Source organism: Trachemys scripta, chromosome 15, assembly GCF_013100865.1.
Source record: "Trachemys scripta elegans isolate TJP31775 chromosome 15, CAS_Tse_1.0, whole genome shotgun sequence".
Classification (NCBI taxonomy): domain Eukaryota; kingdom Metazoa; phylum Chordata; order Testudines; family Emydidae; genus Trachemys; species Trachemys scripta.
The window spans coordinates 25,973,429-26,116,978 of NC_048312.1; the positions used below are offsets into that span (position 1 = coordinate 25,973,429).

The 143,550-nt window shown below is 48.1% G+C and overlaps 1 protein-coding gene across 1 annotated transcript; it reads left to right on the plus strand.

Annotated features, from left to right (window-relative positions):
• Window positions 1-2,866: 2,866 nt before the first annotated feature.
• Window positions 2,867-119,586, plus strand: RBM19 (RNA binding motif protein 19). Its single transcript, XM_034791035.1, is given in 26 exon segments — window positions 2,867-3,065; window positions 4,116-4,298; window positions 5,574-5,705; window positions 5,930-5,968; window positions 6,575-6,797; window positions 8,369-8,505; window positions 8,507-8,656; window positions 10,613-10,687; window positions 11,052-11,130; window positions 12,288-12,359; window positions 14,287-14,487; window positions 15,989-16,119; window positions 16,638-16,759; window positions 17,338-17,434; window positions 20,445-20,555; window positions 22,133-22,333; window positions 22,947-23,064; window positions 29,957-30,102; window positions 31,868-31,928; window positions 34,075-34,154; window positions 34,582-34,637; window positions 36,549-36,665; window positions 72,981-73,086; window positions 81,318-81,438; window positions 99,149-99,269; window positions 117,761-119,586. Coding segments are annotated over 25 exon segments (2,883 nt in total). The 5' UTR covers window positions 2,867-3,029; the 3' UTR covers window positions 99,238-99,269; window positions 117,761-119,586.
• The last annotated feature ends 23,964 nt before the right edge of the window (window positions 119,587-143,550 follow it).

The following is a 143,550-nucleotide window of genomic DNA, read 5'->3' on the forward strand; positions in this document are numbered from 1 at the left end:
TAAGAGGCTCTTACCTTCTAAACAGGGACGTCAGTTTTCTAGTGAAATCAGGAAAAAGAAAGGAGAAAACTCAAAAGAGGTTCCTCCTGGTGCTCACGTACGTGACCCCTACTACTCTCTCAGACCTCAAAGAGAGATCTCGAGAAGGAGACTTGCTGAAGCAAAGCCACAGGGGTCTCTGAGGTTTCCCTGGCCCTGCGCCCCTGTCCTGCCTGGCTGATGTCAGCATCCCTCTGTGAGGTCACCACCTCCCCTACACCTTTGGCCAATAGGCTGAGGTCCTGCAAAAGGCCTTTGTGATGTCACTGCCACACCCACCCCTCCCCTGCAGTGCTAATGTCCTGCCACAGCCTGCCAGGCAGGGCTGTGAGCGATTACCGTGAGTGCTAATGGATTATGGGTGCTCAGCCTAGCTGTATGTAACCCAAGCCGTGTGTGGAGATAAAGGACACTGCTTAATAGTCTCCTGAGAGCCTGCTGTCCAAGGGCACATACTGTTTCAAGTAGCATGGCTGGAGCTGTGATAAGGCCACAGAGCCAGGAAAGCTGAGAGCAAAGGTACAGGATATTTCTCCCCTTTACAGCCGCCTTCTCATTTGGTACCAGTCCCATGGCCAGCAGCATGCAGGTCAGAAACGGGAGGCCACCGCTGGTTCTGGTCTGGCTGTGAACGGGATGAGGGAAGAGATGTGAGGAGCTGGAGAGTGAAGAGGTCTAGGTTGGGCAGAATTAACCAGGCCTGTCGGCTGGGCCTCCCCTTCCCAGCAGCTAAGCCAAGCGTCCTCGTTCCGAAGACATACTATTTACGGGAGTGCCCACAATGAGCTCGGTGCTTTCCTGACATTCAAGGCGGGCCGTGCCGGAGAGCTCCCAACCCAAGGATGGAGCTAGAAGTCAGGGGAAGGGGACCACCAACCAGGCCATGTATCCACAAGCCAGTGCTGGTGTAGGCTTGGGTCAGACTGGGTGGAGGTAGCTTGGCAGTCAATGGAGCTATGCCAATTTACACCAGCTGAGGAGTTACCTCTGCGTCTTTATGAGGGACTTGGCTATGGACAGGGCAAAGGCCTTGCAGATGAGCAGAGAGAGGCTGGATGTGGCCAAGTGTGGAATAAGCGAGGGTGGGACCTCCCTTTGGCCACCACCAGGGCACTGTGTGTCGGGGTGGGGAGAGCAGTCCCACAGACTCCTGAGAGGAGCGGGTTTCATGCTGATAGCCTGGCACACTGAAGTTCTCTGCTTGCACTCAGAGCAGCTACAGATGCAGTGCTTCCCTCATCCTGCCCCTGCAAAGTGCCTCAAACCCTCCCTGGAGATGCAGGAGTAATAAGACAATTCAGGCTTTAGACTCATTTATTTCTTAGCCTCTCTGCTGGGACTGACAGTGAATGCCCACTCTGTGGTGGGTCTGCGATGCAGATGCCAATACTACAACGAATACTTTACATGTGGATGTATAGACCTTTTGAGGATCTCAAAGCTCATCACAAAGGTGGCTAAGCATAATTAACCCCCGTGTACAGCTGGGGACACCGAGGCACAGCTCCCACAGTGCCCAGTTGAATGACTTGCCCGAGGTCACAGAATCAGGACTAGAAACCAGCTCTGACTCCCAATCCCCCGCCTTGACCACTAGATCACACCCCCTCCTGCTAGAAACTGGACTGAGGCCACCAGCTCAACACATCACATAGCCACTGAGCAGACAGAAGTGGAGAGTGACTTGGTCCCCCCTAACCTGGGCCAAATAGTTCCATAGAGTTTAAGGAACATAGGGACCATTTGAGCATCTAATCTGACCTCCTGCATATCACAGGCCATTACATCTCACCCAGTGACCCCAATATGGAGCCCAGCAATTGGGGTTAGACAAAAGCATTTCAGTCCTTGGGAGACTAGAACCAAAGCCAGGGAAGAAGTGGGGGGGAGGGAGATGGGAGGGGAGAAGAAAGAGAGGGAAGCCATCAGTGGGAGGAAGATGGAAAGGCCTATTGGGAAGAGGAGACACTTCTTTGCTGAGTTTCCCACCCCTTCCCTGGAAACACCCCTTGCGTGTGAGGGGCTGACTCCAGCCAACGGGCCCCAGCCTCTGTCCACAGCACCAGGGCCTGGATAGACGAGGGGTCGGCCACCTTTCAGCAGTGGTGTGCCGAGTCTTCATTTATTCACTCTGATTTAAGGTTTCGCGGGCCAGTCATACATTTTAACGTTTTTAGAAGGTCTCTTTCTTTAAATCTATAATATAGAACTAAACTATTGTTGTACGTACAGTAAATAAGGTTTTTAAAATGTTGAAATTAAAATGCAGAGCCCCCCGGACCGGTGGCCAGGACCCGGGCAGTGTGAGTGCCATTGAAAACCAGCTCGCGGGCCGCCTTCGGCACACGTGCCATAGGTTGCCTACCCCGGGCTAGACCAAGGGACGTTTCTGGGGAAGGACCTTAACAGAGACAAAGCAAAGGGCAGCGAGGGTTAGTTTGGGTGAATTTCAGTGCAAGGGAGAGTGGCAGGCTGTGATGCAGACACGTGCAAGGCAAGCTCCCCCCTCCCACCAGTGCCTGCCTGGATACCCTCACCGCTCTGCCAGCCCTGGCTGCAAGCCCCCCCAGCCCGGCCCGGGTTTGCATGCACCGCTGCTCCGCTTTGCGGGGCCCCAGCGCCCCATGCCTGGACTGAGGCTCCAAGCCGGGCAGGGCTGGGTCCTCAGTCCCGCTAAGCAGCGCAGAGCAGACAGCGCCCCCTGCTGACCGCACCTCGGCACTGCACCCACGGGAGGAGGAGTCGGCCCCCGTCCCAGATTCGCGCGTGCGCATTAGCTACCCGGAAGTGGGGGGGACCGACCCTCCCCCTCCCGCAGAGTTTCCCCGTCCCTTGCCCTCCTCGCACGTGCGTGCCGTGCTGCCGTTAGGGCGATCACGTGACTCGCGGCGGGCAAGATGGCGGCGGCCAGCGGGAGGCGTGAGCGGCTGTGAGCGCGGGGGGCTCCGTCTCTGAGCGGGGAACGGGCGGGCCCGGGGTCCCTCCCCGCCATGTCGCGCCTCATCGTGAAGAACCTGCCGAGCGGGGTGAGTCCGGGGTGGGGGTGATCCGCCTGGGAGGGGCCAGCCCCGGGGTCCCCACTTGCGGGGGCATAGCCCCGAGGGGGTCCCCATTTAAGGGGTAGATGGGGGCATGGGCATAGGCATAGACCTTGGGGGGAGTCTCCTCTTGGGGGGAGAGATAAATTTGGGAAGGGGGGTTGGGGGAGGAGGAGGAGGAGGAAGGATGGCTGTAGTCCTAGCGGAGGTGGATTGTGGGGAAGGGTTGGGCTTAGTCTGGGTGGTGGTGGTCCTACATGCAGAGGAGGGTAGGATGTAGCTCTGGGGACGAGAGGTGAAGCGAGGGAAGGGTCCAACTTGGGGAGGGATGGTTAGGGTCCTGTGGGGGAGTAGAGGTAAATTGGGGGGTGCACTTGGGAAGGAGGAGAGGAGGATACAGTCGGGGGGGGTGTCCCATGTGGTGCAGTGTGTGGGCTATAGCCATGGGGGGGGGGGCGAGTGGGAGTATCCCATACTGGAGAAGGGCAAGGAGACTTTGGGGCCGGGTTTAAGGTGAGTTGTTCAGGCTGGAGGGACAAGGGCTAGGGGCTGCCCCTAAGTTACAGGACTAGGGGGCACAAGTTGGGGATTGCTCTGCATTTTAGGTCTGAAGGGTCTCACTCACTAACCATTACGCTAGGATTCTTACCCTGGGTAAGGAGGAGCTTACTTCTTAGGCTGAGTTGTGGAAGTCATGTGGTGGTTGCTGTTTGTTCTGGGTCAGTGGCAGACTTGTGCTTTACAAGGCACCAATACAGAGCTCCTGCTCTGAAGATCTTGGTGTGACAGACAGATATAGAGACAACAGGACTGGCTTGCAAACTGAGAGGGAATTTTACTGTTATCAATATAACTTGTACTTTAATATTAGGGTGATGAGGGCTACAGCAGTGGTGCCCTAAACATTGTGTTTCTGAGGCATCATAAAGATGAAGCCCAAGTGTACTTCGACTGTGAGCTTTTCAGTGCAAAGACTTGTCTATAAACCACCTTCCACCCTTTTGATGTGCCTCCCTGATGCCCATCCTCTTTTTGCAGATGAAGGAAGATCGCTTCCGGAAGCTGTTTGCAGCCTTTGGCACGCTGACTGATTGCAGCCTGAAATTCACCAAGGATGGCAAGTTCCGCAAGTTTGGATTTATTGGCTTTAAGTCCGAAGATGAAGCCAAAATGGCAATGAATCATTTCAACAAAAGTTTCATAGACATGGCCAGAATCACGGTGAGTTGGCCTTAAAATGAAATGTTTGCTTCTTTCTCTGGGAGAAGTTTGCTACTTGATATTATTTTACTCTTTAGGATGAACTAATCGTGTTTGTGTATGTAGAGGAGGAGGGGAGCTTCGCTAAACTCAACTGGCTATACTTCAGTGGTGGAGCCTTGTTTATGGACTGATTCTCAGGCATCCCGGTGACTTGTGTTAGTAATTATCCCTGCTGCTGTTCATGGAGCCAGGTTTGATTCCTAGTCTTTTGCCCCCCCCCCAGCAAGGGCTAGGAGTACTGTGGAAGCTAAGGAAAGAGTCCTTTGCCCAGTATCCAGCCTGAAAAAGCAGGCTATGTGCTGGGCAAATATGTGGGAGATAAAATCCTTCCCTTCCTCTGTCCCCACGAGCCACAGAGCAGCTGTGGAGCTGTTGACTACTTGGGCCCAGTAGCTGGAATATATTCTCAGACTCCATTCAGGGGTTGGGGACAGGAGGATCTGCCGTGTGGATACTTCAATGTGATCAACATGGCATTCCCCCAGCATCCTGTTTCCCTGGACTCAGTGGGACCATACCAGTTCCTCTGCCAAGGGAGCCACTGCAGCGGTAGGGCATGATCTTCAGCATTTGATCTTCAAGCAGAGGAAGGCAGGTGAAAATCTTCTTAGTTTGATGGTAAGGGGAGCAGTTCGACTCAGGTCTGCAATACAAATTGAATCGGTTGAGTTAGTCTACTCTATCCTTTGCTCCAGCAGTGCTGGTCCGGGCTAGGCTGATTTAAAGTCTCAGATTTCTGGGCTGAAGTTGTGTGTACGCTTCTTCGTGTTATTTAAGAAATTTACATTTTCTCTTGTTCTATGGAGACAATGCACTGGATGACAGTGGAGAACATAAGTTTGTTTGAATATGTCCAAAAATGATTAATATAATTACAGGCTTCCCTCCACTGAAGAGCCATAAACATATGGTTCTGAATGGGCCCTTAGCATGGTAGTGTCTAAGCCTTTCTGCTTTAAATGCAACTGAAATAATAAAAAGTAGGACTTGTTAAAAGGGGGCTCCTTGTTGGTGGCTCTTTTCAGGTAAAAAGAACAGGAGTACTTGTGGCACCTTAGAGACTAACAAATTTATTTGAGGATAAGCTTTCCTGGGCTACAGCCCACTTCTTCGGATGCCGTAGCCCACGAAAGCTTATGCTCTAATAAATTTGTTAGTCTCTAAGGTGCCACAAGGACTCCTGTTCTTTTTGCGGATATAGACTAACACGGCTGCTACTCTGAAACTTTTCAGGTAGAGTTCTGTAAATCGTTCGGTGACCCATCGAAGCCCAGAGCTTGGAGTAAACACTCCCAGAAGCCTTCTGCACCAGAGAAACCCACCGATAAGCCCAAAACAAGTCCAGCTCCCACGGAGACAAAGAAAGTAAGTCACACTTGCTTTCCTCGGGTATGCGACATGGACATCAGAGACTTTGTTTGGGGAAGTGCACCCTGGTGGCTGCAGCAGGCGATCTGGAATTCGGGGATCCCGTGTCCTATTCCTGGTTTACCATTCGCTTGTGATCTTAGTGAGCACTTTCTGCCTTTTTCCTGATCTGTATAATGGGGTTCGTGGCTATCTGAAAAGTATGTGTTTGCTTCTTTCAGGATAAAAAGAAGAAAAATACAACAGGAAACTTAAAAGAGGTGAGTTGAGAAGAGCAGCATGTGAAAATTGTCCATTTGAGAAGAGTTTGATATAGAAAGTATGGGATAGAAATTGCTGAGTAGTCTCTGCATCGATCCTGTTCTCGGAGCCAGGACTTCTGAGTTCTGTTCCTAGCTTGAGCAAGTCACTTGACCTTTCTGCGCCTGTTTCCTCATCTGTAAAATAGTGAACTTTGTAGTTGTCTCTGTTGCGTGCTTAAAGTGCTTTGACATCCTCAGGTTAAAGGTGCTTTATAGAAGTGCAAAATACTTATTAGACCATTAAGAATTTCACTTGTTGCCTCAGAGTTACTGTCTGCACTTGTGTTTAATTAGTAGCATTATAATTAGGAAGGAGTACTGCTTCCAAGGCTGTTGATTCAGGTGAGACAGGTGGTTTAACTATGATGTAGCCTATAACACTGGATGTAAATGGAGCATAATTGTCCGCATCTCATGGAAGGGAAATCAGCCCTGGCAGGTGAAAAGCAGACTCCTTCCCTTGAGATCTTATCTGCGAGGAATTACACAGTGACCCTGATCTAAACTTGGCTACATGCCCCAGTGTCTGTCTTCACTACTCATGTGTGTTGTTTTTTCCAACAGCTGGAAGGAGATGAGGCATTTAGAGAATTTTTGGTGGTTCATCAAAAACGGACTCAAGTGGCCACTTGGGCTAATGACATGTTGGCGGAGGAGCCCAAGACCGGGAAATCGAAGCCGGTGGATGATTATCTGAACTTTGACTCGGATGAGTCAGAGGAGCTCAGCGAAGAGGAGGAGGGCAGGGGCAAACGCCACAAGGAGCAAGAAACCGCAGGCACCAAAAGTAAATTTCTCCCTCGGCTCTGTTCATCCTTCTCTTCAATGGTGTACTGATGTGGGGCCTGATCCTGCGGCATGCTGAGCAGCTCCTGGAAAATGCTGTGTGCCCTCAGATCCCATTGGAGGTGTTGGGAATTGCAGTAGCTCAGCACCTCACAGGATCGAACCCTATATCCCAAAAGAGGAGATACAAACTGCGTAGTAACTATGGTTTCAGCACGTTTTATCAGTGTGGGTAACAAAGGGTGAGGCCCTCAGTCCCTCTCCACTGAGCCTCCACTGAACTGCAGACTCCCTGGTTCATCTGCCCAAGTGAATCTCTCCCATGCCTCAGTTTCCCCTCCCCTTTATCCATGTTGTCTGTTTAAATTGTGAGCTCTTTGGGTCAGGGATTGTGTGTGCATACGGTACCTACCACAATATGGCTGTAATTTTGATCAGAGCCTCTAGGTGCTACTGGAAATCAAATAATTGACTGAACTGAACTCTTTTTTAGGTGACACATTTAAGTAACTGTCACAGATTGAGGTGTTCATAGAGAGGGTTTTGGAACAAACAAGAATAACAACCCCTAGCTCTTATCTAGCACTTTTCGTCAGGAGATCTCAAAGTGCTTTACAAAAGAAGCCAATAACTGGGGAGAAATGTAGGTCTCCGGTGAATCAATGAACAAATGCACATATATCCTGGCCACGTACCGTGCTTCAGATTTCAGCTGAGAGTCTGATACTCGTCTGCCTATTGGTCTCCATTTGCAAACCAAAGCCAGCTCCTCTATAAGTTGTGCTCGCAGCTAGTCCATGCAAACCACACTTGTATTACTGTTACCTTGGCTCCTTCCCTGCCACCCAACTCCATCTTTGTTCACCTGTCACACCTTGTCCTAAACTAAGATGGAGTTTTCTGGAGCAGGGCTTGTCTTATGCCTGTATAGTGCCTAGCACTTCAGTGCTTTGGGTGCTGTAGTGATATGGATAACTAGTAATGAAGAACCCATTAACGTGTTTCCATGTCCTTGTGTATTGCTGATCCAACTTTTTAAATAGCAGAGTGTTTTTAGTGCCAGGGAAAGGCCGACAGCCTGGAAAGCCAAGTTGATCCCTGTAGGATGAACGTTAGCAGAGCAGGATTCTCCCCGCTGTATGGAAAACCTCAGTGGCAGGAGGGAGGCGTTCAGATCCATGGCCTGTTTCGTCCTTGGTCTGTTTGCTGAGAGAGTGTAATGCCAATTGCACTGGTGACTTGTGATGGGACCCGTCTCTGCTGGGAATCACCAGACCATCTAATCAGTATCACCCAACAGCCCATTGGATAGTAACAGCTTCTCATCCTTACCAGCTGTGGCTGGATTTGATCACCTGACCCGAGAAGAGGCAAGGGGATTGATACTGGGATGTAAAACCTGAGCCATCCTCTGGTGCCTCCTGTGCATATAGGGCGTCTGCTCTTGCAGTAGCCCAGCTGGGCAAAGGGCATGTGGGGGGCTTGTGCTGCTATGGGCCGTTTGCCCCACTGGGGAAATGGGGGGTGTGTGCATGCCCAATATCTAATGCCCATCTCTCTTCTCTCTGGCAGTAAAGAAGAGCCCCAGAGAAAAGGCAGCTGCCAGGGCAGAGCTCTCCGATATGGATTACCTGAAATCTAAAGTGGTGAAAGATTCCTCGTCTTCCTCAGCCGAGGAGGAGAGTGAGGAGGACCAGCTGGACAGTGAGCAGCATGAGGGGGGGAAGCGAGGATGAGAAGGAGCCCAGCAGCTTGGAAACTGTCGGTGTCCAGGTGGAAAAAGGGGCAGAGCTGGAAGGACAGAGCAAAGGGCAGGGGACAGTGGTGGAGAGGAAGAAGAAGAAAGGAGCAACACTGGAGGTATAACCGAATTAGAGCTGGGCCTGAGTTGTAACCCTGGGTGCCAGCTCCTGGCTCTGGAGTTGAACTTGGCAGCTGCGGTCCATCATCATTCCTACGGGGAGAGGTTTCCAAATCTAATGGTCTGTGTCCTCCTGTCCCTCCCGTAACACCGGGTTTGCAATGAATAATCACTGTATCTATTCCAAATAGATGCATTTGTGAGAGAGGGAAGATGGCCCAGTGACTAGGGACTTGGGAGACATGAGTTCACGTGCCTTCTCTGCACAGGATGCTGCCAGGAAACACAGGCATGAACGGGGACATCACGGGGAGAGGGGAGCAAGGTCCCCGTTCATTTGAGCGATCTCATAAAGGCAAACACCGTACTAGCAGCCATTCAGGATGTAGCAAGCACAGACGCGAAGGTTTGGGCCTGCGCCTGATTTTAGTCAAACCCAGATATAACACAGTGCACGGACAGTTTGTGTTTTGGGTTCAGTTCCCTTCTGGGCCACAGACTTCCTGTGCAAACTTGGGCAAGTCACTTAGTGTGTCTGGCTCAGTTCCTCTGCTGTACAATGGGGATAATAGTTGCCTACCTCACGGGGGTATTATGAGGTGCTCTGACAGTACAATGATGGGGGGCCATATAAATACCTCTGCTTTTGTTTTGTATGTCTCCCCGTTTAGCGTTTTGTCTCAAAGGGGCAGTTTTCCATAGTGGTCTCAAAATCAGTCCCCTTGGTTGTCAAGTTGTGGGGCAGTGCATGGAGAAATGTGAAAGCAGATTAAATTATTTGACCATTGAAGGGAATTTAATGGTATGTTCCCTTACTGTTACATCATTAGGCTAGGTCAGATACTCTGAAGTCTTTGGGGATGTAATTGGAGCCATCTTGTCTAGTATGCCCTTGTCTAGTATGCCTTGTTAGTCACAGGATGCCCAGGGCATATATACAGGATTACTGCCCTTAGTAGTGATTAATCCTGTGTTTTACTGTCTCGCCCAGGTTGCACTGTAACTGACTAGACATGCTAGCCAAAACTTTGAAAAATGACTAGAGATTTTCGTTGCCCAACTTGACCGACCTTGAAGAGGCCTGAATTCTAGAGGATGGGTGCTTGGTGCACTCCGAAATTTGGAGCCCTTTAAGATGGCTCACATACAGTTGGCCACGCGGAATCATCAGCTGTTTTATGAACACTCTGGCACCTGTGACTTTCCCTGACTGGGGGGGTTGTCTCTCTAAGTACCCGAGCAAGGAACGGGCAGAAACTGGGAACTAGTTATCTGCATGCGGGCTCAGGCCTTTGACCTTAAATAAGGCAGGAACCTCATGGAGTAACAGAGCTGCAGGCCAAACTAGGGCAGGTGCTGTATATATGTGGGATCTGTTAGACCCACTGGAGGGCTGAAAGCTTGAGGCTCTCTAAGGCAGGGCTTGGAAAACCTACTGGCCTGCCAACTAGCCACATCTACATGTCAGAAGCGGATATAAAAGATGAGGTGGAGATCCAGGGGTAACCCATTTATGTGAATCCCAGCCCTTCCATCTCCAAGCTTCTGGGATTCCCTGATTGCTGCCCAAGGGTGGAAGGGATGTTTGTCTGTCTTTCATATCCCATGTGTGCCCATCAACCGTAGTGTATCAGTGCCGAACTGAACCCTCTACCCCACCTCCGGCTGTTGGAAGGGACGAAGTGCTGTTCCTCTCTGTTTCCGCCCTATCTGGGTCTCCTGACTCTGTACGTGAGGGGTGGGAGTGAATCATCTGTTACTCTGTCCTTTCCCCAGCCTCCTGCTTGCTGGTAAGACTAGCTCCATGGCATCAGGCCTCCAGCTCTCCTATCTTTACACTGTGCTGCCGGACACGGTTGTCTGTCTGTTGGTCCGGAAACGGTTCCAGATTAAACCTCTTGCTAAGGATGACTTTTCAAATGTTGTCTCTCACTTTTTCCTCTGTCCACCTGAAGAATCGGGCCAACCCCAATGTAGCCACCACGCCGTACACAGTGAAGCTGCGCGGTGCCCCGTTCAATGTCACTGAGGTACGTGCTCTGCCATCGCGGCCTTCCCGCTCCCTCGTTTAGGGCTCAAATCGTGCTTGCAACAGGGAAGAGGACGATGGTCCTTGGATTCCCAAGGTCTGCCATTTAGCAGTCAGCAACTTAAACCAGCACGTGCTGTGCAGGGGCTTCTAGGTATCTGCAAGTTAATGGGTTAGTTATGAGAATGGAATCTGGCTTGGTATGTTTAGACTGTAGAGGGTCCCTTGGACTCTAAGTCTGTCCCTGGCTGTGTTTATGAAAGGTTTTTGTAGGATCTACTCAGCATTCGTAACATTTACAAAAGTAGGCCCCCGAAATCTGCCCTACTTGCTAAAATTCTTGTTTTCCTCTTTTCTATTTGCAGCAAAACGTTCGAGAATTCCTCTTGCCCCTGAAGCCGGTGGCGATCAGGATAGCAAGAAACGTACATGGGAATAAGACAGGTACTGGCTGCTGGGGGTTGTGCATTGTGGGTGCAGGAGACAGCAGAGATGTCATTAGGAATGCTCTTTCCGTGCCAGCCTTTGCTGTCTCCTGTAGCTGTGGTTCCAAATCGCTACGAATTGCCCCATTTCTCATACTTCAAGTTCCTTTGACTTACTCCAATCTCCTTACCTTAGGCTAGGTCTACACTAGCGGGGGGGGGGGAGGGTCGACCTAAGTTATGCAACTTCAGCTATGCGAATATCTTGGGTCGATTTACCTGGCCGTGAGCACAGCGGCGAATTGACTGCTGCTGCTCCACCGTTGACTCCGCTTCCTTCTGCCTCTCGCTGCGGTGGAGTTCCGGAGTCGACAGCAGAGCGATTGGGGATCGATTTTATCGCGTCATTGATCGATCGCTACCCGCCGATCCAGTGGGTAGTGTAGACGTACCCTTAGAATGGAGTTATGAGGAGTGACACTGTGAAAATGGTGTCCTTTGCCCTATAGCTCTGTTCCCTGTGTGCAGTGGGCCACTTTGGTTTGCTTTGCTGACCAGTGGGATTTATTGCTTTCTGCAACTCCAAGCTCCGCAGAGCCAAATGGGAGATGGCTTCTGTTCTGGTTCATGCATCTTCTATAGAACTGTTAACCAAATTCCAGTTAGAGGTCCTTTACCTTGAGGTTCAGCTCTTAACCGCACCTGGAACTGAGTTGGGTCATGGTTATTGGTGATGGTGCGTGGACCAGAAGGGATGCAAAATGAATCCAGGGCTGGTAGTGTGTTTCCAATGTGTATTGTTTTCTTTTCATAACCTTAGGGGGGTGGATCTTCTATCCCGTCATTAATTCAAGGCATGTAAAAACACATGGAACGCATGGGGTGTAGCTGCCAAATCAGTTTACGACCATTTACATGCACACAAACAAGAACAAAAGTCATCTTAAACAATCATTTCTCTTTAATGAAAGATCCCTTCCTGTCTGAAATCTGATACTTGTTTTCAGCCCAGAGTCAATTTGTAATGGGAGCTAAACACGTGTTTATGGAGATCTAATACAGAAGAAGCTGGCATCGTTAGGTTGTGCTTAACTGGCTAGTTAGTGCCAGTGTGTGTGTACGTACGCACATCCGCATACCCCATGTGGTGCTCAATTGAACCTGATTTCCTTCCAGGTTACGTCTTTGTTGATTTCAACGGCGAGGAAGAAGTACAGAAAGCCTTGAAACGAAACAAGGAATACATGGGTAAGGGCAGCTTGTAGGTCCTCGTTACTGACTCTAATGGGTCTGTGGGTGTTGTGATGCTCTGCTGTAAGCCCTCTTTGCTGTTAAAGTGTCAAGTGGATTCTGGTCTGTCTCTTGATTTTGCTCTGGCAGGAAATGATGTCGATCACGCTCGCAGACCAAACGCAGAGAGCAGCATGATCTACAACCCTGAGTCTGTTGCTCAGGTTCATTAAAGAACCAAATGCTAAACTGTCGCAACTTAACCAAGTAGTATGGGGTTGGGAGAGCAGGGCGTGTCAGATATAAGCTGTCGGACTCTGGCCCAGGTTGGTATTGGCTTAAAGCTGTCGTCATCTGCTGACTGGCTGGCCTCTGTGAACCAAGTTAGTGAATTTCAGTCCAGTAGCCACATCACAAAACCCACTCTTTCAGTTATCAGAGGGGTAGCCGTGTTAGTCTGAATCTGTAAAAAGCAACAGAGGGTCCTGTGGCACCTTTAAGATTAACAGACGTATTGGGAGCATAAGCTTTCATGGGTAAGAACCTCACTTCTTCAGATGCAAGTCTTGGGAGCATAAGCTTTCGTGGGTAAGAACCTCACTTCTTCAGATGCATCTTACCCACGAAAGCTTATGCTCCCAATACTTCTGTTAGGCTACATCTACGCTACGGGGGGGTCGATTTAAGATACGCAAATTCAGCTATGCGAATAGCGTAGCTGAATTCGATGTATCGCAGCCGACTTACCCCGCTGTAGGGACGGTGGCAAAATCGACCTCTGCGGCTTCCCGTCGACGGCGCTTACTCCCACCTCTGCTGGTGGAGTAAGAGCGTCGATTCGGGGATCGATTGTTGTGTCCCGACGGGATGCGATAAATCGATCCCCGAGAGGTCGATTTCTACCCGTCGATTCAGGCGGGTAGTGTAGACCCAGCCTTAGTCTTAAAGGTGCCAAAGGACCCTCTGTTGCTTTTTACTCTTTCAGTTGGGAGTCTGAGCAGAGAGGTCAAGGATTGGCTGGGTCTTGGGCACTCTTCCCTTTTCTTCCCCACAAGTCCCACCATGACAATGTGACCGAAGCTTGCTGTGCAGCAGCCTATGCTGTATCTCTGTCTCTGGCTGTATAGAGAGCTCTGACCTGTCAATGTAGCACGTTTCACCCGCACTAACCCTCCTGCAAGAAACCTTTCGGGGAGCAGTCCCAATCTTGGGATCTCTGCTGTACAGGCCAAATGCTGCATGCTCGCTCTCAAAGTCACTTCTCTGGTATCTTCGAAAACGTCAGTGCTCTGGGATCAGAAGCAGTGGGCAAGAAACGAGGAATTCTGTCTTCTCATACTAAATGACACTGAGATGGGTACCATAGAAGCCGTTACAGTAGAACTGCAGCACTTTTGTAGCTCCTGGTGGTAGGCCAAAGCTCCATTATGCACCTGGGCGAAGTGTCTTGGTCATTCCATTTGTCTTAAACCTAAAAACGATGATTTAAACCTGGCTGAGATGGCACAGTGGGTTAGTGCTGGAGCCCTGTGTTCAAATCCTGCACTTATCCCAGTCCTCAATGAAAGCCGGTCCTATATTGCAAAACCATTATTGCATGGAAGCCCAGGACTGGAATGGAGAGAGGTCATGAGAACTAGAATGTGCTGCCCTGACTCTGTGAGGCGTCTAGCCAGTGGTGTTCTCTCATTTTGAGGTGCAGCATGCTTTCCCCAAAACATCATTAACATTCTTCTCCCAGAGATGGGGTGGGCTGCATTCATTTGGTGGGGGGGAGGGGGCATTCCACAGGAGGTCAGTAGAGTTTTTCCAGCTTACATCGGCAGTACATTTGGCTCAGTATCTTTAGAGACGACCATATGTTTTCATTGTCTGGGCTCAGGTCCGGCTGAGGCCTTTGGAAGTGCCTGAGATATAAGGTTCCCCTCTGTGTTGTGTGCGGCAGGTGGGCGCTACATTGAGGTGTTCCGAGAGGAGAGTGGGCTGAAGATGAAGCTCACCCGGAAGGGCGAAGACCAGCCCTGGCAAAGGAGGAAGAAGGCTGATGAGGAAGAGGAAGACCTCTCGGAGTCAGGAAGGCTCTTTGTCAGGAATCTCCCTTACACTAGCACCGAGGAGGACTTGGAGCAAATATTTTCCAAATATGGTAGGGAATGGAGCTCCACTCAGCTTCCTGCTTCCCCCCAGCAATCTGAGGGTTAATCATCTTGCCTGGCTGTCAGTGCTCATTTGGGTGCAGGGGAGGAGACAGCTGTGGTACTCTGTTAGCCTGCAGATGCCCAGATACTACAGGGATGGGCACCATTTTAAAACTAAATCTTTACAACTGGAACCCATTTCAAAACTCACGGTCATGTTTGACCTCCTGGTTGGCAATCTCTGTATGGAGGCCAGCTATGGAGGAGGCCATCTAGGCTGAATTCCCTTCCACCTCCATGACATCTTCTCCTAGCTCAGGGTTGAGTAGGATTTATGGAGCCCCAGTGTGCCACTGGAAGAGAGAAGATTGGGTGATGAACTGCCTCTCCTTCTGGCCCCGGATAGATCTGGCTGGCCTGTAAGTTGCCTAGTCTATGCAGCGCATCAAGAGGCCATGTTCCTCATGTCTAGATGCCTGGGGAATCAAGGCACGTTGCTAGTGGGGATGTTATTCCTGGGGGAATTCTGCGCAACTGTGCATGTGCAGAATTTATGTCCCCCCACAGATTTCCTTGCTTCCCTGCAGAAAAATGACTTTCTGTTGGGGAAGCAAAAGGAAGCCACAAGAGTGGTCATGTGACTTTCCCCAGTAGTGTGTTTTGGGTGCCCAGGGCAGCTGGCAGAGAGGTAAATCACTATGGGGCAGGGGGCGGGACTGGGGAAGACTTGGCTGGTGGCTTCTACCCTGCACCTGGCTCAGCTGCCAGGCTGGGCTGGGGAGGACGGGACTTCCTCTTCCCCTGCATGGCATCTGGGGCCGGGTCAGACCCACCCCCAGATTTCTTCCCTGGTTGCAGGAAGCTCTGCAAACTCTTACCCCACTGCTTCCTGTACCCATTGCTCCTCAGCTGCAGGGGTGGGTTCCCTGTACAGGGAGCTGCTCCCCCATCCGCCCAACCCCTGTAAATCCAGACCCCCTCATACCCAACCCTCCTGCTGAGCCTCACTCCCCTGTACTCAGAACCCCTGCAATGAGCCCCAATTCCCCTGCACCTCGACCACCCCGACGAGCCACCCGCATCCCCACCCCACCGAGTCCCCGTCCTGGGGGAGTGGGGGTGGAGATGTACAGTGATCTCCCACCTCTGGGCAGCCAGTGGCCTGTGCTTCCCAATGCCATGCTGGAGCCTCCACATTTATTTGACAAATAAAATTTGCAGAATTTTTAATTTTTGGCACAGAATGCCCTCAGGAGTAGGATGTGGGGGAAGTCGGTATTCCTGCTGGCTTGTACCAACTTGGTAAATAAAGGTTTCCGTATCCATGCAGTCAACCCTTGAGCAGGCCCAGATTCTCTGAACGCACATCTCCTTGCAAGTGCTAAGCTGCCCCAACTTTCGTGGCTTCGTTCCATCAGCTGGGCTCCTGCAGAAGACACCAGCTCAGAACCCTGCTCTGCAGTGCCTGAGAAGGGGGCATGTCTCATGGAAAGGATTTGCCTTTTGCAGGTCCCCTGTCCGAGATCCATTTCCCCATAGACAGTCTGACCAAGAAACCCAAGGGATTTGCCTTCATCACCTACATGATCCCAGAGCATGCAGTGAAGGCCTTCGCAGAAGTGGACGGGCAGGTGTTTCAGGTACAGTGACACTAACTCGCCTGAATGGTTAGGTTGCGGGGGAAGGGATGTTGGGTCACGGATTATTGCCAGAAGGTCAAATGCGTCTGGTGGTGCCACGGTGCGCTGCTCAATGGGATGCTCAGTGCATTGAGGAACAGAGCGCTGTCAAGATGGGAAGGGCGAGGGCAGCAGTGTAGCAGCACCAGTTTGCGTGGGCCAGTGGGTTCAGAAAACTCCAAGCTGCTGCTAGCTCGGTGCCACGCAGAGATCATATGTTGTTACCAGAGGCAAAGAGGTTGGAGTTCATTGATCTTTCAAACTCCCTGTTGGGCTGCTCTGGTGCATTGCGTTGATGCCAGCCTGAAGTGACAAGAGAAGGAAGGGGAGGTCCTCCCAGGTCAGGTTGAAAGGCCATTGTGGGAGGAAGTTGCATGGGAGTGCTGCACTGACTAGTTCATCTTACCTTGAGGCAGCGAGACTTTTTTTTCATGAATGTGGATTCAGAGGCACTAGGTCTTGTGCTGTCTGTCTCCTAGGGCAGGATGCTGCATGTGTTACCTTCCACCATAAAGAAGGAAGAAGGGGAGAACCTAGATGCTGAGGGATCCTCTTCCTACAAGAAGCAGAAAGAGTCCAAGGACAAAGCAAACAGTGCCAGGTACAGAGAGGAGCAGCGTCACACAGCAGGGGCCTTTTGTTTTAATATGGCACTAACTGCAGAATTCCCCTCTGGGACCAGAATTGAAATGTGTGCGGCTTCTCTAGGGGGTATATTAAGGAACAGGGCCAGGAAAATGATCATTACATTGCCCCTCCCTTGACTCTAGTGTCCTCGCATCTTTTCTCTTTCTGGCCTCGGCTCAGCCAAAGAACAGGGATGCTTTTTTGGCTCATAGGAGTTGCCTTACCAGATCAGTCCTTCTAATCCAGTGTCCTAACTCCAGCGGTGGCAGGCTAAACAGAGCCCAGCCAATGCTCTGTAACTGTGTAGGAGTGAAGAATGTCCTATTCCACTGAAATGCAGCCTTTCTGTTTTCTCTCCCACTACTTACAACCCGCTTGCTCCCCCATCCTCCTCCACATTTTATCCTCTACCCTTCCTCCCATTCAGTTTGTGATCCTTGTTGGCCTGCTGGGTGTCTCTTCTGTGTCACTCTGAGGCAGATGCCAGTTGGAAGGTGTGAATGATCTTACAATTTAGGCCTCTTATTTAATTTTCTCTTCCTCGGCCTCTAGCTCTCACAACTGGAACACGCTGTTCATGGGCACGAACGCTGTGGCAGATGCAATCGCACAGAAGTACAATGCCACCAAGAGCCAAGTTCTCGATCACGTGAGTTGGATTCTAGCTGGGGAGCAGCGTTTCAGTCTGTGGATGGAAGTGTGTGGCCTGCAGCTTAAAGGCTGCCACTTTGGGTGTCTTTCTTCGAAGGGTCTTAGCACACCTCATGGTACCATGAACTACGTTTCCCTTAGTACACGTGTCCATGGAATGCAGGGTGCATTTGATTTAAATCAATTTAATTTAAATCACTAGTTAAGAAGACTCGATTTAAGCATGGATTTCTACATAAAAGTGCATTCTTGTATTAAGGTTATAACAACAAACATTGTCTTCACAACTCAGAGATAGATGTAGGTTTCATGTTTAGAAGGTACACTATACCTTTTTAAAGTGATTTATTTTGAAAACTTTTCAGATCAGTTTTACAGCTATATCAGAAAATAAACGATTGGTTATTTCATTTACCAAAGGTAATTGAAGCAGATATTTATGAAGTCACTGGGAGGTGAACTATCTCCAATTCAACAGGTTAATCATTAATATTTGGAGGATTTTCTTGCCAGGCTGTATTAGGAGGAGAACCTCACCAGATAGACATTTAAATTGTTTTGTTTAACTAAAACAACAACATTATGTATTCTGGATTTTTTTTTCAACAGCAAACATATAATATTTTAACAAAACAAGCATGAATTTTTGAATTTAGTTAAACATTCAAGTTTTTTAAAATCAGGTTTGTTTTTGTTTAAATTGTTTTTAACTAAAATAGCTAAATGAAATATTTTTTTAAAAAAACCAACAAACTTTTTAAAAAAAACAACCACCACCACTTTTGCTGTTAACAAGCACGTTATCTCTGGAGACACAAATTCACAGTTTGAGAACTGCAAAACTAAGCGTCTCTGATGGTATCTTCTAGACTGAGCACTGAGTCTCATTGGGTAGGTAGAAAGATTAACCTAAATAATCTATACAGAAGCCCCTGGAACTCCATAAAATTGGGTTCCTAATCCATGAACTATTGGAACTCATTTACAAAACTTTTCTTAAACATGACATGAATATATTGTCTCATACTATAGAATGAGAATTTATAATCCCTATTCCATGATGAGATACATTATAGTGCAAAGGTATCTTAATTAAAACAATCTTTTGCTTTTTGAGGGAAAAAACAATGATTTAAATAAAAATCTTTTTTAATCATTGATTTTTATCCACCCTGATGAAATGGCTCTTACTGCATCTCAACTTTTATCTAGACTCTTAGCTCTTTTGGCTGCATAGAGCCTTCCTAGTGTGAACCCAAGTGCTGCTGTCTTAACTCGGCACTAACAACTCGATGTGGGCGGTATCTGGGAGTTCATCTGAATGGTGGTCACTTGCAGAGTGCTAAATGGAATACAAGGTATATCCAGGCACCTGGGTCATCCAAGGCAGCTCTTTTTACTTAGCAGTGCCCGACATTCATTCCTGTTCTCTGGGGCGGGGGGTTCAGTAGCACTCGGCGTTGGCCTAACGCTGGTCCCATTGAAGTCAATGGGAGTTTTATCATTGAGGTCGATGGGAAGCCGAGTTAGGTGGATGCTTGGTGCGTTTGAAAATCCCGCTGTGAGTGGGTAAGCGGGAGGCTGCAGCAGGGTGCCAGGTGGGTCCCAGTGGTGAACAGGGGGTAACAGGCAAACCTGGGCCAGGTGGATAGACTCCGGTTCAGGAAGCAGGAGCCCCCTCTCTCAAGCAGGTGGCATGTGGTTTCTACCTGATCTCTAGACTAAATGAGGACATATTGGGCAGTCTTACAGCGGGTGTTTCAGGCTTTAAAAGGAGCAAGTATGTTTCACAAAAATCATTCCTGGCTCTGCCTGCATAATTGGAACAGTATTCACATGTGTCAGCCTTTCACCTTGGAAGATCTGCAGTATAGCCCACTGAAGTCAGAACTGACATGCGTGTGAAGTCTCCATCTCGTGACTATGGAAAAGTGGTACCAAGCACCCAGTGGCTGGGCTGGGTCTGGTCCCTGTATGCACGTTGTCCAAACCACATGACTTGCATTCTGTAGAATCTGACTGCTTTTATTTAATACCCAAGTAGCTCCTAGCTCTTGTGTGAAGAGAGCCTGTGGGATGTGATGGATGTAATGTTGGTTTAGGCAGCATGGCACAGATTTCAAGGTTTGCCCTGCTCAGGTCACTATATTCACGTGTTAACTCTGAAACCTAATGAGAGATCAAAGGGCAGATATTCAGATAACTTAAGTGCACAAGTATAGTAGAATCCCTATTTGAACTAATTGAGGGTTGAGGAGTTCATACAACGGAAGATCTGTTACAGTTTGTACAGTGCATAAGCTGCAGTATGGCGCCCTGCATCACTTGTTCGTCAAACCAGTGCAAAGCAATTTTCAGTGCATTGACATTTCAGAATGTGCAGGGATGTCGACTTGTTCTTCATTAACATCACTTTTGTTGCGTGATAATATTTTTGGTTTTGTTTTGTTTTTTTCCCCTCCCTGTGGGGAAAAAATGGTTCCTATAACTGGTTATTCGTAACACCGGTGTTCGTAAAATCCAGGCTGTGTTGTATGTGCCTAATGTGCTTCACAATTACTGCAGTTGTGCGCTCATAACTACACACAGGTGGCCAAGTAGACACCAGCTGAAATAGCTGTGGTCCTAAAACCACCCTACGTAACACTTTACTGCTGCATTCAGCACCATTCGTTTCACTAGCTGAGGACTGAATCGTGTCCTCAGTTACAAGGGGTGGAATTCCCAGGGGAGTTGCATCTGCGTAACAGCCCGGAATGTGGACCTAAAAGCTGAGTTATGGCCTACGAGTCATCAGCTAACCTCAGGGTGACGTCCTGGCTTGACGGAAGTCAGCGGAGCCAAGATTTCATCCTCTGTATGCAAACCTCCAGTTAGGCCAGAGTCTGAGTGGCCTGGATGTTGCAGGTGCTCAGCACCTCTGTAGTTTAGGCCTGTTATTACCGGTGTAGTTTATGCTCCTGGCTTTGTCACTCTGTGGATTTCACCACTGTTGCTCTCGTTTGCAGGAAGGCAAAGGCAGCGTGGCCGTGAGGGTAGCTCTGGGTGAAACCCAGCTAGTCCAGGACGTCCGCCAGTTCCTGATCGACAATGGAGTCAGCCTGGATTCCTTCAGTCAGGTGAGGCGCTTCAGTAGCTCCGGCTCAGCAGAGACCCTGCTCGCTGTAGCAGCAGATGGCTTATTTCTTCTCACCGTAGTGTCCGGATATTCAGGGGGTCGGGCGTTCAGGAGAGAGTGTTGCAGGATAATGGCGTGGGGGTGCTCTCCGTGTAGGGCTGGGTCACTCATCTATAAAATCTTGAACGGTGAACAGCAGAGAGAACAGTCTGTACGTTGGCAGTCTGCTCCTGGCTTAGCTGGGTGCGAAGAGGATTGGGAACGTTGGCCTTTCAGTTCTCTTGATCACATGGTGTGCAACACACATGAAACATGAGGCTCCTTCCCCGTCTGACATCCCATTGTTTCCTAGTGCTTAGTCCTTACAGTGCCTTGGCTGGAAGCTGAGGAAAACCCTAAACTTTGGAGTCAGTGGCACTAGGATTTGGGATGTTTCTTCTCCAACTTCCAGGGAAGGTGAACACATTTGACCTGGCTCCCTTCAGCCTCCTGTCTCTAGAAATCTCCCTTCAGAGCTTTTCAGTCTGCTTGTGTTCTCCTCCGGGAGGTCTGGGCTGGGGTGGGAGGGATAGCTCAGTGGTTTGAGCATTGGCCTGCTAAACCCAGGCTTGTGAGTTCAATCCTTGAAGGGGCCATTTAGGGATCTGGGGCAAAAATCTGTCTGGGGATTGGTCCTGCTTTGAGCAGGGAGTTGGACTAAATGACCTCCTGAAGTCCCTTCCAACCCTGATATTCTATGCTTCTGCAACTCCATCAGAAGCCTCAGGATAATCTCAAAGAGATGCTGAGATGCTTGAGTATAAAAATGTGAACTACAAAGTCCCTACTCCATTTTTTTTCTGGTTTTCTGTTTCACAGATACTGATTTTTTTTTTTTTTTTGGTCCGGTTTTGAGTAGAGTAAAAACAGCCGTGTCTGCAATGGGTGCTAGGCTAGAATAACCGGCACGACATCTTTGCATGCTAAACATCGCTGTGCACAGACCTCATCAGCACAGCTCCGAGGATAGGGTTTCCTGGCTGACGGCTGGTGCAGGACCAGCTGAACGATCACAGCTCATTAATAGTTCTCATCCTTCCCTCTCCAGCCCTTAATATCCACGTGTAAGTGTTAATAAGTCAGTTTAGGGTTATGTACTATCTTCTCCCCACCCCAGTATCTCAAATGGTGGGGGGTTGATCCTGATCCCCTCACCTCTCATTGAAGTCAGTCGCTGAGATTGCTCAGCCCCTTGCAGGATTGAACCCTAGATTCACCCACCACAGAAATGCGTCCAGCCTGGAGTGGGACGTGGCAGCTGTTTGAATGCCCGCAGCAGTACGGAGCTAGCTGAGCTGCAAATGGAGAACAGCGGTGGGTGTGACTGTATTGTACCGTTGGGAACTGATGCACCCCGTGAGTGAATGGACTTTGTCTATTGGGCCTGCATTTCAGTCAGGAAGGGCATTTTACACAGCTCTTTGTGGGTTTGCAGTGTATCCTGGAAGCATATGAAATGGAGCAGGGGGGGCCCCAGAGTCTCAGATCCCTTATAAGAATCCTCCTCTGTATTGTTCCCCCCCCCCCCCCCCTTTTCAGGCTGCTGGAGAACGGAGTAAAACTGTGATCCTAGTGAAGAACCTCCCTGCCGGTACTAAAGTGGTGGAGCTGGAGGAGGTCTTTGGCCCACATGGCAGCCTCGGGCGAGTGCTGCTCCCGGAAGGAGGGATCACAGCCATTGTGGAATTCTTGGAGCCCACGGAGGCCAAGCAAGCCTTCACCAAGCTGGCCTACTCCAAGGTAAGCCTGGGGACAGCAACGTGCACCATCTGATGTGGAACTCGCATTTCGGGATAGGGGATCCAGGCTAGGCGGGCTAATGCAAATCCACCCTCTTCTCTGTCCCAGCATTGGCACTTTGAGAAGCCAGGTAGGAATCATTGGATCAGGTATCAGTATCTTAAAGCCTCAGATGTAATCATTAGTAATCAAATTCAAAAGGGTGCAAGTTCTTGCTCAATGTGGAGGGGCTGAGGGAAGTAATCTCTAGAAGTGGGGAGAGGATCAGGGCACTTTTAGGAGAATAAAATCCCCCTCCCCCCATGTTGCTAAGAAAAGTCACCGCTGTTAGCAACGTGCAGTGTAAAGTCTAGTTATAAAAATCTCCGCTGTTTCCTGGGCCTTCGGTACTGTTCAAACTCAGCCCTAGAGAAGGCTGCTGAACCCCTAGTGAGAACACACCCTGCGGGGAGAGCATGTGGCTGTGCCTTTAACCTCCAACCAGCTTCCGTCTCCTGTAATATGTCCCCTGAGAAGGTAGAGCTGAGATTTGAACTTATGCTCCCTCCCCCCCATCCCCAAAGACACTTCTCCCCTGTCTTGTAGACATCCCTTGTATCTGTCACCCTTGCAGTTTCAGCACGTCCCTCTGTATCTCGAGTGGGCTCCCATGGGTGTCTTTTCCTGCCCACCCCCTGAGAAGAAACAGCCTGAGATTCCAGGAGAGGAAGGAGAAGCCAGGCTGGGAACTGGTAAGAATTTTGACTTGGGGGAGGAGGTATTTACTGTAGTGTGTGTAATCCTGCTCTTCCTGTAGAGCAGTGACCATGCTGTTCTTGTCCGAACTGGATGAGAACCTCTGCCTTACTTGAAGTTGCTTTGAGGATCGTGTGTCTAGAGACGAGCAGAGCTTCTCTTCCCCCATCATGCTGCAGAGCGCTCGACTGCTGACCTGGGAAAGCAGCCGTCTCTAGATCTAAGCAATACAGCAGTGCACTTGCTTGCTGCTGCCATTTTCTCCTTTTGGGTTTTTGGAAGCCAGTGCTGGTGTTGGAAATGGGGTTAAGATTTGGCGCACTAGCGGGGTTCAGTTGGTAGCATGTGTGAGGTCAGAGGGGTGAATAGAGCCAAGCTATTAAGCAGTGTGGGAGAATGATTGTGGCTCAGAAATGCAGGGGCAGCGTTATTAATTTGTGTTACCATAGCACCCAGCGGCCCTCGTCACAGACCAAGACCACATTGTGCTAGGTGCTGTACAAGCGCACAACAAAAATACGGTTCCTGACACAAGCGGCTTACAATCGAAGTACAACATAAGAGGCAACAGATGGCTGTTGACGTGCTGGGGAGTACAAGTGAATGGTGAGACAGTGTTGGGCAGAGTGAGTGGTAGAGGTCTGTGCACACCAACAGCCTGACCGTTGCCATGTTTTGCGTAGGCATCCTGACAGAGGAGGGATCTGGAGGAGGGGAATGAGTTAGGTGAGACGTTTATGGGCAGCGCCTCCCAAGCATACGGAATAGTGCAGGAGAAAGCACAGAGGGGTTTGAAAATTTAAAAAGTGGGCAGTGGAGGATGGCCTCATGGGCCGAATGTCACCAGCTCAGCAGCAAATGAGACTCTATGAAGGGCCTTGAAAGTGATGCTTATCTTTGATGCGACAGAGAAGGGGGAGCCAGGGGAAGGATGCAAAGAGTCAAAGTGATGGGCAAGGGAAATGATCTTTGAAGCCGCATTCTGAATGGCCGCGAGCGGGGATTTGTCAAGGCCAGAGAAGGATGCTCCAGGAATCAAGCCGCGAGGTGATGAGAATTTTGTAGCTGTGTGCATGGATAAGAGGGGCCGTATCGTAGAGGTGTTATGCCCAAAGAATCGGCAAGATTTAGATGCAGCCTGGATGTGAGGACCTAGAGAGAGGTCTGAGTCGAAGATGCCACTCCGGTTGCAGGTTTGGATGGTGGTATCCCATCGTTGAGAAAGGAGGTAGCGGGGAGGGCTTGCAGGGGAAGATTAGGAGCTCGGGCTTAACCATGTTTAGCTTGAGCTGGTGTTTAGAGATTCATGAGGCAGTGTCAATGGCAAGCTGAGTTTTTAGTCTAGACAGGAGACAGGGCTGGAGTGAAGAGGTATCTCTGAGTTGTCAGCACAGAGGTAGTCGTTGAATTTGTGTTTGCCAATGAGATTACCCAGAGATGAGGTGCAGAGGGAGAGGAGAAGAGGACCAAAGACAGCCCTAAAGAACCCCCACAGGGAGTTGAAGGGTGGATGAGGAGGATCCCCCAAGGAACATGCTAAAGGAGTGATTAGAGAGGTAGGAGAGGACAGAGTCAGGGAAGCCATGGGAGGACAAGACTTCGAAAAGAGCACAGATGTCTGTTGAGATGGCTGCCAGGTCGAGAAGGATGAGGATGGAATATTTGATAGGATAGAGAAGGGGGAGCCAGTGAAGAGATGCAAAGAGAAATGGCTTGCTTAGACTTTCCCCTTATTCGGCCTTAACGCAAATGCAGTGTGGACCAAGAAAATGTGCATCTTGCTTGGTTGGTTGCAATAGTTATTATTCTTCATGTGCTTTAGTATTAGTTCTGGTATCCAGTCCCAAAATATGCAAATTCCTTTGTTGAAGGAGGGTGATTTGAGGAGTTTCAGGAAAACTAGGCAGATGAGATTAAAGCCAGGCCAAAAAAAGGCAGGAATTGTCGGGCTGAAGACCTTTTTTCCTGCTCCTGAAACACACGCATTGCTAGAAGATGGCACTCATGCCCAGGGCCGAACAATGTAGCAATTGTGCTAGTCTCATTGCCAGTCTCAGCTTTGTGTCTATGAAGCCCAGCCAGTAGGAGAACTTTGAAACCAGTGAATGTTTCTGGCTTTGTGCGAGGATCTATGGTGGCTTCTGTTGAAGCTTCTGATCTTGAGCCTTCAGCAGCCAGTCAGGGGGAACACAGGGCATGGTCAGTGCCTTGAGATGCTCAGGATTGTTCCAGTAGTCTCTGGTGCTCAGTGTAGGCCATTTTTAAATGTCTTGGTGGATGGGACTAACTCCACTTGCAGTGGACATGATCACACTGTCTAGGATCTTGCCTTTAGTTGAGGCACTCCTGAGACTGTCAAATCTGGTGACTTTAGAGGTAGCCTCCCTGGCGCTTAGATACTGAAGGGACAGCTGATGGGTAATATTTCTGCTTTAGAAAGGGTATTATGATGATCATTAGGAGATATTTAAGAGTAGGTTAGATAAATGTCAATCAGGGATGGTCTAGACAGTATTTGGTCCTGCCATGCGGGCAGGGGACTGGACTCGATGACCTCTCGAGGTCCCTTCCAGTCCTATAATCTATGAATCTATGAATTATTATTATTATAGCCCAGACCTGAAGAAGAGCTCTTCAGAAGCTCGTCTCTTTCACCAACAGAAGTTGGTCCAGTAAAAGATGTTGCCTCACCCATCTTGTCTGTTATTCCAAGAAGCAGCATAAATAGCTTACAGGGACTCTATACAGGCCACCACCCCGACTAGAGAGTTCTCTCCTTGGGCACGGTTGGTATAAATGGAGACTGAGCTCTACAAGGAGGGTCGGAGAAGCAGTCCCAGAACAAGAGGACGAGCAAGGCCAAAACATGCAGCAGTGCTTGTGGGTCTCAACCAGGTCAGGTCCCCATTGTGCCAGGTGCTGTGTGAACATATAGCAATTAGTCTCTGCCCCAGAGAGCTTAGTCTGAAAGGCAAGACAGATGAGATGGATGAAAGGAATGGTTTTGGGGGGAAGGATGAGATCGTTGTTACAGCATCTGACTAGGACTTGGGAGAGCTGAGTTCAATTCCTGACTCTGCCACAGCCTCCCAGGATGAGTCACTGAAGCTACCCAGTGCTTCAGTTTCCCCATCTGTAAATTGGGGGCAGTGCTTTCCTACCCCACAGAGGTGTTGAGAATAAAATCCCTCGGTGACTTTGGGGTGATGGGATACCATGGTGATGAGGGCCCTATCGGTACTGAGATAGGAAGGAAGGGTGAAGTAACACCAACAGTAGCTGTGATGGGGCACTTTAGTATAGACAAGTATCAGGCGGTAGCCGTGTTAGTCTGTATCCATCTGAAGAAGTGGTTTTTTTACCCACGAAAGCTTATGCCCAAATAAATGTTAGTCTTTAAGGTGCTACCAGACTCCTTGTTGTTTTAGTATAGACAACATGACATGAAAGCAGATCGACCCCCTCCCCCAAACTTTATAACAAAGCCTGTTATTGACAGAATTTCCCCATCAGAGAGAGGGGATCGACACAGCTGAGCACATGCTTGTTGTCTGCATGTGTTACATGGTGCCCTCCTCTAAGGGTCTAAAGAACCTAATTGAAGGGCCAGGCCTGAGGATCCCAGCTTTGATTGAACAAAGGAAGGTAGCACCAGGCAGCAGGGCCCAGACCAGCTGATCGCCTGGCTGGCAGGTCATGGAGCAGCGTGTGCATTTGTGTGCTTGCCTGTGTTAATTTCAAGCCCCACTGCACGCCTTGTGTGGGTGAATTCCCACTGCTCTTATGGTAAGGACGTGACCTTTTTTATGTCTTTCCCCTTCCCATCCCTGGGGCTTTTAGCATTGCTCTTGCATATTTGGGGCCTTAAACACTTTTAAAACCAGAACGGAAGGAGGTTGGATAGCTGAGGGTTTATTATTTGTATTTATTTTTTTCCCTGAAAGCCTTTTCAAGACCATCAGGGAGGTGGAGGGAGCTGATGAAAAGCTTTTCCCATTCCAGGTCCTGGGGGAGGGACAAAGATAGGGGCAGCTGTTTTATCTCCCCATAACCGAGACCCTCACCTCCAGATAAAGGGCTTTAAGCACAGGAGCTCCTGGAAAGCTGCTTCGGTTTGATAATGGTCTTTGCTGTCAGCCTCTGGCACCGTATGCCTGGGGGAAGGTGTGGGAGGGAGGCAGCAGTAAATTCCTTAGTCTGATTACAGCAGAGCCCCATGTGGCTGTGTGTGACTGTTGTGCTAACCGCAGATGGAGGCACCTTTCCCCCACCTTAAATCTTTCCCCTCTTCCAACCCAGTTGTCTTCAAAACCAATGAATTTTCTACTCAAGTTTGCTGATTTCCAGCAATTGCTAAAAGTTTCTCTTGCAGTTAAGAGTGAAAGTGCTTGGCCAGAAAAAAAAAGACTCTTTTTCAGGGCAGAAGAAATTTCCAGTTGATCACTTGTTGCCCTGACTTGTCTGGTTCTAAGCAGCTCTTTAACCAAAGCAGGGATCTGGGTCCGCTCTGGAACCAACCCAGCTCGTGGCCCTGTTGTCTCAGAAGAACATTCCTATTCAGCAGGATAGCAGATGACCAGCAGTTTTGGAAGGGCTCAGTACAAAGGGTAGATGCAGTTCGAAGGCCAAGCTAGGCATACGTCTGTGGCACTACGTCCGCCTTCCGGCACCTCTCTAGTAGAATGAGTCAGATCCTGCTCCTCTGGGAGACAATAAAAACTCCAACCACCTCCCAGGAATTGTAGTGGGGCGAGATAAGGCTGATCCAAGGCCCCGTGCAGTCAGTGTCAAGATCCCTATTAACTTCAGTGTGCTTTGGATGAGGCCCAAAGGCTTCAAGAGATCTTACACCTTCCTCTGAAGCATCTTACGCTGGTCACGAGGTGATGTGGTTTGGCAACTCGTGCGTATGTGGTGAGGCCTGGAGAGAGCTGTTGGTGCCCAGTGCTGGTGCATGCCACGCTGGAGTGAGAGAGGGGAATTGCAGTCAGCAGTGGAGGTGCCCAGGGTAGGCACTAAAGCTAAGGAATTAGGCAAAGCACCACATTTGGTGCTCGGATACAATGGTAGTGGAGGGCTAGGTGAGCCTTTAGAGAGATTGGGGGTATAGTGATAGCGGTATGACCGCTTCTCGGCTCTCTGTTGTTTCTGGAGCTGCCTTTGGGTTTGCACCCCAGCTTTTCTGCAGAGAAGGGAGTCCAGGAGCCTGGCTGTTGGCAATACCTTCCTCTCTGGGTGGGTGTGTTTCAGTCACTCTTCTACCTTGCCTTGGTGCTGGGTGGGAAGGAGGACAGCATGTGGGTTTGAGTTGCTGATAATGCCGGAAGCCAATCATGGGTTGTTCGCTAACGCCAGCATTTGGAATGGAGATGGGAGCAGGTGGCGGATGGAGATGTTGGAGTTCCCCACTCTGCATGTACATCATTTTCTGGGAAGCTTGGGGCACAAGGCAAATCTCCAGTTTAGATTCTGATATTAGCCTCACGCTCTGCGTTGTGCATCTCTCCTGAGCCTGCCTTTCCCTTTCTCACTCCTCTCCACCTCCTTTCTGGACAGCCTCTCCAACATCCTCAGTTGTTGAACAATGGGTGTGAAAGGGCCTTCCTCAGAGAAATGTGAAGTTCTTTTCCCCTTTCCTTTCCTTTTTCTTTTCTCTTTGAGGCAGAGATAGGACGGCTGCATGTTCCACTGATGTTAAAAGGACAACGTTATCATTGTTGCCATTTCCATTAAAGCATAAAAGGGCCATTTCATGCCAGAGCTCTTGAAGATTAATTAGAAGTTTAATACATTCGGTTTGTTTTTTGAAAGTGGAAAAAGGCCGGGGGAGTCTTTGTGGCGCTCGCTGTGGTGAGCGAGTTAAACGAGTATGAACAAAAACCCGTGAAGATCCCTTTCATGTACACAACTCTTTAAAACCTGGTTACAGCCCCCAACAAAATGGAATGAAGCAGAAGCTGTTCACGAAGGGGATGTGTTGGCACAGCGAACGTGACTGAAGATTGGCCCATAAACTATTAAAAAATGAGACCCAGCATTTGCTACCCTGTTGATTCTAGGATGTTGTGCAGAGGGGATTCTGTTGTCTCTCAGTGCTGGAGGTTCCTCTGTGGTGCACTAAACTGTAGCTGAGGTGATGCAGTTGTGTTAGTGATGGCGGTTCCCAGGTGCTACTCTGTAATATGGTGAGTACCAGGGAACGCTACAGCAGAGTCATCATTAATTGTGGTATTTCAGAAGAGCAGTACAATTGTGTGTTGATTCCCAAATGCTATGATCTGTATTGTAGTTCAGCTGAGTAAGGTCTATAGATCATGGAAAATAAACTAACAGAGCAGATGCACTACTGTATTGGCCGGGTGCTTTAGGAGCATGGCTGCCATCTTGAACCTGATCCTCAGTTGTCCTTTTATCCAGTCAGTGAGTTGAATATTTTGAGGTACTTCATGCACCGATGCAAGAGTAGACCTTGTACGTCAAATACTTGATTAGCAGCCTATACTGGAGTAGTAATGGCTATTTCAGGCCATTGTTGAGGGATACTTGTAGAGCTGTACAAGAGCCCAGGGTTGAAGCAAGTATCTACCTAGGCTTGTCACCATAGTGTCTGGTCTCCTGGGAAATAGGATGGCGTAGGTCAGAATTCAAGGATGTTAGAAGAACAATACATGGCTTACACTAGCTATCCATGCTCTGGCTGCGTGTCCAAGACCATCAAGTTCATCCACAAAACTGTTACTAAATGCAGCTGGAGAAATGAGTCACTGTAGTCTGGGCATTGATGGCTCCGATGGTGGGGTCAAAATACAATAAATCTCTTCAGTCTCCTGAACTGCCTGGAGTTAGTTATGTTTTATGGTGTTTATGGTTTGTTCTCTTGCTTTACAGCTGGTGATGAAACTGAGGAAGCTAAAAAGGGCTCAGAAAAAATAGCAGTAGATGAGGAGGAGGAGGAGGACGAGGAGAGTGTTCCAGGATGTACACTGTTCATCAAAAACCTCAACTTTGCCACCACAGAAGATACGCTGATGGAGGTGAACAAAGGGAGAGGTGGTGGGACTGGGTGTTGCATGTATCCAGCAATGTTCTGTTTAGATGGAGCAGCTCGGTTTGAGTGGTTTGGTCAGGGTCAAACAGTGAGTTTGTGGCTCGGCCTGGATTTAAGTCTTTCAGCTGCTCTACTGTTTGGTATTTTAAAGCTATCAATAAAGCATTTGTCAGTACCTATCTTTCATCCGAGCCTCTACAAACATTGAGCCTCCTCTGGCCCTTATGAGGAAGGTCTCATAGCCATTTTGCTAGGGTAAAGAGTAGTAGAGAGGTGAAGTAGCTTTCCTAAGGACATACAATAAGTCAGTGGCAGAGCCAGGAAGAGTAACCTGAAGTTCCTTCTGTTTCCTTTCCCAGCCACTAAACAACTCTCCCTTTTGCTGATTGGAGACAGTAGACGTAGCTATAGACCATGCTAGAGCTGTTCTCCAGCTTGGTTGTGAAAATATTATCCTGCCCAGATTGGGGCTGGTGGTAACTTTGAATGCCCAGAGAATCATTCAGTTGGGTTTTTTCATTCACATCAATTGTCATGTTAGAGGGCACTCGAGTAGACTGTCTACCTGGAAAGTTTACCAGCCCAGGCAGTTTTCAAAGACTAACTTAATTGCTTAGACATCTCTAGCAATCCATCTCCAGACTACAGGGTGTTATCCCATCCTGTGTCCCAGTAAAGGTGCCCCATTTCCCTTCTTTTTCATGCCTTGCTCATGGTTGAAACACCAAATGTTTCAATAATCTCCCATACAAGTAGTCAAAATTGGAGGAAACTTATCCATCCTCCTTTTTACTGCCCTATGTATCATGAATCCAAAGGCCTTGAATTTGTAAAGTTGATGTGTTTAAGGGAACCACAAACTCCTGTAGATTCACCGGTACCTAATTAGGTCCAATCCCTTCACCATACCTTATATTTATATTAGGACTGTGCAGCATAGAATTAAGCTTGGCAGAATTCAGTTTTTATTTTTTATAATTTTGATGGATAATAGCAATGTTGATTGCTAGCATTTTTTTGTTTTAAACTTTCACAGTTGTGGGAAATTATAGGAGGGGTTAGACCGGGGGGGGAGCGGGGGTAGTGTCAAACAGTTATTTAACGACAGTAGATGTTGAGATTCAAAAAGCTAAAGCTTTCTAACTGTTAAAACATAAATTGTCAACGTCACACGTCAAAATATACAAAGTAAAAATCCTTAAACTGTAGTTCTCAAGCAGCATTTTTCATTGCCTGTCTCAGTTTTGATTATCATTGATAGAAATATGTTTGTGTGTGTGTGTACGCAGTGAAATCCACGTTTACCGACATTCGCCAATAAAAATTGAATCCTTCCAAGCCTACATATAACACAGCCGGGCTGCCACAGGCACTTTTTGGTACCTCCCATGCAGTACTGGAAAGAGAAAAAGTCTAAGGATATTGTAATGAATTGGCAATTGTTAGACAGCTTTTGAAGGAGCCAGTGTTTGGGTGGAAGCATTCTTTTAAGTACTTCGGTATTCTGTAGCAATGATCTAAACCACTGCAGCTTTCCATAGCTAGAGTGCAGTGTGTTGGATAATTACTGAGAGTGTTTTAAATAAAGGCTGTCACAATAGAATGCATGACGTGTGTCTTTTCCTTGTTCAGTGTGCGCGTCTCTCTGTGGGTTGACTTTGTCTGTTTCAGTTGCTACAAAAGGGGAACGTTGTCAAAGGGTTACACTTTAATTACAAAGAGAACTAAGGACCGTGTAAAATTCTTTGCAGACGTTTTCCAAAGTGGGAGCTGTGAAGAGCTGCACGATCTCAAGGAAGAAAGACAAAGCAGGTACTCCTATGAATCGCTGTGCATTTCCTTCTGCTTGGGTTGGTCGTGGTGAGGCCTTGTGCATTCATCTGTGTGGGCAATTGGATAGTTGATGTTAAAAATCTTCATTATGTGCCCAGAAATGCATATGTTGAATGACTGAAAACGTAAGCCCCAAAAATCAAGTGCTGATTAAACCGGGAAGGTCATGCACCAAGGGTAAGTATCATAAACCATGGTGGGACTCGTAGTGGGTCAGCTGAAGGCTCCATGAAAATGTCATAGGCTCTACTTCATGCCATGGGCTTGTGAAGAGTTCAGTCAGTTTTAAAAAGAAACCTCACAGGCACATCTGCCTACCCAGCCCCATGTTTGCTCATGATCTGTGGTACACACATGATCGGGTTTAAGGACAGAACCATGTCTGGTTTCACTCTTACCTTCCAGGACAATCAACTTCTGTCACTGAAGAAGGACTTCTGTAGCGTAGTGCCATCCAAGTTTGGAAACTTGCCATTGTATTTGCTGCTCAGGGCCTTGCTTATGGATCCCTGAAGTTATGATACCATGAGCCTGTTTCCTAAAAGAGTTGCATGGCCTTGGGTGTTGAAAATTTTTGCTGAATAAGGAAATAATTAAAGGGCTGTAGATCAAGTTAGCTTTTCATCGTCATCTCTAGCGAATGGCCCGTGCTTCAGCACATAACCTTGAACTGATAAGAATGACCATATAGGGACTATGCTAGTTTGCATTTCTTCTGTGTTGCTCAGAGGGACAAGTGAAATTTAGGGCACCACCTAGGTGATAAAGAGAAAGACAGCAGCTAGTGTTCGCTGGCTTGTAAATAGATCTCAATCCTTCACTCCCTTGCCAAGACATTTGCACAGCGGTTTGGAGAAGACCTGATATGTATGAGCCCTATGCTCCTGGCTCTGTAGCAGCAGTTAGTTCTATATCTGCGCACTTGCTGTACTGCTGACATCCCCAGTGGTGTGGATAACCAGCAAGGGATGAAGAGTCATTCTGTCGGCTGCTGAGGCCTTTGGAAATAAAGGGAGAAGGCTCTGCCTGGCAAGTGGGAATAGGGCCACCCTAAAGGGCTGACACTGTTTTTACATTAACCAATGGGAGAGTGGAGGGCATGAAATCGTTGGTTCCTTTCCCCAAATTAATTGAGTTCCAGGTTTGGAATTATTTAACAAGCCGTTTCCATTCACATATATAGGACGAGAGTTCAGGCCCCCATATGCTGGGCACTGAATGTACGCAGAGACAGCCTCTCACCCCAAAGAGCTTCCCCTCTAAATACGACAAAGGACATATTGTCTCCACTTCACAAATGGTCAATGAGCACATGCAGTTTAAATGAGCTGCCTATGGATACATGGGATTTTTGTGACAGAGCCAATTCTCTTCTGACTCTTAAACCAGGGCTCTAGCCAAAAGCCCATCCTTTCTGCCGAGGGGTCTACCTAGACGACAGACCAATTTAAGGGTCCATTTATAATTGTTTTTATTGGCTTGTGCAACGTATTTCCTCCTTGATGGCCAGAGTGAACTCTTTGGTGGGTTTCAGATGAAAAATACAGTCAAAACTCCAGACTCAGATTTTACATCCATCTAAAAGGAAGCATACATTATTACGGGGGTAACTTTTGTCTGAATCAGGCACGTTAGAAATGCCCAGAGAATGTCTGTGTCTGGATTATGGTGAAAATTTCATTCTAAAAGTTTACCACTGCAGCAGTGCAGGAAAACCCTGTGCATGAACAAATTTGTATGTAAGCAGTATGATCACTGACCTTTTATGTGCATAGCTATCGTTTCTGTAGGACCGATGGTTAGTGTTTTGTTTTGTTGCATTCACAAAAGTTACATATGAAATGGATTTCCACTATACCCAGGTATTGTACAACTTTCTTTGCGTCATCCCCAGGGTGACTGTATCCTGAAATGTCACAATATCAGTTAGTTTTTTAATTCCCCATGGCTCCTTTGGGGCAGGTTTAGTCCAGCAAAGCTCACCCCATTTCTAGCAGCGTTGATTCACTTTTTCGTTGTCTGTCATTGTCATTGACCAGTCACAAGGGCCTATCCATTGTACAGGCCACTATCAAATGCTTTTCGCCAAAGCATTTATGGGGCTCTTTCCTTCCCTTTCTGATAGGAACTTTACTTCCTATGGGCTTTGGATTTGTGGAGTACAAGAAACCAGAGCATGCTCAGAAAGCCCTCAGACAGCTCCAGGTAACCATGGGTGACGCAGGCAAAGGGGAGGAGTGGGTGGGTCATGAGGCACCGAGAACCCTTCTAATATTTGTTTTTCAGTAGTTATCTACAGGCTGCGACTGAAGTCAGAGCCCCATTGTGCTGAGTGCCGAACATACCCCTAGTGAGATGGTCCCTGCCCCCAAAGGGCCCACAAACTAAAGACAAAGGCTGGGAGGGGAAGTAACTCACTCAACATCACATCAGTGGCACAGTTGGGATTAACTCAGGTGTCTTGACTCCTATGCCAATGCCCTGGCCATTAGACCACACTGCTTCCTCATATGTATTGTGTACTCTTCACCTGTATTAGCTGCGCTTGGGTGAAGGAGAATTGAGATGTAAAACTCCTTCTCCATTTTTAAGGTCTCTTTCTTTTTGCAAACTTTGTAACTTGCTTTTTTAGGGTTGCTCAGTAGATGGCCATCAGCTGGACGTGAAGATCTCCGACAGGGCCATCAAGTAAGTCTGCCTGATTCCTGTCTGACTTCTCTGCACTAAATAGACTTAAGCAGCAACAGCCCTTGATTGCCCAGAATGGCTCGTTTATTTCTTTACAATATGGTTGCTGGTGGCGCTTTGTAATTCAGGTGGTGAATAGTGCCAGTCTTAAATACACATTTACCTGGTACGCTGGAACCATCCTAGCTTATGGAACAAATGTTTTTCCTGGGCTCTTTCAGATGATCAGGTATAGGTCTTCAAAAATAGCAGTTGTGATGGTGGTAGTCCAGTGTATTAACTCAAAGGTGTAGCCAGTTGTTTGACTGCACGCGCTGTTCGTTCTTAAAAATGTTAGAGACCAAATAACTAATTTTAGCCATATTTATTGTCTAAAGGCAAAGTCGGACAATTTGAAAAGGAAGCATACATATCTTCCCTCTGGGAAGCAATCCTTATCTCGCAGCGTGTTCACCTTGCGCACAAATTGTGCTTCAAAGATACACGTTGCAACTAGTAGTATTTATACTATGTTCTTTTACAAGTTACAGAATGCTTTGCATATCACTTAAAGTTTAAGTTTAACCCACTGGTTTATGCCAGCTTTGTCCTTAGCACCTCCCTATATTTTCCCATATCTTGGGTTGAATTGCTGCATTCCAAGTGTTGATGAGCCATGAAATACTCCCAAAGTGTACTTGGTACAAAGGGTTCCTGCATCCTTGCTTTGACAAGTTTCCTATTTTCGAATGCCAAAGCTGATTTCTGCTTTGCAAAGTGTTGTGGGATGTATGACACAGGTGAACAGAATTGTGGGAAGAGCATAATACATTGTTAACCTAATTTCCCATCACTGATGTATATTCTATTAATACTGTGTGCATAATACCTATTAATATGGTATATTTTTGGCCAACAAGTGGATAGGAATAAATGAAATTTGAGGTGGGAATCTGCTTTTATTAGACTAAGTACAAAATAAAAAAGGAAGCACTGAGCTTCTGGGAATCGGAAGAACGCAAAGCAACACTAAATGATTTCACCACTTAAGTGAGAGAGGCTAGATCTAAGGTGAACTAAACTAGAAAAGTTGTCACAAGGGTCTCTTTGGGGTAATTTGCTATTCTCCTCCCAACTTCTTAAAGAAAAACATCTTTCCACTGTCATCCTCATCTGTCCTGTAGATGATATTGTTCTGTGCTCCTTCCCTCACGCTGAAGGCATCTTTGTTAGACCAAGGGGAGCTGCATGGGACTTCCCTTAAGGGCCCATCAGTACAGCTCTTCGGCTGCTGTGGGGTAATGCACCACTGTACATTGAGGGCCAAGAATTGCTTCCACCTCCTGCTGGCTTGGACAGCCAGAATCCATGTCTTGGAATCAAATCTGATGGCTTTACACAGAAGCATGAACTGTTCATGCTTTTTACAGCCTTTCAGAGACCAGTTAAAAGTGAAACTAAAGGCACAACCTGTGCTTCACTTACACTAATTTAGCCAGTGTTACAAACTTCTCCCTGTTGTACCAGAGCAGGTCAGCAAACCAACGGAAGGATTGGTTTGTTCCAGAATGGTAATCCCTAGACAGTGCTTTATTTACTTGTCTTGAAATAGCACCCAGCCCAGAAGCCCCTGTCAGGATTTGGGGTCCTGTCTGCAAGATAATGCACAAACACATAGGAAGACTATGATCTTTTTAAACCAATGAGGCAGATTTTTATATATTCCAAGTATAACTGTAATCAAACTGTTCTGTTCTCCCACCTGGTCTATGAAGTGTCCATTGATTCAAATAAGAAGCCATTGAGCAGATTGATCAGGAAACTGGACTCCAGAATGTCTAGATTCGTAAGCTGGAAGGAACCAGAAAGAGAGAGGTGTGTGTTGTGTGTTGCTCTACAGTGTAACTTACCATGTCTCCGTTGATTTACCAGGCCCACTGTGACACCATCCCGCAAAAAACAAACGCTCAAGAAGCAAAAGAGCTCCAAGATTTTGGTCCGAAATATCCCATTCCAGGCAACCGTGAGGGAAATCAGAGAGCTGTTCAGGTAAAGAAATCTGCTGCTGCTCATTTACTCACTGGGGCATTGGTGGCTGCTTTTGGCAGGTGACCTTGCTGTCTGATCATAAATAGTCCGGAACTTGTGGGGTAAGTGAGACGGGTATTTAATGCAAAGATGGACGTATGACATGAAATAAGCAGATAACTCCTGTGTCTGAGCTCCACTTGGAGCAGGAGCATGTAGGCGGGGCGCATCAGTGAGCCGGTCGTAGTGTCTTCATCCTGAGGGCCAAACTGCACCAGCCTTTGCCTGAATTAGAGTAACCTGGGGCTGCACTAATGTCCACCACCAGTGTCTGGTCCCCTAGGGGCCATGTGCCCACTAAGGATCCACACCGAGATGCCCCAATACATCCCTATCTCTTCTGACATGTTCCCTGTGCTGCGTTGGTACAGTTGGTGCAGGAGCTGAGTTCTGTACCCCAGCTCTTCTTGACTGGGGCAGTTCTCAGCTGGTGGGTAACCGACAGAATCTGGCTCCTTTGCACCTCTTAAGCAGTGCAAAGGGTTCAGATCATAACTGAGAATCTGGCCTCAAATCTCTCCTTGTCCAGAATATGTTCCATGGCTTTCCCAAGAAAGTGAGGTGTGAGAAGCCAAGAAATTGGCCAGACAGCAGATAGGATTGTTGTACATACAACTAACCAAATTCCTCCCCAGTCCTGTACACGTGGCACCAGAGTTTGTGCACGCCCTTTGTTAAGGAGCTCCCAAAGCTTGGTTCTCTAGCAACAATTAACCTCATATAAAATGGCGTGTGCGTGTAAAGTACTTTCTACAGGACAAGGGTTGCCCCAAGATTGGGGGCTCTTATATCTTGTATGCTTGTACTTTGACTGTATAGTGATAAAGCCCCTAGAAATGGTCTAGACCCAAAATTTGGATCTTAACGTTTTTCAAACTTCTTAGGATGGGGAGGAAAATCGCCCCTGGATTTCTAATCATACGAGACCTGTCAAGTCCCAAACTTAACTCTTTCTGCCAGTTGTAGAGCAACCAACTTGATGCGTCAAATTGCCAGTGCTCAGCTGGTATCCGCGGTTTACCGGCCAACAGTCCAAATTATAAACAGCGCCCTGTTGGCTTTTGGTTCTGTAATATATTCAGGGGACAAGAGGAATCTGTACTTGTCCAAAAGATAAAAGCTCAGTACAGAGAGATGTTTTGTTTCATGTTAGTAAAAGGGCGTTGAAAAACCATGCATGGTTGAGAAGGTGGGGGTATGGGAGCAGTTTGATGGTGTCTGTTTTAAGGAACAGAAGGCTTCTGTAGCCCATTATCAAAAGCGTGTTAAGAACAATGCATGTTAATCAGGAAGCAGTGTTCCACCAAAATGTCAGTTTCACTTAGTTACACAATATATTTAGGAACACATTATTTATCTTCAGAACAAAAGCCAGCAAAGAGAGAACTCAGCTGATTTAATAATCTCTACTTATTTTTCAGAAGGGCTAAAAATTTGCTCACAGTGAACATTATTAAATGCCAGGCGTTCTTTTGGGGCTTTGTTTAAAATTGTATGCCTTTGCCATAGGTTTAGATCCTTTGGCGGGTTTCTTTTTAATAATAATTTTTTAGTTTAAAACAGTTCTTTGGAACCAGAGGCATTTCCCTCACCAAGGCAGCAGGGGGCACTCTTAGTCTTCCCAGGAAATAAAGGACAAGGGGGGAACTGCAGTTGTTGCTCGCAGACAATGACACTGCAGACCAATGGTAGCTCTGCCTGGGGAGGTTAAAGGCCTTGTGGGACAAGCCTCTTCTCTGTTGTTTCACATGTTCAGAAGCCACTTTCCAGCCACCCAAGTGATGTCCCATAACCCACTTCCTTTACTCCACTTCTGAATTATTGTCTGGGCAGGGTATGAAACACAGAAGGTTTAAAATCCTTTTTATTCTATAAAAAATGTCTTCACCTTTCAAGCTTTGTCACGTGAGCTCTCCCTTTTAAATCTACCCAAGAATAGGTGTTAGCAACGCTAGCTGTTTGAAATGGACAATGATTGATTTGTTTAAACAGTGCCGACTTTTGGAGGCTTACGTTCATGGATTGTTCAGAGTTGCAGCTTACTCTGTTCCTGTCTCTCTTCTAGTGTTTTGTCGATTCAAAGATCCATCATCACAGTGCTTAGCCTCTCTGTGGAATGAGGATTATGGTTTAGGATGCAATACTAGCAATCTAAGATATGTATAAAAGCCTGCCTTGTCCCTGCACTCCTGTGTTGTTGCTCTCCTCTAGCCAATTCAAGCTAACCTTGAAGACCTGCACCTTGGTCGTGGTAGTGGTGGGTTTTGGATCACTTTAACAAAACTTTCATAGGAAGAGGGAGGATGAAGACAAACACTTCCAGAAAATCCATGCATGGGTGTTAAATTAGTATTGCTTTCACAGACCTGTAGCTTGCAGGGGATTCAAGGTGCATGTCTGGTTTCAGAGGTTTGGGGATAAGGTTTTAATCCATAGGGAGTGCGTTGGAAAGTGACGGTACTCCATTTTCTTCATGTGCATTTGGTGATGGTGAACACTGCTGGATTGGCAGTCCTGGAGTCTGAATCCTTTGTCTAAGCATGGACAACACTGGAATATGTTTTCCTCATACTGTATCTGTCGTCATACTTGAATCCTGGCCTGGAGGGACTATCTCTAATAATGAGGGTATTTCAGGCTGTCTGCTCTCTTTGCTGATCAATTTATAACTGTCCTTTTCCAAAATGGGGGAGGGGAGACAAAAAACGTGTCTCGGGTGAAGACTTTTAATTCTTTGATACTATATTGAGAGGCTCTTAAGCTGTTATTTTCAAAAACTATTAATGATTTTGGGTGTCTAATTTGAGACCTGTGAAAAGGCCTTATTTTTCAGAGAGCAGTTCCTGAGCAATTTCTGAAAATTAGGTTCCTTTAAAATGTGTCATGCTGGTCCCAGATAATCACCACTTCCCGTCAGAAGTCTTGATCTTAATGCTTTGTTTCATAGCCATATCATTTTCTACACCAACTTAGAGCATAAAAAATGGAGGCATTATTGTACAGACTCGCATCACTGAACATGAAGTTACAAAGATTTTTCCCCTCCTAAAATAGGAGCAACTAAAATGGAAAAAGGTACTTTACATTTTCGCTAGATCAAATAGGACTTGTGGAGGGGTGAACACTGTAGGCTGCCTTCGTAGAATTATAAATGCATGTGGTGCACACTCCACTGAATAAGAGCTGTCATAAAATCAGATTCAGAAAAAGCTTGTGATGGGGTTGAGTGGGGCTTCTTTCTGGAGGAAACATAAGGTTTTTGGAAACTTGCATGTAAATTGGGCAAGATGTATAAACCCTTTTCTAAAATCAGAACTATCTGTCACTGCCCCATGCTTCAGATGAGCAGAGGAAGAAAACCAGGCTGCCCACTAGCCTCATTATTTGCCTTTGTCCATTTAAAAAAAAAGATGGAGAAAATCCCAAAATTCAAGGTTTACTTCCAGACTAAACACCAAGTTATATAGCTTTATATGCAGATTACATTATTGTACATCTGATCACCCCCATAGTCTACCTGTAGGAGTCTAATTCATACAAATTTAGTAAGGCTTTCTGGTTACAAAATTTGTATGGACCCTCACCCTTAACAGGAATAAGGTTACAGCTGGGGGCGGGGGGGCACAGCTGAAAATAGTGCCAGCACATGGTTATGGTTCCTAGGAATAAATATCGCATATCACATTGCTATGTGAAAGTAACATTCTGTTTTAGAGAAACCAATGGGATTAAAGATTGGAATATGATACTGGACAGGTTTAATGTACTAAAAATAAATGGTCTGTCCATTTTATTCTTTTTCAAAGGCTTTGTTGCTTATTTTCTTTAAAACAAGCGCCCCCCCCAAAAAAAACAAAACAAAAAACAACCCCCCCCCCCCCACAACTCACTACGTAGTGCTTTTAGAAGAGCAATCTAGCTAAACTAGCCAGGACAGAAGTTCCCTCTGACCGAAGAAGTAGAAACCGTCATGAATCTAAAACTATATTATTACAAGGGGCAAGATTTGGAAATTGGATCTGTTCTTCTGGAAGAAAAAAAAAGATGGGTGAAGGATACAGTTGATAAAATAGGTCGATTTTTTTTTTTAACTAAGTCTTTATAAAGTTATTCTTATGTCGTTATTCATTTCTTCAAAGCTTGGAATGACCTATGAAAATAGGAGTTGTTACCAGAACGAGCTCTTCATTCCTCATTATGAAGGAACACTGAGATATAATGAAGCGTAGTGCAAGACACACTTCATGTTCACACCTTTCTCCAAGTAAGGGAGGCTACAGGACTAGTGAAAATTTTCCCTTCCCCAAGATATCTTCCTGCACTTGAACCCATAGAAATTTTCACTAACCAAAGGCAGAAGAGAGAAAATTGTCGATTAATGGACAGTGAGGTTTTACCCATATAAGAACTAGGTGGTATTAATTGGTACGTTCAGCTCCTATATGCTCGGGTATATGACCCACAAAAAATGCTTAGATAGCTAAGCACCTGACACCGATTATTGTACTGTGACTGCAATTTTAAAAGCGGGAATGGTTATTTTAAATATTTTTAGTTTCAAATGAATTGCTAAATCCTTCTAGCAGCTTAATACCCAGTACAAATCTTTCTGATCAAATTATTTTCACTCTTCAACAGTTCAAAATATTGTGCCATAGAAGACTCCTCCATACAACCTCTGGAAACAAAGACTAGGCCGACGTATGCGCATTAACAAACAGGATTGCTATTAATGCTAATATAATGCTTTCTATTTATTATATTTATTACCCCTGTAAAACGGAAGCAAAAACAGATCACGTATGGGAATATAATGCCGACTAAAATTATTGTGGGATGTGTCAAGTTTGGGTGGACTAAAATACATAATCAGTGGAAGGATATAACACAGATAATCAACTTGTCTGTATTAGTGCTTGTCTACATTTAAAACACTGCACTGATGTAGCTGCACCATTGTAGTGCTTCATTGTAGACGCTACCTAAGCCGATGGGAGGGATTCTCCAGTTGGCGTACTTAATCCACCTCCCCGAGAGATGGTAGCTAGGTCGATGAAAGAATCTTTCCGTCAACCTAGCGATGTCTACAGGGGGAAATAGGTTGGCTTAACTACGCCGCTCAGGGGTGTGGATTTTTTACACCTCTTAGTGACATAATTAAGCTGACTTAATTTTCTAATGTAGACCAGGCCCTCAGAATGTCACCTAAGGATCAGACTGCATTTTCACATTCGTTCAGGACAGTAAAATGTTAATGAATTTTGTCAAAGACTGACGAAGTGGGTATTCACCCACGAAAGCTTAAGCTCCAATACGTCTGTTAGTCTATAAGGTGCCACAGGACTCTTTGTCGCTTTTGTCAAAGACTTGGTGTCTGTCGCTGAAGATCCATAATTAGTGCTGGTTGGGAACTGGAATTTCCATTCTGTGGGGAAATTCTGAAATACTTTATTCTGAGTCTGATTGAAAAGCTGAAATTTCCCATAAAATGAAAATTTCAGGGCACTTCAATTTGGGACCATCAAAATACTTTGGTAATGTCAAAATGTTTTGATTCATTTTGTTTAGCTTTTATATTATGTTAACGTATGTAATATATACATATAAAATATTTTAATATAAAAGTTGAAACAAACTGAATCAAATAGTCACAATGAAACATTTTTACCTTGTTGAAATGAAAGTCTAAACAAATTGTTTAGACATTTCCCCAATCAAAAACTTTGTTGAATTTGACATGTCACCACCATGAGATATTTAGGTTTCAGTGAAACTGCATTGGTGCAGCAGGTCAGGATTAGCAATGTACCAATGCAAAAAAAAAAAAAATTAGTATGCATGAGCAGAAATAGCACAGGAAAACCTGGTAATCCTGGAATGACCAAATGCTACTGCCACTTGTCATTAGATTTATATTTAATATCAGCTTTTGGCTAGAATTGTTTGAAGAATCATATTTGTGTACGAAGAGACACGAGCACCCTTTGTCTCTTAGGGAACATTGGACTGCCCAGGGAGTAAATTAAAATGCAAAGATGCTGCTGTTTCTCCTGGTGCTGAAAGCTACAACATTGTGTCTTCTTTTTTTGTTAGAGCATGTTCAGACTGAGGAAGGAACTAATTAGGTGGTTGAATATGCCACAGATTTGCCTCTTGGATTTTCCAAAGAGACCCGTGTACTGAATGCTCATCTGAATGACGGCCTCTTACGAGGTGGATAATGTTCCTCTCCCAGTCTCGTTGGTGGATTTCCTGTAATGATCACAGTGCTGAAGCTAGCTGGAATGACCTGCTTGTGCTAGAGTGGGAAGGATGCATGGCTAATGTGGGCATTGGTTTATCTGAGAGCAGCTAGGTCCATGGATAATGCAGTCCAGATTGATATGCCTGATAACCAGGCAAATGTCTAATTTCGAAGTGGAGCTGAAGTCCTCTTTCCTACCCGTATTTTTGTCAGTGGGTTATTGTTAGAAGGTGGTTGAAGAAGAAAGGAAGCAGTGGTTCTTTGTAAAGCAGGGTCTGTAAGCATAAGGACCAGAGTGGGCCAACCGCAGAAGACGAAAGGGTCATTGGGGAGGAAGGCTTGGTTGGTGCAAGAGGTGCATGAGCAGTAGGGTTGTGCAGGATTATGAAGGTGAATCAGGAGCTTGAACTTCCTCAGGAAGAGGACAGGAAGTCGGCGAGAGGATTTTAAATGGAGTCATGTAGGCCAAACGCAGTGCTCGTAAGGCGGGGACCAGGAGCAAGGTGAGAAGCAAAGAAGGGAGGAGATTGTAGTAATCAAGGAAAGTGAGGACCAGGACATGGACACATGGATTTTAGGAATAGGAATGAAGAGGTAAGGTTGGGTTTTAAAGATGCTGAGGAAGAACTGATAAGATTTGGTGATTTCATCTACTTAACTGACTGCAGAACTGATTTCATTGGGTCTATCTGTAGATGGTAGAGCTAGACTAAAATACATCTGAGATGTTGGTGTATGGTGTGTGTCTACACTACACATGAATTCATGTGTATGTAATCTTTTGTATGGGTTTGTGTTGCTCAGTCTGTACATTCACTAGTGGAAAACCTCTATTCTGGAGGCCCAGTTTCAAAGGTGGTACCTAAATACAATATGCAGATCCTATACCTGGACATTTATTATAGGTGAATTAAAACAATCTTTGATGTACCATTTAGGGCCAGATCCTAAACTGGCATAACTCCGAGTAGTTTCAGTTTGTCAGCTGAGGATTTACCCTTTAGTGTTTAATTCTGGATTTCAGCTTCCTGTTTAGGATCCTGTGTCTGACAGTTGGGATCCTCAAGTCTGAACACACAAAGTGTTGCAACTATGAACAAGCCCCGTGTCCACAGGTTGAAGAATTGCGATGTAGAATTTAAACTGGAATTTGATCTTTGAAATATTGCACTTCTAGCCCTTATGCTTGTGTTCTGGCCCATGCATCCTCTCCCTGATTAGGTGGGGTTTGTGGGGGGCAGGCTGGGGAACACGGATAGGAAGTGCTTTTAAAAAAAACAGCAATTGCTTGATGCTTTTTCATCAGTGCATTTGTCCCAGCTACTTGCCCTCACCCTTCCTGACTGAGAACCTCTGCGCTGTAGGTGTCTTTCCACATTGCCTCACAATCCTAAAGGGATGGAGTTTCTCTGCTCGGCTGCACTTCCCCCTCCTCCAGAGCATCTCTGGGAACTGTTCCTTCCTGTAGGTGTGTGCCTCCTGCTAGGAGAGTGAATGGCAGCATTCACAACAGGTGGGAAGAGGCATTCATTAACAGTGTGTGGGTTGGGCTGCAGTGGCCTCACCTGTTGCGTGATCTTTGTCCCTTTTGTTTTTAAGTCTTTTCTTTTATCCCTGTTTTTTTGCTCCCTGATGGAAATGACTAAAGATTAAGCGCTGGTTTTAGCCTCTGTTCTTGAGGCCTGTATACGCTACGGTTGCGGTCATGTCTGGTTCCATTCTATAGTGTAGACAGCACTCAGCCCTTGCACATATCCAAGGCTTTTGCACATTTCAGGGACACCCAATCTGCATTAGTTGGTGGGGCAGGGAATATCTTATGTTTGTACAGCGCCTAGCACAATAGGGTGTCCATTCCTGATTGAGGCCTGTTGAGGCTATTGCAATATAAAGAATAATAGAACAGTGTTGTAACTTGCTGTGTTTGTGTTGCTGTTGTCAGGGCCTTAACAGTCTGCCCCTGGTGCATGCTTACAACAAGGTCTAACCCAGAGGATTTACTAATAGTTCCACACACCAGCTTCAAAACACCAGGCTACCTCTGACAATAGGAAATTGTGCTTTTCATAAAAGTGCTTTTATTGAAATCAAATTGCAGATGCAGATTCGAGAGATACTAGTACCTACTTTCAGATGCAAATGCAGGGATTGTGCACGTCTGTGTCTGTCACCACATTAGAAAAGTGTTCATGGTTTTTTTAAATGAAGATTTTTCTTTCTTCTTGAGGTGCTGGAAACCCGAACACAGCAGTATTGGACTAGTGCATGAGAACTCGCAAATGAAACTGACCAGTCTAGTTTCACTGTCCAAGATGAGCCATGTAGGAATCAGTTAAATGGGTTTTCAATGTTCTTTTTAAAAATTGAAACTGAAAAGTGTTTAACAGAAGAATTTTTTTAACGCTGTCTTGACAGTGTTACTTCAGTGGATCTTTCCTTTCTGAGGTCTGAATATTAATCACAGTCGTTGGTTTTAGTGAGTTGCTAACAATCCAGATCGCGAGCCTCCTCATTGCTCCCCTAAACCTCTCTGCTGAGCCATTTTCAACTCCCTGTTCTTACTCCGGCGGATTGTCTAATGCAAACTAAGAATTTCCAGGGTCCCTCAGTGTGATTTTTGCTGATCTGGCTCTCACCGATGCACTAAGCTGAACCTAGTGACGGGGCTTAATTAGTTTCCTACACCCCATTCCTTGTTTTCCATCAGTGCTTTTCTGTTTTTTTTGCTTGAAACGGGTTTGTTCAAACGGGTTACCCTCTGGCAATTTCCCACCACCAGCCCCATGCCGTATCTATGCTGATTGGTGACTCTAAGGTTCGTGTGTGTGTGAATGGGTGCTTTTTAAGTTTCTTCTTCATATGAAGCAAGTTGCTGAGCCCCTGTAATCTAGTCCAACATCTCCTCTGGATACCCATTTAGTGCTATTCATATTACAAGGTGGTGGTCTTTTGCCTGACCTGTTCAAAAGAATATTTTTGTCGTCGGGCAGAGGCAAAGCATGCGTGTTTCCAAGATGCATGCTTGACTATTAAGATGGCTTTTAAGTTGGCCATAAGGGTTTTTAGAAGCTGCTATATAGAAATTGTAGTTGCCTGACATCTAAAGCTGCTCGCCTCTAAGTTTGTAATTCAAGGAACAATCAAGATGGAAAACAAGCATTAAAAAAAAAAATCCATTTCTATTTTTAGATTTCTTGAAATGTTGAGAATGAAAAGCACTTTAATTTTTTGCACTTTCACCATGAAGCTAGACAGGTCAATTTCACACTGTTTTTCAGTAGTACATAGTGTGTTTTATTTTTCAGTCTTCCTCCCTTCATGGGAATGTCTTAACAAAATCGCATTCTATTAAAGACACCCAAATGCTTTCCATTCATGTTGACACTTGCAAAATCCAGTCTTTGCATTGTTTTAACAAGCTGCATCATTGGACTGATGTTATTGATGTTCCTTTCAATCCAGTGGAATTTAAAATTCAGATATTTTAGCAAGTCTTCACTCTCCGTGCTTGTGAAAAGGCACAGTACAGTTTTATAAACCGCTTGTAAGTTGTCCTTTCCTCCCAGGAACCTCAGCCTTGCAGGTGAACGGACACCTAGCTTTTACTTATTTTTGCCTCTTACGGGAGTGGTTTGAGGAATGGAGCCCTCGAAAACCCTGGAAGAGCAGTTGGAATGTTCAGTGTTCGATTTGGTGTGAGAGGGAATCAGGCAGCAGCAGAAACACTGCCCCGCCCCATGCCCAAAGCCGCCATGGTGAAAAAGACAAGTCAGATGGAATTGAGACCCATCCTTATGTCACATGACCAAAGCATGGATGAAATTAGAAGCCAGCCTGACTCTTGCACTAGGAGAGACCTTGCTGAGATTAAGAGTCGCCTGACCAGACTGGAAGTTGTGAACCAAAAGGAAGCTGCAGCATCCATTTCTGTCTGTGGCTGGAAAAGGTCAAGTTAAGCTGGTTCTGTGGTAGCCTCTTAGGGCTGGCTCTCTGGACGTCAGATGGCAACTCCCAACTGCTCCAATTTATAAGCTAAATATAAGCAAGGAAGATAAAAGGGGGTGGATAAGGATATGCAACAGCCAGTGCCTGCCAGTGGAACTGTACAAATATACTGCTTAGAGGAAAGAGTGAGACAGGGTGGTCTAGTGGATAGAGAATTGCACTAGGTCTTGAGAGACCTATTCCTGGCCATGCCGCTGGCCTGCTGGGTGACTTTGGGCAAGTCACTTCCCCTCTTTTTGCCTCAGTTTTCCCCTCTGTAAAATGGGAATAAAGATACTGACCTCTTTTGTAAAGTGCTTTGAGATCTACTGATGAAAAGCTCTAGATAAGAGCGGGCTGTTTTTTAGAATTAAAAGCTCTTCCTCATCATAGTTGATCCCACTCACCTTGTCAGATTTCAGTGGCCTCCTTTCTGTTTAGTAGCCTTGATCACGAGAGCTCCCATAGACTAGTCCGCTAACAAATGGTATCTGGGCACAGAATATCCTCTCCACTCCCCTTGGGTTGGGGCCCTTCTTGGCTTTTGCACAGTTGCTTCATCCCTGTGTCCTGGCTCTGAGGTCTTTTCTGCTACCCTTTATTATATTTGGGGTCGGGAAGGAATTTTCCTCCAGGGTAGATTGGCTGAGCCTCTGGAGGTTTTTCGCCTTCCTCCGCAGCATGGGGCAGGGATCACTAGCAGGAGGGTCTCTGCCGATTGAAGTCACTAAAACACAGGATTGGGGACTTCAACGGCAGAGTCCAGGGAAGGGGTAGGGACGGTTTTGTGGCCTGCAGCATGCAGGGGGTCAGACCAGATGATCATAATGGTCCCTTCTGACCTTAAAGTCTATGAGTCTATATGAGGCAATGATCTAATCCGTTATTCTGAACAGTCTAGGAGCTGCATTTTCTGACTTGACCTGGGGGGTTGGAGGAAGGGGCAAATGCCTCATGGTTTCTAGCTCCCTTGTGTGGAGATTCCTTTGTGGGATTCATCTGAGGTCCACCACTTAGGCTGGAAGGAGAGGTCAACCCAGGGACTCCTGTATTCCAAAGCCCAGGGTGCGATCAGAGCACCTCCCCAGACCAGGCCCAACTGCTTCTAGCAGAATCTAGCCTTTGGAAAAAACTTACTCTGTAATACAGTTGCTTACATGGAGCCAACTGCATCTTCAGAGCTGCTTCCCTGCAGAATTGCCACTGTTTGCACCTAAAGCCCATATACATACTGCTACGTTTGTGCCAGAGTGGCATGCTAGCAGCAAAGGGGTTAAAGTGGAAGCAAGGGGTGGAACCAAGGTATTTCAGATGCTCATTATTCATTGCCAACTTTCCCCAAAATCGTATTAATTTCACGCTGTCACGCAGGACTGCGCTGTCTTGCTCATCAGTATCTGGGAAGGCGGGAGCTGCGGTGGGATGGGAAAAGAGTGCACTCTCCCTTCAGAACTGCTGGTATTTGGAAAGATCATTGGTAGCCTCTCTCTGCTACAGCACCGGCCCAGCACGTTCAGGCTGCCTGGGTTCTGGGGGAGGGAGGCTGGATCTAGGAAATGGGAGGGGCACGTCTCCACATGATGGCTTCTGATGATCATTTTCCACCCCGCTGCTTGCACAAAAGCCTCATGAAATTAGGTCTGCTGCAGCAGGCAGGTCTACTCTGCAACCCGACGGCACGGGAGAAGGGCGGGAGGAAACGGCACTACCTGTAGGGAATGAGGAAGCTGTTACACGTTGGACTTCGGTAGAAACCTTCTTTACATGCAATTGCCGTCTGTGACTGGGAGGATTCTTGAAATGGCAGGGGGCAGACGTGCAGTCAGGCTGTGTCTGTAAATTACTCTCCCGTTTTAAAAATCTTCCATGGACCGGTCCTCTGCTTACCTCCTTTTTGTCCCTTCACCTAGTCCAACTCTGTTGGTGCAAGAGCCTTCAAGTTCCCGACATCTGGAGCTGGATCTCTGCCTTTGAGTCTTCATCTCCTCTCCTAATATACTGTCTTGTGTTTTATGTAATACCTTTTTCGTCTTGAAGGGATCCCACGGCACTTTCCTAACTGTATATTTAACAGCACTGAGGGGGTGGAGCCACATCTGGGGCAGAGGGCAGCAGCCGAGCTTGCAGCGTGCTGTACAACAGTCGAGGAGATGAAAAATTGAGTCCAAAATTCTCAGGTCCGTGAGATCTCCACGTCCATCGAAGCAGAGATCATGGCCTTGGCCTTTTACCGTCTGAAAAGAGCCTCTCCTGGGAAACTTCAATTTACCCATCTCGGAAGAAGAAAGGGCTGCTAAACCCTTTCTGGGTTGTGGCTCCAGGGACTTCAGCTGGGGCTTAGACCACTCCGCTATCCCCTTGGCCTCATCTGCAAACCTGCCTCTCCTCTCTTGCCAATGCTGCTTAACGTTCTTCTCCCTTTTGTTTTTATCCTGTAGTTAAAAAAAAACCCTTTGTAAAGTGCCTTGGGATGCAGCTTGTCTCTGAGGTTCTATGCAGTAAGGATGTGTGATGTAAAACGCTCCACTTTGAGAGCTTAGAGGAGTTGCATGTAGACTCAGCGGGGCAGATATTTTTTTAGAGGTGTTGAGCTCCCAAAACTCGAGTTGGAGCTGCAAGTGCTCAGTTTCTTTGGAAATGGAGCCCAGCAGCTTTTTGCCTTCTGTTCCTTTTTAATCTCTTGTTGATCTCCCTGACTCTGAATCTGCATTTTCACGGGTACAGTGAAAGTTGGACCCCCAGTATAGGTACAGTGGCTCCAAATAATACCCTAGTAAGAGACCTTTGTTGGTGTGCTGTGCTTATTGTTAGCTCTTTGAGCAGTGACGATTTGCAGGAATACCCTATAAAAACTCATCAGCAAGGTTTGCAGGGTTACATTTGAACTGTGTGAGGCTGCCAGCTCTTACTATCTTCCTTCTCTTATTGTGTGAACAAATCTGAGGGACTATTTCCAGATGAAGATTAAGGGAACTGTCCAACCTTAAAGATACTCTGCTTGAAGAGAGTCAACCTTTCTGCCTCGTTGCTCCTCTGTGCACATGCTGTTCCTCTAGAAACCCTCATCTTAAAAGAGAACAAGTTACTGTCTTCAGTCCCTCTTTCCCTAGACATCATGAGCAGGTGTTATGTATATTAGGGAGGTAACATTGTCCTGTTGAGAGAGCGCCAAACTGGGTGTTGGGAGACCCAAGTTCTGTTCCTCACTTTGTCACTGACTTTCTACTTGACTGACCAAGTCACATCACAGCCCTGTGCCTCAGTTTCCCCATTTGTGACACGAGAATATGCACTTCTGTAAAATGCTTTGAAGTCTATGGAAAAAGCCCTACATAAGTGACAAACACTACTACCTTGTTGCTCCAAGCATCTAGGATTAGGGGGTCCCCCCGCAGAAACTTTTCATATGACTTAGGCTGCTCCAAGAAGACTTGCCCGCTTTCTTTAGATTGCAAGCTCTTCATCTGTGTACAGTGTTGTACGCTGTGGGGACCCCTAGTTGTGACCCAGTTTATCATCTGCAGCACAGAGGTAGGTTTAGAATTGAAATAACCAGAAGATACACTGCTTCCTGAAGTCATCTCTGATCTAGGTCTTCTCCAGCTGATGTTCAGAAGACTGTTTGCTTAAGGATCACTTTGTTAGTGCAATACTCTTAATTTATTTTAAAGGGCCAACCACACTTGTTCAAACCTAAAACCAGTCTTCGTGGGGAAACCTCATGTACTCAGAGAGGAAGTAAGATACAGATTTTTAACAGAGGTGGGTAATTAACCATTGGAACAACTTAATCTTGTGATGGATTCTTCATCACTGGCAATTTTAAAATCAAGATTGACTATTCTTCTGAAAGAGATGCTCTAGTTCAAAGAGGAATGAGTTCAGGGAAGTCCTGGGGGCTGTTACATAGCATACTCCTGGGGGAATTCTGTGCCAAAAAAATAAAAATTCTGCGCGCAATATTTTAAAATTCTGCATGTTTTATTTGTCAAAATAACACAGTATAATTACACCAGTTTCAATTATTTTGGTAATTTATTTCAAAATACCTGTCAGCAAGTATGTCTGTAACAATACAGACAACAAAAAAGTTTCAAGAATTTTTTTTGACAAATAGATTCCTTACTAGGCATATTACTACAGAACTTTGAGTAATGATTCATTTAAACTACAATACAGAAACATATTTTCTGTACCCCCTACGCAGCCCCCCCCCACGCCCCATGTGGCCCTGCACCCCCACTCAGCCATCCACTCCCATTTGTCCCTGCATCCCAACTCCCATTCAGCCCCCGCCCCATCCTCCCTCCCCTCCCACAACCCTTCTGGACCCCAGTCTGTGACATCCTCCCACCCCCAAAGCCATGTGCCCCATGCTGGCCGTCCCCGCATGTGCCATGCCTCCTGACTTGGCCCCACCGGCAGGGTGCCATGAAGAATGCAGCCTCTTCTCTTCCCTATCTGAAGCTGGGACTGCTCCTGCCTTGAACCAGCTGCCCTCTGTCCTGATGCCACAGCAGCCCCTGCGGGGTGAAAGGCGTAACTGCAGCACCTCTCCGGTAGAATGTATTTCCTGCAGACAAGAAAAAATTCTGTGCGAATTCTCCCATGAGTAACAGGAGGTCAGACTAGATGATCACTGTGGTCCCTTCTGGCCCTGTAATCTATGAATCTATTCTGCTCTGAGTCAACCTATTTCTGACACGTTAGTCAAAGTCTGTGTTTCAGGTGAAATGTAAAACCCAGACCATGTCTGCTTGTGATCTTTAAAATCTAAAACGTAACTCTTGCCTGCAACTCTAGCAACCAGGTGCGCAGACAGATACTTATCTAAGTGCATGCATAGTTTGTGAGCATCAGTGTAGGTGCCTAGATTTGAAAATGTAAACCTGAAGACTTCTTCACCATTTCACAGCTGTAGGAATGGGAGCACTATGTTGACGTAGTCCAATTGTAGCTTTGGGTAATTGCATCCTATTTCCCTAAATTTTCCCTGCAATTTCATGTGGGAGAAATTATTCTCCTTCCTGACTCTCAAAACAGTATGGATGCATTCCTGGCACAAAACAGCTGTTTTGTCCCACCCCAGAAGTGGCTGCATTTCAGCAAGGGGAAAGATCTCTGTAGCGTATACTAGCTTTAAGTGCTTTGGGTCTGAAAATGCAGCTTATAAACATAGAAATGTTTGCTGCTTAGAAAAGGTGAATTCCACTCTCCCTTTAAAACATTTGGTAATGGCAGGTTATTTTGGGGTATCATTTCCTTTCCTAACTTCTTATAGGAGTTGTGTGTGTTACATCTCTCTGAGTTTGTCTGAGTGTGCAGTGCCAGTGGACTGAGTAGAACAATGATCCCACCCCTCTCTGATAGCCCCTCATTTGTATCTCATTTTCACGTTATCATCCAGCCCGTGACTGCAAGGCTATTTTGACAGCATCTGTCAGCAAGGTGCAAGCGTCTGCCATCGCCTCTGATTGGTTGCAGACACCTATGGCATTGTGCTGAATATTATTACAGATGTTTTAGTGGTGAGGGGAGGAGGGGGAAGCAAAACACACACGTCCCCGTACAACGTTCTGAGTCTTCAGTGAGCCGTTCTGTGGTCTCTGGATTCATTTGCATTTTTCTGGCTCCCGCTGGAGAATGGAGCCGTAAAATGCTCAGGCAGTGTGGGTTTGTGTGTGTGTGTGGTTTAATTTGTTTTATTTAAGAGGCTTTTAGTTGGGAGGGGGAGAAATGGAAGAGGGTGGTAAAGCCATCTAAGCAGCCACTTAGTCTCGTCAATGTCTATTTATTAAATTAGTGAGGTTACGTAGCCAGGGTTCACAGCTGCTATTAGATGGGCTTGCTCTGCTTACAATATATTGCATGCCAATACAATGGGACCATATTTAAGAGAGCTGTGGATAGTTACAGCTTTGCTTGAGTAAATCCCATTTGTACGTTCTTGAAATCTATACTGAAATACTGTAGAATCTTACTAAATTAATACCTGATCAAGGAATAAACCATTTTCCCTCTTCCTCTCCAGACAGTATGAAAAATGTAAGCTACGCTAAAACAATCTAGTGTTACATGATCAAAGTGAACGGACTTCCTGTGCCCCAAATTCAAAGCACGCAGGAACCCTAGTAAACACACAAGTGCAAAGAACACAATTTTGGGGGTGCAATTAAGCTATGCTTTTATCGTGTGATTACGCTAAACATTAAATGGTGATGTCAGTTTGCAACAGTTTATTAGATTGATCTTAGTTTTAAAATGTAGGATACTCTCCTTCAAACACTGGGCCTTATTCTCCTGTATATAAAGGTCCATTTACCCTGCACTGGTAGCGTAAAGGGCCCTTAACATTAGCATAAATTATGTGTAATACGCTTTTACCCCGCACAGCAGTGTAGTGTAACTGAGGATAAGGCTCATGAATGGAACCACTCATGCTAGCAAGCATGGTTTATTATTCCTTTGTATTACTGTATTGTTCCATTTAAAAATCAGGACTCCCTGGGGCTTACCACTGTACATACGTACAGTGACACAGTCCCCCCTCTGAAGAGTGCACAAAGTGTGGAGAAAGCAAATGCTGTTCCTCGTCTATAGATGGGGAACTGAGGTACAGACGTGGTTTGCCCAAGTCCGTGGCAAGGCTGGAAACTGAAACATCTTCGGCGTCCCAGTCTAGTGCCAAAACCACAAGACCATCCATATTTCCTCGCCTGGTAATAAATATTTCTGCAGAATTTTTCCTGACGACTTTTGTCTGTATATGCTTGTACCATGGTCATATCTGTATGTGTACATAATATACATGAGAGCCCACTTGAAAGGATTAGCTAGCTCTATTATACTAACGCAACATCAACTGCTCATTACAAATGCAAACACAGACTCTTAAAACTAAGTTCTGTTATATAACATGTGGACAAAAGTATTTCTTCACTTCACTTTAAAACTGATTTAAGTAGGTATGACATGTTTAAATTCTGAATATATATACCATAGATCAGGGGGTTCTCAAACTGGGGTCATGACCCCTTAGGGCATCACGAGGTTATTACGTGGGGGGTCGTAAGCTGTCAGCCTCCACCCCAAACCCGCTTCGCCTCCAGCATTTATTAGAATGTTAAATATTTTAAAAAGTGTTTTTAATTGATAAGGGGTGGGGGGTTGCATTCAGAGGCTTGCAGTGTGAAAGGGGTCACCAGTACAGAAGTTTGAGAATCACTACATAGATTGCAAAGCAAATCTACAGGAAAGTAAAAGAGAACAACGAGCTTTGCAGTGTCCATTTGTAAAAGAAGGCTGAGCTTCTCTGTTGTCCATAGTGCTGCTATTTCCAAGGCTGTACACGCTTCTGCTGTCATCATCCCTCGGGCCGATACGCAAATAAGGAAGTCAACCAAAAGAGCATCTCTTTTGGGAGACTTACCCAACACTTTTTGAGAACTACGGATAAGTAGCCAGAGGTTTGCAGAAATACGATAAAGGTGTCTTGGAAAAAAACCCCTGTAAAAATAACATTTTCTTGTACACTGCAGTTGTATGCTTAATAAGGTGCTTATAAAGAAAGACAACCTACAGCCAATAGATACTGAGACACGAGGCTTTATTTGTGTTGTTGAACAGAAACAGACACCCAAATTCAAGCTTCAAATACCAAAAATACTGTGTGTCTTAACAGGTTTTTTTTTGCCTCCCCCCCTTCCCCCATTTCATCAGACACTGAGTGGGTATGTTAACTCCATGTACTAATGCTATGTCCAGTCCCAATTTTAAAAAGATCTGAAAGATGGGTATGGAAGTTTTTTCCTCTTTGGAGTCCATGCCACACTATCAGATCTCATGATTGTTGTTGTACTCAAATAATGAGAACACAGGCACTTAATGTGAACTTCATTTTTAATATATTTGCATTTTTAAATCTGTGTTCTTGTCTGTTCTGATTAAAATAATTAATCTGGTTACTTTTGAAGTTCTTTTGCAGCTTTATAGGAATGGAAATTCTCTTACAAATTGTAGCTATGTTCAGATAGGTGTCTGCCTAAAAATATCTGGTGCTTCTCCATCAGATTTATTCTCCATCAGATCAGATGTAGTCTGCTAAAACTGAACCTGAAATTAATGTCTTTCAGCTACTAGCACCATAATCTCAGCCTGGTATCTAACAGATACTGTGTAGCACACTGGCTAAATCGTTGGGGCTTTTCTTGGTGACACACAAGGCACAATAGAATGTGTTCTCAGTTACTTATGTCCTCCATGGAGCTGAGAATTTAAATGTCTGACTTTGAAACTGATTCAGAAGGAGGCTCTGGGAGACTGGAGTTGTAGTGTGCTCTCCTGGGACTATTTTTTTAGTTTAAATTATTTTTGACCATAGCTGCAATTTAAACATTGAGAGTGGGATTTTCAAGGGGAGGGTTTTCTAAGGGAGTCGGGCACCTAGATCTCAGGCCTGACTGAGCTATGGGCTATTTTGAAATTCCAGCCTTTGTGTCACTACCGTGGTGACTTGGTGCTTTTGAACTCTGAGGCCCTGCTCCTGCAAGGTGATCTGCACAAGTAGAATTACAATCTAGAGCCCCAGCTCATGTGGGGTGCTCTGCCTGGCTGGAGTTCTCACTTGGTTTCAGCCACACACACTGTCTCGCATGGTTTGGGGCAGTAGATCTTCCTGTTGATACATGTAGATACCACCTAGTGACCCCAGGGGGAGTTGCATCTGAGTATCAGAAGGCAGAACTTGGCACCTTGGGGTATGTCTGCACTGCAGTTAAACACCTGTGACTGGCCCTTGTCAGCTGACCCAGGCTGTGGGGCTGTAACATTGCAGTGTAGATGCTCGGGCTTTGGGACTCTCCTCCCTTCTAGGGTCCCAGAGCTTGGGCTTCAGCCCGAGTGGCTACACTGCAATGTTACAGCCCAAGTCAGCTGACACGGGAAAGCCACAGGTATTTAATTGCAGTGTAGAGACTGCTTTGGAGTTTGCTGTGTGGTGTAATTTTTAGAAGTGGGGATACTGACATACTAGGCTGTAAAACTGTGCAAACTACACTAAGTCCTAGGCAGGTCCAGCGAGGGGCAACCTCCTCTGTCTACAAAAAGCCTTTTCATAGAGATTCTGCACTAATTTCTACTACGCAAAACCCAGGTGGAGGCCTGAATGAATGTGGCCCAGGGGAAAACATCTACAATGAACTAGAGTAGAAAGTCACCCATAGAGGATAACTACAGCATTCCTGAGTGGGGCCATGAAGGTAAACAATCACCACATGCAAAAAAATCAGTGGTGGCTCAGTTCCTTTCCACCCCCCGTACTCAGTATGAAACTAAGCTGTTAGTTTCCACATGTGCTCTGATACAACGCCCTCCCCCAAATAACTATCTAAGCTGCAACATAAAGCAATATGTGATAGCACTGCCTTTGTTAGGATGGGTAACGCATTCTGCCTTGGGTATTAACAGTTCCACTAACCAAGGGCTTTGTCTGGCATCAATGGAATGAGGATTATTCACCTAGTATAAATACCAGTGTCTTTTTTAAAAGCGTGCTACGAAGACTGAAAGGTGGTACTGAGATAGAAAGACTCTTATGAGCACAGGCCTTGGGAACTGAGCATGGTCAACCATTTTGTGAGAGGGGAGATGTAACTGATTGATCTAAAGGAGATTACGCTGGGATTTTCAAGCCACCTAATGGAGTTGGATGCTCAGTTCCCGTTAAAATTAAGGGGAATTGAGTGTCAAAGCCCCCTAAGTGGCTTTGGGAAAATCTCCGTGTATAAGCATATATAAAGTTTCAGGGCAAGATTGTTTCTAGCTTCAGTTGTGTAACACTGGTCTAAAATTTTTGAGAAGTCGTCTGCTTCAGAGATAAAATGTGTTATTTATTATGTATTTTGATGTGCTGAATTCAAATATGACAATTAAAACAACTGATTGGCTACTGTTTCTAAGATACTTAAGTTTTTACATTTTATGTCTACGTATATTGTGTAGATAGAGTTTTAATCATAAATTGTAAACCTAGGTCTTTTCATGTGTTTATGGTTGCTTTACATGATAATATTTCACCTGTCCTGTTTATGTAACACTTTAAAAATCAGCAAAAGGATTATATAAATAAAATTTATTATGAAAGAAAAGGCAAAAAACTATTATGTACATAGTTTAGTCCTATTCAGTGTCTACTCAGCGCTTCTTGGCTTGTCTCTTGTATTCATTAAATGGAGCATCTCTTGTCACTGTCCAGCAATAGTCTGCAAGCATTGATGGGCTCCATTTGCCCTGATAGCATTTCTCCGTTGTTGCAATGTTCTGGTGAAATCGCTCGCCCTGCTCGTTGCTCACTGCTCCGCAGCTCGGTGGAAAAAAATCTAGATGGGAGTGCAAAAAATGTATCTTTAGTGACATATTGCAACCAAGGCTTTTGTATGCCTTGAGGAGGTTTTCCACCAACGACCTGTAGTTGTCTGCCTTGTGGTTTCTGAGAAAATTTATTGCCACTAACTGGAAGGCTTTCCATGCCGTCTTTTCCTTGCCACGCAGTGCATGGTCAAATGCATCAAGACACCTTCCTTTATCTTAGCTTCACTTAACCTTAGAAATTTTCCATGAAGGTACTTGAAAGCTGCTTGTGTTTTGTCAATGGCCTTGACAAAGTTCTTCATCAGACCCAGCTTGATGTGTAAGGGTGGTAACAAAATCTTCCTTGATTCAACAAGTGGTGGATGCTGAACACTTTTCCTCCCAGGCTCCAATGACTGTCGGAGTGGCCAATCTTTCTTGATGTAGTGGGAATCTCTTGCACGACTATCCCATTCACAGAGAAAACAGCAGTACTTTGTGTATCCAGTGTGCAGACCAAGCAAGAGAGCAACAACCTTCAAATCGCCACAGAGCTGCCACTGATGTTGATCATAATTTATGCACCTCAAAAGTTGTTTCATGTTGTCATAGGTTTCCTTCATATGGACTGCATGACCAACTGGAATTGATGGCAAAACGCTGCCATTATGCAGTAAAACAGCTTTAAGACTCGTCTTCGATGAATCAATGAACAGTCTCCACTCATCTGGATCGTGAACGATGTTGAGGGCTGCCATCAAACCATCGATGTTATTGCAGGCTACAAGATCACCTTCCATGAAGAAGAATGGGACAAGATTCTTTTGACGGTCACGGAACATGGAAATCCTAACATCACCTGCCAGGAGATTCCACTGCTGTAGTCTGGAGCGCAACAGCTCTGCCTTACTCTTGGGTAGTTCCAAATCCCTGACAAGGTCATTCAGTTCACCTTGTGTTATGAGGTGTGGCTCAGAGGAGGAGGATGGGAGGAAAATGTGGGTCCTGTGATATTGATGGTTCAGGACCAGAAGTTTCATCCTCTTCCTCTTCCTCGTCTGACTCAAGTGAGAATGATTCTGGTGCATCAGGAACCAGCAGTCCTTCTCCGTGGGGTACTGGGCGTATAGCTGATGGAATGTTTGGATAATGCACAGTCCACTTTTTCTTCTTTGACACACCTTTCCCAACTGGAGGCACCATGCAGAAGTAACAATTGCTGGTGTGATCTGTTGGCTCTCTCCAAATCATTGGCACTGCAAAAGGCATAGATTTCCTTTTCCTGTTCAACCACTGGCGAAGATTTGTTGCACAAGTATTGCAGCATATGCGTGGGGCCCACCTCTTGTCCTGATCTCCAATTTTGCAGCCAAAATAAAGGTGATAGGCTTTCTTAACCATAGTAGTTATACTGCGCTTTTGTGATGCAAAAGTCACTTCACCACAAACACAGCAGAAGTTATCTGCACTGTTCACACAAGTACGAGGCATCTCTGCTCACTTTGGCTAAACAGAAATGTGTCCCTTTGCAAAATCAAACACTGACAAATAAGAGCATGACACTGTGATTTCTAGAGCTGATCTAGGGCAGTTTGTTCAGCAGAGAGATGTAAGCTTCGTTATGATTGCATCATCCATGACTTCTAGGAATAACATGATGCAATTCATATCATGTATGACGCAATACCAGCTTCAGATTGCATCATTCATTGTTTTGCCTAAAAAGCAAGTACTGTCCAAACCCAGTCATAGATTTATTCATAGGTCCAGTCAAAGATGTATTTTAGTCATTTCTGGTTTAAATTGAGATCCCTTCCCTTTATAACTCACTTATCCTCCGCCATTCCCAAGTCAAGGGTCGTATATACTGACCCAATAGCATATCTTGAAAACTAGAGCCAATCAACAATTTTAAGCATCATTTTTGTTCTCAATGACCCAGAATTAGTAAAGTTTGACTACATTTATTTCAGAAGCATTTTGGCTGTAGAGCAGTGTAATTTGTGATCAGGGTTTTAAAGTACAAGAATAAATTTAGATAGTGAGCAGATACCTGTCACTGATCAATACTCTGATCAAGCAGTTAAATGCTACAGGGCGGGAAGTATAAAAGAATTTGAGGTTACTGTGGACTTAATCGTTTTGGGGGGAACAGACTGAATATGTTTGCAGAGTGCATTCCCAGAAGATCAAGCAATGGAGCTAGCTAGACATTATAGCTCTTCCAGTTTAATCCATTTCTGTAATTCTCTAATTCCAAAGACATTCCAGTGGGGATCTCTTAGTCGCTATCTCTGTGGACCTAGCAGAGATCACCAACATGCATCTTCCGAGATGGGGCTTGAACTAGGTTTTCCTGCAGGCGAAGTTAGATTATTTGGGCCCAGCCACCCAGCATTCTCCACCTCCCCTACTGCCACTATGGCTAGTTAAATTATTCTATAGGAGCCAGCACAGTAGAGCTAAAGTACTGTGACAGTTGTACCATGGCAACTGTACCTGTCTATGTCTGTCATTCTCCTCTAGCTGCAGCTGAGAAGCTGTCAAAAAATAATCATTATTTGAAAGGTAGAAGGAGGGGGCGGGGAGGGAGAAAAGACAGAATTTAAGACAATACAATTCTGCTTCCACAATCGCTGCAAATCTGTGCAGACCTGGGAAAGGAAATGCCCCTTTAACACTGGCTTGAAAATAAATCTCTTTACAGAATTTAGTATCTTGCACAACATTAAACCTTGCAAAGTGGGATTAAATGAAACAAAATTAAGAAGCCAAACCTGATACTAGCACCTGTTTAAAAATGAGTTAAATGGAGGGATATTGAAATTTTAAACCCCTTCACTGTGCTGCTGAAAGAGGATTTTTTTTTTTGCCCAGTTTTTGGAGTTATGCTTATTCTGTTTAGCATGCCGCCTAACAGTGTAATTAGACGATAGACTGGAGTAGAATTTAGTGCCCATAATACCAGTTATAAAGAAGAGCTCTAATTATGGACATCTCAGGTAAATAATACATCAGGGGCCATGGAAGGGCATAATTATCGGTCTGAAAACCTGCGTAATTACTAATTTACTGGGAATTTCAGAAAGCTTTTGATAAGATCCCTTAGAAGCAACCGTGAAGGAAAATAAACTGAGTAAGGGGCAAAATGTTGTTACATTTCTGAAAACAGTCTAAGCAAGGGGAAACAGTGCTAATGAATAGCGTCTTAGAGGGCTCTTGGGAGGGGAAGGATGGGTTTGTGGGGAGGGTTCTGGGCTAGTACTAAGGAGACCAGGGTCCTGATCCTGGCTTTGCCTCAAACTCCCTGTGTGGCCTTTGGTAAATGTCAGCCTCGGTTTCTCCCTCTATAAAAGAGGGTAATTGTTTCCTGTTTCATATGGGTGTTGAGGGCAAATAGATAAGTACTCAGAAGAAGCACATTTGGTGGCCCCTGAGCACCATAGAAAATTCAGTTAACATGGTTAAGACCTATGGGTGGGTATTGGGACAGTCGGGTTTCTCTGTGCTAATGATTTGGAAGGTGGTTATATAGTGAGGTGGTTGTGGAGAGATGCCAAGTTTAATTCACAGAGCAAAACACCAATGGAGCCCATACCCAGATGGATTTAAATCTCTCTGGGAGAACAGAGCAGGCAGATGAGAGGCGATATATAGATGGATTAATATACTGGAAATGTATATTACAGTTTTCCTCCCCAAATCTTCTCTCAGATACTGATGGGCTCTGAACTTGTAGGATCATGTGAAGGGAAAGAGACTTAGGAATTGGGCCAAACTGACTTCAGTGGAGTCGTATATTAGACAGAACCACACACAGCTTTCTACCCCGTATGTATCACGTGTTTATTGAAAAGCAGAGGGGACACTTTGTGAGTTATAATCAAACAACACTGTAGCCACCTCACCTGCAGCACTGTACCTAGCGCCCATCCTCCCCTCTCCATACTGCTGTGAGAAGGCCCTGAGAAGGGTGCTGGCTAGAGGCAGAGAGGATAAAACTGGTGAAATACTGACCGTGTGCTAGGCTTGTATATTTCAATTTTGAAGTGTATTTGTTTCTCCTGCGTTGAGACCTTTAGGATGATGATTAAGGCCTCCCTTAATTTGCGATATTGCGGATCTTGCAATATTAGGCTTCCATCGCAGTTTTGACAGCGGGAACCCAGCCGTGTGTGGGGGCTGACAGGAGAAGCCCCTGCCACCCTGGGCGGCCGACAGTAGGAGCCCCCACTCTCAGCCCTGCACACGGCAGAGCTCCTACTGTTAGCCCCGGGATCCCACTGTCAGCCCCAGACAGCTGATAGCAGGAGACCCCACTCCCAGCCCTGGGCTCCCACTCTCTGCCCCAGGTGGCTGACAGCAGGAGCTCCCATTGTTAGCCCCACACATGGCGGGGCTCCCGCTGTTGTCAGCTTTTCCAAATTACCGCAAATAATGCAGGTCTGTTATTACTTTCCACAATTTTCCTTGGCTTGCGCAATTATTTGACAATCATCCCACCATTCAAGTAGGGCCTTAATGATAATGAATGTGTTAAACAAATACTGAAAGCCACCTTGGGCTCATCTCCCTGGTAGGATTTTGCTTGTGGTTTGGGGGAGTCCAGGTCTACAAAAGCTGATGCTTAATTCTCTAAGCAGCTACTTCGCCTCTGTTAGCAGTAGATGCAGTATGCATTTCTTCTGTTGTATACCACGCTTCCTAGCTCTGCCGGGATCCTGAAGCTGAGCTCTGGGCTTGCTCCATCTCCCACAGCCATGACATCACGTGATCTATACAGATGCCTTTAATCCCAAGTGTGTGGGAAGGTGTAGCAGGACCCAGCAATAAAACTTCAATCAACAATGAAAACAAATAAGTCAACTGGTGGTCCCGTGTGAGAGGAGGATATTGGCTGACAAGAAGAGGAAGGGGAGAGACATCAACCCATTAGCAGGAGCATTAAGAAAAGAAGGGATTTGACATGACCGTCAGAAGACAAGAGGGGCGAGACCCGCAAAGAGTTAGCACTAGAAGAGCAAAGGCAAGGTTCTTAGCCCTGGTGCTAGAATCCTGAATCACAGGGAGAGAATGCCTGAAAGGATGTGAGCGCCATGGTGGGGGAGTGAGGAGAGGGGAAAGGTAGGTTTGGGACAGCCCCTTAAAAGGAAAAGTGAGAATGATAAGGTAACAGTTGCTGGCTGATCCAAGCTCAGCAAAGCGGCAGTGAGAGGGATGTGCTGGGATAGATGTGACTGGCAAAGCTAAACAAAAAGAAATGTGCCACCCTTATGCAGTGGCTGAAGAGAGATTTTTGGAAGAGCTGCAAAGAGTGCCCACTCCAGGAGCATCACTCCCTGCATACTGCTCACTTCCCCAGCAGCGGTTTTTTCCCTTTTTGTACCTGTTCACAACATGTCGTTTTATTTTACCACTTGAAGCTGGTCCCGTTGACTAATCCCCACCTCTCCCTATATTCACAGTGAGCTCAAAAGAGAGAGAAAAAGCCACACTTCATTTGCAAGTCCTTCCGCTGCGTGTGTCGCTAATGACCACTCTAATTATGATATTGCACAGTTTCCTTCTTCAGGGGCTGCCTAATCCTGCTGCCTTTTGACATCTCATTGGAACAGGGGACGTTTGAAAATTTTTGCGATGAAAAGCAAGTGGGTCTGGGGTGGAAGAGCGACCACGTGAGAGCAGGTCTGATATTTGGCAGCAACACTTGGTTGTTTCCACCTACTGCTCCCTCTTCTGCTGTATCACAGGTTCGCTGGTGGGCCAGTTCTCAGAGAGGCTTTAGAATCGTTTTCCAAACGGAGGAGCGAAGCAAGAGGGGGGCCAGTGTGTAAGAAAGTGTTTGCAGTGGGGAGCGGGGTGTGGGGGGGAAGTCAGCAGAAATTAGCATGAAAGGCTCCTCTGCCGTGCTGTGGAGAGCGAGCGGGGAGATAAAGCGAGAGCGTGCTTTGTGCCTAGCCGGCGACATGATAATTGGCTTTCCTTCCTAGCGAACTTTGCAAATGATGCTCTTTAACTCATTGGCGAGATAAACAGTTGCTGTGGCAGGTGCGCCGAAAGCGCCGTCTGGATGTAATTAGACATGTTCGCAAGAGAGCACCCTGAGAAATCTAACCGTGGCATTCTTTCTGGGCACTTCCCATGGGCCACGCCACCCACCCCCTCTCCCTCTCTGGCACTTCTCCTTTTACCATGGAAAGGAAAGTCCTCCCGCTGACTCGCTTCTGTGTTAGTTTGGACCACGTGTGCGCCACAGAATAACTGTTAGGTGCCCTTTGGCTGCAAAACCCCAATTGACCAGCTGATTTTGAACCCTTTCTCTCTCTCAATCACACAGGGCTCAAGGCGGTTTGCCTTGTTTGCAAACCAAAATCACTCTCTTGTGTCTTAAAACTCATCAGACCATTTGGAGTGTGTCATTATTTTTCTTTACTCCTTGAAAATGTTTGCATTTGCATTGCACCTTTTGTTTTTTATCTCAATGCACTCTGCTAGCACTAATTAATTAAGGAATTAAGCCTCACACCGCTCCATGAGGTTGGTAAATATTATCCCTATTTTGCAGGTGGCAAACTCCAACAACAGGGCTGTTGTGACTTTCCCAAGGTCATACAGCAGATCTGCTGCTGAGTCTAGAATAGAACCCACAAGTCCATTCTCATCTTAGAACTATTGGATTATTTAACAGGTCAAACAGCTGATTAATGGTTAGCCTAGCTCTAAATACTGGCATCTGCTTGAGCTCTACCCATAAGGGTTAGCTCTGGCTTTTAAAGATAGCCACTCTTGATTTTCATGGGATGTTTAAATAGGGTCCAGCCAAACAGCATTCCAAGCTGCTACCGTTATTTCACGGAGTAGTCTGCCTATCTGGAAAGTTTGGTGTCGCCTTGAGAGCTAAAATATTTGTGTTTTCTAATTCTATTTCTCTGTCATTCTCAATCTAGTCATATAATCTTCAGGGAAATGAGCTATATACAGTGAATGGGATTGCAAAGCACATACAGCATAAGTCAGGATCGTTTAACTCACTGCTGAAGTGCAGCTCCTTCTGGGGTGGAACATGGCAGTTGTCCAATAGGGCACACCAACAGTGTAGGTCTGGAAATGGAGAAAAGTTAAGTACCATCTCCATTTGAAACTACAGAAGAGATTAAATAGGCAGAGAATTGTTATGCAAGATGGAATTTGGCCTGGACACCAAGGCTAACAATTCTACTCTTGTTAAAAGTGCCATGGGCTATAAATGACCATAAGTAGGTGGGGCCATCTATTTTCCATGACACCCACAATATGGCACCTCCAGGACAGAGTGCCTCCCAAAACTGTTGTAGGGCATTCGCTTAGTGGTGACTCGGAAGAAAGAGTGCCACATGCAGAATCAGCATCACCATTTCTTGCAGAACCCCTGACTTCCCTTGCAGATCTCCCATCCACGTACCGGCCATGCTTAGCATGCGAGATCACCGTTTGAGATGGCACGTGCAGTCGTTCTCGACTTCTCTTACCTCTTCCTTCCTTAGTAAAGGCGCTTCTGTATAAAGGAGGGATCTGTTTGCTTTGTGTCCAGCGTTTCCCTCTTCCACAAGGCATACCCCCTGTTTCTGGCCGCCTGCCACAATCCTTTCCACAGCACTAGTTTGAGAGGCCTCCAAACAAGCCTTGTGGTGTAGGGTGAGCAAAGAGCCAACCAAGTTTGAAGACAAAGGTGCTATCTAATAAAGCCTGGGAAGCACACTAGTTGGGTTCTCCTCCTCATCCATGCTAAGAGGACACGTGCGTGTAACACAGGATTGGGGGGGTGAAAGGTGGTGGTCAGCATTTAGTGTCCTGTCCAACAGGATTACCTAGTGCAGATGAAGTCAATCGGTGAGAAGCTACTGCATTAACCTTGTGTTCAGATTCTCTCCCTGGGGGGTTATTGTGGGAGTAGCCCCTTCTTAAGATTGCTTTAGCTCTGCAAACCAATGCCTGTTCTGCTAGAAAATACCTCCAACAACCTTCTCCTGCCTTATTTCTCAGCCGGGGCTGCCGGCAATAAGAGCGATAGACTTGTTTCAGCATGTCAGAAGGCTTTACTCCATTCCTGCCCTCCTTCCCGTGCATTCATTCATTAATTTTCTGAGGTTACCGAGGAGACATTATTGATGATGATGATAATAGTAATAGGGAAGATATGTGGCAGATTAATTCCTGAACTCTCTAACAGGATTTAAGCTAACAAGAGAGGAGGGCTTTTTTCTCCTTCCTCCTTTCAGATATTTCCTGTGCTGGGGATAACGACACCAAAGAGTGTTAAATTGGTTCTGAATGTCCACCTCTGGCTGTCCACATTCTTGTAACGATTTCATTAGTTTGAATTATCCACGTTATTTTCTTGTAATGGGATTAGCTCTACCGGAGTCAGCTGAAGACCTGAGGGGGAGGAACATTCTGCTGTGTATTTCATTAACTCTCTCATGTAGGGGGTGGAACTGACCACGACTCAGCCCAGGGGCAAAACTATTTGGCAGGGTCCTTCGTTCCAAAAGGAGAAGGGAAAAGAAAAGAGGCCATTATTCCTCTGTAATCAGTAAATCGGTGCAGGAGCAGAGACTGGCAGAATAGTTTGTTGGCGAATTGCTATTTGGGGGTGATGTATTAAAAAAAAAAAAAAATTAAGAAAATCATTGCCAAGCGAAGACTAAATTTTGCTCAGATGATGCAGAATTTAGGCCTGATGCTGTAGACAGCATTTTGCAGGTCAGTGAAGGGAGAAGCTACACTGCGCTTGTGCCTCCTTGGGAACTTTGCATTCATTGCCCAGAACGCCCTGTGTTACTGGCAAACTGTTAAATCTTTTCTTGACTAGACTTTGCAATGTAATCAGCACTGGATTTGCTTGGAATGGGAGATGAGCTTTCTAGCATATATATTTGGGTGGGGGGGGCATGTCTCAGGGGTGATTCCTTGCAATAGTTAGATTAACCATCTTGTTCTTGGGATGCACTGTATATTGTAGTCTCTTGTGCGACCATTTGTATAGATCAGTGGTGAAATTATGCTCTCCCTTTCCTTTTTGGAGTCTTTCAGCTGAGTTTCCTTTGATTAGCTAGTGACTAACAGCTTATCGCACTAATTCTGATTGATCTTTGCTCAGTGTCTACGGTCTAAGAAGAATGACACCATTTCAGAAATTTATAATGTGAATGGGCTACATTATGGAAGCATCTAGTACAATCACTGATATTTATGTAGTGCCAAAGGCATGCTAGACACTTTGCGAAGAGGAAGAAAAGCTCCCTGCCCTGAAGAACTTACAGTCGAAATAGATATTATTCAGACGGAGAATGGGATGAAAGGACACAGCAAAGATGCAGAGCAGTCAGGGTTAGAACATGTCTTGCTGAGCCAGCATTTCTTGGCTGATTTTCTTGTGGGGGCATCACAGCAGACGTAGGTCTTGAAAGGAATTTGAAAGAGAAAGGGGTAAGGGCCTAGGGACAGTATGCAGGGGCAGCTGTGGAAGAAGGCACAGAGATAGCTGTGGGAGACGTGGGCAGACAGGTCATCGAGGCTGAGGTTGGTTCAGCAGTGACTTCAGGTCACGGGGCAACACAATTATAGAAAAGAACAGGTAAATAAGTGCAGGCGGAATATAAAGGAATTTGATGGTGAGGACACAAAGCTTGACCTAAACATGGTGAAAAGCGAGGACACTCATAGTTATAGACTTATAGACTTTAAGGTCAGAAGGGACCATTATGATCATCTAATCTGACCTCCCGCATGATGCAGGCCACAAAGCCGTCCCAACCCTTTCCCTTGACTCTGCTGTTGAAGTCCCCAAATCCTGTGGTTTAGAGACTTCAATTAGCAGAGAATCCTCCAGCTAGCGACCCCTGCCCCATGCTGCGGAGGAAGGCGAAAAACCTCCAGGGCCTCTGCCAATCTACCCTGGAGGAAAATTCCTTCCCGACCCCAAATATGGCAATCAGTAAAACCCTGAGCACGTAGGCAAGATTCTCCAGCCTGACCCTCATTAGCCATTATACTATTTACCAGCGATGGCACGCTGTTCCTTTGACTAAAATCATGTTATCCCATTAAACCATTCCCTCCATAAACTTATCTAGCTAAATCTTAAAACCAGTGGAGGTATCCAGGTATGAGGTGATGGAGCCGGAGTGAAGAGTATGGCCGGGGGTGAGGGGGGGAGGGAGGGGCAAGGGGTGTCAGTGAGGAGGAGGGTACAGTAATTGAGATGAGGGCCTGGAAAGGACTTTTGGGGGCATGGACAGCAAGATGATGATGGACCTTGAGATGTTATGGAGGCAGGATTTAGACATGGCCTGGGTTGCGTAAGGCAAAAGAAGGGGGAGAGGTCAGTGATGGTCCCTAGGTTACAGGCCTCAGTGACAGGGAGGATGGTTCTTATTGGCAACAGCAGCAGGCACCACAGGGGAATGTGTATGTTGAGGAGGCGCATGTGCGGCCATATTTATTTGTATTCTCCTTCATGTTCACCATTAAAGAGCACAAGTGCTAACACCAAATATCTGGGGCCTTAGGTGCCAAATAGGCTTTTTTGTTATCCGCCAAACTAAACCAAGGATCTCAGTCCATTTAATAGTAACATACCATCCTCACGGTCAGCAGGCCATGGGCTCCTTCTTCCAAATCGCCTGTTCCCAGCTGAAGACGAGTCTAGCAGCTTCCGTCTGCTTCTCTCTCTGTTCACCCAGTTGGTTAAGAGGAAATCCACCCACTTGCTGGAAGAGTTGACGGTGTGGTGGGAATATTATTGACTTCCAGGATAGCCATGCAGACAATCTGCAAACCTGGTGCTGCTGTATATGTTTCAGGGGGAGCACTGATGTGCCCCACTAGCTGGGGTCTTGCACAGGAAATCCACTCATCTTGCTCATTTGCCACCTGTGACTTTTGGCTCGCCTCGGTGAACCCTCCAGGTCTCGCCGCTCTGTTGAGTTCCTGCACTTTGTGGGTTGTAGAGGTGCAGATCGGGGCTTGTGCGCAATTGAGAAGTATGCAACCCTCTCTTCCTGAATCCATAGAGATGATTCACCCCAGTAGGGCCAACGTGCTGTTGTCTTTGCGTGAATGTTGATCGGTATGAAGCAAAGTCACCAGTGCATCTTTTACAGAGTGAGCGGTGATGCACCGTCCTGTCGCGCTCTGAGGCAGTGTATGAACCCTGGCACTGATGCACTAGGGAGGGAATGCTGGTATTCAGTGTGTGAGGAGCCTTCTGTCTTGGCTCTCACTGAATTGTAATACCAGAACCACTGGGTTTTTTTTTTACTCTGCTCCATTGGCAGGTATGTAGCACAGTACAAATGAGGGAATTCAAATTCCTGTCCCAACATCTCAGCTCAGTCACTAGTTACTTCAGAGCGTTTGAGCTCTGGTCCTGCCCACGGGTGTCCCATGAAGAAAGGGTCAGTTGCCATTTCTGAGTCTCACTGTTTTTTTCCTTCATGCATAGAGAGGAGGAGACGGTGTGGGTGTGGGTCGCACAGTGCGTCGCTTTGTGTTAGTAGCTCCAACAGCAAGGTTCCTCGCCAACCCTCTCTGATGAGTCCAATGTGCCACACACCCATCAGGGAACCGTCCCCACTCCCCCCAGAGAGAGAGCTGCATTTTCAGACTCACACCTGTGGGCAAGTGGGATTTGTGTACATCGCAGTTGGTTATAGGGAAGGGAGGGGGGAATGTCATTGATCTGAGCTGCCATAAAGCACACCTCCCTCTTTGTACGTGTGAATGCATAGCACACCCCTTCAAACAAATTAGAAATGTGAGACCGCCTCCCTTTGTTCAAAGCATAAACTATCTTCCCCGGATAAGGGATATCCCATTCAGGAGAGGGTAATTGTCCCCCCACCCCCAATAGCTAGATGAAGGAATAATTGGATGCGTGAGGTGTGAGTTTCTCCACCGAGGTGGCAAGGGGAACATTAAAGGCCCAGTCTCTCCACTTCATTCACAGCTGCTCGTATGGTAATTGCTGTGTTATGGTTTCTAATTATCAGCACAGTGGGGTGGCTCTTCTCCCTCTCCCCAGCGGGGTCATCTGTGCTGCTGTTGGGCGTCCCGGTGTAACCCCTTCTACTAGGGTGACCATATAGCATATGGGGAAAATCAGGACAGGGGTGGGGGATAATAGGAGTCTATATAAGAAAAAGCCCCAAATATCCAGACTGTCCTTATGAAATCGAGACGTTTGGTCACCCTACCTTCTACCCAGGCCAGGTCTCTCACCAAGGTAGCCTGTGTGGAGTTCCGTTCTGAGCCCCTCAGCAGCTGCTCCGCGGATACCACTGTCAAGCAGCTCACATCTGGTGGAGCTGGCGTCTATCCCCTCCAACCCTCTCCGTCCCCTAGGCCCAAGGGACTCAAACGTGCTCAGCTCCCATGGTGTCGCTTGCTTTCCCGGAGCCCCTCCAGGCGTGTTAAATCTGTCCTGCCGCCCGGGTTGTGGGTATGCCCACCTCATGCTCTTGCTGATTTCCTGCACTTCGGGTGAGTCTGAACGTCAATGGGTTTTCAGGTCATCTCCCCAAACAATCAATCCCCAGGGTCAGTACAAATGATTATAATAACGTGATGGTGATAACAGCAGGAGAGCTAGAGGTGGAGTTCAGCATGTTTCCCTCACTGACCTCTTCCCTGGGCTTCTTGTGGGCAAGACACAGGCCTGGGAGGCAGAAGAACAGGGTTCTTTTCCCATCTCTGTCACGGCCTGCGTGTGTGACCTGGGTCAAGTCACTTAAGCTTTTTGACCCACATTTTCACAGGTATGTAAGTGGTGTTCTGCTCATTGTTCTAACACCTGACGTAGGAGTCTCACTCTCATTGAGATTTCTTCCTGTGGGAGGCATATCATATAAGGTCAAAGTATAATTCATATTCTTCTGTGTGCATGTCCCATGTCAAAAGCACTTCTTCATGCTCTCCACACCAGGCAGTGCCACCGAAGAACCAACATTCCAGGGTGGATTTGATTTAAATCAATTTGATTTCTAGTCAGGAAGACTCGATTTAATCATGGTTTTCTACATAAAAGTGCATTCTTGTTGGTTGTTATAACCTTAATACATATTCATCACAACTCAGAGATAGATGTAGGTTTCATTTTTAGAAGGTTCACACTATACATTTTTTAAGTGATTTATTTTGAAAACTTTTCAGATTAGTTTTACACCTGTATCAGAAAATGGATGATTGTTTGGTTGTTTCATTTACCAAAGGTAAATTGGGAGGTGAACTATCTCCAATCCAACAGGTTAATCATTAATATTTGGAGGATTTTCTTGCCAGGCTGTATTAGGAGGAGAACCTCACCAGACAGACATTTAAATTTTTATTTAACTAAAACAACAACGTTAAGTATTCTGGATTTTTTTCTTCAACAGCAAACATAATATTTTAACAGAAAACCATATGTCCCTCGCTTCTCACATTTATCTCCAGACTTCTTCTCCTTGTCCAGATCTATTCCGCCCCCAACAATCTTCTATTCATTGAACTTTTTGGAACTTTTCATTTTTAAAGAGAGGTAAGGGATTGACTGTACACAAATTTGCAGAGGGACAGTAGAGTTGAGGTCTGTTATTTCTCACCTCTCTATATTTATTTATTTATTTTAAAACATGTTTGCTGTTAACAAACATGTTACCTCTGGAGAGACAAATCCACGGTTTGAAAACTACAAAACTAAGCATCTCTGATGGTATCTTCTAGACTGAGCACTGAGTCCCATTGGGTAGGTAGAAAGATTAACCTAAATAATCTATACGGAAGCCACTGGAACCCCATAAAAGTGGGTTCCTAATCCATGAACTATTAGAATTCATTTACAAATCTTTTCTTAAACATTACGTGAATATGATGTCTCATATTATAGAATTAGAATTTATAATCCCTATTCCATGATGAGGTATCTTTATCTTAATTAAAACTCTTTAGAGAAGTGTTTTCCTCAAAAAGCATTTTATCAAAAAAATCATTGATTTTTATCCACCCTGCAACATTCCCCTGTTGGAAGCATGACCTGATGTCATTTGGGCACTGGTCTGGGAGCCAGGAGACCTGCGTTCTAATCTGACCACTGACCTGCTGGGGTGGCTTAGGCAAGTCACTTCCCCTCTGTCTGCTTCTTTTCCCCTCCCACCCTTTGTCTTGTCCCTTTAGACTGTAATCTCTTTGGGGCAGGGACTATCTCTTACTAGGTGTGCATAGACCAGCAGGGCCCCAATCATGGTTAGCTCACCCAGGCACCACTCTAATACAAATAATAGAGAAGTACATGGAGTTCTTGTAGTCTCAATTCCCCCCAGCCACCTTGTGGGAGACTGGTTCACCTCCGAAAACAATGCAATGTTTCTGCCGCGTTTAGACTTGAGCACTCCTGCTCTCCAAGGCTGATGCATCTCTTCTGTTTTATTCTGTTTGTTTGTTTCCTTAGTACCATCTCAAAGGGGGGGTTTGGGGGGCGGGAAGAGCTACGAGGAGCAGACGTGCAGATTCATTTTGAGGGTTCATAATGCTACATTTACACACCGCACTGTCTGAGGAAATTGGATAGATGAATGCCTGGTCATGCTGCCAGTGCAGCGGGTTAACTCCCTGGATTTAGCTTATATCATTTCACGAGAGCATTTACGGCCTTTACTGTGTTTAGTCCCGGTCGCTCTTTGGCATTGTAGCATCTCCAACTCCTTTGTGTGTGTGTGTGTGTGTAGATTTTCAAATAAAATAACACATCTATTCAGACCCAGTCCACATTAAATATTTATTGTCTGCAATTGGTGCATATGTGTATGTTGACTGGACATTGAAAAGAAAAGAAAGGGAGCTAGAGCTCAGCTGCAGAGAAGGTGGCCTCTTGTGGAATTTCTAAAATGGCAGTGTGTGTGTCTCTCTCTCTCCGGGGGGTGGGGGGAAGGTAAAGTATTCAAAATCAGCCTTTGGCTCTCACAAGCTACGTTTCCCTCTGCCCCAGCCCATCAAGGGCTCTGAAGTAAGAGAATAGCTTGAAAAGAGAAGCCCATCGGACAGGAGTGGGAGATAACTAGAGTCAGGTGCCTGATTCTTTAATGCTTTACAAGTTAGGATGCTGCTAAGAGGATCCTCGCGTCCGCGGGGAGTGAGGAGTGGAACCTGTGGGAGATGGGGGAGCTGTGCCTGGAAAGACCATGCTAGCACTGTGGCCCTGCCTGGCATGGCTTTCAATCCCCATGGGCTCCTGTCCTTTCCTGCTTCACAGCAGTGCCCTATGTACAGCGGCTGATTTTAAATACCGCCTGAAAGGAATGGGGAGTTCACCATAAATTGAGGCCGAGTGTGCTGCTGCCTAATATTAAACTGTTAATGAGGAGATGTACTTGTGCGTTCAGCACCATGTACAGTGGTACAGCGCAAATCCTCCCTTTCCTCCCAGGAGAGAAGAAACACGCCAAATACTGCAAAGACGTCTTCTGCTGTGTTTGGGAGTGTCCAATTGGAAGATCCGTAGTAGCCAAGATCTGTCACTAAATGTGGCCTAGAGAAATGGTACAGCATTTGCCTGCAGTGATCATTCTGTAGCTGTAATGCCTGCAAGGCGTACATGAAAGGGGACATCCCTTAATGGCACTGCCTCGGCTCATAAGTGAGGTGGGTTTTTAGCAAAGTATTGTTACCCCGTCTCTTCTTCACAGCACCTTTGGAGAGCTGAAGACCGTCCGCCTGCCAAAGAAAATGGCTGGGACAGGATCTCACCGTGGCTTTGGATTTGTGGATTTCCTCACCAAACAGGATGCCAAGGTGAGCTTAGCAGCACAGTCCTCTCTCCCTATCCCTCCCCCTTCCAGCCCTCCAGTGATGTCTGCTTTCTGGCCTTTCAATTAAAGAACAACGGCCTTGTCTAAAGTAGGATTCAGCCCAGATTTCAGCAATCAGCAGCTTACTTTATTGTGGCTTTCCTTGGCTGCACTTGGATTGTGCAGTGGTGCATCTTCCTGGGTGCTTTGCCAGCAATGGTTGGACTCATTGCTAATTCCCAATGTAGGCGAGGCCTGAACTGTGGAATTACCGTCTGAGGTCTTCACATACAGGGGAATCTGATTGGATGATCACAATGGTCCCTTTAGAGCTTGGAATCTATAAATCTAGGAGTAGAGTTTTTGACCGGCCAGAGAAGCTGTCGTGTAAAAACCCACCAAATGGTATTGTGTGGCTCGGTGTTGAATAGCATCACTGGTGGAACGGACGCAGGTTTGGAAGTTAGGAAGATTCCTTGGTCCAGTCCTGGTTTTGTCACTGGTTGACTCTGGCTGGACAAGTTATTCCCAACTTTGAGCCACCATTTCCCATTCATAAAATGAGGATAAAGATACTTCCCTAGTCCCACTCTTTGTCTGTCTTGTCTATTTAATTTAAGTGCTTTAGGGCAGGGATTGTCTCCCACGATTTGTATGTACAGTGGCTAGCACAATGGAGCCCCGATCTCAGCAGATACTATTCTTCTACAAATAAGAATAATCCAAGGAGTTCCTGGATCCCGATTGTCTGGCAGATGGCAGCCTGGCTCCAATCAAAGGAGTCCTGATTGGGGCTGGAGATAACATGTACTGAGCCTGTCCACCTCAGAACCCTCTACTGTTGTTCTATGTGTTTATAATTTGTCTCGTATGAGTTGCTGTATCCCATACCCTGAGGCACAGGGGTTAGAATCATAGAATATCAGGGTTGGAAGGGACCTCAAGAGGTCATCTAGTACAACCCCCTGCTCAAAGCAGGACCAATTCCCAACTACATCATCCCAGCCAGGGCTTTGTCAAGCCGGGCCTTAAAAACCTCCAAGGAAGGAGACTCCATGGGTTGGGACTTGTGGCAGGGAAAAGCAGCAAGACTCAAAATGAAGGTTTTGGCTTTTCATGCTCTGCTGCTCCCCTTCCTGCCACCTATGCCTGTAAGGGGGACAGATGCATCAGAGAGGCTTCCTAGGCTGTCGGCTGTCTCCACGGCCCAGGAAAAAGTAAATGCCACTCCCAGGCCTGGTTTACACTGGGCGTGGGGAGGGAATATCGATCTAAGTTACGCAACTAAGTCAGTGTACTTAGATCTACTCACCACGGTGTCTTCACTGCGGTGAGTCGACTGCTGCCACTCCCCCGTCAACTCCGCCTGCGCCTCTCGCGGTGGTGGAGTACAGGAGAGCGCTCAGGGGTCGAGACACGATAAATCGACCCCCGCAGGATCGATCGCTGCCTGCCGATCCAGCAAGTAGTATAGACATATCCCCAGAGTCTGTTCAGGCCCTTTCTCCGTGGCACCATTTACTGGCTGCACTGACAATCTTTAGCAAGTCCCAACATGAAACTAGTTCAATGTAAATCCAACTCCCTGCCCCTGGCAGTTCATCCCCAGTCTTCCCACAGAGACTTGGGAGTCCCTCTTTTCCAGGGCCTGCCACCAGACCCACTCTGCTTCCTCTCTCAGGCCCAAACACCTGCTCTTAAAGAGGCCCTGCCTCAAAACAGGGCTGGCTGTCCCCAGACCCCCTGCCTCTAAAGGAGCAGACTTCTCTGTTGCATGTTTCACCTGGGCATCATCCCTCAGATCTGTAGTCCCGTGTGTGACTTCGTTCGTCCCTAGACACCGACGTAGCAGTAACTCTCGAGGGCACAGAACCTGTTGTGCTGGGGCATTGTCCTGCCTGGTCTTGCTAAGAATCCGAGCGTACAGTAAGTGTTCCACCCATCGAGAGATTGCTTTGTGCTTTTCTGCCTTTTAAGGAAAGTAGCTTTGTTTTCGGTTTCTTTGAGGGATTTAATTGTCTTAATAAAGAGCACACCCAAGTTCATTCTGTTGGCCGTCTAGAAAAGAACAAACCTCGTATTGATGGGTAGGATTCTGAATATTGTAAACACTTGCATAACTGGCTCCCGGTTCAGTGCTATGTGAACAAGAGAGGGGGGAGGCAGGCTGAGAGACCTCTGAGCTGAATTGTTGTGGACTGTGAAAGAAGAACCTATTGTAAGGGGTAACTTGGAAACATTTTGTAAACGGAAAATGTTTGTCGTGTGATAAAAGCGCTTTTAGTTCCTGTGAACTGCCTTGTCCACCTGTTTCGCAAGCCGATTACGATGACTCTGCGTGAGTGAACTGGAATTTTCATAACAGCATAAAGGAACTGGGCACCTAAGACTCTCTCAGAATCCATTGTGTTTCAAATGGGTCTTTTAGAACCAGATTCTGAGCCCCTTGCTCACCTTGAGTAGGACATTATTCCCCAAGTAGCCTGTGACAGCCAACTCTTGTTAATATGGCTTCTGGTCCAATGGGGCCATGATCGCCTCAAGATGCTCCTGTAGTAAGATTAATAATCCACTACTGAAATGCAACCACCTCTGGTGTATGACACTACTGCAGAACACAGCAGCTCTAGACACATTAGAACAGGAACTGAAGGGTATCACCTCTAATAACGGAAAGTGAGGAATGATACAATGATCAGAATTGGAATGTAGCCAGGGCAACCGTTTTTAACATCCTAACTCTTGTAAAAAAGCACTCTGGGATTTTTAACAACCGCAGGCCAGGTCCTTGGTTTACATCTCTTCTGAAAGATGGATGTCAAGTTTAAAGGGAACTGGTTTTGTGACTGCATGGAGGAATTTGTTTTGCACAGATCAGTGTTGCTAAGCACATTGATTCTGATTAAAGCAGCACTAATTTATTTGTACGTTTCCTAGAGTACTCACTGCAGAGAGTTGGGTTGTTTTTCGCTAATACTGCAAGCAGAGTTTCTGCTTTCTTTCCCCCCTGCTGATATAAAAATACATCTGGTCTCCAAATAGAAATTGCCCATTCAGGAAAGACGTTCAACCCTTTAAAACAAACTTGAGCTCAGCTGGCATTGTAGGGAATGTCCTCAACTGGGACTGTTTCTTTTTAGGACGGAAAAGAAATTTGTCAGCAGTCTAATGTTATCAAGCCTTTGTCCCTCTAATGACGCTGGCCCCAAGCCTCTTATGCTTGAGTGTTTAATAGGGCAATGGGGAATGGAGAAGCAAAGCAGCAGGGTCCCCAAAATTAAAACAGCATTTAGAGATGGTGAGCCATAGCACCCAAGGGAGATTAACTGAGCAGTCGTCCAGTCTCTTGATCTATGACTTTCCAAATCCCCAGGCCATCAGACACTGTTACAAGCGGACTATCTTTTCCATCTGCACAGCCCAATCCTCAAACAGCTTGACTAGCTGCTCCTTGGTTTTGGAATCCATCGCAGAATTGCCCTTCTGGCTTTCAAAACACCTTCCATCAACTTGTCCCACCGCACCTTCTAGGCCACCTCTTCCTCTCTCTACCTTTCCCTGTTCATTTTGGCGTACCCAACACCTGCCTCCTCTCTAACCCTTCCCAGGACCTGGCTACCAGTGCTCCCGGCAGCACCACAGTTCAATGGCTCATCAGAAAGCACATTTTGAGCATGTGTGTGATGCTTCCTGGCTGTGTTCTGGATTTAGCTGGCTGGTTTTCTTTAGGCTTTTTTGGAAATGTTGTGTATGCTGTTGGTTCACATCTGCATGGGCTCTAGATGCCTTTTAATGAGCACCCTGGAAGTGGATTACAAATAAGCAACATTTAATTTATTACTGAACTCTACAAAGCATTTTGGGGTGCAGTTTGCTTAAATTTGCAAATGAAAACTGCATTAGGCTGATTTAGTCTATTCACAGCACATGGAGCAGCCATCGCTAACTCAGCTGGCTGACTCTCCCAAAGCCATATTGTAATTTTAGGACTCTGTAAGTGGCACTTAGCTAGCAAAGAATTCCTGCCATAGCGAGCTGTTACATTAAGCTAAACCAAACAATGTAAAATCAGACCCACAAGGGTTCAGAAGCAAGGTTTTAAGCATGAGAATGTCCTTTTCTCCTTGGACACTACGCCTGTAGTTTTCATGCAAGCCCTGAGGCATTTTGAAAGCAGGGGAGAATCGTAAGGGTGGTGGAGAGGGAAGGATGCTGCTTCGGATTTTCATTTACCTGGCTTGGGTTGTACTAGCAGAGGTTGCTGCTGCTAGGTTGTGGTGGAGTTCCTTTTTGATTTGCATTTTTGAACAATCAAGGGCACCAGGAGCTTTTAAAGGTGTATCGATGTAAAGAGATACGAGTAAGTGGACGGTTAGAAGTCTCTTCCAACGAGTTTCAGTCTTGGATGAACAGCTGGCCACAGCTCAGGTTATCAGCCAGTAAGTCGGATGGGGATAAAGTGTGATCCTAAGGATTGAATTCACCCAACCTCCTCTTAGAAGGTGACCTGAAAAGGAGAGAGAGAGAGAGTTGGGTTTTGCTCATTTCCTTTATGATGTATAAAGAACATCAGCATTTTTTTCTCGGTTTATATTAATGGTATCAAGAATGTCAAGTCTCCTCTTGCCTGTTTTCTTTTGGAGAAATTCCAGAGGTGAGGGTTTGGGAGGAACCTTCTCAGCTCTTGAGATGTAAACAGTCTGAATAGAAAAAAAATCACTGTCCATCTGTATCACGTATGGTTTCTCTGGTGACTTTGCAATATCTTACTTGTTCACTGGTTGTCCATAGATGCTTCCAGTGTAGACATGACCTGAATTTCTAATGTTTAAAAAAAAAAAAAAGGAAGGGGGAGGATTAAAAACAAAAGAAGAAAAAAATCCTTGTAGGCCTTCTTCATATCTCCTAAAGAAATAAAAAAATGGCACAAACATATCTTCCCTTCCCCTCCACCTTCTTTTGGAGGTCATCTTGAAGGTGGACCCACAGACACTACAGTTCCCAGCATGCAGTGTTGGGTTAACATATTCAAGCAGACTGGATGGAACATCCCAGCATGCTGGAACCTGTGGTTTCCACGGGGAACACCCTGCGTTAACAATACAGGTGGCTGCAAACAGCTTCATTCGATATAGATGAGATGCCCAGTTGCCTGGCAGGTGGCCAGCTGGACCCCCCAGTAGGGCAACATGTGGCTGCCCTGGCAATACGTGCTCATTCCTGGCTGTTCTCAATACAGCCTTTCTCTTCTTCGGGTTGTGGGAAGTGAGAAATTAAAAAGTATAAATTAACAAATGAGACCTAGTGATTAGAGCTGCAGTTGTTTGCCAGGGGTGGAATTGCTCTTTGTGCCAATGTAAACAGCCATCACAATTCCCTGCTCCCGAGTCCTCCCCCTACCCCTCGACTATTTGTTTAAGCCAACACATTGCTCTGCTAATTGGGTAACATACCATGTGAAAATAGGCCTTTAAAACAACAGCGGCAGCAAATAAAAACAGCTGTAGCTGCAAAAGTACTAGGAGGAGAAAATACACCCAACTGAAAATTAATGCAGCCTTCCTTTTCCAGTTTAGGATCATATAGTTTAGAGAGGAGAAGAAGAAGAGAGAGATGAGAGGTCAATAAAATAATGAATGGGGGAGGGCAGGCAAATCAGGAACTCCTGTTCACACTTTTTTTTTTTAATGTTAGAATGGGGGAGACATTCACTGAAACAGGCAATATATTGAAATGGCAATTTTTTTAATGCAACAGATAATTAACCCGTGGAGTTCATTGCTTCAGGAGCATTGTAGGAGTCGCACAAAAGGATTAGACATTTATATGGATAAGAATGTCCGTGGTTATGTCTGGATAAAAATATATGCAGGTTATAAAGTTGCCTGCTTCAAAGTATGAACCAGCCATCAACAGAGTAGGGCCAGTAAGAAAAATAATACTCCCCCCTTCCTCCCCCCTTTGACAGGCTAGTCCCTAAGGGTATGTCTACACTGCATTGTAAACCCGCATCTGCGGGCCCCGGGCTTGCGGACTCTGTATTTCCAAGCCTGCGCTTGAATGTCCACTCTGCATGATAAACCTGGATTAACACTTGCTGGACCCAGGTCTCACAGCCGTGCTCACACATCCACACTGCACTATGCAGACCTGCCACCTCGGGTCAGTCGCTCGAGCTGCATCCATACTGCAAAATGACAGGACTTGGACGGACTCAGGTTGTGACCTGTCCCTCAGCAGGGTCTTAAGATCTGGTTCCTGAGTGTTTGCTGAGCCGAGTCAGGCTGATTTGTGAGAGGATGGAAAAGGGGGGTTGGGTTCAAATAGACATAACCTGTCCTTGCCCTTCTTGCAACTTCCTCTAAAGCATCTAAGTTGTCACTGTTGGAGACAGGAGTCAGACTATGTTAATTCTGGTATCCTGACCCAGTGCCAGTCTGAGTAACTACATACAATACTGTCTGTCTAAATTGTCCCTGTTTTAATTGCATATGCTGTTCAAATCCTGTGCTGAATAGTTGTGTAGTGTTGCTGTATGCTGTTAAACAGCTCTTGTGTTGCACCCCAGACATGGCTGCATTTCACTTCCTGGTGAGTTGATGCGTTTTTCACTCTACATGTGTAAGTCACTGTAGGTGTCCCATAGAAGTCAGTTTACAAACCTTATAATCACGTTTTATTTCAGCCTTATCTGACACATTTAAAAGAACATTTTAGTCTTCCTGTCTAGCCCTAGCAGTGTCTGGGCTTGTTCTGAAGCACTTTGCAGTCCCTTGGAATTGAATGGTGCTATAGAAGTGCTGGCTCTGTGTGTTTGCATAACGGGGCCCACTCCTGCAATGTCCCGAGCACAGCTCTGAGGATCAAGCCGGTGTTTCCTGAGCATTCCCATTGATCAGCTGAGGATATAGAAAGTCTGTTGTGTTAATGGTACTGCCGGCACTTGTGCCTTCAATGTCAACGTGAGGTCATGGCCTTCCTAAAGCTCTTTAGCAATAGTAAACAATAGGGAAACCTTCAGACCTTTTTATTGTGTGAGAAACAAAACCACAACAATGAAATAGGAGGCAATTCCATTTTGGGGTTCTGGTGCATCTGGATTTGCTCCCGCGACTTATGCGATCACCTGCATTTAGTGGAAGGGAAGACTTCTTACCCCCAGTAGCTGGAGTTCTCAAAATGCATTGCCTCAGCGGACCTACTTAATCATAAAGCTGTGCTCTGGAATCATGCTCGTGTTTCACACTCTCACTTTGACGTACCAGGAGAGTGACATGGTCTGTGGTGTTGTCATAGATTCCATGGCCAGAAGGGACCACTGTGGTCATCTGGTCTGACCTTTCCCGGTGTGAGAGGCATAGGTGACTGCTCCCGTTCTAAGCAGAAGACCACACTCACGGTTGTACTGCTGTTGTGTTGCGTACACCTGGAGGCAGTGCAGAATGGCACGTCCAGCCTGGGCCAATGTTTCTCAACCGCACCCCGTTTTATGTCTCCTCCCCCCGCCCCCACCAAATGCATTCGTAAGAGACCATGCTGCAGAAAACTGCTCTTCCCAGGAGAGAGCGCAGTCTTCTAGGGTACGTCTACACAGCAATTAAACACCTGTGGCTGGCCCAGTCAGCTGGCTCAGGCTTGTGGGGCTCGGGCTGTAAAATTGCTGTCTGGATGTTCACACTAGTCCTGGCGCCCGAGCTCGGGGACCCTGCAAAGCCGGAGGGTCCCAGAGGCCAGGCTCAAGCCTGAGCCCAAATGTCCACCCTGCAATTTTTAGCCCAAGCCCAGTGAACCTGAGTCAGCTGACCCGCAGGATTTTTATTCCAGTGTAGATGTACCCCTTGAGTAGCGGGATTTCAAGGGGAAGACTCCGTAATGAAGGTGTTTAGGAACGTCAGCACCTTGTCTGGATCATGAGGTGGGAATGGGCATTGGGGGATGGATCACTTGATGATTCCCTGTTCTGTTCACTCCCTCTGAAGCATGTGGCAATGGCCACTGTTGGAAGACAGGATACTGGGCTAGATGGACCTTTGGTCTGACCCAGTATGACCGTTCTTATGTAACCCCCCTTCCTCCATGGTTGGATGCCTTGGGGTTCCGGGGGCCCCTTGATTTTTTTTTTTTTTTTTTTTTTGAGGTGGAGGGAGGGCAGTGTCTATTACTTAACCCGTACAGATATTAAGTTTGTTTCCTTACATGCAATTTCTTTTTCCCCACCCCCCTTTAAACCTTCAGAAAGCCTTCAACGCCCTGTGCCACAGCACACACTTGTACGGCAGGAGGCTGGTCTTGGAGTGGGCTGACACGGAGGAAACAGTGGAGGCCCTGAGACGGAAAACAGCTGATCATTTTCACGGTAATGTAGTAGCATCCAGACAAATGGTAAATACATCTGAGACCAGTACGTCCCTATCTGGCATGGGTCAAACCAGTTCTTTCCCAGGAGCTGTCTGTTCTCGTGGGTTGGCAAATGGATGGTGGAACCTGGGAACATAACTGCAAGGTGTATTGCTTGGTGGGTGTGGAAACCAAGGATGTCTCCTGTGCTTTGAGAGTAAAGCGCACCGAGGAGCAATGGAGGGAAACCATGCCCTGGTAATGCAGGTTGTGCCAAAGAGAGGGGGCAGGAAACATCCTGACTACGCTTTTGCTCATGCCTGCCTGTATGCAGCTATATGTTAACCCTTTATGTACTTGCTGGAGCAGTCAATCCATGAAATGATTTTCTGCAGTCCATATTGGTTCACTAGTCTGACAGCGCTGTGGGTAATTTCAAATATTTAGGCATCTCAAATAGGAGGTGAGGTGGTAATGGTCAGGAAGCTGTTTTGATACCCATGGCTCTGAGTAATAAGGCAGTGGTACTGTACAGTATGGCCTAGTGGATAGAGCATTGGACTGGAACTTAGGAGACACTGGGTTCTATTCCTGGCCCAGCCAGTGGTTTGCCGAGCCTCAGTTTCCCCCTCTGTAAAATGGGGGTAGTGCTACTGATCACTTTTGAGATCTACTGATGAAAAGTTCTACATGAGAGCACGATATTGTGTGCTGTGACACACTGAAATGCCACATCCCCACATGCTACCTTAACACACAGCATGTTTAGTGCCTGGAATGGCTACTTTACAAGAGAGACAGGCCTCCAGAAGGAGGAGGATGAAGTCCAGGTAAAAATGGAACAGATAAGAAGTTGAGAGTTGAACAGACTTGTTTAGATCAGATTCCAGAAGCTGACATTCCCATAGATAACCCAACTGCAGACTTGTATTGACAGCCATTGACAAGTGCCAATGCGTTGGTTGGCAAATATTTGTGTAAGAAGTTCTCCCCTGGGTTCAAGGACTATGGTGGAGATCAATGCTCCTCCTTCAGCCTTTCAGCGCAATCTGCCCCCACCAGACACATGCCAGCTGCCTCCAGAAAAAAGGGTTGAGATGAGCAATTCGTTCCAGGAAAGCGTTGAAAACAGCAGTTTACGTACATGGCGATGAGAAGCAAACCACTTCTCCCGCTCCCTGGAATAGAGGACTGCACGGGCAGTGGTTCTTGACAGACATTCAGGTTGGGAAGGCAGTCTCCAATGAAAGGGGTGCGCCTGGATCCCACCAGGCGGACCAGCTGTTGAATGTGAAGGGGTGACAGTCAGCTGTTGGTGAGAGGCAGGAAAGCAAGTGAGCACTGGAAATAAGACCCGAGCCACTAGTGTGACCTAGATAGCACAAGGGAGGCCAGGCATGTGCAAATGCCTGGGGATGTCAGTGCACCAAGCAGGAGGAATTGTGCACAATTGTGCTCCAGACATGGCACGTGGAATTGGGATGTAAGGTGGGGAAAGAGGCTTCCTCAGGGTGACCCTAGAGGAGAAGGGGGGAGCTGCAAGGAAGTTGATTCATTTGTCCCTATTATATTTAGAATTGCCTCCCCCTCTGGTTTTGCAGTCTCCGGAGCCCCTGTGCCACCTGGGGGAATCATTTTAAAAACTGATCTCGACTTTCCCTGGTGACTGCAGATCTAATAAAAATGCAGACTGCTCCCCCTGCTGTGTCAACCTCCCCCTTAGCCAGCTCTGCCAACAGGTCATTCTGGGCTCCAACGGGTGCCCTGATTGCTGTGCACTTGTTCTCTGTCTGTTTTTGTCTTCCCTGCGTCCTTGGGATCCTCATGTCCTAGCATTTGTATTATCTGCCATGGATAGAAGTTGGAAGCCGAACGGGCAGCATGTCCCCAGATCTTGGCTGTGGAGCGAGAGAGAGTTCAGTAAGCCACATCGGTTTGGAACTGAAAATAAGAGCAGCGTCTGGCTTGGAATCCTTCTTGGTGTGCGAGTGCTGGGAGTTGGGGAAACAGACCCAGTAGACTTCCACCCCTGCCCTCCCTACATGCACACTGGCCACTTCCCCTGGCAGGGGTGGCTCTAGCTTTTTTTTCCACCCCAAGCATGGCAGTCAGGCGGCCTTCGGCGGCGTGCCTGCGGGAGGTCCCGCGGATTCGGCGGCGTGCCTGCGGGAGGTCCCGCGGATTCGGCGGCGTGCCTGCGGGAGGTCCCGCGGATTCGGCGGCGTGCCTGCGGGAGGTCCCGCGGCTTCGGCGGCATGCCTGCGGGAGGTCCCGGGTCCCGCGGCTTCGGCGGCGTGCCTGCGGGAGGTCCCGGGTCCCGCGGCTTCGGCAGCGTGCCTGCGGGAGGTCCCGGCGTGCCTGCGGGAGGTCCCTGGTCCTGCAGCTTCGGCGTACCCGCCGCTGAATTGCCGCCGAATCCGCGGGACCAGCGGACCTCCCGCAGGCATGCTGCCAAAGGCAGTCTAACTGCCGCCCTCACGGCGACCGGCATGCCGCCCTCCGCTTGGAGCGCTGGTGCTTGGAACCGCCGCTGGCCCCTGGCTAATTGTTACTTCTAGTTACTTTGTGCTTAGCCCTGTTTTCAGGGAAATACGCAAGAGGCTGGACCTAGTTGCCTGGACTCAGGGCTTGAACTGGAGTCCACTGTGAGGGCATCTACTTAAGAGGAATGTTCATGGCCAAGCATCTCTGTGGGACAGTGAGTGAGTGCATTCAGCTGTTACCTGCTTCAATCCCTCCGGCGATGCTGCATTTGTTTCTTTGCTTGGATCGTAAGCCTCTTGTGTTTGTACAACGCCCTGATCCAAATTCGGCCTTGTAGGCGCTTCTGAAATATATGTATTGAATAGCAGTGCACCTTCTGGACCTGAGTTCGGTGGTTGCCCGAGAGCCCAGTGTGACTATATCTGGGACGTAGCTCATCTCCTAGTGGCCTGGAATTTTCTATTTCAGCATATGGTCCTGCAAAGCCACCCCCAAAGGGAACCCTGACAGGGTTACTGGGAGCTGGATGGGCAATGTGTTCCACCAACTCTGCGTGCCTTTGGTGTTGGAACGTGTGGGAGACGTAGACCATTGTTGTAAGGATGCAGAAAATGGAAGGGCTAGAAATAAGCACAGGTAAACTGCAGCTGCATCTCTCCCTTCCGTCAGCAACCTCTCCGATACACCTTCACCATTGTTTTGGTCAGAATAACACGTTAGCTGGGGGGTGGGGAGAGGCTCATTTTTTCCATTGGTGGAGCCAGGCACATTGTGGGTCTGCGCTGTGCGATACCCAGCTTTGTGCCAACGCACTGCAGTTCTGCTCTGAAACCTCTCTGACCCTCCCCGTCTAGCCCAGCGCTGGAACTCGAATACTGTCCTCTGAGTGATTGTTGTAATAAGTCTAAATGTCTGTGCCTGAGAGCCCCAAACTCTTGTCATTGGTGATTGAAGCCAGATACGATGAGATTGTAATCCAAAACCGCTTCACCATTTATTCCCTGACCTCCTCCATCCCGTCTCGCCACGCAGCTAGTTGTTACTGTGGCACCGATTGTTATAACCACCCACGTGCTCATCTCTCCAGCCGTGCTTCCTTCTCCGCGCTGGCCGATAAGGGAGCTGTTCTGACCACAAGCACCCATCGAGCAAGGCCGCGGTTTAGATTAGCAGAGTGAGAGTGAGTCATGGAGCGGAACGTTTTTCATTTGTTGCCAGCCCTGAGCATTCCTGCTGGGGGCACACGTACTGTGAACATACAAACACCACCTGAACCCGCTCCGCTCTGCTGAGGCCCCGCGCTGCCTCCTTTGCAGAGAGCACGCTCCATTTTCCTCCTTTCGTTCTGCTTCCCAGCGAGACATTTCCATTGAAGCACATGGTCTCCCCTGCATATAGTGCACCCCCGGTTCTTCCAAATAATGCGTGGGGCAGCCAGGTTTTTTATGTGCAACCAAGCTTTACTTTGAATTTGAGGGCAGCTTTTACCCACGGGGGTCGGGCTCTTGGCCGTGTAGATCACAGCCTTGTTTTCTTTCTCCCGTGTCTCCCAAGAGACAGAGAACACGCACCTTGCAGTGGCCGTTTCAAAGAGGAGCATAAGTCGCTCCAAAGATCATCAGCCTTAGAGGCAAGTTAACTAGAGAGCGGAAAGCGTCAGTAGGGATGGTTGGGAGCTCTGCTTGTCTGGGTACAGCATCTTCTGTCCCTCCTCCCACTCCCCTGAATTGGATTTCGAAAGCGAACCCACATAGCAAGCAAAGAGGGGAATGCTCTGGCGGACATGTGCGTGGGAGGGAGCTCAGGAGAGGAAGAGAAGTGAGCGTGAAAGCACAGCGGAGGGAAGTAAGTAAGCTGCTGGCTGTGTCTCATTCATCCAGAGTGCAGTTCAAACAGCAGGCTCGTGACTGAGAGAAGCTTTCAGTCCTTTTGCAGGCCGCAGTGCCTGTGAATTCAGCAGAGCGCATATAATAGTGCCAAAAGAATCTGATGCAGAAATCTTTGTTTGCTGGCCTCTCAGGCAGGAGGGAAATGGCTTTGTTTGGCTACACGCTCAGGTTGTTTTTTTAAAAAGTGCCCCCCTTCCTGTTCTTTTGTTAATAGCAGGTAGGGCAGTGCTGTGGGTTAATGCTCTTGCCTGGAGACCTGGGTTCAAATACGACTTGCATCACTAGCAGCCGGCAGCCAAGCCAGCACCCCACCGCCACCTCTCCCGAGACTCACTCGGGCTGTGAGCTTGTCCTGTCTTAACAAGTGAAATGGGGTCAGAGCTGGTGGTTGCTTGGATTGAGAGACAACCCCTGCCGCCCCCCCCCCCCCCCCCAAGATCCAAAGTTGCTGCAGGACGTGGTGCTGGTGAGACAGTAATTGGTGCTCTGGGTAAACACTGACATAGCGCCTAATGGCACTGGGGGTGCTGTACTGGTGGTTTTATGTTTGGGTGACACGTCAAAGCAAGGTCCTGACCATGTGTGGTCATTGGAGATCCCATGGCACAAGAAGAGGGGTGACAGCTGTGTTGCCCTGGCCAGTCTTCAGTAGCAGTCCTTGCCGTCTTCCCAACGTTATTCCATTGCATGCATTTCTGAGGTCCCTTCCCCTTAGTACCTAGGCACCATGCCCTGAACTGATTACCTGCCTCGAGAGCGAGGAACAGGTCCCTGTAACAAAGCTGCTCACTGACCAGGAGGAATGCAGGTGTGGTTTCCAGTGTGCACAGCCATGATTCTCTCGCATTTACCTGGTAGGGGAAAGCCGGCAGGATGGTGGCGGGAGAGCAATCGATCTTCTGGGATCGATTTATCGCGTCTTGTCTAGACGCGATAAATCGATCCAGGAAGTGCTTGCCGTCGACACCAGTACTCCAGCTCGGCGAGAGGAGTATGCGGCATCGACGGGGGAGCCTGCCTGCCGCTTCTGGACCCGCGATAAGTTCGAACTAAGGTACTTCGAATTCAGCTACGTTATTAACGTAGCTGAATTTGCATACCTTAGTTCGAAATGGGGGGTTAGTGTGGACCAGGCCAAGGTGCCTTCTCCTAGGTAGCATTCTGTTTCCTGGCTCTTAGTTTGAAAGCGAGCTCTGCCAGCCTCAGTGGTGTAGGATGGGCATGGGCAGGGTGCAGGCGAGAGATGATCTTGAGGAGAGCCAGGCTCAAGCCCATTTGGGGATTTAAAGAATGGAGGCTGTGTTATTGAAATGGACCCAGAGTTCGACTGGCAGACCGTCTAGCACAGTGGTTTTCAAACGTATCTTCTGGTGACCCAGTTGAAGAAAATTGTTGATGCCCGTGACCCAGCGGAGCTGGGGATGAGGGGTTTGAGGTGTGGGAGGGGGCTCTAGGCTGGGGTAGGGGGTTGGGGTGCGGGAGGGAGTCAGTGTTCTGGGCTGGGGGTGCAGGCTCTGGGGTGGGGCTGGGGATGAGGGGTATGGGGTGCTCCGGGTTTGGGGAGGCTCAGAGCAGGGAATTGGGGCGCGTGCTTACCTCGGGCAGCTCCTGGTCAGCCACACAGCAGGGGTGCTTAGACAGACTTCCTGCCTGTCCTGGCACAGCGGATCGCGCTGTGCCCCAGAAGCGGCCAGCAGCAGGTCCAGCTCCTAGACGGAAGTACACAAGCAGCTCCGCGTGGCTCTCGCCCAAAGGTACCGCCCCTCCAGCTCTGATTGACCAGGAACCAGCCAATGGGAGTGTGGAGCTGGTGCTCGGGGCAGAGGCAGCGCACGGAGCCCTGTGGTCCCCCTGCATAGGAGCCGGACCTGCTGCTGGCTGCTTCCGGGGCGCAGCACAGTGTCAGAACAGGTAGGAACTATCCTGCCTTAGTCGGGCAGCACCACTATCGGGACTTTTAACGGCCCAGTCGGCGGTGCTGACCAGCGCCACCACAACCCAGTGCCTGGCATTCCGCGACCCGCTACTGAGTCGTCACCCGCAGTTTGAAAACCACTTGTCTAGCATGTGCAGCGCTTGGTGGACCAACATGAGCACTGCTTATGAGGAGGGCTTCTATCTGCCTAATCGGCTGTGGTTTCCAGGTGGCTTTGAGTCCTCCTACAGCAGTAACCTAGCCTTGAGGGCACCAAGGCATGTACCACCATGACCAGGGCAGCATCTGAGAAGAAAGGGAGAAGGAGGAGGAAAAGGCATTTCTGCCTACCCGAGCTCGTGCCCAGGAGCAGAGATGAGTCCAGCAGGACCCTGAGATATGGAGAGCAGACAACCTACATTAAGGGTGAGGTCACTATTGTTACCAATTCTTCCAAGTGCTCCCTTCCACCAATAGCTCCCACTTCCGTATTGCCGGGAGTGAACTACTTTTCATGCTGGTCCCTATTGTCCACAGCCGAGAAGGACAATCGGAGCTCGATGTCCTCCGCAGACTGACAGCAAAGCTGTCCCTTCCTTGAGCTGACGGAGCATTCTTTGCTTCCTGCCCTAAACTCTTGTGCAGCGTTACTGTGCAGTGTTCAGGAGCTGCCTCCTGCCACACCAGAGGGGCTGCCTTTCTGTGGGCAGCGAAGTGATGCCTGTATAGTTGACAAAGCGCTTTGGGATCCTTTAGGATCAAAAGTGCCCCAGAAATGCAAGTGACTTGTATTCACTGAATAAGTCTGTAGACTCTGGTCATGTCACGCCCAGGACGGGTATAATGAGGTGGTGCCCGTCTGTATCACGCTGCCTTGGTGGTGCTATAAAGGCAGAGCTGCGGAACTACAGTACGCCTGGCTCTCTTCCTGGTTATTAATAAGACTTGCACAGAAATGTGAGCAAACCATTAACTTGTCATGGAAGTTTCAGCACATACTAGAATAAGGCAAATGTCTGGGCAGGACAAACACGTGATGGATATTCCATATCTCTCGCAGGTTTCTGAATATACCCTTTCTAGTCCTGTTGTTCTATGTTTCATGCTAATTGATAGTAAAACTTAAGTATTTTGAAACACGGGGGGAGGGGTTATTAAAAAAGCCCTTTTTCAGTTTCTTCTTCTTTGTGGCTGCAACAAGGTTGTACAGGTATTTCCAACATTAATACCCCATGTGTCCGCGGGTAGGACAGGCTTCACGGTGCCAACAAGGAGGGAGATGGGTTTGTAACAATGTCTCCATTTTTTTAGCAGTGGATGACACATGTTGGTGCACTCTCCAAGACCACCGCGGCCCTCACTTTCACTAAATGTTTGACTTGCACCAACAATAAACTCCATCCTCTTCATAGTGATTCTCTTAGACCCGTGGTTCTCAATGACCAGTCCATAGACCTGCGATCTCCCTGACAGTTTAGGAAGGCAGCAAGCCAGTCACTGGTATCAAAAAGGTTGAGAACCACTGTCTTAGACCATATGGATGGGTGCCCTTTTTAGCATTTCTATACATCAAAATAAGTTTAGACTAATAGAATTTAAGGTCAGAAGGGATCACGATCCTCATCTAGTCTGACCTACCAGATAGCACAGGCCAGAGAATATCCCCAACTGATTCCTGCATCCAGACTATGACTTCTGTAGATATCTTTTAGAAAGATATCCAGTTTTGACTTCTAGACTGCAAGTGGTGGAGGAACCACCATTGCTAGAGAATTTGGTCCAGCGGCTAATTTCCCTCACCGTTAAAAGTATGCACCTTATTTCTAATCTGCATTTGTCTAGGTTCTTCTTCCAATCATTGGATCTTGGTTTTTGGGTTTTGCTAGACTAAAGAGTCATCAACTATCAGAAATCTCTTCCCTATGTAGGTTTTTGCAATTGTCATCAAGTCACCTCTTAGCCTTCTCTTCAACAAACTAAATAGAGAGTGTCTTCAGACTTTCGCTTGTTTTTCAGACCTCAAATCATCTTGTAGCTTTTTTTGAAACCTTTCCATGTTTTTTCCAACTTCCTTTTTGAAAGGTGGATACCAGAACTGGACACAGTATTCCAGAATGGTCTCACTATGGCCATCTACAGGGGCAGTAACACCTCCCTACTCCTAATTGATATTCCCCTGCTTATGCATCCAAGGATTGCGTTTGCCCTCTTATAACATATCAGTGTAGCCTCTTTTTAGTGCTCTCGGTTTGTATACATTTGCTCTTAATACACAAACCAAGGTTTTAAATACTTTTTTCATACACCACGCCGTTAGTCTGTGGAACTCAGTGCTATGAGATAGCATTGAGGCAGGAGCTTAGCAGAATTCCAGAAAAGTAGTAAACGCTTTTATGTTCAAAAAGAACATGGGGAAGAGAAAACAATTGTAAAGGATAGAAACTCTTCTGCTTTAGTATCAGAGGGGTAGCCGTGTTAGTCTGGATCTGTATAAAGCGACAAAGAGTCCTGTGGCACCTTATAGACTAACAGATGTATTGGAGCATAAGCTTTCATGGGTGAAGACCAACTTTGTCAGACGCATCTTCTGCTTTAGGGCATAAAACAAGCTAGAGGTCTGCTCGGGTCTGATTTTTAAGCCGGAACCAAACCCAAACTCACCTGTCCCAAGCCTTCCCCCGGATAGGGTGACCAGATCACCCAAGACAAATATCGGGACGCGGGGGGAGGTGGGGGGGTGACGCGGGGGGGGCGTGGCCAAAAAAAAAAAAAAACTTCCTCCGCAAGCGCTGGAGGGAGGCCCGGGAGACTCAGGGGAAGCGCGGGGCCGCAGGGGAACGAACGGGGCTGGGCTGCCGATGCCTCCACCCCGGGGCCGCCGCGGGATAGCACCAGCTGGGCAGCAGCCCAGACGCGACTGGCCAGGGGCTGGGCCCAGCGTGCGCGCTGCTGGGTCCCTGCAGCAGGCCCCGGCTCGGGGGGTTCGGAGGCGCCGCAGCCGCGGAGCGCCATGGCCGCTTCCTCCCCCGCGGCAGTGGGAGCTGCAGCAGCGGCTGCTCCCGAGTCCTGCTGCCCGGGGGGAGAACAACAGCCGCCGCCTGGCCCCGCGGGCCGCCCCCTCCTCTCCCAACCACCCAACTGAGTCCTGCCTGCTCGGGGCCAGGCCGGACTGTTACTCACCCCGGCCCCGCGCTCCCCCTGCGTCTCCCCGGCCTCCCTCCAGCGCTTGCGGAGGGAGGGGGAATGGTGAGCCCGGGGAAGAGGCGGGGATTCGGGGAGGGAGCCAATCGGGGGAGGAGGGGGCGGGGTGGGGGGGGGGGGGGGGGTACGAGCACTTCCGGGCTCTAGGCTCCGGGGCATTTCCTTGTTTGTCCAGTGTCCCAACCGCATGTCGGTCGGGACACAGGACAAACAAGGAAATATCGGGACAGTCCCGATAAAATCGGGACGTCTGGTCACCCTACCCCCGGAACCCGATTCAGCGACACTGATGCCTCCTGCCAATGGGGTTGGCGCCGGCGGCTGCGTGCCCTGCTCCTGCCGCCCACCACCCCCTGCTGTGCTGTGTGTGCCATGCAGTGAGAGATGCTGCCATTCCTCGGCACGCTCGCACCGCAGCGCGCACAGTGCAGGGAGGTGGCGGCCTGCAGGACTGAGACACGTGGCTGCCACCGTGCTGATCCCATGGTGAGGTGTTGAGCTGACCCAGCCGCGGCCCAAGGGGTACTTGTACTTGAGTCCCCATTGGGTTTAGGTCAGGTTGCAGGGCTATAAAACAAATACTAAGGGCTTGTCTACGGAGAGATGGGAGAGTTAATTCGAATGATCTAAAGATGTACGTAAAGTGGATTAGTTAAACCACATTAAACCCCTGCATGAACACTTAATTCATTTCTGAAGTGAATTAAACTAGACTGAATTAAGGCCACTTGAATTCTGACTAAGTGCATCCACACAGGGATTTAATGCGGTTTAATTAATCCACTTGAAAAATTCATTCGGATTAACTCTCCTGAGTGTCGCTGTGTAGACAAGCCCTAACTGGGGGGTGTCGGGAAGAAACTTCCCCCTGTGGGTAGGTTATTATGGGGTTTCTTCCATTTTCCTCTAAGGCATCTGGTGCTGTCCACTGTCAGACACGTGCTGGGCTGGGCGGCCCACTGGGGTTATCTCTTAGGGCATTTCCTATGAGCTTGTATGGCAGCTGCTCTCCATTCAGCCATTCGAGGCTCCATCGGACCCTGCTCCGAGGACTTACGCAGGGCTCTGGATTCCTGCAGGGAAGGAGCTGGGTGATGGGAAGAATTTTCCTAGAATATTTTCTTCCTTCTACACTTGAGGCTGCTTTGCACACAAACCAGTGCACGATTGAACTGGGAGCTGAGCCCGGCTCATTTTGGGGTGCACCTCGCTCTCACCACTCCAGTCCTCCCGTGGCCTTTGGAAAATGGGGGTTGTGGATGCTTTCATGGAGTCTGGTCTTCCAGTCAGTTCCCAGAGGAGGTGATGCCTCAGAGAGGGGGACACATCTATGACCAGACACAACCCCCTCTTGCCTTCGGTAGCCTTTGTGATTCCAGACAGCAATACCGCCGGTGTCGGCCTGCCAGCCTCCCTCGGCCTCTCTCGCTCTGGCAGGTGGTGTTTTGGAACTATTTCCGAGCGAGCCGGTAATATCCTGCACACACTCCCTCTCTCTCGGGAGCTGCAATCCGTGCAGGGAAGGTACTTGCTCCCAATCCAGCTAAATTACTATTGACTTGTGTTCTCTGTGCTCCGCAAACATTTCACTCAGCCGTCACCAGCGGGGCCGGCGATCTCCTGCCAGGGGTAACTTGGAAGGCCAGCTGCGCAGGGCCGTTTTTCCTGCTCTTCCCCATCGATCAAAGAATTAAACTGACGGGAGGGGGAATTTCGCGCTAAGCTGAGGAGAGGGAAAGAGTGACTTTTCATTGGAAAGATGCGGGCGGCGAGCGTGGGTGTGTGTAGGGGTGATGGGTACGTCCAAATGGAAAGCATGTGGGGGGTGGGGGGCGCGGTATGGCAGGGGATTTGTTTCATGTTTCAGTGCTAAAGAGGCATAGAAAAAAACAAGGCAGTGAAGCAGCAACATTTTATAACCAGTTCCTATCGTTCTGCAGGAGGCTGTGGTGTGAGCAGACGTGACCGGCCAGATCCTCTGCAGGAGGCTGTGGGGCTAATGTAAAGAATGGGTCGAATCCTGAGATGGTGTATATCAGTGTAGCTCCATTGATGCTAACAGGATCTGGCCCATTATTTACAATCTGCATCAATGGAGCTGCGCGACTTACACCAGCTAGGGATCTGGCCCAGTGGTACTTCCCGTGACTATCAAATCCAGTGTTGCCCTCCTTGCGGCCTTTGGAAGGTTTTTTTTAGAGGCTTTTTGGTGGCCACTTTTGCTAGATGCATTGTAGAGACCCCACCTGTAATAGTGTTTGACGAGCTCCTCAGCGCCCGTGTTTGTTTTCATTTCACCAGTATGTATCTCCCTTCCCCTCTGCTTTGTGCCTCTGGTTTGGTTTGGTTTTTCAGAGCATCTGTAACCAATGCAAACATGTGCCGTAGCCAGAGAGTAAAACCCTGCCGGATTAGTGTGACAGCCTCAACCCCGCCATGTGCTAATCCCATGGTAATTCCCTGTTAGCCCCCGCCCCCGTCGGCTTTTGCTATTGTCTAAAGGAAGCAAATGGCATCGTTAGCAGGCAAACCGTAACCAGCTTGGAGCAGCAGAGCCGCGGCGCATGCACCAAAGTCAAACCAATTTGCTTCCCTTTTTTAGAAGGTGCGCAAATGGTTATGTGCGTTTCCAGCAACTGCCTGCCTGCGTCCTCTCTGGGAGTTCCTAGTCTGGAAAGCAAGGGCCTGCTTATGTGGGGAGTTAGCGCCTGCCTCTAACGTATGCAGCTGGACACTCGCACTGAGATCAGGGCCCCATTGTGCTGGGTGCTGTATAGACACGTAGGAAGAAGCAGTCCCTGCCCTGAAGAGCTCACGTTCTAAATAGGCAGAGAGGTTGAGACTCACCCAGAGTCACTCAAGAAGTCGGTGGCAGAGCCAGGACTTGAACCCAGATCTCTTCTACATTGCATCAGGGCAAGTGTGTGTGTGTGGGGGAGGGATCCTCGCCGGCAGCTTGTATTTTATTATATTGTTTTCATTTGATGCTGATCCAAGGTGCTGTCTTGGCAGCGCTGCAGATGGAACTCCTCTACCCACAGAGCAGTATGGCATGGGAAAGCGTCCCACACCCGCAGCCCCATCAATGTGCTTTGCCTCCACCCTGCACAGTACAGTAGAGCTCGCCGATGGTTTGACGACAGCTGTGGCCCTTTTGTTCCCGGGCACGTCTGCAGACGCTGCTTGTTGTTACCAGGTGCAAGGGACATGATGATGTACCCACTTGCCTACTAGGGCTTGGACTGTGGCGATGGACTTATTTTTCAGAGGCCACCAAATCACCGTCGGGTGGTGGAAACGTTCATTCGCAGTGATCTGAGCTAGATTGCAGCTGACGACCTAGAGGCGGAAGGCTCTGCGTTCCCATCACTCATCCCCTTAGCTGGCCAGTCCCCCTGCAAGGAGGTGGAGAAGCTCTCTCCCGGATAGGGTCCCATTCACAATGCTCTGTGCAGCCCCTCTCAAGACACTTCAGCTGTCTATGCCCAGCTGCTGAAATCTCCCTGCTACAGCTATGTACACCTTGGGACGTACTCATTTCTGGGGAGCCGTAGCTGTAGTAGCTACTACAGGGATGTCAGGACTCTTGGGTTCTCTTCCTGACTCTGCCACCAGCTTCCCGTGCGACGTTGGCCAAATCCCAGTTCTGTCTGCAAAACAACAAAGAGTCGGCCGGTTTCTATGCTGGGCGTTTGTGCAGAGTGGCGTTTCAATGAGTTTCTGCTTTCAGCTGTGATTTTAATTATTCAGAATTAAAATTCAAACTGTTGGAGGCCATGCAAGTTCTCTCTCAGGCAGCAGAAGGGATGCAAAGCACTGGAGGTAACTTTGGATATTGAAGGACAGATTTTACAAAGCCCCTGCCAGTGAGACCCATGATGTTTCAGCCGCTGTTTATAGGCACTTTAGCAGGTTAGGGTAACAGTGTAGGAGGGTGGAAGGTCCAGTGGGACTTGGGAGACCCAGATTCAATTCCCTGCCCCCCCCCACTTCTTTTGTAACCTTGAGCAAGTTACAGTGTGTCTGTGCCTCAGTTTCCTCTCTGTACAACGGGGACATTAGCCCTGCCCTACCGCACAGGGGTGCTCAGATGCCGTAGGGATGACGGTCATGTAAATTCCTCAGACAAATGGAAGGCTGAGGACCGCCTGTCTCCCTCTTATACCGCCACCATTACAGTGGAGCTGCTGCCTGTGCTCCTCTTCTTCCCCCCTGCCCCCCTAAACGCACCTCTCGCACAAGCCTAGGTAGGCAAGCAGCTGGCGTGGTATTACCACGAAGAGCCACCAGTGATGGAACTACCTTCTCCAGCGTGGGGCGTTGGGGCCCAGGTTTGGTAAGCTTCCAGGCACACTGCGCAGCGTTGGAAGCTGAGGCGTGACCCGGAGGTGAATGTGAAGTGCCTAGGCAAACACTTAAACGCTGCCTGATGCAGTGCCCTCTGTCTGCATCCTGTGCTCCTGAGGAACTAGTCAAGCTAAGCGATAACCCCAGATCTGGGCTGGGATAAGCGGTGATGTTGATCTTTTGAGGGAGAGCAAGATGAGACCCTCAGGCTCCCTACGCTATTATAATACACACACAGGGGCCATGTTTGGGTTGCCCTGTGGATCCTCGATTCCGGCCGTTCCTATTGTTTTCAGCGTTTGACTTTGCAACATTCTTTTAACTCATTTTTTGTCTGTGATGAGTAGCTTATAAAGGGTCACTAAGTGATCATATGATATGCTGATAGGGGTGGCAAGTGTTAGATAAATGTATCAGTAGAAGGTGTAATTGACGAGCCGTGGCTATAAGCAACCGAATTGCATGTTTAATTTTTGACAATTTACTGTTTATTAAAACAGCTGCCTATCAATTGCTAACCCTTTACAACTGTGACTATAACCGTAATATAAGGTATAACCCGTTTAGACACCAAAAAGCAACACAAGGATGATTAGGGCTGCTTTAAATTTTGGAAATCTGGAGTTAATGTTTCTAGTTAAGGTTCCATCAGCAGCCTTCTGATTGATGGCGTCTGTCTCCAGTTCTTGGTTCCCCTAGACATATGCAGCTTGCTTCTGATCTCCTTTACTCTGGTATAACTCCGCTATCATCAGCAAAGGTACTCCTGAGTCACCCCTGAAATCTGAACCCAGCCCTGTGTGCTCACTGTGCGCTACATATGAGTTAACACTGAGGATGGTGGTCAGAGGGTAACGGTACCTCTTCCCGCTTTGTGCAGTGTGGAGCGCAAAGTACCAATTGGACTCGGTGCACGTATATGGAGAGCACGTTATCCCTGTTTCTCAATAACAGAGTGAAGTGTGACCTCAAGTTACAGTGTCCTCCCTAGTGTTGCGTGTGTGTCATTAGGACTTCTGGGGGCACATCCCAGGGTTCTTCGCACTTCAGTGAGCTGAGCCGCTGTATGGTTTTCACCCAGTGAATTGTAGGAGAACTTGTCTGTCCTTGTGGGCACACAGGGTGAATTGAGGGAAGGCATTAGAGGACTTTCAGCACTTGAGTGGCTTAGCCTGTGTCCTCACTGAAAAGCAGGTGGGTTACAGCCCCAGTGAAAGCCCTGCTGCCCCAGCTAGCCTAAGTTGAAACCATCACCACACTTGGGTGAGAGGGTTTTGTGTGTGCAGGGGAGGGAGATTGGGGAAACACCCAGATAGCAAGCTGGGCTAATTCTGACATTCCTGAAAGTTAGAAGAAAGGTGATCTGGGATGAGTCAAAGATGACTGTGGGATTGGGTAGCATTAGGGGGGCTGTAGATGGCGATCGGGTAAGGATCCTAGGGCAGAGTTAAGGTTACTGGTGGCTGTGAGGTTCCAGAATTTCAGATGTTTCAGTTCGTCACACATTTCCTTGTCAAGTTTAAGCAAGACACAGCTGCAGCCTTATGTCTCACTTTAACAATGGGAGGGTTGCTCTCTTAATAGATCATTCTAGCCTTCCTCCTGTCTCCAGGGGTCTGACGCTGAGCGGAAGCCATAGCAGGAGAATTCCCCCCTCCCCCCCCCGATCTCCCCTCCCCTTCGCCTGTCTCCCACAGCATTCCTAAAGTATAGAAGTCGAGGGAGAAATTCTGGCATTCTGTCAAGGAATTAATTGAAAAATAAAATCATTAGATGGGAACTCCAGAAATGCAAAATTGTTTAAGGGGGAAAGAAGGGGTGTGAGCTTTTGTCAGGTTAATTTCTTCTGTATTGATGCTTTGTGACATTTCCTTGTTGTTTATCTTCGGCAGCAGCTGTAATACTAAAAGAAAATGCACAGCTTGTTCCATTTATTTATTTTACACCTTTCTTCAGTCCTACGGTATGTTTGTTTGTTTGAGAAACCCAGCGAGGCTTTTGATGTCTGAGAGCCGGATTTAAACAGCTGTTCTCCGTGTGGAGGTGTGCTTCCTCATGGGAGGGGGGGGTAGCTTGTCTGTCTTTCCTCAGCAAACAGGGCTAAAGGTCTCCCTTGGCTGGTGTCACTAAGCTGGGTGATAATTTTTCCACGGATGCTCTCCTGGAGCTTGAAATGAATTCACTCTGGCCACGCGCGCTCTCCTCTGGGTTCACTCTTGGCAAGCATATCGCCCAGGCGGGTTATCCCTAATGTCGCACCTTCCAAAGAAAGCCACCGTTAACGGTGTGCACAAGAGGGCTCACCCCATGTGCTGGTGCCATGATCCAACATGGAGACGGAAAAGCCCCATGTGATTTACATGACAAATCCCAACTAGCCAGCACAGCTCGTGTAACGTTCGTGATCAATCCACATTGCTGGCCCGTGGACACACAAATGTAGCACGTAGCCCTGTCCTGGGTGGATCATCCACCTCCTCCCTGACAAATAGCAGTGGGACCCTCAGTCCTGACTTGAATGCCTCATGGGGGTTTAAATGCCCATGAGCCGTGCTCCTGTATAAATGGATTCAGTAGATCAGGGTACATCAAAGGAGTGGGCACTGCAAGGCATCCCACTGCATACTTCTTTAAAGCAATGTGGGCGTTTGCTTCCAAACAAAGGCCTGTCACCGCAGGGGCCGCAGCAGGAGAGGGGTTAAATCTCCCGCCGGCTTTGGAGGCAGTGAGGCGTAGCTGTCGCTCGCCACCCCCTGGAACACCCGGCCCCAGGGAGCGCCCCTTATTGGGGAGTGGGTCGAAATCAGGCTGCGTCTGCATGGCACAGCCCCAGCGTCGTTAACATCAGCCAAGAGAGTGACAGGCATTTAGTTCATGCTTTGCCGCACCTGCCCTTCTGTTTCCGGCTGCCGCCGCTGCCACAGCTCCCATTACCTCCCTGCAAATTCAATTTCCAGAGGCCATTGTGCACTGCCAGAGCCTGATTATTACGAAGAAGCAAATGATAGTTGAGGGCTTTAAAGACGAGCTGCTCAGGAGAGCTAGAGCGGGGGAGAGGGAGCTAACGAGGATGGCATACGCAGCCCGGGGGATCGGGGCAGCCAGCGCCCCTCCTCTGCACGCCGTCCAGGGGACATTATCCTGGCGGGGAAGCTGCCGGTTGCCTTGCCCCCCTCCTCTCCCCGGGTCAGTATCCCCCTCCATGTGCTCTCATCTCGCTGAGACCAGGTGTGCTGCCTCTCTCTCCTGCTCTTCACCCCTTTGCTTCCTGTGATGAGCCCCTCTGATAGGCTCCACCCGCACGCATGACATCTGGCTGCCCCCCATAGGGCACAAGTGTTCTCCCTTGTCAGAGAGGAGAACGGGGGATGATCTGCAATCCCCTCCCATCGCCCCCCCAACACACACTCATCCTACAGAGCAGCAAGTGGAAGGAGACGGACTCCCTAGGAGCCCTCTCCTGCCCTGCCCTCCCCACTGCTACAAAGACAAGCCCCCAAGAGTCAGAGCAGTGTGGACGCTTCCACAGCCCGTCCTCTTCCTTCCCACATCCTGCCCCAGACCCCATGGAGCAGAGACCAGGGTGCAGGCTCACTCGGCCTTCTGCTCCTCTAAAGGTGAGAGGAGACCCTTTCAGCTTGTCTGGGGTGGAGAGACGTGATCAGAGCTCAGGCCTGAGAGCTAGGAACGCCCGCGTTCTAATCCCAGGTGTGGCAGCACCGGGCTCTGAAGCGTTTGAACCCGGTTGTTGCCAGCTCTGTGCACTGCTCAGCCCGGGCAGGGGTTGGGAATGCCCCTCAGAAGCTGGCTGCAGTGAGGTGCAGATGCATGTTTTTTAATTGTGTCTGTCTTCTCTCACCCCGCCCTCTCCTCTGCCCTCTGGGCCTGCACAGATTCCCCAAAGAAGAAGAAGCGTGCTGTGGCTTTGGACGAAATCCTGGAGCAGCTGGAGGAGGACGGGGATGACGATGCAGGCGACTAGCAGACTCATCGGCTGCTGTTTGGAGTCTGAGGGTATGTGTTCCACGCGGGGCGGGGACAGGTCCTCTCAAAATTCAGTTGTTTTATTATTTCTATTACGGTAGCTCCTAGGAGCTCCAGTCAAGGATCAGGGTCCCATTGCGCTAGGTGCTGTACAAAGACGGCAGACCTTGCCTCAGAGTTAGTCTTCGTGTTGGCCTGGATGCAACAGCTGGTCCAAAAAGACAAATGGGGATGGGGGAGGATGCAGGGTAAGGGTAAAATAAGCTGCTTAGCAGAGACTCAGAGGTCACAGCCCACCGCTTGCCTGGTCTTTTCCAAGGCGCATGGGCCTTTTGGCTGCAGCGGGTGGCGGCTCTTATAGAAGCAAAGGGCAGGTTTCCTTTCCGTGTGGAAGCAGCCCCTGCTCTTCCCTGGTTATCTAGCTCCTCTCATCCAAACTTCCCAAAGCACTTTCGAAACATTAAGTCCACAGCCGGTATTAAGTGTCATGACTGAGGTCTCTCAGCAGGTCAGTTGCAGAGCTCGGAGAAGACCCTAGCAGTCCCGACTCTCACTTATCAGGTGGCACTGTTTCAAAGGCTGGTTGTTCCATTAGTAGGAAGCAGTTCTTGACTGGTTTGCGATGCTCCCATGTACAACCTGTCACCCTCTCGCCAGTTTTTTTGTCATGATACTGGGGTGATGGATCAGAACCGGGTCCGGTTCTGGTGCCACGTTTGGGCTTTGGGGTGAAATCGGTCACCAGACTGCTCGCTTTATGTGCTTTCACGTGGCTTTGAGAGGAAAGGCGGTGGAGCTGGAGAAGACCGAATTCTCCCTCACCTGCCCCTGCTCCGTTCGTGGAAACAGATGGGCTGCCAAAAGAGCCTGCCAGAGACCAGCCAGCAGCTGTTGCCACAAAATGGGTAGCTTGGCAATCTCCTTTCTCCTACCGCCACCGCTGACTTGCACCGCCTCGCTCTATCTGTAGGGACCAGGCACCTCAAGGTCACTGAGATGCTACCACGGGGCTGGATGACAGCTGTGCTGTTCAGACACCGCTGTGACATTCTACAGTCACTTGCTACAAACTGCTCTAGACGGCTGTCGTATTGGAGGGGTTTGGCTAGCTCAGGGCTCGCAGCATGCAGCCAGTCCCCTCTAGAGTCTCGGGTTTGCAGCGAGCAAAAGCGTCGCAGGGATGAAACGAGACTGAGATCTTAGTCCCGTTTCTAGTGGGCAGGTAGCTGCCGCTCCATCGCAATGAAATCCAATTGGACGTCTCGCCATCTCAGCAGAGAGGCCAGAGATGGAGTGGGACATAGACAGTGAGCTCCTCTGACCCAGGGGGCTGAACACTCTGTGTATTGTGGTGAGCCAGTGTGTGGGTACCATGCCCAGATATGCCGGCTCTGTGCAGAGAGGGCTTGTCAGTCTGATGCTTCTCATCAGGGCTAAATTCTCTGGCAAAGTAGGATGGAAGTGAAACGCTGTGACACAAAACAAAAGCCACCTAGCCCCAAAGTGGCATGTAATAGGATTCAAGATGTTGCACTGCCTTCTTCCTTTGACTGGTAAGCTACTTAGAGTGTCTTGTTCATGCTGCCTTGAGTGGTAATTGGCATTGCTCCCTGGCGTGGGGCACAGGGAGGGGACAAAGTCCCGAAGGCTCTAGGGAGGATGGAACAGCTTCTGTGGAAACCATTGCACGCTAATAAATAAGCCAGGCCTGCTGCACCCTTCTGTGCCTGCGATTGCAGGTTATAGCTCCCCGCAGCAAATCCCGCGCCCCCGCAGCAAATCCTGCTCACCCAGCACTAGTGCCCACAACCAGTGGTGCTCGTGCAAGGACAGTGGCTGCTACAGATTTTTTTATGTGCATTTGCTTATGGTGTGGGGGACAGATACGGATGGCACATTTCACCCTTAATGTGAATTCCAGCCTTCCACTGCACGTTTTCTGGTTTAACTTAATATTCTATTCATATAGTTGGTTTTTTGGTTGCTGAGTTTCTAGGGAGACATTTATTTTGGGATTATTTTTTAATTGGGTAGATTTATCGTAAACTCCTCTTCAGTGCAGGTGGCTAGACGTGGCTGCATTTTCACCTTCTGCATGTGCAGACGTGCGCGAGACCGTGCTTCAGATTGTTGCACCAATCAGAAATTTGTGTGTGTATTTAAGTGCAATGACTTTCATTTCTTCCTTAACGACGTGTCAGTGCGGCTCCCGCTGTAGGTGCACTGGCCCCTCAGGCACTCGATCAGATGTTTTTGAGGAGCAACATCCATCAGGGCTGTACGCATGCCCTATGCCACCTCACGCTCCTGTGTGAGGGCATGAAGAGCTGAGAGGTCACGGTCCCTCTGTTCTCTGACTCGGCAGCGACATGGTTCCTGGCGACTGTCCGACCCACTGCTCTTTTGTGAGCTTCAAACTCATTAGTTTTGTAAAGAGACTTGCATCACTTTCCTCCATTGTTAATTCTTTGAAACGGGACGTTCCAAAACTAAGAGAAAAAGATCAAGAGACACCCACCCGGGCACAGCAGGGCAGGGTGCTTCATGCTAACTGCCATGGTGGACTCCAAGCCTTCGGGGTTTGGGCTCTACCCGACCTACAACGAACTCATCCCTCTCGTCGATGGCACAGCTAATGCCCTGTCTGTCTGGGGGAGGGTTGCATCCTTGATAGGTACTTGGTGTGCAAATCATTCTTGTCAAGGATTCGTGCGCCCAGGGACACGTGGCTCAGACTTCACCTGCTCAAGCAGTTGATGCATGTCACCTCAGCCTGGAGGAGACATCCGCCTCCGAGGAACCCATGGGGTGACCCTCAGCAAGTTCTTCTCAGAGCAGACACCGCATCCTGGGGTCTAGCAGTGAGAAGAAAGGCAGGAAGAAAACCCCGTCAAAGTCAGCACTGATGACATTGATGCCAGTCACCTAGCACTGGGGCCACCGATGCAGCTGAGTCCAGCAGCCACCTCAACATGTACATGGCGCCACTTGCCAGCTCTGGTTCAGGGCAGCCGATTCTCCAGTGAAACCCCTGGTAGACAAGAAGGTGGAAGTACTGTATCATGTCACTAGGAGCTGGCTGACACCCTCAAACACTTGAAAAGGGTTTCCGTTCTCAGTCCCCTCCCCAGCAAAGGTCGTCTTCACAGATGTGTCAGAGACAGGATGGAGAGCTCACTTGCACCACCTGTAGATCTGAGTCACCTGGTTCCCAAACAACAGGGGGCTGCATGTGCACATCCCAGAACTCGGCCGTCAGAGCGGCCTGTATGCCGTTCCTGCCTCTACTCCAAAACTCAGTCGTGGTGATCGTCGCAGACAACATGATGACCATGTGCTGGATAAACAAGCAAGGGGGTGCCCACTCCTCACCCCTCTGCCTCAAAGCCGTCGACTTCTGGAACAGGTGCCATCAGAATAGGGTAACACCAGTGGCCCGCCACCTCCCAGGAATCAGACTTGTGAGCAGGCAGTTAGTGACCACCACATACGGTCATTGCACAGACCCATCACAAAAGTGACTTCCAACAGTGGAGGCCCCCCGAGTCAGACTTGTTCGCCACCAAGAGCAACACGCATTGTCCGAACTTTGTCTCTGAAAGAGGCCTGAGTCATTCTGAATTTCTTCCTCCTGCAGTGGAACCAAGAGTGTCTTTCTTCCAATTTCCCTGATTCCAGAGCGACTTCCAGAATCAAAAGAGGCAAAGCCATGACCCTGAGTTGTTTTCTCTGATGGTAAAGCAAAACCCAACAAAGGAATGAGCTCGGACTGGGCACAATTTTCAAAATGTCTTGGGGTCTGACGTTCCATTAACTTAAGTTGAAAATTAGGCTCCTAAGTCATCTACGTGCTTTTGAAAATGTTACCTGCTCTGTGGACTGCGTGAGTAGAACAGGTCAGGAAAGGCACCTGGTCATAAACCTCTTGAGGTTACCCAGGTGTCACGGAATGACGAAGGCCAATTAGGGCATCTACTCTCCCTGCCAGTCCTGGGGTGCACCCTAGTTTTCAATTGCTTTGCCTGGTCTAGTTTTAATATTTCTAAGGAAAAGGTCTCCACGCACACACTCTTTCAGTCTTAGCTGTGTTCTCAGAACTAGCCCCTTGTGTGCGCAGATAGTCTGCCAGCTCTTAGTGGCATGTGTTGGTTTTGTGTGATATGTATTAGTGTGAGAGAGGCTGTTTTTCTCTGTGATAGCTGTCTATTGTTGCAAGACTCTTACCAATACGCCTAGCAGTGGGATGCTCATAACCTTACTTATTATTGGACTTTTGTTAAACCCACAACACCGGTGGCCTCCTGAATAGTGACTCAAAACACATCTGGGCCTGCAGCTGACCAATAACCTTTCTAATATGTCTGCCTTCCCGGGCTCCCGTTTGTGACGGAAGCACACTCAGCATCAGGGCTCTGCTGATGAAAGGAAAGGTGGCTACATGACCACAGGAATAATCCAAGCTGGGTTAAATAACTGTCTGCTCCATGCTGTGCATCTGGAATAAGTACAGGGCCTTGAGATACCATTTGTCCTTTTGGAATGGCTCTAATATAAGGATGCCTCCAGATGCATCTGCTGTTAACACCTTCCTCTTGAGAAGGGAGCAAGAGGAGAGACTTGGGGGTGGGGAGGGAGCAGCGTGAGGGGAAAGGACGTGAGCATTGGTTAAAGCCGGGAATTGCACAGGCAGGGTAGAGTCTGGCAACAATAGACACAGAGCTCTCCCCATGTACTTCTGGCCTGATCCAGAGCATTCTGCCCTTCCAGTCCTTTGTGGGCACCGGGAACAAAGGTTCTACCATCATCCCTTTAATGTTGCCTGCAGCTCCAGTCATGCCGGACTGTTAAGTATCTACATGGGGAACAAGTATTGAATAATGGACTCTTCAAATAGCAGCGAAAGGGTGAAGGTGATCCAGGGGTTGGAAGTGGAAGCTCGACAAATTCAGACTGGAAATAAGGGGTCAACTTTTAACAGTGAGGGTCATTAACCACTGGAATCATTTTACCAAGGATCGTGGTGGATTCTCCATCACTGACAATTTTTACAGTCAAGATGGGATGTTTTGCTAAAAGCTCGGCTCTAGGAGTTATCGTGGGGCAGGTCTCTGGGCGGCGTTATGTAGGAGGTCAGACTAGATGATCACTGTGGTCCCTTCTGGCCTTGGAATCTAGGAATCTGTGAACTGCATTGATGGTTTTGTTACTTGACCAAACGTCCACTTGGTAATAGGCAAACTCACTTTTGCTTGACGCCCAAGATTTAGGTTCATCTCTGCAGTGGAGCAAGACTAGTGCACTAAATGTCACTGTAGCCCTTATGCAGTGCTTCGCCCTGTGCAAACATGGATTCTCCCAACCCTCTTAAGAGGAAGGATGGACATTGCCCTCATGTTGCAGATTGGTAAACTGAGGCACGGAAAGGTTAAAGTGGTGTGTCAGTTTGTCAGGAAGAGGGATGGGGTTAAGACTGATTGGAAGCTCTTTGAGGCAGGGGCACCATCTTCTTGATCTGGGTTTGTACAACTCCTGGCACAATGGGATCTGGACCATGACCGGACTCCTAAGAGCTACAGTGATATCCGTGATTAATAACCATGGTGGCATTCCTGTCTCCCGCTCAGTCCGTGGTACCTTTATCTACTGTGCCTTTGGGGAGGGAAAAACAAAGAGAAAGCCCTATTACTGATCTCCGATAGCTGTGAGGTCATCGAGATTATGATGATTTCACGGCATGAAATTGAGAAGACAGGCTGGGTAGAGATGCATCTTTTGATGGGGAAGTTTCCAATTGGCTTTTGCAGATGGAATTTGCATATTTGGAAATGAGAACTAGAAGGCTGGGTGGGGGTGGGTGGAAATCATGTAAAAGATAAGTCGAGATTCTGGTTCATTTTAAATGATTTTTTTAAAAGGTATGGCTAGGGAGCGAGTAGAGGAGTGGAAAGACAACAAATAGTTGATATCCATTCTACCCTGATGACAACTGGTGGGGGTCAGAATGGGGGTTCTGACTCCAGCCTTTTTAAAGCACACGTGGAAGACAACTTAAGCAAGGCTTGACGGGGTTGTGGGTTTGTTGGGTTTCCCTCCCCCCTTCCTTTCTTATTGTCTTTTATGGCAGGGCAGATTTCTTGCTGAGCGTCTCTGTGCTGTGTAGCAGCAACGAAAAGGATTAGCGCAAGCAGAGCATGTAGGCTTTAGAGAACAGAGCAGAGTTTGGTTTCAACATCTAATTCAATTTGTTCTGCCGAGATTGAAATATGAAATGGTTGCCAGTCAAACGTTCAAAGGCGCAGGGGAGGGGGGGAAGGGAGCCTTCTCGCATTTAAATTTTAATGAAAATTAATTTAACCCTTTGATATGTTTTAAAACATGTTATTCCCCATTGGTGTACAGGCTTTTCCTCTTTGAAAGTAATGAAGACTTTCTTTTCCCTTAATAATACTTATCTCATTCAGCAGTTGGCATCGGCCAATTTTTCAGACAATTTAGTTTCAAACAAATCTCTTTAATGTTGATGGGGGAAGCTTTTACCTGTATGTACATATATAATATATGTATGCGTGTATGTACATATGTGTGTATTGTTATGGAGGCGCTGATCACAGCTACGCAGTTTTGTGTGTGTGTGTGTGTGAGAGAGAGAGAGAGAGAGAGAAAATATTATGGAGGTGCTGATCACAGCTCCATGGTACAATTTGAGTTGATTTTTACTCTTGGAGCAAGGATTCAACTTCTTAGTTATGTAAGAAGAACACCATGAAGTCTGCCCCTGAAATTACAGCACTTACTCAAAAGGGATTTTCTGACAACGTACAAGTATATCCATTAATTAGTTTGAATTGAAATGAAATTGTAAATGTGTCCTTTAAGAAATTTAGCACCCATCGTAAGACCTTTTTTGGTCTCAAATGAACCTAATGATGGAATAATACAAACTCTTCTAATTTCCCTTATCGTTAATTCCCCAAATATCCCTATATTGATTTTTAGCCTTACTTGCATTCTCAACAAGACCTCCATCTTAATGTGTTGGTTTTGGCTGGGAATTTAGTATTATTTATTATTTGTTTTACGGTGGTACCTAGCGGCCCCTGTCATGGATCACAGAACAAATAAATATATATTTAAATGAAGTGTTGTCAGTCAGATCCTCTGGTGGAGTAAATTGGCATAGGTCCATTGAATTCTGCTAATTTACCCCAGCTAAGACTCCAGCTCAGTTGTGTGTTGGGAAGAAGAGAACTGGAGACCAAAGACCACAGAGAGGGCGGTGACAACAGGGACAGGGTTTTATTAGAATCGAGCCTTTTTACTGAGTTAGCTAAAGTAATATGGTTTCATGTAACTGAGCTTTAATGCATAGCTGCCCATTGCCAAAGGCCTCAGTGGCAGCAGTACCTACTATGGGACAACAATAATACTGGCTTAATACAGACCGTAATAAACCTATCAGCCGAGATTTTCAACAGTGATTTTGAGTGCCCCTATTTTTGGGACATCTTAAAGGGTTATGAATTTTAAGTGCTCAGCACTTCCTGAAAATCAACTTAAATTGGGCATCCAAAATCACAAGCCACTTTTGGAAAATTTTGGCCAGGGGCTGTGGGGTTTCTCTGATCCATCCCATGCCCCAGACAGAAGGGAAACCACAGGGGATAGCCTGCAATCCGCATGTAGATGTTAAACCAGCATCCAGGCCTGCTGTGTTGTTGTTTCCCATGCTGTACCGACGAGGGCTTTTATTCATCTTGTGTTGCATGCGAGTCTTACTGTCCTATACTAATCCTGCGTGTACCTCAGTTTCCCTGTGTACTGCACCAATATTTCGGTGGTGGGAATTGGGGGGGTGATTTTTTGCTGAGGCCCCCGAGGCAGGTGAGGCTGCCCAGCTGTCTGCACATAGGCTGTGGCCAGTGCCTTTCATAACCTGAGACACCCAGGAGGGGGATGCGACCAGGTGACACGTTTTGCCCAGGAAGCAGGACAGAGACGAGGAGGAGGAGCGGTGGGCGTGTTGGAGGTCAGGTGGCTGGAAGCTGGGCAGTCTGCTTGCGGGGACTGGAAGAGGGGAATTCCAGGGCGTCTGGCACAGGACTCGCCAAGATGGACTTGGCTGAAAGTCATTGATTTCTGTGCTAACAAGTTCTGTTCTGTATTGTGTTCCTGCTGGCTGAGAGTCACTGCGGAGTTGGGGTGCAGGGCCCTCTGGCTTCCCCAGGAGCCCTGCCCAGGCAGACTCGCTGCGGGAAGTGCCCGTGAGGAAGGGGATGCTCAATGCTCTGAGGTCAGACCCAGCAAGGTCGAAGCTGTGTAAGCGTCTTGCCCTAGCGACAGTCTGCTCAGAGAGAGGAGGCTTCCCCAGAGTCCTGACTGGCTTCGTATGGAGTAGTTCCAGAGCATCACCCGGTGACCCCGTGACACCTTGTATTGCTGCCTACTCAAGAAAGCTTGATGATCTGTGTGTGTGTGTGTGTGTGTGTGTGTGTGTGTGTGTGTGTGTGTGTGTGTGTGTGTGTGTGTGTGTGTGTGTCCTTGCATCACTCTGGTACCTAGGGCCAGGTGATTTCTTCATATCTCTACTGCATTTGCCCTGGCCGGAACATACGTTGTGGGTTTTGGCTGCTCTGGGCTCTATTCCAGCTTTACCTTTACAGAAGGGAGAACCTGAAAACCCAGCACCCGTTTGGCTAACTGAATAAAGGCCTGTGACATACTGGGGCACAATCCAGACCGGCGGAGGGCTGTGTCATCCCTGTCCTGCAACCTTGGATGTCTTACAATGCCTTGTTGAAGTAGCTCCCACCTGGGCCGCTCACAAACAGCCTTCCAGCGTGCAAGCCACACCCTGAGTGTCTGTATGTAACTGCAGTCTGCCGGTTACACTCTCTCTCACCAGCCTGGGTTATACTGCAGGGTGGCCCGAGCACACCCCTAGTCCCGGATCTTCTCCCAGAAATGTGTGTCCTGGACTGCCCAGCCCTCACCTGGACAGGGCAAATATTTTAAGTCTGTTATTCCTTTAAGGCAATCCTATACCAGCTTATTATCTTAACAAGAGTTACCCAGACACTTCAACTTAACCCCCCTGGATTAGATAAAACAGTAAAAGAAGTTTATTAACTACACAAAGATTTTAAGTGAGTACAAGTCATGAGGCATAAAAGTCAGAAATGGTTACAAGAAAAATAAAGATAAAAGGCTTTTTAGTATCTACTTAAACTATCTCATTTCCAAAGCAAACTGTCTCACCTCCTGCTCCAGCAGATTACTGACCAAACCTTCAGGTCAGGACCCCGCCCCCAGAGTTCAGGGGCGGTTTCCTTTTGTCTTCTTAGATGCAGAAATGAGGTGAGCAGGGAGAGAAAGAGGGGTGGCTTGGGGTGTTTGCCTCTTTTTATAGTTTCCATCCCCCTTTTGAAAAACATTTCCATCTGGAAACTAGGGGACAGAGTCTGTGTGGAAGGATGTTCCCTGTTGGTTTTTTCCCCCTTCTGAGTCTCCTTGGTTTTGCCTTCCTGCTTGATAACTCTGATTACTGCTTACATGCAAATTAAGGCAAACATGCGCTCTTTTGTTCGAGACCGGCCTTTTGGACCAGTTTGGTGCTATGTGGATCTTGAACATGCACTCTTAGCATCAGGCTGGGGAATCTTATAACTTCACATACAGTGTTGCCACACCCATTTGATCAGGACAATACTGAGCAGCAAATTATGAGTTTTCAAATGAAACCTTACAAGAAATACCTGGTACAAAGATATTACAGTATTGTGTAGGCAGTGAATTCAGGGCTGTATTCTGTCACAAGACCCTACCTACACCTCTAGGCAGAATTCAGAGAAACCAGTGCAGCGGACACGGTGAACGTTGTTTCCCTGCCCTTTGCTGGGGATGAAGGAAGAACTTGCAGCTTGCCGCGTTGTTGCAGCATACTCACTGTCTTCCCACGTCCGAGCGCCAGCCAGCTGCTGGATCCTGCAAGGGTGTGTGTAAGCTCTTTAGTCCTGTGGGTCGGTGCCGATGGTCATTCTCCTCTGTAACCCTGCCTGCTCTGCTCAACAACCCACAAAGGAAAAGGTGGCCACGTCACTCCCTGCGACTTAGCCCTTTTTGCACTTCTCTGAGCGGCACGCACATCCCATGCATTCTCTCTTCCATTTTGGGTACCGCTGGATTCTCAAAGCAATTGCAAACCATGTGCCAGATTTTCCGAAGAGGATGCCTCCTGTTGAGGTGTGCAAATACCCCAATCTGTAGGTGCAGATGTAGGGGTCCAGCCCAGGTCCCCAGCCTGTCAGGTTCCCTGTAGCTGCACAATAATTGCAAGTTGAAGCAGGCAACTTGGTGTTTCAGCTGAAGTTACCAAAGTCTCTCAAAGGTCAGCTATGGAAGAGCCTGCGGTATTCCCCACCCATGAGCGAGCTCTAGTTTAGAATAATACTAATAATGCTAATAACTAATTAATAATCTTCACCAGTAGATCTCAAAGCACTTTACAGACGAGGTCTGGATTGTCATCCCCATTTTTACAGATGAGGAAACTGAGGCACAGGGAGGTGAAGTGACTTGCCCAAGGTCACTCAGCAGGCTGCTGGAAGAGCTAAGAATAGAGCGCAAGTCTCCTGAGTCTAGGCCAACGCTTTATCCATTAGGCCACACTGCCTCCCTCATTCCCTTTGACTGCAAGGGCTAGGAAATGTGGCGGTAGTCAAGTTGCTTAACCTCGTTGTCTCAGTTTCCCCATCTATAAAATACCTTGTGTCTCTCCGGCTGGAAACGGCTGCATGCAGTAAGTGCCAGTGATTATTATTGTGCGGTCCACAGTACAAGTCCCCGTTGTTTGTGCAGGTGCGCTGTGATTTCTTTGGTGGTTTTTTTTTTTTTTTTTTATGTAGCGTTTTGGACTCTTTCCTTAGCTAGTAATTACGTTCTTTCATCATTATTTATGCCCTTTAAATTTTAAAAACCCTCTGCCTACCCTGCTGGAGAACCTGGCATCAATTATAGAAGATTGCATGGCAGCCCCAAACTACTCCTGCCTCGTCGGACTTTCACTCTCCGTGTCATAAGCCAGTGCTGTGTGCATTGGGCTGGAATGTGTTCTTAAGCCTCCTGCACCCAGCAGTCAAAGTGCTCCAATTTTCTGAGCTCCTGGATGGTGTTGGCTCTCTGTCCCGTAACCTCCAGTTTCCATTCCTGCTCCGGTTTAAAGCATCCCTCACCTCACCCCCTCCGTGCCTGCAGGTAACACAATGCTAGCGTCCACCTGCATACTGTGTCCCATCTAAGTGAACATCAGTGCTGATTGGGGCAGATCCAGGTATACTGGTTAACAAGTAAATTAGGGCTCTGAAAAGCCACTGTCCAGATTTTCCTTCTATGGTGTGTGTGTGTGAGAGAGAGAGCGTGATACACCCTGCCTCCTGTTTTCCCTAAATATATGCATTCGAGAGGGAGAAAAATCGCATGGCAGAGACTGAGATTTCAGATTTATCCATTCATGAATAATAATCAGGCTCAGTAATTCACAGTAAATGGGTATCCAAATTGGCTAATAAGGAAGGCTTTCACCCCAAACTGGAACTAGGAGAGAGGTAGTGAGAATATCAACAAACGTTGGCTGAGGCATATGTGTACACGATGTGACCTGAATCGGTGAAATATGCAAACCAGTGCCGTACGCGGACGAAATAACATAAAAATCTGTCAGCAAGGCATGGAAATGGAAGGGGCGAGTGTGGAAGGCAGACATCTTAACATCCCTCCTGAGGGCATTGGCAGCAAGTGCCTTCGGTATTTGACTTCAGCATCTGCGCCGGAGCTGGTGCAGTAGCTCCGTGCGTTCTAGAGTGAGCTCTCCAATTGAGCTGCCGTTCTCTGTGGTGAGGTTAGGAGCCTTGGTGGAGGGGCAGGGAGAGGTAGGAAATGGCCCCGTGGCTCTCTCCAAGTATATTTGAGCCAGCCTTTGTTGTTCCTCGGGAATGAACGAATACCCCAAACCAAACTGAGCGAGAGGTCACCGGCTCTTTAAATGATCCGGCATTCTCTGGGAGGTCGAGCTAAATGATCAGAATGGTTCCTTCTGGACTTAACATCTATGAAGTGATGGTTTTGCTGAATTCAGTGCGCATGTGTTTTTGGGGCAGGGAGGAAGGTGTTCTAGCCTGACCAGTAGAATCTGCCAGGCTCTTTAAAAAGCCCAACTTCGGGGTGAGTGCCTCAGCAGTCTGTTCAGGGAGTAGCGGACGCATCCTGTACTGTGTGCTGGGTTGCCCTTGGTAGTGACGCTGGCTCGCCAGCTAGAGTTGAGGCCATGTACACACCCAGTCGATCCAGAGGAAAGGAATGGCGACCAGACTCTTATCCCTTTGTGGTACAGTTGTTACAATTCGCCTTGAGTTGTCTAGCTCCCAGAGAAACACTGATCTGTTGGGCCTACGGAGCTCTGAGTCGGTACAGAAGATATTCAGTAATCTAGGAACCTCTGTCTCTCCTCAAACCACCATATAGTCCTCCTAGGCTAGGCCAGAATTATCTGAACTATGAACTGTGGAGTAAAGGTTGAAAAGGGCTCGTTCTCTTCCCCATGTCACACCAGAAGATAAGGAAATATTGGAACTCCAGAACCTTTGACCTCCACTGTCCCCCTCAGCCATGAATTCTCCTTTCAACTTGCCATTACCTTCACCAGCCAGAGAGAGAATAAAGGAGTTGGGAGCACAAGGCTGTAATTCACACAAGAGGCTGTGAGGGCGTCAAACCATGGCAGTGCAGCTTGAGATGATGGTGTGCAGCAGCAGAATGCGAGAGCGTATGGCTGCCTCTCAGTACCCTCCTGCATGTGTCACAAGTGATGGAGCAGTCCCCATCAGTTCACTATAATGCTCTAAGACTGGGGCACCAGGTTGAACAAAGGTACTGTGTAAATGATTGCACACAGCACTGCTTATAAACATAAATGTGTCATTGGAAAGATGAGCAAGCGGAGCTGAGATGAGGTATACATATAATAGGGAATTGTGTCCAGAAAGGCTTGTTTGTTGCCCGTGTACTCTGTTATAATAAAGGAGGGCACTCAATGGCAATAAATATAAAACTAATAATTGCATATAAAACTATTTCCCTTTTTAACTTGTGGAACTCACTGAGGCAGGATACTGCTGAGTCAAACCTCTTGGTGACATTTTTAATAAAAAAATTAGACCTGTGAATAAGACTAGCATGTGGCTTTTCACAGGGATGCAGTCAGATGAGCTTTCATCCTCATCCCAGACTATAAAACCATCAACGGACTGAGTTTAGGAAGGAACTTCCTCCCTTGGTACATTGTGGCACATGGAGGTGTATTTATAGGAGGTGTTGGGAAATTTCTCTGATACATTTTGCATTGGCTGCTGTTGGAGACAGCCACAATGTTAGATTGAAGCCCTGCTGCATTATCTTTTGTCAAGCCGTGATGGCAAGAACCAAAGGGTGCAGGAAGTGAAGAGTTTGAGGGTTGTAAGAGGAGGGGAGTGGATGATGTACAATAGGATGAAACAGAGTCCTTGAAAAAAACAATGGGTTTTATTATATCCGCCTGTTCCAGGACATACAACGACCTCTGACTGGCAGGGACTAGGGCAGAACTTCCTCCATAGGCAGGATTTTCCGCAGTTGTCTCCTGCAAGGTTTCTGGGACTGTGCTCTGAAAGAGCTGGTCCTGGCCACTGTCAGGCCGGAGACTGCACTGGACTGATCCCATGTGGCAATCGATATGTTCCTGGAACTGCAGGAAGAGGCTGGAGGATCACTCCTGCTTAGTCACACCTAAACATGCATCCTGAGCCCTTATTCTGTGGCTGCAAGTCATGCTGCCATTGTCTCCCTGTATGAATATTTCTTGAGGTCAAGGTCCCAGTTCAGTGCAGCAGTTTCTTAAGCACATGCTCAAATCTTTTTGAAGTCAGTGCGACTCTAGCATGTAGTTAAAGTTAAGCATGTTTTTAAGGGTAACATTTTCTAAAATACCTAAGTGACTTAGGAGCTTAAGACCTATTTTTAAAAGTGACGCAGGTACTTATGAGCCTACGGGAAAGTCTACACTACGAAATTGTTTTGCATGGCCATCCGAGCTCCTTTTGTTGGCTGTGAGCGACCTAAGTGCTACGCCTCTCCTGCAATTAAGTCAATTTAGTGGGGGGCTTACATTGGTGGGAGCAACATTGTAGTGCAGATCAGGCCTGAGTCTTATTCAGATTCCAAGAGTCTTTCAGTAGAGCTTAAACTCCTAAATCACCTACATCCTTTTGAAAACTTTATCCTGCGTGTTTTGCTCAACTGAAGCCTAAAAGACATCAAATGCAGAGTATATTCCATTGGCCAGCTCCTTTGCAATTCTAGAAAGCATCTCCCAGGGACCAGGGTCTGGTCTGATAGATCATCAATGGGATATCACAGCAAGTGGCTTGGTTCTTTCACTCGCTGTGCGCATGTGGGTGTGTATATGGGGCCAGATCCATATTTTATCTATTCCCAAGGGAAAAATTCATTGAGTTAAAGTTGTAAATATTTATCAATAACTTACAGGGAGGGGAAAAAAACCCTTAGTGGAATGTTGTAGTTTAAAAACACAAATGGCTGAAAGCCAAGAAATTCAAAGTTAAAGTTCCACTGAAAAAAGGGAAGGAACTATGGAAACTGCAGAGATAAAATACCCCACACAACCTTAGCTCTGCCCTCATCTACCTGCCAGCATGTGTGCTTGGCATGTTTGCTTATATGTCCTTCAATGTAAATCACAATAAAAAAGACACCTTTGCAACGTTCTAGGTGCCCTAACACAAAATTAATGCTATTTAAATGTTTATAACAGAACTAAAATCCTGCTGTTGGCTAGCAAAAATAGCCCCAACTCTCATCTGCTCTGTTGTTGGGCAGCATTTCACAGCTGTTAAATTGCTTTTTAGATTAAGGCAAAACCTAGACCAACGTTAACAGTCCCCTTAGGTCATTTATGTAGGGCATTTCTGTGGGCCGAGATCAACAGAATGCCGTTTGGCTGAGTTACCACTGATATAACGGTCGCGCCATCCTACGGTGAGATTTGGCAAGATTGCTACACAAAAGTGTGTCTCTTCTTTTCAAATGTAATTTTCTTCTGTTCTTGTGTTTCTGTAACAAGCTGAATCTTACAAAACTTAGCCCACAGGGGGGATCGAGGAAGAGGGCTGTTTTTCTAAGACTTAGATTTTTTTAGTATTTTGGGAATTCTTTGTCGCATATAGTAGGACTGCTCTGCCCTGGGATCTGTCTGATGGGTCAGCTGCACCCACACTAAAATTCTTGGTGTTTTGGTGCCCAAATTGTCCCCTCTGTATAAGCCCAGTTCCCCTAGATTGTGTCGTCTTTGCCACAGCACCCAGCCTCTGCTATTTGACAGTCCTACACCTTCACCTCCTCAGTCTTTACCTCTCCTCACACTTTTCCTTCTTCCTTGCTGGCAGTCCGGAAACAGATGTGAGCCACAGGGTTTAGAGAGTGGGCAATGATATCCTTTAAACACACACAACGTGGGCGAAGTGAATGCAACTAGACACACACCCCTGTGATTTTTGGTGACCTAAAATAACTTGCACACACTCTTGTGAATCAATCCGTTCTTTGTTATATCTTGCACGTGGCGTGAATAAGCAGCTATGAATTATAGGGTTGTTATGACAGAACAAGGAGCAATGGTCTCAAGTTGCATTGGGGGAGGTTTAGTTTGGATATTAGGAAAAACTTTTTCACCAGGCAGGTGGTGAAGCACTGGAATGGGTTACCTAGGGAGGTGGTGGAATCTCCTTCCTTAGAGGTTTTTAAGGCCCGGCTTGACAAAGCCCTGGCTGGGATGATTTAGTTGGGGATTGGTCCTGCTTTGAGCAGGGGGTTGGACTAGATACCTCCTGAGGTCCCTTCCAAGCCTGAGATTCTATGATTCTATTCCATCAAAGGGAGTCGGGTGATTGCCATAAACTTGAGTGAAGTTTGGTTCAGCAGATCCCTGATCTGAAACGCATTGATCCCAATGTACCCCGAGAGAGAGGATGATGTTTCAGTTAGGAGTTCTGGGTCCTATGCCCAACAGTGCTACAGGTTTCTTGGGTCAAATTCTGCTTTTAAATGTGTGTGAGCCTGGAATGATTCACAAGGCGAGAGTGGCAACTTCTGGGGTTATGCTAGTAGTAGATGAGAATAGAATGTGACTCCATGGGGGACCTTGGCTGAAAGCTTCGGTGATGCACTAAGATCACCAGTGATGGACATACGCTGAATATCCAGCCAGACCACCTTAAAGCCGTAGCTAGAGATTGATCCAGGTGATGTTCAGTCTGCAAGGAGCTATGCCCCTTAGGCCTTTGCCGTGGTGATGATGTTGGTACCTTGGCCAAGCCACTTAAATCAACACTTTCAAAACTGAATGCCTGACGATGAGCACCTGAATCAGTTGAGCTTGCTGAGCTTCCACAGGTCCCGTCAAAGCCACTGGGTGCTGTGGACAATTAAGACACTTGATTTAGGTGCTTAACTGCAAGTACCCACATTCAAGCCAAACGTTCCAACCTTCCTGCGTCTCCATTTCCCCATCTGTAAAATGGAGTTTATCCCGCTCAGGGATGTTGTGTGGCTCAAAGGCTGCAAAGTGCTGAGTTCTGGCCCAGATCCAGCCAAGCTCCGAAGCGTGTGCTTAAATGTAAGCCCCTGAGGAATCCCACCGACGTCAAAGGGGATAAGCACGTGCGTACGTGCTTCGCTGCATCTTGCAGGGTAGAGCACCAGTTAGTCCAAGTGTGAGTCAAGACCCTAAAATGGAAGCCACTACAACGTGGGTTGAAGTGGAGTTACTTAGGAGGGAGCCAGGTGTGAGTGAGAACAGAGTTTGGCTCCGGAAGTCTGTAACAGAGCCAAGAACTGAGCCCAGTAAACCCTGTTCCCCAGTTCTGTGCTTTACCCGTCCTCTGGCTTTGGGTCTATAACTGGGTGACTGAAAGCTGGTGACCCTTTCATAAGACTCTGCATTACAAGCCTCATCTTGCTCTCCACTGAACTGCCGTGTCAGTGGAGGGTATCCTGGGTAGTGAGTAAAGAAAAGGAGTAAATCCACTCCTCTCTTTCCTACTCGCTCAGTCAGGTCGGTGTCACTCATGCAGCAGTTTTCCCTGGATTACCACACTCAGGAGTTATTACTGGGTTTGCTCACTGAGACCCCTTGGGCTCCATGCAACCAACCCCCTGCATCCATGCTCATCCCCTTCAGATGCAGTGGGGCTGCATCTGAGCATAAGGGGACTCCTAGGTGGTGTGCATCGCAGGATCGGGGCCTGGGTCTTCCATGACAGCCTGAGTAGACCTTGGTTTTGTATCGTGTGAGGCAAATTAAACTGCAAATGCTTTGTTTTGGTTTGTTCTTTTCTCCCGGGAGCCTGAGGGGTGGGATAAGAGGCCGTTGTTTAAAAGTGATTCTAAGAACGTAGCAAGGGACTAAATGAGAAAATCCCGATTTGCCAGCCACTTAGACAGAGCCGAGGGCTCGCTGAGGGTCAGCTAGAGAGAGCCTGGATGTGAGCTATGTGTTCTTCCGCCAGTAGGTGAAATGGCACTGGGATTTGGGGAGCCCAGGGACTCGTTCTACTGCCATGCAGTCGTTTTTCTAGCCACGTGGAAAATAACCGCACAGGTTTCACTCACTCCAGGCATCCGGGTTTTAAAAATCAAAAACGGGAAGTTTAAAAAAGAAATCTGTGTAAACTGCTGTGTCTTGAGTCCCTCGCGAGAGGCAGTGGCTGCGTTTGCATTAGATAAAGGCAGGAGCGAGGGGGGATGATAGCAGACAGGGTGGCTGAAGGCAAGAACGTTGGACTTAGTTAGAATTCAGCCGTTAGATCTTTCCTTTCTCTCTGATGGCTGAGTGTGATTGACACTTACAAATTACCCAGCCAAAAGTGTCGAGTCTTTGACCCCTGAGTAACATCTTCGGCAAGCCTGAGATTTGCCAGCATTTTGTCATCTAATTACTACAAATCCCTTGAAAATTCACTGGCTGGTGAATTTTTAATGCGGGGCAATTTCAATGTGATGCATTGCCCAGATGGGTACGCGCGTGTGCGCTTTCACTCCCTCCCCTTTCTTTCTCATTCTCTCTCTCCTCCTCCATCCCTTTTGCTTACCTTTATTTTGTGTGGATTAAAACTTTTCCCTAGAATTGGGGAGCAGCAGTGTTCATGTTTAACGGGCATTTCACTTAGTGGGCGTGGCTTTGGAAACTTCACTTAGGGGGTCCGTGTTTCTTTGCCCCCAGCAGAAGGGCTGGCTGCTTTCAGGTGCATTGGTCTGGTCACTTTCAGCCTCCCCCCACCTCCACGCTGCTGATGCTATTTGCACATTGGCCTCTGCTGTGTGTATTTGGTGGCAGGACATTCTGTCCTGCTTTCTAAACAGTGATGAAAGGTAACAATGCTACATGGGTTTTTGTTTTGTTTTTTCTGTTCCTTCAGGTCGTCTGTTGATGGACACAGAGAGAGCGAGTGGCATCCATCCACCTCTGTATTCTGCAACCAAGAAAATTTGTTGCCATCTGAACCTGCTACACCAGGCCTTTAAACCAGAGGACCAATTCTTGCTTCAGACACAGGTCTGGTAGCCAGGCTTTTTAAACCCAAGAGGGAAATGCACCTTGAATCTGCAGGTAGAAGACGAGCCTTTTTCATCTGCGAGCAACGCATGCCAGTCCACGTGCACCTGTGGAGGGCCCCGTTAAACCAGAGAAGGATTTCAGGCTAGAACATTAACTCCTTCACCTCAGCGAGGCGCACCCCCACCTGCATTGCAATCTGGGGAGCTGGCCCTTCAGCTGGAGAACGCTACCCCTCAAGGGAACATCAGTCGCTCACTTTTGTAACCGATTGTTCCCACTGCTTGAATAATTTAAAAAACATCCGTGTACATTTAAAAAAAAAAAAATTCAAGACTGTTACTAAAAGCAGGTGAATCCCTTTTTATTTCTATTAACCACAACTGGGTGTTTATCCGAGCCCACGAGGAAGGTGAAAATATTAGTGTTCATCTCTGAGCCTGTCATTTCTGTCCACGCTCGCAGCCAGCAGTGGCCCTTCCCTTCCCCGGTTTCAAAAGAAAAGAGGCTTTTGCTTTTCAACCGGGGGTAGTGGTTTACATATGTACACGGCTGATAAAGTATTTCACTTCGCCCCCTTCCCCCTGGGAATTGCTGTCTTATGGCAAAACTGCTCTGGCTAACAGAGGATGCAACAGATCACATGTGTTGGCTGCAAATGTTCTATTTATTATATATATGTTTTATCACTGCATAGCTTTAAAAAAAAACCCTTCTCTCTGCTGTTGGCCAGATTTGTCTGGTTTCCCAAGGGAGTGGACGTGAGCCCAGTATGATCTCCAGTCACAGTGTCCGCTTGCTCCCTGGGAAGGTGCCTTAAGGCTTCCCTGGAAGGTTACATCTTGTGGCTGCCTAAAATGATTCCAGAGCTTGGGATGTTGTCTCAGTTCGTTCCCATCTTTATTGAAGGGGTTTCTGATGCACTCAGCATTGACCTAACTCTGCTCCCTTTGAAGGCGATGGGCGTTTTGTCATTCAGATCACTGGGAAGCAGCGTTAGGCGGATGCATGGTGCTTTTGAAAATCCCGTTCTGAGCATCAAGTGGGAAGCGGCTGCAGGACACCAGGCATGGCCCAGCCTTGAACAGGGACAAACCTAGGCCAGATACTACTTCAGGAGATGGTAGCCCCACCACTGCCCCTTTCTCAAACGCAGGGCGCGTGGTTTCCTGCCCTCTTAGATGGGGACTCTTACAGCTGGTGGCTCGGGTTTTAAAAGGAGAATTTTAAATGGCGGTTTGCTTCCATTGAAATCAATGGTACGAGTTGGGCCAACGCTGAGCAAGTGCTTTTTGAAAATCCTACCCCAAGTCTCTACTCAGAGGTACTGTGTCATCTGAGAAAGAACCAGGTCATCTCAGAGGTAACTCCTTGGGCGTGGCGGATCAATCGTAGTTGTGTAGAGGTCATTTACTCTTGGCATGAAGTGGTTAAACTAGAGATGGGCATAGTGGTGTGGTTAGCATTGACTGTGCATGTGGCACTGCCTAGCGCACAAAACTAGTCCCAGTGCCAGCTCCAAAGAGCTGACGGTCTAAAAGATGCACACCCAGGAGTGAGGTCACAGCAGGCAATCTAGAGGTGGTGAAGACTTAGTGGATATTAATCTAGGCAGAGATTTTTCAATAGAGTCCAAGAGGGTCGGTCCTGGGGCCGGTTTTGTTCAGCATCTTTATTAATCATCTGGATGATGGAATGGATTGCATCCTCAGCAAGTTCTCAGATGACACTAAGCTGGGGCAAGAGGTAGATATACTGGAGGATAGGGATAGGGTCCAGACTGACCTAGACAAATTGGAGGATTGGGCCAAAAGAAATCTGATGAGGTTCAACAAGGACAAGTGCAGAGTCCTGCACTTAGGAAGGAAGAATCCCATGGACCGCTACAGGCTGGGGACCAACTGGCTAAACGGCAGTTCTGCAGAAAAGGACCTGGGGATTACAGTGGACGAGAAGCTGGACATGAGTCAGCAGTGTGCCCTTCTTGCCAAGAAGGCTAACGGCATATTGGGCTGTATTAGTAGGAGCATTGCCAGCAGATTGAGGAAAGTGATTATTCCCCTCTATTCAGCACTGGTGAGGCCACACCTGGAGTATTGTGTCCAGTTTTGGTCCCCCCACTACTGAAGGGATATGGATAAATTGGAGAGTCCAGCGGAGGGCAACAAAAATTATCAGGGGGCTGGGGCACGTGACTTACGAGGAGAGGCTGAGGGAACTGGGGTTATTTAGTCTGCAGAAGAGAAAAGTGAGGGGGGATTTGATAGCAGCCTTCAACTACCTGAAGGGGGATTCCAAAGAGGATGGTGCTCGGCTGTTCTCAGTGGTGGCAGATGACAGAACAAGGAGTAATGGTCTCAAGTTGCAGTGGGGGAGGTCTAGGTTGGATATTAGGAAACACTATTTCACTAGCAGGGTAGGGAAGCACTGGAATGGGTTCCCTAGGGAGATGGTGGAATCTCCTTCCTTAGAGGTTTTTAAGGTCAGGCTTGACAAAGCCCTGGCTGGGATGATTTAGTTGTTGTTGGTCCTGCTTTGAGCAGGGGGTTGAACTAGATGATCTCCTGAGGTCCCTTCCAACCCTGAGATTCTAGGATTCTATGAAAGAGGCACCAAAAACCCTCAGATTCGGAAGCCTCGTGTGTAATAGTCTCTCACATAGTAATTGCTTTGCCTTTCTCCAGCGTCATTTGTTCTGTAATCTCAAAGCATTAATGAACCTTCTCTGGAGCCCTGTGAGGGGCAGTGTCATGGTTCCTGGGGATACCCACACGTGTGAGGCACCTCGCTGCCACCTGCCCTTAGCGCGAGGAATCCTGGTCTGTGCCTGTCAGCTCTAGGACACCCCTAGCCACAGACCACACAAGCACTCCCCCACCAGCCTACGCACCTCTGCTATCCCTCTGCAGGTTAGTGACAGATGCCCGACAGCCCCCGAACCCTCCGAGCGTCCCTCCGCGGTGTCCAGCCCCTGTGCTACTGACACTTTGAGTTACCAGACCCGCTGTCCCCGAAGGAATGGTTCGCCCCCGCTTACCCGTTACCCCTTCGACCCCAGCTCTGCTTAACACACAGCGCTGAATTTGTTTACAGAGAAAGTGTGCGTGAGTTTATTTAACAGAGCAGAGAATCAGAGGATAGGAAGCAGAAATTAAAATCATAACACGCCTGCTAGAGCCTAAACTTAACTAAGCCGACATTATGTCATAAAAGCAAAAGCTCACCCAAAATCCTCCCAGTACATTACAGCCAGGCTTTGTGGTGATCTTTTGTTCACGAAGCAAACCCACTGACAGCTTACTTCCTACGTGAAAGATATCCTGTATCTCCTTGCATTCTCCTGGTTACACCAGACTAATTCCTTGATCTTAGTCATACAGGACACCCTACTGCTGTGTGTTCCTTCCTCTAGATTTTGTGATCTCTTATCGACTTTGTAGTCTTGATTAGCTGGTGACTCCGTATGCAAATTAACTTGCGTTGTAAGACACACAGTACACAATGGTCAGGCCAGAAGAGAAGTGTCTCCATTGTGTGAATGGAACCTGTTTACTGCCTTCTGCTGACCTGTTTTACGTACCTTAAGAACACCGTTTTCAGTGTGTGAATATATGCATAGCTCTTTTCGTATTATCTGTACTTACATTTTGCAGTGATTATGCTGATGAGAGTGAAACAGGCTTTCAGTACAGACCTTCCATGGCACTCTTTGGTGAACCAGCATGTCAATGAAAGCGGTCCTTGGGTCACAGCCCGTTGTACATAAAGATTATACCCATTTCACAGCCCGTTCTTACCAACGTCTCCATAACCAGATAAGAACTTGGTTCTGCAGTGACCTCTTCGTAATCCTATCCTGGAGCTGAGCTTTTCAACTGGTCTGAGGAGTTGTTGATATCGATGGGAATTACAGTGGCATACATTGGTCTCAACTTTCAAAAGCAACTAGAGACTTGGGTTGTCTCCACTATTAAGTGCCCAACTCGAGATGCGTTCAAGAAGCCTAGTTTTCAGAGTGCAGGTGTTCAGATCTCAAGCTGCACCCCCCAATATTGAGGCAGCCAAAGTCAGTTTGGAAAATTTAGGGCCACTCTATATTCAATAGATAGTACATGGAATGGAGGGATAGCTCAGTGGTTTCACCTTTGGCCTGCTTAAACCCAGGGTTGTGAGTTCAATCGTTGAGGGGGCCATTTAGGGATCTGGGGCAAAAATCTGTCTGGGGATTGGTCCTGCTTTGAGCAGGGGGTTGGACTAGATGACCTCCTGAGGTCCCTTACAGCCCTGAGATTCTATGAACCTATAAGCACTGGTCATTGCATGTCCATGTGCATAGGTGGTTTCAACCCATATTTAAAGGAAAACGCCAATGTGATATGAAATACGTATTTTATCAATATATTTTAGGAATTTTAAAGAGTATGTCACTAAAACCGATTCAGATCTCCGCTCCCCCCCCCCCCAAAAAAAAAGGTCAAGAGGAAGCCATCCTCCCTGCAGGAAGTCCAGTCTGATGATGTCATTTGAGACAGCATTTGAATTAATGAGAGATGGGTGACATTAAACATTGTAAGGTAAGTCCTCCTGATGCTTCTGTAGCAGTTTAATTTAACCAGACACTTGTCTAAAAAAGTAACGCTGTTATAATATCCGGGTTTTTCCTCACGCTCGGCTGTTTGCGCTGTGTGTCAGCGGCATCATCTGACCGGACTTCCAGAAAGTGGAGCCGATGCTATTTGTGTATGGAGTTACTGGAACAGAAAATGGTAAGGCTAACTTTTAAAAGTTGATTTTTTTTCAATGTCTCACCTTATTTAAAAAAAACACGTGGCCTAAAGGATTGTCCTAACTTCTACAGTAAAAAAAGAAAAATGAATATAACAATCTGCCATCACAATGAAAAGCTTATAAATGTTTTTAAGGGTGTGCTTAAGCTTCCTGGGGCATTGTGGGAAGTGTAGTTAGAGGATCGCCATTCCAGGCTTGAATGCTTGGAAGTTAAATCTAACCTGCTCTGTTAACAAGTTAGTGCTCGCTCATTTCTTTGGAACTTGACGCACACAATTCCGTTTGGGAACAGGTCAGGGTCCGGGAGATAGTTAGCGTCACTTTTTTTGTGTGGATAGTTAAGTGCGTGCTCCCTCTGCGGGAACTCCTTAAATGTACATAGGTGGAAGAAACGAAGAAACGTAGCGAAAAGGTGGAAATTAAACTGAATTACCATGAATATGGTGAATGTTACTGACGATGTTGCCATCGGGAAGGCCCAGCCCTTTTTAGCAACGGGTGCTGCCCCTCCCTCGGAATTGGCCAAATGGGAGCAGCTGGTTCAGCACAGCTGGACCTACTTTGTTTACTGAGACCTGCCACCTGGTGACGCCGCAGAGAGCGGGACAGGAGGTAACCATGACATATAGGGCAGAGGAGCCTGTGCGTTCGTGCCTGGTAGGAGTCTACAAGGCCACCTCCCCTTCAGCTGTGGTCTATCCTAGGTACTTTTACAGCCCTTGTCCCATAGTATCTGAGCAGATTTATCCCCCTACTGTGAGGTACCTCAGTATTGTTCCCCAGGGGGGACAAAGTAGATTAAGCAATTTGCCCAAGGTCACACACAGGAAACCTGTGGCTTAGCTGGGAATTGAGCCTGGGTTTCTCGAGTCCCAGCTGGGTGCTGTCCTTTACTAGGCCATCCTCCTTACTGCATGGCCAGCATTAGGATAAAGTACCTCTACTTCCACGGACTGGATTAAGCGGGTCCCATTGTATTTAAATCACCTAAGAAAATAGTGCTGTCTACAAAACCACCAGCTCCACTTCCTGAGCTCCTTTGTGTTCTTTGGAGGTCTCCCAGCTCAGCACTGGGCAGACCTGATCCCGCTTAACTTGTGGATTCTGCTTGGCCCAGCACAAGGTGTGTGAACTGTCCTCCCTGATGCGCCCATCTTCTGCCCAACCATTGAGCAAGAGGCTCCAGCTCTCTTGGGAACGTGGCGTTGCAAAGAGCCCTCTGGCCAGCCCCCATGCAGGCAGAGCTGGAGCAGAGTTTATTACATCCAGAAGCAGGAGCAGAACCAGGCAAAACAAAAAGGCAAACAGACCCAGAGTGACTTTGCCCTGCTCTGCGTGCTAGTGCCCGGGCAGCAAATGCAAAGCGGGGTCAGCCAGCGAGAAGTTGGCTTTTCATAGGCAAGAATTCAAATTGTGCTGCTGGGAGTGTCGAGAGAGCTTTTTGCAGAGTTTCTGAGTATGTGGAATTAGACTGGGAGTGAGTGTGAAATTTGCAAAATCCCCCTGGATCTCACAAGGTAGGTGTGTCTCATTCTCACCCTGCAGGCAGGCTGTCGAAGGGGGAGTGTATGGGGAGATAGTTTCTCCCCCCCTCCCCCTTTCTGCTTTTCTGAATGACCCTCCCCCCCCCCCCCCCATCCCTAGTTTTTTGCCACTAGGAATCACCCAGGCTTGTCCAGACAATGCAAGGGCAGGGAGTTGTGCAGGGAAGATCATTTCTATGGGACACATGCATTCTCACTTGGCCTCTGTCTGCAGGAGGAGGTGGGGGTAGCGGGGAGAGAGAGAGGTGAAGCAATCTAGTGAGAAATGCAACAATAAGAGCAAAAGCTGAGCCACGTCAATCAAGAGCCACCTCGCTCCTTCGTGGGTGAGGGACCTTCTGGGGGACCATGTGCTTGGGAAGGTGTTGGATGATGGAGGTTGACAGGCTCGGGTGAATTGCCCGTGGGTGAGGTACAGATTTCTAATGCCCCATCACCAGGGTACCCAGGAGGTAAACAGTCATAAAAAGACAATGGGAGAATTCAACAGAACTGGGTTCCTTCTCAGAAGCAGACCCTGCTGAGATGGGTGGGAAAGAGAGTACATGTGTGATGGCTGCCATCTTGGCCAGAGCAGTGGGGATTGAACCACGGACCAAAGCATGAGCTGTTACAGCCTGAGCTATGAGGCAAGGCTCCGTAGCTGGAGCTATAACAATCCTAACCTCTGTGGATTGGGAGCCAGTACCACACTTCCTCATCGCTGCCTTCTCACTTGGATGCTGATCGCCACTTCGGACTCCCCTAGTCATGTCGGGTGATTCCTTAGTGCTCAAGTGGTTTCCTTCATTCCACTCGGGCCAGCGGGGAAATCTGGCCCTTGAGGCGGGACATCCAGTATCTATCTTCCCTGGGAAGTGACAGACTCTCCTGCCTTCCTTGTTCACCGACACTGAACCTGACACAAGAGAAAACCCACCCCGCTTGTATTTAGCCCAGTATTAAAGCAGATTGTGAATTGGTTTCGTCCCTTCCCTTGGGCCCTGTCATGTGACTTTGCTCCTCAGCAAGATGGCCACCTCGAGCACCAGCCTCAGAAATGCCAATTGCAATCACGTCCTTTATAAAACATTTCATCATTTGTTCACCCGGCCAAAGGCTTCTTAGTGTGTGGTGTTCTCTCCTGTGGGGCGGAACCACGCAAGGGAAGGCATGCCCAGTAGTTAGGGGACTAGTCTGGGACTGGGGAGACCTGGGTTCAAATCCCTGCTCTGCCACAGACTTCTGGTGTGACCTTGGGCAAGCCACTTAGCCTCTCTGTGCCTCAGTTCCCTATCTGTACAGGGCCCTGCCTCACAGGTACACTACAGATGGTGAGGCGCTCAGATACTGCGGTAATGCAGGCCAGATAAGTACCTTAGATACTCAAATAGGATACATTTAATGCCAAGATTTCGCAGCACTGTGTTTGGCACATATTCACCTACAACAAGGTGAGGTGCATGAGTTGGAAAGTCTATGTGCACAAACTCGCCACCCCTCCACAAACTCTGCAGGTGTGGGGGCAGGGAGGATAGACAGGACCTCCCTGGACAGGACTGCTGACTCTTCAAAGTGCCTCTGCTAGCCCCAACTGCAGCTGCTTGCTGCTGCCGGAAGTGCCTTCTTTTTCACATTAGTGATCGTGGTTATTACGGTAGTGCCTAGGGACCAATCTAGAACGGGGCCCATTGTGCTGGGGACTGTCGAAACAAGTAGATCGTCCCTGCCCCAAAGAGCTTGAATCTAAATGAGATGGAAAATGGAGATCCTGGACTTTTCCAACAGTTCCCTTCTTCAGTCAAAGACTTCAGCCGCCCTGTCTCTTCCTCTTCCCCATCAGCACCTCTGAGAACTTTGGCAAACTGAGGTTAAATGGGCTGAGGACTGACTCTGGCGTATTCACTTCCCAGTTTTCTTCTGCATTGTTTCATTCAGTGATTATTTCTACACAAGCTGGATCTGACCCTCCCAAAGACATGGAGTGTTGGTTCTGAGAGGTATTACAGTTACAACTCTGCCTCTCCCACTGAATCTGAATCCTTCCTGCCCAATCACATGTCATTTACGGCATCGAACAAGGCTCCACCATCCTGGTCTATCAGGCTGTTTGCTAGTACGGCTGCCTTGTTGTGTTTCTAAACTTAACTTTTCCACAAGGATGGGTTGTTGGCCTATCGCTCAGCCCCCAATCTGGAGGGCCAGTGGGCTGCTTTTCTCTGGGTCCCTATCCTCTGGCCTGTTCAGCTTGGATAACCCTACCAGAAGTAAACTGCTACCAGCTGAGCTCTCAGCGTCACTGGAACATGCAAACCTTCTCACCACACCAAGGTACAGTCTCCAGCGAAGGCCTCTCCACTAGAAGCCACTAGAAGGAATGAGGAAAGACTGCTAGCTGTGGGGAACCTCCAGGAAGTCACTTCAATCCCTGCCTCTCCCAGCAGAAATATCTAGACAAGAAAGGTGCATGTAGGAATGCTGGCCGTGGGGAGCTCCAGGCTGATTAAGTCATAATGCTGAGCACTAATACTACTTCGGATGCTTTTCATAGGAGGATCTCTGAGTGCTATGGACAGAGACAAGGGGCTGGGAGAAACGACTGGTCCACCATGTGTGGAGCAGCAGCTCTGGAAGCCCTGTCAGTCAAGGTGTTCTCTTGCAAAGGAATCACCATCAAAATAGGAGAGCGACGTTTCTCAAGTGACGTACCGTCAGTACTAAAAAGCAAGGCGAGGCTAAGTTCACATGGGATGGAAGTGAACAGGGGTCTGTAACAAGGACCTGATGGATTTAGATTCTAAGCTGCACTGGGCCAGGACCCTGTCATCTTACTTGGCTTGTGAAGTACCTAGCTCACTGTGGGTGCCATATACAGAGTAGGAGGCAGGAGTGGGCAAAGGGGCGTTTTCTTTTGTCTCTCCACAATTTAACGCTGATGAATGGGGCACCCCAGCCTAACAAACGGCGAAGAGCTCTGGTCAAACCAGACAGCCGACATCACTGCATTAGTACATCTCAGGAGCTGGGCAGATTTGCTCGGCAGTTCAGGCACGCACCTGTATTTCACTCCTGTGGCTTCCCAGTGAAATGCCAAAGCCAGCCATGGACATGAGCTAACAGCCTGCCACACAGAGAGAGCTTGAGGGGCTGGTGTGAGCCGTCTCCCTCCTCTGTTCACCTCAGTACTTCTGTATTTGTCAGAGGCAGCTACACCCAGGAGAGAGGATTGCACTTTGTATGGAGTTTGGTCCCCAGTGTCCACTGGTCATTGCGAATGCCAGACATGTAGCCCCCGTGAGGCCTCTGCTACCCTTCGGACTGCATTGACTTTGGGGGCAAGGGGTGCATTGCAGGACTGGGAACTGCACGGCTCGCCCACAAAACGGCTTTGCAATTACAGTCGGCAGCACTCCATAAAACCCTGCAGCTCCCGTGTAACTAAGAAGTAATTAGTGCCACTTTCTATAGCGAGTAAAACCCAAATGTCAAACAATAACAAAGCTATTAAGTCGTGTTTTTACTGCATATTTGAAGCAGGACTGTGTGTGTGTGTGTGTGTGTGTGTGTGTGTGTGTGTGTGTGTGTGTGTGTGTGTGTGTCTCCTTTCTGCCAGAGCAATGGCGTTCCCTTTGGCTAGATTCATTTGCAGGAAGAGTCCATGATTTTAAAGCGACTGAGCAGTACAGACCCATGTTAATCACGCGCAGAGTTCATCCTTCTTGGGAGGGGACATCTGTTCTCTCACCACACAGGGCGCTTTTCTCTCTCTTGGCAGAGCACAGCTCCTGTTGGTCCCTCTCTCCGTGAGGTTGGTTTTCCTGTCCTTGACTTAGAAACTGGTGTGTAGAGGTCTCGGCCCTCAGCGGGACTGTGGGGTATCCCACCGCCTCGCTCTGGTCCGCCGTCAGTCCTGGTCCGGCAGTAGTATGGGACAGCAAACACACAGTTAGGGGCTCAGGTCCTTAAGTAGGGGCTGAGCCAATAGGTCAGGAAAAACCCTGGGCCCTCAATCAGGGAGGGGCAGCAACCACGCAGTCTGGGGCCCAGGCCCTCAAGCAGGGGCTGAGCCAATAGGTCAGGAACCCAGGCCCTTAAGCAGGGGCTGAGGCAAGGGGTTTTTAGCAGCCCAGGCCCTAGGTCAGGGCGGGGCAGCAATCAAATAGTCAGGAACCCAGACTCTTAAGCAGGGGCTGAGTCAATGAGCAAGTGGTCCCAGCCTCTCTAGGCCAGGGAAAGGGGGAGTCTGCCACCCAAGGAGTGGGTGGCAGGGGGGACGCAGGCCCTCCCACTCCACTGCGTCCCAGCCCGGGGCCCTAACAGCGACGGAAACTCGCTGCTGTCAGTGGGGATCCTGGCCGCAACACACTGACATAGGCTCTGGGTGTGCTGCAGCCAGACTGGGGTCGGCTGCCCCCGGGCTACTTCCACACTCCCCCTCGTAGGGTATCTGGGCCATACTAGTGTCCTCGGTGCTCTCCACCAGCATCGGTTCCTCCGGGTAGGTAGCAAACGGTAGGTTCGGCTCCTCCTCGGGGATAGCTGGAAAGGGGCAAGCTCAGCTCCTCCTCGGGGTAGCGGGCGAGGGGTAGGCTCGGCTGACCTGGTGAGTCCTCAGGCCGGTCGCGGCCTGCTGCTGTCTCCCAAGCGGGAGCTCGGCCGCAGACATCTGCACTCTCCAGCGGTTTGTTCTCCACTGAGTTCTGCAGGCAGGCTTTTATACTTCCAGGTCGGCGCCATGACCTCTGAGGGGCGGGCGCCGGACCCAGTGGCTCCGCCCACATTGGTGTTAGGGGAGGTTCGGCCTTCAGCGGGGCTGTGGGGTATCCCACCGCCTCGCTACACGGTGTCAAAAATATTTGGAGTCGAACAGACTGTCAGAACCAGCTTTCCCCTGAACGGTTCTGGTTTGGATGACTCTGTGTTTTCTGATGGAAAACCATTTCTTTGGAAAATTCCCAACCAGCTCCAGTCACCATACAATGGTTCATCTCCATCTGCATGTGTCCCACGTGCGCATCAGTGTCTGTGTGCAACTTGCCTTGGTAAAACCCGCTCTTGGATTCTGACTCGAGCCAGCCCTGGGGTCTGTGGGATCTCAAGTTATTGTGAAGGGGAAATCAGATGAGATTGCCACCCCATCCCAAAGCTGGATGGGGCACATGAAGGTCTGGCAGTGGTGTTTCCTCCCCCTCTACTCTACCTGCTGGCAACAGAAACAGGGCCATCCTGTGAGCTGCAGCTCTTTCATGGGACATAGGTCCATGCACCCCCAAAGCCCAGGAGCTGCTGGCTGGGTTTGTGCTTAGGCCCAGCCTAGATTCCAATGCAGATTCTTAAGGAAGTACTTTTTCCCCAGGGCTTCTTCAGCAAACCCCAATCAACTGGCACTTGCATCATCCTGTGGCTTACACTCTTTGGTGAAGCTCTACCAATACCTGGAGGCCAGGCAGCAGCTGTCTCCATGGCTTCGGGATTGTAACTTCACCTAACTCACCAGAAACATCCCTGTCCTTTCTTCTATCGGCCTACTCAGCCAAGGCTCACCCTTCTATTGTGTTCTTCTATGTAGGTTCTTATCCATCCTGTGGCGGGGCGTGGCTCACCACTGCGGCGCCTCCTGCTGGATGTCCCAGGGATCAGCTCTGCTAGTCAGTATGCCCTCTTCTGGTGGTGTCTCTGCCACCATCACCTCCGCTCCTGGACCCGTCACCCCAAGGACTGTGGCATCCTCTTCAGGGCACAGCCCTCCAGCTGTGTCACACTCGGTTTTCCCCCCTTCCAGGGGAACGGCAGTCCACTGTCCAGCCACTTTTTCCCCATCACGACAGTCTCTGAGCACTTCCTGCAGTGCATTCTTTCTCTTGCCCTTCTCTGAGGGGAGAATCGGGTGTGCAGTGGAGCATTTGGTTTTGATTTTTTTAAATGGACACATTGCTCTGCATGTGGAGAAGGCAGGGCGGAGAAGTCCACCTTGGAGCAGAAGGTGGGCAGGTTTGAGATGGTCCTCAGTGCTTGTGTTCATTGCACAGTCTAAAAACGAGCTCTGCCCTGGTGGTAGAAGGTTATTGTGTCTGGGGAGCGGAGTGGTTGACCACAGTCTTTGTCCTGGAGCTTTAGGTATCCTGGGCCCAGGCCACTGAGTGCCTTGAAGCGAAGGACTGAGACCTTGAACTTGACACCTCAGAGAATCATAGAAGTTAAAGATGGAAAACATCGGAGACGGTGCAGTCCGCCCCCTGGCAGTGCAATGGATGGGTTATTGAGGCTAAGGGACTGCCATGAAGCAGTGACCGGTAGCCTCCAAGACACTTTCCCTCTCCTGATGATGCTGGGTGAAAGTTACCAAGTTCGGACGCAGGAGTCCCGACTCCCAGGCACATTTATTACTGTAGCGCTGCACCTTATCCTCTAATTCGGACTCTGGTTGTGAGTTATTTTGGGGTGTACGTGAATGTAGGTCCTCAGGGAAGTAGCTGGCTAGAGCCAGACATAGTACAGTGCTAGGGCTGTGATCTCCGGTTGGGGCAAGGTCGGAAGCCTGGTCCGGAGCAGGATAGAGTACCCCCAGTCCTGCTCTCTCACATCCGCTCTGCAGCTGCCCCTCAGTCCTGACCCGTCGCACCAGGTCTGCCAACATCGCCCAGTCCTGACCTACAATATCCCCTTGCTCTTCCAGTCCTGGGCTAGTGCTCTCCTTGGGCCTACAGGCCCAGCGATGCCAAACTGCCCCATCACTCCATGCTTCCGTGAAACTTAACAAACGTATGAGGGGGATGAAATTTCAGCTCAGGTAATTTCACTGGGACCTGCAGCAAAACGTTTTGACTTTGGCTAAAAGGCCAGTGAGTGCCCTGACCTCCTGGATCCTGACAGGGATCTTGTAGATCCTGGGGATCCAGCTCAGACCTGGCAGATCTCTGCTTGAATAGGCTGGCTTGGTCATGGTCTGTTTTGTTGATGGGAAGGTAGCCGGGCAAGAGCCAAAAATGGCACTGCCTAGCACATCTCAGGCTGGTGCATGTATCCGGGCCGCTGAGCCACGGTTCCCCGGTTCCTGAGACAAACCCACCCCCGGCTTTACACAGAAGGGAGGCACCGGAGCCTTGTAACACCCTCGTCTGTTGCCAAGGCAGCGGCTGTGGCGTGTCACAGGCGGCGTGAATTATTGCGGCAGCATATGCCCCAAGGCTTTCCGTGTAAAGCCCGGCCTGCAGTGAAATGGGATCCGGGAGCAGGGCAGCGAGGGCAGCCGTAAATCGCCCTTGGAGATGAAGCACAGCGCTGTCCTCTCTGCTGGGGGCGGGCGGGGGGGCTGTGTTGCAGGTGGGGTGTGCTTGACAGAGGCCACGGCTCTGCATATCTTCAGGCTGCCAGGGTGCACTCATGTGGAGTCAGCAGGTAGCGCTGCATACTGAGCAGAGCGGGAGCGCTGACCTTGGACCTGCGCCTGCCTGCTGCAGAGCATTCCCCACCATTCTCCTTTATTGTGCCTCTCCTCCCTTCCCCGCTTCCCTGCCTTCCCTCGTGCTGCTTCTCTTCTGCTCTCTCCCTTTCTCCCAACTTGTAGGAGTAAAAGAAAGTCCTTTATCTGCCTGGAGCGTTGCTCTAGGAACCGTCTCTTCTCCAAAGCCAAAATCTGGTCTCTTTGTTAGGTAGGATTTTATGCACTTCTACTGGGTTCTTTTGTTGGTTTTTTAATGTCTCCAGACTGTAAACCACAAACGCTTTGTCTCTCAAAGGGACGCAGCTCGTTCACTGTAGTTTCAGCTCAAAGGTGGTTTTTTAGAGGCAGTTTCATCTAACAGCTATGCTGGGATCGAGGAGAACTGGATTCTATGCCCGGCCCTGCCACAGATTTGCTAGGTGATCTTGGGCAAGTCACTTCCCCGCTCTGTGCCTCAGTTTCCCCGACCACCCTTTGTCTTGTCTGCTTAGATCGTGTGCTTTTCATAGCACTCTGTGTCTGTACAGCACCTATTTCAACGGGGCCCCTGTCTCAGATAAGGCTTCTAGATGCTACTGTAAATGCATACAAATAATAGGCTTTATTGTAAGTATATAAAATAAGCCAGGCTAGTCTCTGTTATGAAAATGTGCATTCAGGATTTTGAACATCTTTGAAAGGGGAGGAGGATGGGGGCTGATACAAGGTTGTGAACCACACGCCTCCATCCCCTCACAGCCCAGGGTGTGCTGACTGCATGTCAGAAACTGAGCCCGATTCTCTTCTCCCTTACACCCCTCTCATGCCAGCACTTCTCCCCTGCTTTCAGCAACGCTTCTCCTGATTTACACCAGTGCACGTAGGAGAAGGACTCTGGTGCCGTGCCTTATGAGCGGCACCGAAAGCAGCCAGTTTCGTTGCCCAAGCGGAGTTCAGTGCACAAAGTAAATGTATGTGTTCAGTGAACGACCAAATTCTGTCCTCGGGGATGTTGGGGGAAAGCTGGTGCAACTCCACTGAAGGCAACAGGGCTACGCTGAACTACACCGGTGTGTAGCTGATGGAAGAGCTTCACCCTCGTTTAGATTTTAAAAATTATATGAACTGTAGTAATGGCAAGTGTTGTCAGGGCCTCGGCTAGGGACGTTACTTCTCATCAAGGATTTGGATCTTGAGAGGGACACTTTTGAATGCATCTAGGTTTAAACAAAGTGGGGCTACTGTAAAATGCTTTATGATTCAGAAAAGGGCCTTTGTTCAGTGCACGCTGGAAACGGACTGTAGCCATAAAAGGCAGTTCGTTCCCTGATGCATCGGCTCTTTGAGTCAACGCTTCGTTCTCGGTCCTGATTTCTTGCCTCACCCTCGTATTGGTCCCCAGACTCAAGGGGAATGTCTCCCTCCCAGGTCTCCAAGTGGGGGTAAAGCGGCAGGAGTAGAATCACGTGGGTCACCAACAGTGGTATTGTCCTAGAAGATCTCCAGGGGCTGAGTGACGGGCGGGAGGAGGGTTGATAGAACCCAGGCAGTGTTACCGGCAAGATGGAGCGTGGCTTCATTGGGGGCAGGGAGTAGGACTCCCATTGACTTCAAAGCCCAGGCTAGATCCTGGTGGTCAGCCCAGCTACATGCAGACTACGTCCCTGCCCCAAAGAGCTGACAGCTTAGAGACAAGCCAAAGGGGGCAGAAAGGAAGAATCATTCTCCCTGTTTCACAGTTCAGAGTGGAGGCCCCAAAAATGTAAGTGTCTTGCCTCCGGTCACCCAGGAGGCCTGTGGTAGAATCACTAGGACCATCATTCCTGTCTCCTGTGCCCCAAGCATTGCCCCAAAGCAGCTATGGCCCCCAGCCCAGAAAACTGGCAGGGGCGCGGGCATGCCCTGTTGGCTCCACTCCTTCCTTGTATGAGCTTCAGTGCACCCTAATTCCTGTTCTTCCGCTCCCTCTCCAGGAAGTCTGCTGAGCTCCACGGGCTCGATAAAGCCAAGTTCCTGCGATGCTGGTTCCTGCCTGGGCTGTCCTGCCACACAGCAGGTTGTTTTGGCTGGTGCCATTAACACCGGGGCTGTTGGACGGCACTCGGGCACTTAAATGGAACTTTCTGCGTAGCAGCAATTATATTTTAAAATCATTTTTACCTTCTTCTCCCACTCCACACTTTATAAAAAATTTTAAAGGGGGGGGGGCACCCCTAAGGGTTTCTGGGAGATCCAAACCCCTAAGACAAGGGACGTTCATTGCCCCCACTTGCTGCACTTGCCTGGCCCAGCTCTGCCCCACCCCCCTGTGCCCAGTTCAGCAAAGCGTTTGAACACGTGCTTCTCTGTAAGGGTGGTGGGGTTGTCAAAGGTGCCCGTGCACATTCGGGGCCCAGCTAAACTCCCTCTGGGCCCTTGGAAAATCTCCGGCCTGTGTGCCTAAACCCTGTTGATTTCCGTGGGCCTTAAATACGTGTGTCGAGTTAAGCAGGCACTTAAGAGCTTTGCTGAATCAGGGCCTAACGGGCATTGCCTTCCCTCAGCCCTGTTAGAGCACATTGGGATGGGACATAAAAATGTGATCGCCTGCCAAATCTGGGCTTTCGTTCTGCTGCACGACCCCCCTAGTGCCTGGGTGTGGGGGGAGCACCTTCTAGGCAGAAATGCTGTTCTAGGTGTGACGGACATGGGCATAGGGACTGAGATTTTCTTTTCCCCAGGTGTGCTCCACCTCCACTCTGCCCCGAGGCCCTGTCCCCCAAGACTCCCCCCCCTTCCTTCCCCTCCCTCAAGGCCCCACTCCTGCTCCACGCCCTCCCTGAGGCCCCTGCCCACTCACTGCTCTCTGCCATCCCCCAAACCCCTCTTCCAGCCTCCAAAGAGCTGCTTGGTGGCACCTCCCATCAGCTGTTTGGTGGCATCTCCAATCAACCAATCAGAGTCCCTGCCAAACAGCTGTGGTTGGTGGGTGTTGAGACCCCTTTTTTTCCCCCCCCCCGTGGGTGGTCCAGCCCTGGAGCACCCACAGAGTCGGCACCTATGGACATGGGAGATGCCGGTAATATTTCATGAATAATATATGTTCCATCTGTCTGATTGTTATGGTGGTACTTGCTGTAGGGTTGCGAAGGGTTAATGCCCTCCCGTCCAGGAGACAATTAGCTTCACGGTGCCCTGCTTCCCAGTACTTAAAGGACAATGCAAGAGTCTTTCCCCTTAGAGTTTACCTTGGTCCATGCTGAGGCCGCCTGGCTGGCAAGCAGGGGTATAATCTCAGGGGGCCTCCAGGCAGGCAACTGCAGAACTTTGGAATGGATGAGAAGCACAGGGGGAGACAGGCAAGTTACAGGATTCCTAACCCCAAATGTTCCAAAATCATGAGGCAGGCTCACCACCAATCACGAGATTGGCTTTCAAATTGTGAGATTATGTAAAAATACTAGTTTTGTTTTTTGTTTTTTTGAGGGGTTTTTTTTTTGCCTTCTGCTTTTTGAGCCTCTAGGGTGCACTGGGGTCACATTTTGATGCTTTCTCCACAGCCCCGAGGGCCAGAAGCTTACGGTTTCACTAAGAACCAAGGCTGAAATCGTCACATCTGCACATGTCTCCAGGAGCTGGGGCTTTAAGGAAAACAATGATTATCCTGAGACCCATGACAGAGTCATGAGAGTTGGCAACAACTGAAGTTACGTCTTCACTGCAAAAAAATGAAGGTGTGTTTTTCATTTGGGTTAGCTAATTTGGGTTAAAATAGCAGTGAAGACACAGCAATTTGGGTTTAAACTAGGGTGACCAAATAGGAAGTGTGAAAAATGGGGATGGGAGGTGGGGTGATAAGGTCCTATGGGGGGGGGGGGGAATAGGGTCCTATTGTGATGTTCCCCTGGTGTTATCCAGACCAGTGATCTGCTAGGCCACTCCAATCCTTGACTCTGGGAGCCAACCTTACCCTGCTGTGCTGTGAGAACCCCCACTCCTGGGCTGTTCACGCACAGCCTCTGGCATGTGAGCTGCTCCTTGGATTGTGCAACCAAATGACACTAGCCAATATCTCCGTTCCCAGACACAACCCTAGGAACCTCCATCTTGCAGTGTCCAGTTATGCCCACTGGATGCTGCAAGCTTATGAGTTTGTCAATTTAACAAAGAAATTGATATGTACCAGGCTTGTTCTCCCAAGGGGACTCTCTGACATGCTTAAAACCAAATGCACGGTTTCAAGTAGAATAAACAAACAAATTTATTAACTACAAAAGATAGATTTTAAGTGATTATAAGTCAAAGCACAAGTCAGATTTGGTCAAATGAAATAAAAGCAAAACGCATTCTAAGCTGATCTTAACCCTTTCAGTGCCCTTACAAACTTAGATGCTTCTCACCACAGGCTGGCTGGTTGCCCTTCAGCCACGCTCTCCCCTTTGGTCAGCGCTTCAGTCGTTCGGTGTGATGTCTGTAGATGGAGGTGGAAGAGAGAGGAAGAGCATGGCAAACGTCTCCCCCTTTTATCATGTTCTTTCTTCCCTCTTGACTTTGCCCCCCTCCCTTCAGGGTCAGGTGAGTATTACCTCATCGTAGTCCCTGACTGACCAAGGGAAGGGGGTGACTCCCTTGAGAGTCCAACAGATCTTTTGTTGCTGCCTAGGCCAGTGTCCTTTGTTCCTGTGAGGCTGAGCTGGGTTTGTCCCATACATGCCCTGATGAGGTGTGAACTGCCCCTCTGTTCTGGGATAGTTTTGCCTGGGCCTGTTTTAAGCCATGAGGACACATTTTCACCCTCATAACTATATACATGAAATTATAGCCTATAACATTACTATAACAACAATACTCCGTGCATCAAGACACCTGACATGACAAAGTTTGCATTGAATACCACACATTGTGGGGAGGGATAGCTCAGTGGTTTGAGCAGTGGTCTGCTAAACCCAGGGGTGTGACTTCAATCCTTGAGGGGGCCACTTAAGGATCTGGGGCAAAAATCTGTCTGGGGATTGGTTCTGCTTTGAGCAGGGGGTTGGACTAGATAACCTCCTCAGGTCCCCTCCAACCCTGATATACTATGATTCTATGAATCATATTATAAGGATGAACATGGGGGTACAGGGTGTTCTCCAGAGATGCAGTGTGTCAAACCTATATAAGACAAAGACCCTAATATCAGGACAACTGATCAGCCTAGTTTAAACTCTCATTAGCAGTGCCAGTTCAACCCCACTATATCCTTGAGTTGAACTCCTAATGCATTTACAAGCCACGTTGCTGTGTCTTCATTGCTGTTTTAACCCAAATTAGGAACACCCCTTGTTTTGCAGTGCAGACATACTTGCAGGGAAGCAGTCTGAGCCCCAGTCCCAGGAGGTGGGGGTGTCTGGGATAAGCTAGGCCTCCCTAAGCATCTAGGTAAGATAGAGATGCGCATGGATCTTCCATTGTGTTAAGAACCCTTTGCACTGTTGATGCCTTGTTCCTACTTTTGAGATTAAAAATACTTTGTTTTGAAAAGTTTGGTTTGAGGACCCCATGCTCACCTCCAGCTCCTGATGGGAAGGTTGACCCTGCTGAGCAATCGCAGCTGATGCCCAGGGAATTACAGCAGAGACCAGCCTGAGGGTGGGGTACTCATGGGTTTGCCCCTTGTATCGTTACAGGCAAAGGGCCTACCAGCTGAGTGGATGTGTTCAGTGAGTTGGAAGCAGGGGTCTAAGGTGCCGCTAGCCCTGTATCTGTGACATAGAACAAGGGGCCTATAACAGATTTTCTGGCAATTCCGAAAAATCAGAAGAGAAAAAATCATTTGGGGTTGAACCAAAATCTAAATTTTTCAAAAGTTTTGGCGAATCAAAAAGTCTGGGGGGGGGGGGAATCGCTTGCGGTCAAACAAAACATTTGAGTTTGATGTTGAGCATTTGTAACCGGTTTTGATGGTTTTTATTGAAAAAATTAAACAGAATTTTAAAATGAAACCGTTTTATCCTAAAAAGCGACAGAGAGTCCTGTGGCACCTTATAGACTAACAGATGTATTGGAGCATAAGCATTCGTGGGTGAATACCCACTTCGTCAGATGCATGTGGTGGAAATTTCCAGAAGCAGGTAAAAATCAGTCTAGAGATAACGAGGTTAGTTCAATCAGGGAGGATGAGGCCTTCTTCTAGCAGTTGAGGTGTGAACACCTAGGGAGGAGAGATTGTTTTTGTAGTTGGCTAGCCATTCACAGTCCTTGTTTAATCCTGAGCTGATGTTGTCAAATTTGCAAATCCAGATCCAGACTAACATGGCTACCCCTCTGATACTTGAGTTTTATCCTAAGAAATCAAACATTTTGTTTTGAAAACATCCAAATGAAACACTTTGATTTTTTTAAAACTACTTTGAGGTGGTTTTTTTCAGCTGACACAGTTCTGGGAACCAGACATGAACTTGCGAAACATTTCAGGGTCGCCAAATCTGCATTTTTCAACGAAGAAAGTTTCAGACAAAACATTTGTCCCAATTCCATTGGGACAATAGGAAATAAACTGGAATCTACAAAATAGCTTTAAAATAAAAACAACCTGAAGCCTAAATGAGCCTCCATGTTAAGCAACTTTAAAGAAAATGTGGTTTAATGTATTTTACCATAACTCCAGCGTGGTGGGAAACGTCCTACCACTAGGGGGAGCAATGCTCAAGTCTTGACCTTGCCTCTCAGGCCCCAGGGAGCCGGGATAGCTGGTATCAGCTTGGCTTTCATGCACTGCTCCTGTTGCTTCTCTGATGACGTGAGCAAGGCTCTGAGGCATCCTGGCTGCTGTCCTGTGGTCATTGTTGGCTATAATGGTTTAGCCCATTGCTGTAGAATGGTCTGGGATATGGAGTTGTCTCCAGGTTTGCTGGGGTGTCGCCACAGCACAAGGGCTCTGGGGAGGGTGAGGGGAAGGGGAGAGGCTGCCCTCCCTCTTTCCTTGGATGCAATGATCTGAGAGCTGCTGGAATGCAGGGGATCCATGCTTTCGTTCCAATATCCCCTCCAATGCAATTTTGTGTCTGGCAGTGTAGTCTAGTGGCTACAGCACTGGCCTGGGGGTCAGGAAATGACCTTGGGCAAATCACTTCCCCTCTGTGCCTCAGTTACCCGATAGGGTACCTGTCTGTCCTGTCCATTTACACTGTGAGCTGATTAGGGCAGGGCCGGTCTCTCTAGCACCTAACACAGTGGGACCAGAATCTCAGCTGGGCCTCTGGACTCTACTGCAATCTAACACTAATACAGCAGCCCATAGGAGTGGATGAGTGGATGCAGCATGTGCTAGGCCTTGGTGGTCTGTAGCGAGTTCACCAGCTCGATCCTCCCTCCTGGGGAAAGGGAAAGGGTGACTAAGCACCTGACATTGCACTTCTGGGCTCGGATGGACAACGGGGGCGACCTGATGGCAAAGACCTTCCTAGACACTTGGGTCCAGATCCCCCAAGGTATTTAGAAGCCTGGTTCCAACTGTAATCCATGGGAGTTAGGCTCCTAAATGCCTCCGGGGACCTAAGCCTTAAGCCTTTTGCTCCCTCCAAGTTTGCGGCTGAAGCAAGAAACTGTTGTGGGGAGAAGGGGAAAGTTCAGAACAATTAGGCAAAGGGGGTGGAGGTGTCTTTCTGTCCAATTCTTGGAGCACCCAAGTCCCTGCAAAGGCTGGTCAACCCAGGGAGGAGAGGGCAGGAGGGTCGAGAAATCCAGCCTGAAGGGTGCGGAGCTGATGGATAATAAAGGGAAGATTCCCCAGTCAAACCACTGAATCTTAGTTCTTCTCCAGCCCCTTCCACCAGGGAACTGATGGGCGCTGTACCTGGCCTTTCCCTGTGAACCTCTGCAAATGTTTGCTTGTGCCACCCAGGGCTGAGCTCTGCCAGGGTTGGGGCAACCAAGCTTTGCCATACGGTGAATGCCTGAGCAGTAAGTGAACCTGCTTGGAAATGGAGCCTCCGTCTTTACTGCAAAACTCCCTTCTCCTGGAGGAGTGCAAATGGGAAAAGCAAGTGTTCTCCTCCAGTGCTAGCAGCACAGTCCCACAGCGTGGGAACAGTCCCGGAGCAGGAAGACGGGTTGCAGGCAGATGTACGTTGGCAGAGCTTGCTAAGGACTGCATGAGTGTCTCAGGGGAGGGGTCAGGTACGTGGGCAGTGCAAAGCTGGAGACCAGGGCTGGAAGGGCAGGGGGAGCGGCAGAGCATTGGTAAAGCTCTCTGGCCTGGAGTCACAGCGGTGCTGCAAGGTCCGGCCTGAGGGCCGCAGGCAGAGTCGTATGTGGGAGGCCAGAACGGGAGTAGCAGGGCGCTGTGGCTGAACTAGCAGGGGGGGCGGCGGCACGAGGGCAGTTTGCATGGCCCTGCTGCCCATTCCCTATCACCCTCCCCACGGTCCCAAACCCAAAGATTTCCTCAGCTGCTTCCTTGCAGCTTAATTCCCCATCATGCCCGTCAGGGTGCAAGGAAAAGGCGAAAGCCCTGGGGCAGCCGGCCAGCCGTGGGGCTGCTCCCCTTCCTCCCCTCCCGGGGCTGGCTCTAGCCCCTGGGAACAAGCCCAGCAGCCGGTGTGACAAGGACCGAGTGTCCCTGCTTGTTAGACTCCGAGAAGTGGGCGAGAGCGAGATAGCGCGAGGAAAAGGACGTGTCAAATCAATCATATTTAAACAAAAGCCTCTCTAGCCCAAGGGGCCTTTTAAAAGCTGCTTATTTAATTAAAAGTCCCATTTTCCATATTTATGGCCCTTATTCAGTTAAATATTAACCGCCTGGGCCAGGGCTGGTTTATTCTTTGGGAAGAGACGTGTTGGGAGGTTCATTACTGCCGCCTGGATTTATCAGATAGCCTCGCTGCCAGACAGCTGGATCAATGAGGAACCGTGCTCGCCACAAACACGCCAACGCTGCTGGGCAGGCCGAGGCAGGAGGGGTGGGGAGAGGGCAGAGAGCTCGGCTCTTAAGGGCTGGGTGGGCTTCAGGGGGGCATGGAAGGGTTGGTCGCAGGCCATGTGGTGTGGTGAGAAGACGGGGGTAGGAGGAAGGGGAAATCAGATGTGTGGCCCAATCCCATGTGCGGGGGAGGTGAGGGACCCGTGGAAGGACGAAGTAGCAGGGATATGTTGGTCTAAGGTGGTCCTAGACCCTGGTTTGTCACCCTGGGGGAGGAGGAGATGCCCGGTCTCACTTTCTGCGAGGCCTGTCATGATGAAGGAGGGTAGAAACGCGATGCTTTGGGGTGGCTCAGGGAATTGTATTGGGAAGGGAGTTTTCATACTGGGCTGTGGATAGCCAGGCACAGATCGCCTGGCCTGGAGGGAGCTGCATCCCTTCAAGACCCCGTCAGCAAACGGCTATTTGCCCAGACGTCTCCAGTCAGGGCAGCTGAGCTGGTTGCCTGTGACCTCAAATTCAGGAGGCCTCCCAGGCCGAGGCCTGAGCACCTAACATAACATGAAAGTCCCAGGACGGGCTTGGAGCTGGCGTCCAGGTCTCTGTGCTGGAGGCCAGAATGCGCGGCTCACTGTCTCCCTCAGCCATTCGTTTGCTCAGGGTGACGCATTGCCCTGGGGATGAAGTCGCAGGCTCTCATGGGCATTGGGACCAGCCTGTACCTATCCCAGTTGGCTACTGGCTCAAAGCACAGAGCTGACCAGGCTCTGGCTGCTTCCTGGGCCTGAGCCGTTGGTGCGAGGTGAAATCTGTCACCATGGCTTGACAGCGGCCGCCGTCTGCATTTGGTGTCAGGGCGCTTCTCTCATTGGGGTGAAGGGCCTATTTTACGAGAGGGTGATGGGTCTGAGTCGGTGCCGGATGGCGCTGAGGAAGGACACGGCTTAGCTAACAGGCCGCTCCACCAATGGTCTGGTGGGCCATTGTAATAACCGTCTCTCCACACTATGGGTTCAGTCCCCTCAGCTTCATCAGGTCAGGCCACCTAAGGCTGAGACAAACAAAGCTGAAGGGAAGAGGTCTATGGAACGAGCAGCAAAGTCCCAAGCTGAGGCCTGGCCTACGTAAACATCTTGTCAGGAGTGAAAAAATCACCCCCCGACAGGCATAGCTGGCAAAAGCCCTCATGTAGCTGCAGCTATATCGGCAAAACAGTCCTTTGGCCAGCATGGTTCATTTGGGGAACTGGTTTGAACTACTCTGGCAAAAGGACTCTTCCGATGGACAAGCTGCCTCACCGCTAGGAGGGTTTCCCCATAGAACTACGCCAGAAAAGCCTTTCTAGTGTAGACAAGGCCTGTATCCAAACCAATTCCTCTGTTACTTGCTGAAGGTTATACACCAAATCTGGGGGAAAGGTGGGATTAGAACTCAGGCATTCTAGTCTAGTTAGGAGCTCTAGACCATGCTCCCGTTTCTTAAGCCGCTGCTGCAAAGTCTGGGGCTATAGGAGGAAAAAAGCAATCTCCCCCCACCCCCTTTTTTTTTTTTTTTTTTTTTTTCCCCACCACCTTTTTCTGCAGCTTCAGCAACAAGGACACTGACTTTTACACTAAGCAAAGAAAGAAATTTCACCCGGGAGAGGGAAATTCATGAACGTCTCAGTCTTGCCACAGGTAGTTTTGAAACTTAATTATCATTTTTGCCAACCCCTACACCTTGCATTAGTTGGCAAAAAGAGTACACGCCCAGGATCAAATTCAGATGCCCACCCCAATGTTCCTTGCATGTGAAAAACTGACCATGCCGGACCAGGCCTCTGGTATGTTTCTTAAACTCCATGGAAGAAGGCCCAGATCTATACAAAGCTGATCAGACAAACAGCACCGATGAGTGGGCTTATGCCACATTCCAGACCTGCGAGATGAAGGTAAGCAACAGGCCCGTCTATACTGTCGAACCATGTTTGAAAAACAACCAGAGACAGAGCCGTCTTGTGCATTGGGCACTCGACTAAAATGCAGGCGTAGAGCAGGTTGGAATTTTTTTTTGACAAATCATTTCTCCATCGAAAAAGGACATTTCATAAAAAATGGGGGAAAATTTTTTTTTTTTGCAGGAAAGCGTCAGTTTTGATGAATTTCCCATTAAAAAAAAAAAAGGGGGTGGGGGGCCAACATTGTCAAAATAGCCCGTTTTGACATTGTCAAAATGAAAAGTGCAGTGCTTCGATTTGAAATGATTTTTGGTTTCAAAATTTAAGTTAATTTATAGTTAAAAATAATAATAGTAATAAAAGGCAACATTGACATGAAATGTTTCAAAATTATCAAAACATTTAGATGGAACCAAGCTGTTTTTTGGGGGTGGGTGGGCGGGGAGGTGGTGTTTTTTGGATTATCAGTTTGTGAAAAATTTTGAGATTTTGACTTTTCGCCTGATTCATGATAGGAATTTTTTTTTTTTTTTTAAATCTCCAAATTTTTCCCGTTTCCTGCCAAGCTCTGCTCAAGAGACCTTCGTTCTAGCACTGTTTCTGCTACTAATCTGCTGTGAGATCTTGCATGAGTCACTTCTCTGTGCTTTCTCGTACCATTTGTCTGTCTTAGCTATTTGATTGTGAGCTCTTCAGGACTGTGACTGTCTCTGTGTGTTTGTACAGTGTGTAGCACGGTGGGGGCTTGTTTGGTTGGGGCCTCTCGGTGCTACCATCCTGCACATTAACAATGAGTTTGAATTCAACTTAAGCACAGTTCCAGATAAACCGATTTTGAATTCAGTGGAGAAAGCCCGACACCTGGATCCAAGTGCAGGGGTGTTCTGGGCTGGAGATTCGGTTCTAGTCTGTAGCATTTCTCCTAGTTGAGAAGAGACAGGACTCAACTGTCATGAGAATAAAGGGGGTTCTTTATCAGAGCCTGTGGTTGTCCTTGAAAGACTAATGTAGTCTGTGCTGCCTCATTTCACCCACACAGGGTCTCCCTGAGTCCTGGCTTGGACTAAATACTATCATACTGTATTGATATTGCAGTAGCATC